Genomic DNA, 126,377 nt, shown 5'->3' with positions numbered 1-126,377 from the left:
AAATGGAAGCTAAGAATTTGTTCTGTAACATTGCACCTTTCCCTTTGCTCTGTTTTATGTGGATTGGTGGAAAAGAAAACCATCCTTGAATTCATTTTGTCCTGAGTTCACATCCCAGCTCCACTGTTTGCTAGCTGGGTAATCTTTAACAAACCACTTAGCTTCTTAATGCCTCTGTTTCTTCATCTGTAAAATGGAGGTAATAATGTGCTACCTACTTTACAAGGTTGTTTGTAAGGACAAAATGTATATGAAAGCCTCTTGGAAATGTAAATCATATTGTAAACATAGGCTGTGATTATTATGTCAACCTAATTTTGAAATTTAGGGAGCCTGGCTAGTGGATAGAAGACACATTTTGCAGTCAAGAAAGTACCACCTATAACATGCGTGGGTTGAGTGATTCTGTCTAAGTCATTTGACTTCTCAGGGGGATGGGATGCAGATCTGCATCAATGGAGAGACAGTTTACATCAGTAATTTTCTATGGTAATAAAATCATAAGACTGGGATCCTCTCTATGCCCTCCTTCAAAAAAAGTTTTGAAACTAGAAATGAAGTGTTGCTGTTTGGGGTATAAACCAGGCTCACCTCCATTCTTATTTATGGACATCTAAGTGTGCTTAGGATGCTTTTTTATCTCTGGTCTATAATATGGCTATAGATTATCAAATCCTATCAACCCTTAGCCCTCTAGACACTGTAGAATAATCCCCTTCTGTCTTTCTTTGTATTCTCAGTGCTTACGGCAAAGCCTGGCACATAATAGGTATTTAATAAATGTTTATTGACTCATTAACCGAATGGTAGCAGGCAAGAATATGCTGGGGTGAGAAGGGATAGAAATGATTGTATATATCTCATTTCAATATTCTGTTAAATGAATGGATATAATGGATAAATGATAGAATAGGTATTATAGTGCCTATCTTTTTGATCATTTCCTAAGCTTTAGAATTACTTCACCATTCATTGAATAAAAGTCAATTCCTAAGAATAAGGGACACCAGTATAACTATTCTCACCCAAAATATATATGTGTGCGTGTGTATGCATGTGAGAGAGCATATGCTAATTTTTCTTTTTGCACAATATACATTTCAAATACTTCTGCTGTTGTACCAGTTCTACAGAAATAGTTCGTCTGTGAGTAAATATAAGTGGTGAAGTTGTAAATTGCTGGTAAAATTATGACCTTTTTTATTTCTCCATTCCACTGTTGCCTCTGGCCAGCACTTATTTTACAGTATGTACTAGACTGGCAAGGGAAAAAAATCTGTGTATGTTTCAAGTAACTTTATTTTAGGAGTACATTTTTTGGCTCCCTCCTCCCTTTTTTAAAACAAGTCTTGTATTTATGAATTTGTCTTGAGCCCAAGCTATGAATTTTAGAGTCTTTCTCTTAAACTTTACAGTTTAAGACAGTCACTACCCTCAGCGAGCTCACAATCTAATGGGAGAGACAATATAAAAATAACTGTATACAGACAAGCTGGAGACAGGATAAACTGTAATAAATAATAATAAAGGTTAAAGTAATGAACAAAGGAAAGGTCCTAGAATTTAAAGGGACAGAGAGTGGCTTCTTTTGGAAGGTAGAATTTTGACTAGGTCTTGAAGGAAGCCAGTAAGCAGAGATGAAGAGAGAGATGATGTCATGTATGGGGTGACAGCCATGCCCAGAGTCAGGAGATAGAATGTCTTATTTAAGACACAGCTAAGACAGAAGTATCAGTAGGTCACAGAGTACATTGTATGTAAGATGTTGTTTGTCCTTTGTTCTCAAAGAGGACCATGACATCAGGAAGGTGATGCCATGACTTGCAAGTGAATTGGATTTAAGTGAGGGAGGACTGTGCAAGGTCACTAGCCTCACTTTCTCCACTGGAGCCATCTGGGTCCAGTGGCCAGATATATATCAGGACAACATATACATCAGGAAGACTGGAGATAGCCCCCAGGGTAAGATGTAAGACTAGGAAGAAAAAAAAATTTTAAATAAAGGAAGCAGCTAGGTGGTACAATGGATAGAGCACCAGCCCTGAAGTCAGGAGGACCTGAGTTTAAATCCGACCTCAGACCAAACACTTGACACTCACTAGCTGTGTGACCTTGGGCAAGTCACTTAGCCATAATTGCCTTAAAAAAAAAAAGACCAGTAAGGTGGAAGGAGGAAGGAGGTTTTGAAGGGCTTTGAATGCCAAACAAAGGAGTTTATGTTTGATCCTGAAGTGATAAGAAGCCACTGATGTTTTTTGAGGAGAGAGAGATGATATAGTCAGGCCTGAACTTTAGGAAAATCACTGACAGCTGAAAGCAGGATGGATTGGAGTAGGGATGGACATATGGCAGGGAAACCAACCAGCAGGCTATTTCAGTAGTCCAGACATAAGGTGATGGTCGGCTAGGTGGTGCAGTGACTAGAGTTCTGGGCTTGGTATCAGGAAGACTCCTCTTTGTGAGTTCAAATATAGCCTCAGACACTTACTAGCTGTATGACCTTGGGAAAGTCACTTAACCCTATTTGCCTCAGTTTCTTCACCTGTAAAATGAGCTAGAGAAGGAAATGACAAACCTCTCCAGTATCCTTGTCAAGAAAACCCCAAATGGGATGGTGAAGAGTCAGAAATGACTGAAACATCTGAACAACAAAAACAAATTATGGGGACCTTCACCAGAGTGGTGGCAATGTCAGAGGAGAGAAGGGGATGTATACAAGAAATGTTCCAAAGGTAAATTCAGACAGTCACTGCCAACAAATCGGGTATGAGGAGTGAAAAAGTATAAGGAGTCAAGGAAGATACATAAGTTGTGGGTAACTAGAAAGATGGCGGCACCCTGCACAGTAATAGGAAAGTTAGAAAGAGGGGAAGATTTGGAAGGAAAAAGAATGAGTTCAGTTTTAGCCACGTTAAGTTTTAAGACGTCTACAGGATATCCAGTTCAGGATGTCTACTAGGCATTTGGAGATTTGAGTCTGGAAGTTAAGGCTAAATTAGCAGATCGGAGAATCATCAGCATAGAGATGATAATGGAATCCATAGGAGCTGAGGAGATCACCAAGTAAAATACTATAGAGTGTGAAGAGAAGACGGTTCAGGAGGGAACCCTATGGTTCCCTACAGTCAATGGGCATGACCTGGATGAAATTCCAGTAGAGGAGAGTGAGGAATAGTCAGATAGGTAGGAAGAGAAACAAAAGAGATAGTGTCATGAAAAAACATAGAGAGGAGAGTGTCAAGAAGAAGAGGGATATATAGAAGGATGATTGCCTGGCAGATATTCTTAAGACTGGAAAATGTCCTACCTCTTTACAGAAAAATAAAATGAACTACAAAATTTCTGAAAAGATGGTTAGCATTTCTTTTTTTGAATTTATTGATATCTTGTTTTTACGTTGCTTCAATTTCCCCCTGTATCTCTTCCCTCCCCCTTGCATAGAGCCATCTCTTATAACAAAGATTTTTCTAAAGAAAAAGAGGAAGAAGGAAAAATCGGCAAAACTGATCAATATATTAAAACTGTATGAAAATATATTCAGTGCCTCACACCATGGACCTGTCTCTTTCCCCACCTCATCAAAGGAGTATGTCTTCTTATATCTTTCCTTTGGGGCCAAGATTGTTCAGTCAATCAGTCAACAAGCCTCTATTAAGCAGTTATAATGTGCCACTCACTGTGCTAGGCAACTAGAGACACAAAGAACAGCAAAAATAGCTCCTGCCTTCAAGGAGCTTACATTCTTATTGGTGAGGCAACATGCAAACAAATATGTACATGTAAGATATATCCAGCATGGATGGAAAGTAATCCCAGAGGGAAGGCACAGGCATTTAAGGGGACCAGAGTGGCTTCTTGCAGAAGCTGAGACTTGAAAGAAGCCAGGAAAGAAAGGGGAGGAGGGAGGAAGTTCCAACTATGGCGGGGCAGCCACTGAAAATGAAGAATTAAGAGAATGTCTTATTCAGGGAACAGCAAGGAGACCATAGAATACATTTAGGGGAGTCAGATAGAAGAAGAATAGAAAAGTAGGAAGATGCCAAGTTACAAAAGGCTTTGAATGGCAAATTTTGTATTTGATCCTGGAAGTAATAAGATGCCACTAGAATATTATAAATGATCAGGGTGATACAGTTATACCCGCACTTTAGAAAGATCAATTCGGCAACTTAGTGGAAGATGAACTGGAGTGGTGAGATAACTAAGGCAGGCAGACCCACCAGCAGGCTCTTGAAATGGTCTAGGTGTGACATGATGGGACCTGTACCAGGATGGGTAGCAGTGATAGGGAAAGGGACATATACAAGAGATGTTGCAAAGACAGAGTCAACAGGACTTGGCAAAAGATTAGATATAGTGGGTAAGAGAGATCAAGGTGTCAACAGTGACCCCCAGGTTCTTGGCTTTGGTGACTAGAAGTGGTGGTGCCCTTCATAGTGATATGGAAGTTTGAAAGAGGGGAGAATTTTGAGAATGTGTGTAGATACACAGCTAGTGTGTATCTACACACATATATCCATTATATATGTATATACATACATGTATATCTGTGTATAAATATATACATATATACATAGCAAAATTGCTATACTGCCTAGATGTTCCATTTTAACATAATGCACATTATCTAGAAATGTATCAAAGCAGTGACACACAGGGAAAATGTAAAGGATGTTTGCTATCTAGATTTGCCAAATTAGATAATTGAAATCAAGTTGTAGCTGGCAGAACAAAGTTAAGATGATTCCTTAATTTCCATGCGAGGGAAGATAAAATGATGGCTATAAAGAAGGCTGGCATGAATGTACAATGTTCATGGTGGCCTCCTGAAGGGCGGTTAGAGTGTGTCTATGTGACCTTTGATGTGTTGCTATGTGAAAGGAAGGATCACATGAGAGAAGCTCATTTCCTTTCCTTACAGAGTGAGAACCCTTCATGTGACATTATGAGAAAGTGTTCATGCAAGAGAGAGAATCAATGCAAAAAAAAAAAAGCTGGAAATATTTTTCATTTGACATGAGTGAATGGTCATTTAGACTCGGATCTGAGAATATGGCAAAAAAATAACAATAATAATAAAATAATGAATAAAGAATGCAGCAAAAAACAAAAATGGTGCTGAAGTACACCAAGGAAATCTCTTCTAATTTATGGTAGAAAATACTGAGAGAAGATCATAGAAATAATTTTTCTTAGCAAAATTTGATTGACTTTGATGTGCCTTGTGATATAATTGAGCAGGAAAGAAAGTCCTGGGTTTGACATCTCTGTAGCCCACCAATTCCCAGGGGGACCTGGCTTCACTTACCCCTTTGGTCTTTGGTTATTTAAGGATAAATCAGAGTTAATAAGCTTAATATTCTAAATCATTCCCAAACGTTTTGAAAGATGTCTTTGTATATTGCCACGATCACCTATTATATTCACTTACCCTTCCATTTGTTTTCTTCTCTCTTCTCTGCCTACCATTTTTGCTTGCAGTGGCACGCCCTCTCCCGTGAAGAACAGGCTAAATATTATGAATTAGCTCGGAAAGAAAGGCAGTTACACATGCAGCTCTATCCAGGCTGGTCTGCAAGAGACAATTATGTAAGCACATACTGTCTGTGGTTGCCTATTTTCATTTGTTTTTTTGTCTTTTGTTTTTTTTTTGTTTGTTGATATGTGAATATTTCAGGCATTAACTCATTAAAAACTAAGCAACTTGGTATGAACATATAAGTATGGCAAAGGGCAGAATGCTACACTTAGAGGAGCATTGGGTTTGAATCGTGTCTCTGTTCTGTACGACCTATTTGACCTTGGGAAAGTCATTTAACTTCTTTGGAGGGTGTTGGACAAATTGACCTTTAAGGTGCCTTCCAACTCTAAGTCTTTCTTTGATCCTAATAAGGTAAAGATTTCCCCCCCACTGGAGGTATGATGGATAACCATATGACTCCTTTTGGAGATACAGAATTTGGACTAGATGACCATTAAGCTCTCTTGCCATTCAAAACTTCCACTAAAATATCCTTATGAGACTATTACATTTGATGCCTCTGAAATGATTACTGCAGTCATCATCATGCATTTGTCTGGGTTCTTGCATTAGCAAAGTTAAAGACTCATGAGGGTATATTGTTGTTAATGATCTATTTAGAAATGTCATCCTATTTTAAGGAGGGAAAACAGCGTAACTCTAAGAACTTGAACTATGAGCCTGATTTGAAAATAATTCTCATGTCCAACATGTGACCAACATTGGTGGTATCAGTCAGGAAAATCTTAAAATATACAGGATTATCTCTGTGATAAGGGCAAAAGTTGAGTTGCTATGAGGGTGAACACTGCTTCTGTTGGCCTTGACATTCATGCAAGATTTTATGTTTATGACTCAAATCTTACATAGTATTTAGTTCTCTATGAAAACATTGCCTGCTGACCTTAAAATATTTATATATCTCATCCTGAAAGTTTATGACTTCATAGATATTGGAAGTTGGAAGGAGGCCTTTGAGTTGCCCCAATCTTCTCCATTCATTTTATTGAGATACAGAAGAGGTGCATCTTGTCCAAGCTGAGAATAGAAATCAGGTCCCTGACTTCCATTCTGTGTTTTCCCCAGCTTTTTCCTGTTAGATATACTCCATTCTTTCTTTCTTATAGAATTCTTTGGACAAAAAGTCCTTTTAGCATTCTGGGAATTGAATTTAAGCATTAGGTAAAGCTGTATGGTTAATGAAGAAAAGAATCGGGGCAGCTGGGTGGTGCAGTGGATAGAGCACCAGCCCTGAAATCTGGAGAACCTGAGTTCAAATCTGGCCTCTGACCAAACACTTGACATGTACTAGCTATGTGACCATGGGCAAGTCACTTAACCCCGATTGCCTCACTAAGGAAAAAAAAAAAAAGAAAAGAATCTTAAGTTCTAAAAACCTTCATATTTTTATGATGCAAATTTCCCTCAAAAAATTTTAAGCTTGTCACCTCCTTTTGACTTAGGAAAAAATATCTTGATTCAAGGGGTTACATGCCTCCCCATTCTTTGTGTCCTATATATACAGAATCCTAGCACAGTCCTATTAGTGGAATGATAAAATGCTTAGATTTTGATCTCCTGTTTTGAAAATTACCTCTTCTAATTCTATCTTGGATTTTGCTGTGTAATAATTTCCCTAAAATATTTCGTCAATGGCCACACTCAAAGAGGCACCCCTGTTTTTGTCAGCACTCTTAATTTATTGGTTTTTATGTGTATACTTGGTTTCAGTAGGTCTTAAGTAACCCCTCATTGTCAGGCCAGCCAGTGGGTTGGACTCTTTCCTTTTTTTGATGGTTAAATAAAAAGTTGAGATTTTTTTTAAAGTGGTTACATATTTTTAGAGGCACGGTTTTAATGGAAACCATTGTAATTGAATTCTTCTGTGAATTTTTCCCCTCTGTAAAATACTTTAAATATAATGATTTTATTCGGTTTAAGGATCTACCACAATCGATTGAAAACCCAAATATGTTGCATACTCTTTTTAATCCATCACCTAATAATTACTTTGGCCATGAACGAGGCCATTTATTATGGGACACTTACCATTCAGTCACGCAGTTCAAACAGAAACAACCTTGATTCTTTTAAAGTTGGTTTTAGTCAACTTAAACCAACCAGACTAAAACTGAAGAACGTTTGTCACTGGAGCATAATTAAAAGAAAAAATGCTGTGCTGACATCCATTGGAAGTGCATTGGTGGTAGGTAGTATCCCATGATTTCATAACAAAATTTCCCATACTATGAATGGTTGAAATTTCACTTTCATGTTTTGGTAACTTGACTAATAATGGACAATTTTGTAAAACAACCAATACCACACCTTAGTTGAGAGCAATCAAAACCTTTTTCACTAATAAAAATATCTTTTGTTTAAGCCAACACCTTTAAGTTCTGGGGTACTGTATTATATATAAACCAAGTTTTAATGGAAAGGAGATTGATCTTTTTTGTGTGTTCACACGCTTAAGTACAGCCAGTATTTCTGTTTGGGACTGATAGGCATTTGAAAAAGCAACTTACATCTAGGTTATGGTTCAATGTGTTTTCACAAAAGCTGCAGTATAGTATGTGATAGTATAATTACTCTCTTCTTTGAAAGAAAACTCAGATGTGAGAAACACATTGAAGGACCGTTTAGCAATTTTAAAATTATATATATGTATTTCCAGCCTTCTACATGTAGCTTAGCTTTCTGTGAAATTTTCACTCTAATTTAGTGAACAGGACATTGGATGATTAATTATCTTTATTCATTGGTTAGGAAAATTATAGAACATTGCCTTTTTAAGGAGATAGTTAAATCTCTATTTAACTATCGCTGGTTCCTCTGATAAATATTGCATAGAAATAGCAAGCTTCAAAGAATGTCCTCTCCCTCTTCTGTGTCTGTCTCTTATCATCTCTGCCTCTTTTGTCTCTTTCTTTTTCTCGATTATATCCATGCATATTTTATGTGCATATATACACATATGTACTTTTTTACATATTTTACACACAAATACATTTTTACCATATGAGTAGAGATCGATTTTCTATACATAATCTTTTCAGAGTGATTTTATTTTAATTTTGTTGACTTTTTACTATCTTTCTGGGTGCAGGAAAAAAAAGGGGGGGGGAGGGATTAGGAGTGCATGGTGCAAGAGACCATGGTTTTTCTCCCTATCATCTTAAACTCTTCTAATTAATTCGAAGAACAGTGTGGGATAATGAATAGTGTACTAGACTTGAACTCAGGAAGACCTCAGTTCAAAAGCCACCTCAGACACTTCATGTGTGATCCAACACGAATGTTTCCTCGTCTGTAAAATGGGGATAATAATAGCACCTGCCACATTAGGTTGTTGTAAGGATGAAATAAAATAATGTCTGAAAGAGGCTTTTCAGATTATGCGTTTCAGACTCTAGAGGCCAGATACATTTCAGCTATTCACTCTTTAGAGCCAAATAGTGCAATTACACAAATATTTGGAAATCCAAAGAATGCATAGGGGTGAATGGAACATGTTTTCAAGACACACAAAAGTCCTGGTGATTTTCATTTGCTTTCTTAACTGACTTTATTCACTATCACTAAGTTTCTTTCTCCCATTTTCCCTAGTGAGTATTTGTGTGAACAGATTCAGCTAAAGTCTTCTGGTTCCACAGCCAATCAGGTGACAATATGAGAGGAAGAAAAATGTATTTGTGACTGCATAAGCATAAAAAAAGAGGGAGTGTATGGTACACACACACACACACACACACACACACACACACATACCGTATATAGTATATAGTTCCATTAGAGCTCTTAGATTAACTGTTGATTTTTCTATCATGTCTGGGGTGAATGAAGGTACCTTATACATTATTAGATTATAATTATTTGAAAATGGCATCCTAAATCAAATTTGGTCATTTTTGATATATAAATATAGCATACTATACTATACTACACTATACTATTAAACACACACACATTACATATATATGTGTGTGTGTGTGTATCTATATCTATATCTATATATATATAGATATAGATACACACACATATAAATAGACTGTAAGTGATGCTGTATGACCCTGGGCAAGTCCCTTAACCCTGTTAGCCTCAGTTTCCTCATTTGTAAAATGAGCTGGAGAAAGAAATAGCAAACCACTCCAGTATTTTCGCCAAGAAAACCTCAAATTGGGTCACAAAGAATCGAACTCGACTGAAACAATTGAACAACAATAAATTCTATTAATAAAGTGACTTTAATGACTACTTTATTACTTGGGGGAAACTAGTAAGGATGAAAATGAAAAGTTATAGAATTATAGATAGGACATAAATGGAACCTAAAATTTTCAGCACATTATGGAAATAAGCAGGAATTTTGAAAGCATTTAAGGTAAACAAATGTCTACACCATCCCAACCTATAAAAGAGGAATCAAGGGGCAGCTAGGTGATGCAGTGGATAGAGCACTAGCCCTGAAGTCAGGAGGACCTGAGTTCAAATCTGGCCTCAGATCAAACACTTGACACTTACTAGCTGTGTGATCCTGGGCAAGTCACTTAACCCCAATTGCTTAAAAAAAAAAAAAGAAAGAAGAAGGGGGATCAAATTAAGTTCCCTTTCCCTTGGTCTTATTCTCCCACCATCATTTTCCCACTCCCATTTCTCTCAGTCTGTCCTTCTGTCCCTATATCTCTCTTTTTTTGTCTCTCTGTTTCTCTCTGTATGTATCTCTCTTTCTATGAACAATAAGAAAGAAAGGGATATTCTTATCTCTGGTCTTTCTCTTTCGGTTGATTAAATGTCACATGTGTTATATGTAAATTGCATGATGAATTCCCTGTTTTCCAGGGTAAGAAAAAGAAGAGGAAGAGAGAGAAATTACAGGAATCCACATCAGGTATGCCCAAAGTGATTTTTTTTGGTGTCCAATTCACACGCTTCTAAAACCCTATGCTCAAAATGACATGCATTCTCTCTAAACGCTGTCATATTCTAGATTCCAAGTTGTTTTTCTTCTCTTTTTCTTCCTTATATGCTCAAAAAAATTTTTTTAAGAGATTTCTTTTTAATGTGATCATGTGAAGGTGCATCAAAAACCGCTTTCACCTTGGAATCCTAGGTGCTAACTGTGTTTGAACTCTTAGTTCTTCGCTTCTATTGCTTGGCTGTATTCTCTTTGCCTTTACCCATTCTGTCTTTTCCATTTGCATAAGTCCTCAAAGATGTTTTATTACATGGTTATCATAGACTGCAATAGGCTATATCCCCTTGAAGTATTTTTCATAGTTCCCTGTGTTATTTAATGTAAAACACAAAGAGAAGTTCATCTTTCTAGCAGATAGGCACCAGGCATTAGTGAGGTCTTATTTTTCCTTCATTAAAAAACATTCCCTCTACCTATATGACACAAATAAAAATGAACCACAAAAAGCAAAGCAAACCCTTCCACATGATGTTATAGCGTGCTACGTATTTGGAATGTACAAAAAACCCATCTTCAATGAATCTTTGTTAAAGGACACAATTTTCTCCAGGTACAGGTCCAAGAATGACAGCTGCCTACATCTGAAGCATGGTAAGAACATCTCTCTAGCCTTCCTGCCGAAGTGAGTTATAAAATAGGCCTTTGCTTATGAAGCTCCCTCCATTAAGTATTATTATTTTTTTTAAACAGGGAAAAACAAAAATCCAGTTCACAGCATCAAGTCCATTTTCAGATCTGATAGTATCTATATCGGCTATGTAATTTGAAAATGGCTTTTCTTTTACTATCTTCTCAGTTTTTCCTTTCTACTGCCCTCAACCGTACCTCCCTGCCCTCAGCCCACCCAATCAAGCCTTACTAACTGACTAGCCTCAAGTCTGTTTAACAAGCATCTTGCCATCCCAAGGGGGATAGATATGACTTCTGCTTTCAGAGCCCTTTTAGCTAGTGTTGGGGAAGGGAGTCTATTCTTGATGGGAATGAAGCACCATTTGGCCAAAGCATTCCAACTCATGCTAGGTTTCAGACTTTCTCAGTTAAGTGAATGTTAACATTTAAAAATCAATATGTTTCTCAAGTAAAAGACAGCTATTTCCTTTTACCATCCCAAGTCATAAATTTTTGAATGGATGAATTTTCCTCTCCTAGTAATAGTTGCTTGTTCTCATTTGCATATTTTAGAAATATCATATATAAATTTAATTCCTTTTTTATCTTAAATGCTTCTTTTTTCTTCTGTGATCACATCACTACAGCTCATTGAGTTGGCATTTTCCAGCGAAGTTAACCCTGTTCTCATCATGAGCCAGTTTTCATCTTTGCTAATTGATGGCAATTCACACTGGGTCTTGTTCTTTCAATCTTGTGACCTCTCCTCAAGAACCCGAGCCCCTTAGAACTAAACATTTATGGCTTGTTCTCCTAGGGTTCATTTTTTTTTCACTCTTAGAAAATTCATTGACTTTAGTGAAAGCTCCATACCCAAGAAAGATAAAATGTCCTCTAGGGGGAATTAGCTTCTTACTGAGGTTCACACACATATTGTCGAAGTAAATTCTTGAACAGTGAAATGCCTGTGTTTTTTTTAATCATTAACCATATCATATTTTTTTCATATTCCCACTTTTCTTGAAAGGATGGGGTTTGAGGGGCTTGGGCCCTAATTAGGAGACTCTAAAGGTCACAAATGAAATTTTTCCAGGTATCTCTAATTCCATTGAAAGTAGTTAGGTTCTGATTATTATGAATAATGAATTCCCTATAGAACGGTCACATTATTCAAATTTACACTACACATTTCCAATGGGCTAGAATCAGTTGCCATATTTCATATAATTATAACTTCCAATAGTGCAAATTCAAATAAATGCAAACACTTCAGGGGATTTGTTATTTGCATAAATCAGGACCTAGCTATAGGAATTGTAGAGCAGTCTCTGCTTTTGTAAGAAAGAATTCAAAGCTCATAGACAGTCAGCCAGACATGATATTTTGAGCTTTATCCACAAGTAAAAATTGTCCCTTCTTCCCACCAAAAGCATGGTTGTTTTCCTTCCCTAGATTTAGCCTTAGTGTCTTTTCTTTACTTGGAATCACCATCTTTAAATACCCTACAAGTAAAAATGGCAAGCCTTGGTTAAGCATAGCCCCATTAAATCATATGTTATCTGATTACATATGCTTTAAACTGCCTGGTTTTTTAGAAGCTTGTGACTGAGCAAAATGGACACAGCCTAAAGTACACAAACACAGAAGCCTAAGGTCCAGATGTTCTTAATATCTCTGAATAAAATGCTTTGGCAGGTGTGACCTCAATGGCTCCCATTCTCTTCATATAAGGATAAGACTATTCAGATTGTCATACTGGATGGAAAACAGAAAAAAAGGCCAGTTTAGAGTATGTAGAGTATGGGAGAGGAATAATGTCTGCCAAAACCAGAAAGGTAGATTTGAGCAAGTTGTGAGTGTTTTAGAAGCTAAACAGAAGCATTTATATTTGGTCCTTGAGGCAATAGGAACCCAATGGAATTGGTTGAGTAGGGTAGTAACATGATTAGACTTTAAGTTAAGGAACATTACTCTGGCAGCAGTGTGTAGGATGGACCAAAATGGGGGACATGAGACGATTCCTTCATTGAATAGGAATTGTAAATAAGTGAGACTAGATGACTTCTTAACTTCCTTTCTAATTCTAGCATGCTAATTGTCCCTCTCTGGACCTTCCATGGTTCCATTATATCTTCTTTGAGGTATGTTGGCCAAAATGTTTTGCAGATTACTGGAAGCAGAGAAACCTCCACTTTCACTAGTTATAAAGTCTACCACGCCCTCAAATCTGTAGGAGTGCCAGGACTCATTGGATGATTTCAGGCTTTGGTCATAGCACACCTGCAATGCTGAACCCCATATAATAACTGCACAATTTTGCAGTACAGAAAGGTACTTAAATTGAGAACATGAGCATATAAACTACTGGGAAATTTTTAGCTCAATAAACACATCAGTCTATCAAATTAACTCCTATATAATGAAAATAGAAATCTTAACAATAATCTTAATTACATGGGTAATTACTAAGAGATCAATACCTCCAGCAGAACTTTCCTGAACATGAAGCCACATACGTGTACTTTCCATTTCTTGGGAGAGAGACAGTCAGACAGACAAAAGAAGAGATAGGAAGAAACAAAATTCTAATCTTTTCCTCTGTTCACCAAAAGAGCAGTCTTCTCATCCACATTTCCCTGCAACGAAGTTGATGACCCTTTCAGGCTACTCTGTTGTTCCAACTTTGGCTAAAGTAGTAAGTTAAAGCCATGCCTAGTACTTCTGGTCAAATGCTTCTAGTCATGTGCGAGGACCTCATCTCCATCTCCTCGACCAAATCAACCTCCCTGTTGTCAGCTGTGCCAGGAAGAAGTCCTTTATGAATCCCAGAAGTGTGACCTCAGTAAGAAACAAGAAGCCAGCTGGCACCCCCTCATTCTTGCCCCTTAGGAGACTATACTTCTACTGGCTAGAGTGAAGTGGGGGAAGGAGTGTGTTCTGTTACTGCTCCATCTTACAGTTAGAAGATGTGAGTTATCAAGTATGATATTACCTAGCCAGGGTGAAGATGGAGACACCCCAGAAGATATCCAAGACTGAAATCCCACCATGTAAAGGCAGGATAATGTTTTGCATTGTTTTCCATACCCTTCCTATGCAAAGCAGTGCATCAGGCCCTGGGAAAAGATGAGAAGAGTATTACTAAGTACATACTGAGGTTTATATAACTCATGAGAAAGGATTAATGTCACCAGTTGAGACAAATTATTCTTCCTGCTTTCCCACTCCTTTTTGGACCCATTACTTCTTTCAGTCTCTTGAGGAGGCTAATGAAAGACATTCCTTTTAATCCGAGCCTGAAATAGGTTACAGTTGACATGGCTGCTGTGTCTGGTGGAATCTTCCGTCTCTTTCTGTATCTCCTTCAAGTATGTCTGGTAGGTCCACTCTCCCCTGCTCCTCTCCCCATCATCTTTCATGGACCTGGGCTTTGCTACATGACCGCTCTGTCATAGTTCTAGCTCTCTTAGGCGGTGCTTTGTTCCCTATGCCCTGGCTAGAGAAGGCACTTCCTTAGTTGAGCCCTAAAGATTCTTCCCCTGAGCCTCAGGATGCTCTGCCCTGGACTTTGTACCTACCTCCACCCCTTTTTTTTAAAGGTCTCTGTCATCCTAGTCCTTTGGAAAGCCTATTTTTACCTAATTCTTGCCTGTTTTTAATATGAAATACATTTAGTAATCTCTTATTAAGGCTAAATCTCCCTTCCTATAAAGTTAAACTTTTTTCCTGATTGTTCAAAATTTAGAATCTGACCTAGTCTCTAAATGGAGGGCACCATCTTTCTCTGGAAACTGTAAACTGCATCAGCTCCCTCAGATTTCCCGTTGTTACCAATTCTTTCTACTTCCTCAAGCTCTTTTTTTTATGACCCTCGCTCTGGTGCCACAAAGGGGAGTGAATGTCCGGAGCAATAACTAATATTTCTATAGTACTTTTTGAGCTTGCAACGTAAGCATCATTATTCACCTTTTACTGACAAGACACCTCCATTTTCACAGTTTATATCAGCATTAATAGGCTCATTAGAACTTAGAGCGAGAAGGAACCTTAGACATCATTTAATCTAATCTCATTTTACATCTGAGGAAACTGAGGTTCCATAGCCAGGATTCAAATTCAAGTCTTCTGACTTTGAGGCCAATGTTTACTCCAGTATACTACGTTATTTTAAAAATGTAATTATATTTTTTTCAATGGATAAAAATCTATTTTCTTTCTGCCCCCTCTCATTGAAAGAAAATTAAAACCCTCATAACAAGTATTACACCTCATAACAAGATATAAAATGATTTTAATAGATTTTTTTGCCCACCTTATTTTTAAAAAATCATTTCACACCATTAAAAACAAAAGACTTTAAATACACAATGAGTTACAGATATGATTCCCAACAAATGAAAGAGAAGACTCATTCCTTCACACAGGTAACCAGAATTGGCATATGGGAAAGTATCATAAAGTATAAAGGGCAATAATAAGACCACTATTTTGTGTTTGAAGAAACGACTTCCATTGATATGCTACAGATCACTAAAAATGTACTTAGCAGTAGGGTTTCTATCACCTACACACACAGAAAAGCTAGTCAGGGAAACCTGCAGCCTCGAGGCCACATGCGGCCCTCTAGGTCCTCAAGTGCAGCCCTTTGACTGAATCTAAACTTCACAGAACAAATCCCCTTAACAAAAGGATTTGTTCTGTAAAACTTGAACTCAGTTAAAAAGCCACACCTGAGGACCTAGAATGTGGCCTTTCGGCCACAGGTTCCCCCACCCTGGATTAGTTGTTGCAGAATGAGGAGTTCTGTCAAGTGACTTTTCTACTTGCTTCAATTTTTTTTTTATTTTGACTTTCAAAATCTTTCCTAACTATATTAATACATTTTCCTCACATGATTCACTGAATATACAGATTTCTTTGATGATTGAGGACTACAGTGCAATGGGCCATGATTCTGCTAAGTACATACTGTATGGTACTTTAGATGTAGTAAATCTGACTGAATAAACACAGATCCTGGAATAACTTCTAAAAGTTGAAGCCCCCCCACCAAAAAAAAAAGTTAATTGAGTGTTTTAGTTAGTTGAACTCCCGTGAATCATGGTCCCTTCTTTTTATCCATTCTCATTCAGTCTCGATGCCTGTGAAGTAATTACTCTCCAAAATTTCACTTTTAGAGACTATTATATACCTCCGGTTGTATGATGTGAAATGTAAAGCAGTTAGGGACTCACGCTTCCCATTATCAGAATTATCTGGTAATTGTAAGCGTTAATATTCACACTCTGCCCTTTTGGAGGGGAGGAGATCTTGAAAGATTATTACATGTCTGGTTGGTGTGTTTTCAGCACCTCTCATTCTGTAGGTCAGAAAGTTAAAGAAAAGGGGGGTATATCAGACAGGGATTTTTTTAATGTAGTGCTAGACGAAGAACTAGTCGATCCTGCTGCTTCTTCTAATTCATTAGCTTCTACTGCCTCCCAATGATCCTCATTGTCTTGTGATTAAGACAACCAAGTTCAACCGACATGAAGGGATTTTTGTTTACCGACTCAGAAATTAACCAAATGCCTTAACATTCACCATAAAAACTGTATTACTCCCATCACAACATCTAATTGTTATTTTTTCTTTCTCTTGCTAAATGCTTTGGTTTAGCTCTCAGAGCATACGTAAAGAGGCAACTTAATAAAGTAAAAGAGAACTAGATTAAGAAGTAAAGGAATTGAGTTTCAATTGTTGATACGACCCTTACTACCTGTATGACTTTTTGCAAGTCCTTAGCCTCTGGGCCCTAAATGTTCTAATCTGTAAAATATGGGAGATTGAATGAGAGTTCCTCTAAGGTTCTGTCCAGCCCTCAATCTATGAACTTGTGGTCCCTGAAACACCTTGGAGGAAATTTGGTTCTTGGGTCATTTCTGACATAGATGATGTTTTATACTGTCAAATTCTTTCAGAATATTTGCATAATGTTTTGAGTTATTGGGGAATGAACACATCATGGGATTTTATTTGCTTCTCAAGGAACAGTAACCACATTAGAGTTGCCTAAGATACCCAAAAAAATTTGGGAACTCAGTAGTTGGAAAAGATGAACTATATTTGATTAGCACTGGTTTCAGTGGTAAAAACTCATGAAGTCGCTTTCCAGTACTCTTTCTTTATTTAAAGTAAGCTACAGAATATTAGTCAGATCTTCCATATTGTCATGAAGATAACATAAACAGAATCTTAAAAAACAATGTATGTCAGGCTTATTTTAATGATTCTAATCTTAATGATCTAATAATTCTAAGATCAAAGGACACCTCCAAAAAAGGATTAGCACATGTGACTTAGCATAGTGCTTGGCACACAGTACATGCTTAATAAGTATTTATTGATTGATATGTTCACTTCCTTCCTCCAACTCTTCTGCCATATTATACTTCTACATAGTTTATATATACATATTTATGCCTTTCTAAGACCTATGCTTTCACCAGTGTGAGACTAAAGTGTTCCCTTCACTCTCTTCACTGATCCATATTACACCTTCATTCCCTCATGTGTGAATTGCAGTGGCTGAAAAAAATTCTCACCTGATACTCAGCACATAAAGGTTGAAGACTTCTGACCTTCACTAGTATAGTGCTCAGATAACTCCTAAGTTAGATGGGGAGGTGGGGCAGGGGTGGGGACTGTTCATATTCATTCTTATACAAGTGCAACCCCAAACATAGAATATTCTCATCACTCTGAAATGTAATTATGGGATGATGGTCAGTTATAAGGTAATCTGCTTTCCCAAGTCATTGATGTCATGTCAGTGAGCTCATATGTGCTATGAAGAGTTCATAAAATCATAGATTTTAAGCTTAGAAGAGACCTTAGAGGTTTTTAGGTTCAGCCCTCTCATTTTACAGATGAGAGAACTGAGGCCCAGGACAGGGAAATGACTTTTCAAGGCCACCCAGATACTAATTGTCAGAAGCAAGAAATAAACTCAGTCTAGGGGGGTTCTGGGACTCCAAATCCAGGGCCCCACTCTTCCTCTCCAAAGTAGAAATAGATCTCAAGTTATATGGAGGCAATATAGCGTAGCAGAAAAAACATTGAGACAAAGAGTGAGGGGACTTGGGTCCCAGCTCTGGCTTCACTTTTTTTTTAATTTTTTTTTTTTTTTAGGCAATTGGGGTTAAGTGACTTGCCCAGGGTCACACAGCTAGTAAGTGTCAAGTGTTTGGTCTGAGGCCGGATTTGAACTCAGGTCCTCCTAACTTCAGGGTGCTCTATCCACTGTGCAACCTAGCTGCACCCTAATTTTTTTTTGATGAAGAAAAATCTTCCTTTTCTTCTTCCCTTCTACCCCCCACTGAAAAACAAAGAAAGACACCTTTGTAACAAATATATGTAGTCAAGCAAAACAAACCCCTCTATTTCTGCCATTAAATTATCATTTGACCAAAATCACTCACCTCTAGGACTTTCTGTAAAATGAAGGGCTGAGTTAGCTCATAGTTCTTAACCTAGGGTCTGTGAGCCTTTTTTAACTTTTATTTTGACAACTAAATTAGATAGAACTGGTTTTCTTTGTCATCCCATATGTTTTATTTTGTGCATTTAAAAATATGATTTCAAGAGGGGTTCCATAGGCTTCACCAGACAGCCAAAGAGGTCCAGGACACAAAAACAATTAAGAGCCCCTGGATTAAATAATCGCTAAGATCCCTTCCAGCTCTTAAATTCTTTTATAATCTTTTGTTTGAGGTACTTGCCTTCCTGTCTGATGCAATTTATCATGAGAATTGGAATAGACAGCATTTCCTTGTAGCACACAACTGTGTTCTAATGTGGATATATTCATCCACCCCAGTGTATTAAGTGCCGGCTCTGGTGAATCTGAAAATGGGTGTCACTATGTTATATCAGCTCAGCCTCACCACTAAACTTGTATTTATTTTAAATACATTTAATTGATGTCTTTTTTAAAAAATTGTAATAATATTTTATTTTTTCCAATCATATGTAAAAACAATATTGAGTATTCATTTCTACAAAATTTTGAGTTCCAAATTTTTGTCTCTCCATCCCTCCCTTCCCCTCTTCCTAAAACAGTAAGCAATTTGATATAGGTTATATATATACAATCACATAAAACATATTTCCATATGAGTCACAGTTGTGAAAGAAGAAACAGACCAGAGGGAAAACACACACACACACACACACACACACACACACACACACACTGAAAGCAGTGTGCTTCAATCTGCATTCAGAGTCCATCCATTCTTTCTCTGGGTGTAAATAGCATTTTCCATCATGGTGAGTCCTTTGTAGTTGTCTTGATTCATTGTATTGCTGAGAATAGCCAACTCATTCACAATTGATCTTTACACGATGTTGCTGTTACTATGTATAGTATTTTCCTGATTCTGCTCATTTCACTTTGTATCAGTTCGTGTGAGTCTTCAGGCTTTTCTGAAGTCTGCCTACTCATCCTTTCTTTATTTTTTTTAATATATTTTTTTAAATTTTAGGCAATTGGGGTTAAGTGACTTGCCCAGGGTCACACAGCTAGTAAGTATCAAGTGTTTGGTCTGAGGCCGTATTTGAACTCAGGTCCTCCTGACTTCAGGGCCGGCGCTCTATCCACTGTGCCACCTAGCTTCCCCCTATCCTTTCTTATAGTACAATAGTATTCTGTTACATTCATATACCACAATTTGGGCATCCCCTCAATTTCCAATTTTCTTTTACCACCACAAAAAAACTGCTATAAATATTTTTGTACACATAGGTCCTTTTCCCTCTTTTATGATTTCTTTGAGATACAGTATGTCTTTTGTCTTTATAGCATAGCAAATTCATTGAATCATTCTCTGTGACGAAGAATCAAACACTCCGCAGTCATTTATTAAGCACCTTGTTGGCTCCACAGAAAAATCACTGGGCCCGGAGTCAAGAAGACCTGAGTGCAAATCCAGCCTCAGACACCGACTCTTGGCAAGTCACTTAACTTCTGCCTACCTCAGTTTCATCAATTGTATATGGGGATTAAAATAATACCTAGCTCCCAGGGTTGTTGTGAGGATCAAATGAGATCATATTTGTTAAGTACATAGCTAGCAGAGTGCCCACATTGTAAATAATTAATAAATATTTCCATCCTGAAACACCTACAATGTGCCAGCCATTGTACTACATGCTGGGCATATAAGAATTTTTTTAAATGAAACAATCACTATTTTCTGTCAATAGGAAGATCTCTGATATTATAAAACAGCAGCATTCCAGTGTTTTAGTAAATGTTTGTTAAGGAATATTTAGAATCTCGGCATCTGCCAGGTATTACCAGTTATATCCTAACATAAATATTTGGTTTATTGTTGCTTTATCTCAGAAGCCTGAAGAATGAATGGAGAGATGAAATTTTTTTTTAAATTGGAAAGAGTGAGTAAACTGCACTAAGTAAAAAATGTATAACTTTACAAATTGGATTGTTATTTTGTGTTGGCAAAAAAAAAAGCTACACTATTTTTTTAAATGAAAAAGTATTTCAGTTTAATGGCTTGAGTTATCTGATATTTAAAAACAGGATTAAGAATAAAAAACAAGCTGTCACTATTACCTGATGGCTATTAAAAAGACATGCAAGGAAGAAAAAAAGAATATTTTTGGCTCCCTAGGTCTTATCATGGAGATTTGCTAAAGCAAATCAAGAATTTTCAAGGTTTTCTTCCTTTTTTCCTCCCTCTTTAGTAAATAAAAACCTTTGATTTTGTTTCCTTATGGCCCCAAGTTGTGAGGTGTGCCAGCAGGGCAGAGAATGTTCATTGTGCCATGCCCTGGATATGGCCCTTAAGTAGCTTCCGGCTTGTGGCTGGAAAAATAGAGGTGAGAATTTTTAGGACGCTTTTTTACATCTGTGATGTCCTATAGCCCTGAGGGTTTTCCTAAAATATAAATCTGATCCTCAGTGCTTACAGTACTGCTGGCCCCCAGTTCAACTAACTTAGCCCCACTTTTAGAGGCAGGGACCATTCTGAAAATATTTTCTGTTGGTAAAAGGTAGCATGATGCAAGAGACAGAAGGCTGGATTTGGAATCAGAGAACTTGGGGTAGCAACCCACCTGTGCTGCTACTCATGTGACTTTGTTTACCTCTCTGAGTGTCTATTTAAGAAGAAGAAAAATAGCTAGCATTTATATATAGCTTTAAGTTTTGCAAAATGCTTTACCTATGTTAATTCATTTGATCCTCACAACAATCCTAGGAGGTCGGTGCGATTAGTATCTCTGCTGCACAGATGAGAAAACTGAGTCTGAGAGCTTAAATGATTTAACCAGGGTTACATGGCTGCAGTGAGTATTTGGGGTAGAATTAGAACCCAGGTTTTCCTGACTCCAAAGCATTCTACCCACTGGGCCACCTCACAACCCATCTGTAATTTACATATCTATAAAATTAAGGGATTGGATTAGATGGCCCTTAAGACCACTCTTCCCTTTAGATCTTTGATCACTGGAAAAAAATGATTGCAAGCCTCTTACAAATATATCTCTTCTCCTGGCGTACTTTATACTATAACAATAGTAATAATAATAACAATAGTAATAGTAAAATAACATTTATATAGTGCTTGCTCTGTGCCAGACACTATGCTAAATGCTTTACAATTATTCTCATTTGATCTTCGCAACAACCCTGGAAAGTAGGTCCTCCTTTATCCCCATTTTACAGCCTAGGAAACTTGAGGCAGACAGAGGTTAAGGGACTTGCCCAGGATCACGGAGCCAGTGTCTGAGGCCATATTTGAACTTAGACCTTCCTGATTCCAGATTCAGCACTCTATCCATTTTGACATCGAGCTCTACTAGAAGACAACTCTTTAACTGGCTTTGCTCTGGTTCCCTGTTTTGTTCCACAGGCTCCAGGAAGTGTGGTCAGCAGAACCCAGCCTTGTACAATGAAGTATTACAGCAACTTCCCTATTGGTGATAGCCTCCATGATGCCCACAAAACAAAAGTCAAGATATATTTGAAGAAATAGGAAAGAAGCAGCCATAAATTTTATTTATTTATGCATTATTTATCTCATCCAAAGTTTCTGAAGTATGATTGACTCCAAAAACAGCAGTCAGGAGATTAAAAAATTACTACTCATTTTCTGGTCTTTAATCAATATAGCGTAATTAAGTCTGTCAAGAGTCGCTGGGGATAGATACAAAGAAAGACAAAAAAAAAAACCAGCATGTTGGATAGAAAGAGCTGAGTTCAAGCCCCACTTGTGACACATGCTATTTATGCAACACTGGACAGACCATTTAACCTCTCAGTGATCTAGACATAGCTCTAAAAACAGAGATTCTTAACTTTTTCTGTGTTCTGGACCCATTTGGCAGTATGGTGAAGCCCTTCTCAAAATAATGTTTTTAAAAGTATAAAATGCATAGGATTACAAAGGAAACCAATTGTATTTAAATATAATTATAAAAAAATTAAAACAAGTTCATGGTTCCCCAATTAAGAACCCCTGCATTGATAGAGTGAGCTTCCTCGCCTGAGAGTTCTTATATCAATGAAATCACCATTCCAGTCCTTGTTTCTACACTCAATTCTATGTCCTTGTTTCTACACTCAATTCTATCCTTCAGGGCAGTGAAAATACCCAACTCAGCCATAGCCTCACAACAAGGCCACCAGCAGGCCTACACAGTTTGAATAGGCTAAGAAATATAAATCTGGATGTGGATGTCTGAGCCCAGTGTTTAGGAAGACCTATAAAGATACCCAAGGGTTAATGGTTTACTTTGGGTCCCAAGCACATTTTGGGTTAGTGCTTTCAAAAATCTACAACCTGTGCTGATCTTATGGCTGCAGATCTAGTTCACTGGTTTGTTTGGTTTTTTTTTTTTGCCCTATTCCCACAATGATGGGTGCTCTTATGGGGTGCCCTCCTAGAATGAGCCTTATAAATAATGTTTTCCAGGACATCTGCATACATTGTCAACTAGATGATAGGAGTCTTGAAAATCTAAAGAGAAATGCAGTCTTCCTTTAAAATTTAAAAATCTAGTATAAGAAATTACCTCCCTGGCCATCCCCCTCCCCAATTTCTTCATTGGTACAGTTGGAGTAACTACACAACACCCCTATTTTCCAAACTCAAAAATTACTATTTGGAGTCAAAAAGGAACGTTCCTTTTACAGAAACCTCCTTCACCTTACATTTTATTCCTGTGATTCCTTTGATGTAGAGAACCTTTACCAATGCAGTTTGGCAACAGTTCTGCAAATTATTGTCTTGGAGCATTCTATGGAGCACTGGAAAGGTTAATTGTCTTGCCCAGTCATACAACCAGTATATGTCAAAAGCTGGACTTGAATGTAAATCTTCTTGACCCCAAAGCTGGCTCTCTCTTCACAACACCACAAAACCATGATGATGATGATAGTACGTGGGAAACCTTACCCAGCTTGGAAATAGAAGCAACAAGCAATAATAATCAATTACATTTTTATTTTCTTAAAAGCAAGGACCAACCCAGAAATTTCAGGACATTTGGTCATCATGGGTAATGAGGACATAAATGAGTAAATGTAAGGGTGAGAATGGGAGCTCTTAATCCACATCTTTCTCTAACCTTTCACAATTACAGCCCCCACTTTCCCTCTTCTTCCTCTACCCAAACTCCAGCCAAACACAGTCCAATAGTATAAGATGTGCTCTATGGCAGATCCACATATCTGCAGACCACCCCACAAAGATATGAGAAGCAGGTCATGGACCCCCTTACCTTACAGTTCCCCTTATCATCACAGTTCATCACATTGGCCTGAAGAGAAGAGGTTGTGCAATCACAACGGTATAGCTAGTCTAATGAATACCTAATATTGTCCAAGTAATTACAAAGTCTCAAAATCAGAGCTTTCTCATAGACTGCCTTTTATTCACTCACCATCTGGTGTCTGGGGGCCATCTCCAGAGGTCCTGATCTATATCCTGCCACTGGACCCAGATGACATTAGAAGTGTCAATTCACTTGCATGTCATGGCATCATCTTTCTGATGTCATGGTCCTCTTTGAAAACCAAGGACAAACAATAGCAAACAGCTGGTGTCTAGGGTAGTGATGTGTTTGACCCTGTCTTTATTACTTTGGAGGTTCCCTAATGCAAAGATTGAAAGCAGCTCATGTAAGAATACAAGAGTTGCATGGCTTGGTTGATGGAATCCTAGACTGGGAGTCTGGAGAGGTAAACTCAAATCTGGCCTTGACCATTTATTGTGACCCCCAGTGCAACTCACTTAACCTTAACCTCTCTGTCTTAGTTGCCTCATCCACGAAATGAGGGGGGTGGACTCAGTCCCCCTGGGAACCCTTTGAGCTCAAGAGCTATGATGCTGTAAGAATTTCAGAGCAGGTCGCCATGATAGTCATCAGTACCTCAACATTCCTGGTGTTAGAGCTGTGTGGAGCAAAGCAAAACGATCCTGGTTGACTTGTGCTTAGCAAAGCATTCTTCTCCCTATTAAGTAACTGTTCTTAAATTTGAACAGACATCTTGGTGCCTTCTGAGAGAGACAGAGAGAATGGGAATTCAGCTGAATGCCGTTCTCTTCGTTTTTATCTGCTGTTGAGCTTTAAATCTAGACTTAAGCTTCCATTTCTTGTGCAGATCTATTCTTTGGTAGTGCATGAAAAGCCCCATTTCCCTCTTGGGGGCTTCTCTCTCACTCTTCTCTTATTTGAGGCTTTCAGAATTTATCCTGTTTGGAGAACATTTTTAAATTATTGATCAGACTGGTATTCACTTTCCATCTATTATTAGAAGTTCTATCATACATATTTCCTACATTCCACTAATTAAAATCAAGATTTATTAACCAGGAGCAGGGTGGTATGAAGCAAAGATCAGCGATCTTAGAGATATAAGAGCTCAGTTCAGATTCCTTCTCTGTCACTTATACACCCTGGACAAGGCAGCTTCTCTGTGCCTCTGTTTCCTCTGTAAAATGAGATTGCTGGACTCAGTGACCTCAAAGGCTCATTAAAGTTCTCTATGACCCTATGAAAGGGTTGGACCCATGGCCCTTCCAGTTCTATGATCTTAAGTGCAAAATAAAGTTATGCAGAGATATAAAAAATGGGGCTCTTTCCTTTTAAAAGGGAACAAGATAAACACTTATCCTCTCATTTTTTTTTGTTTGTTTTTTGGCTAGGCAGTGGGGTTAAGTGACTTGCCCAAGGTCACATAGCTAGTAAGTATCAAGTAGTTGAGGCCGGATTTGAACTCAGGTCCTCCTGACTCCAAGGCTGGGTGCTTTATCCACTGTGCCACCTCGCTGCCCCCCCAACCCATTTTTAAAGGAGTTCAAATTTAGTGTTAGAAAAGTCATAGTGATTAGAGGGAAAGGGGAAAAGGATAAAAATTTGAGAATTCTGTATGTGATATATTTAGATTCACTTTGTTATTTGTAATCATTGAAGACTTTGATTTACTTGAAGAGAGTTTTGGAAAAATCTATTTTTCCGTAACTTGTCCTGTGGGAGGTACTTTCTATGGGAGTGGTTTCTTGACCAGTCTTGTCTTTGAGAAGGTCTTGTGAATCCCTCCAGGGACATTAATTCAATGTGCTTGTTCTATGTGGGTATTATGTGTACACTCATAAAGGGGACAACAAAGGAATGTCAACAGAAAAGAGAAACCCAAAACAAAGGACGTAGGACAAAAATACAAGCACCTGGGATTTTTTTTTTTTTATTAATAGCTACAGGGTTACCCCAGGGAGAAACAGTCCTGATTTGTTGAAAGTCTTTCTGATATTGCCAAAGACAAGTGTGCAAATGAGCTAATTTTCATTTGTTGTACTTTCTGTGATGCTGGCTATGAAAACGTTCTTGAACAATGATGGAAGCCAATTTCTTGGCTCAGCCTCAATAAAGACAAAAGTTTAGAATGAGGCAAAGAACTAGCGGTAGCTTGGAACACCCTTCCCTCCCTCTTCCTACTTCTCTCTGTCTCCCCACCCCACCCTCCCCTACTTCCCCCATGCTGGGAATCTTCACTTTACATTAGGGCTTTGTGGTTGGTGTGCCAGACCATGGATATTGGGGGTGGAGGCTAACACAGCTGTATAAACAAAACTGGGTTATGGCCATCCATAACCACACATTATCATTTTAACTTTTTTTTTCTCAAATACTTAGTAATGCCTCATTCTAAGACACAGGGACTATATTTCTGAAGTTATATCTTTTTAATCTTAGAGAAGAATTAAATTTCCAATCCAGGCTTTTGTACTTTTCGCCCTTTATGTTTCATATCCTTCCCAATGAATTAATAAGTCATTGTTTCCCATGGTCTGAAGGCTCCATTAGAGAAATGACAAAGGGATTTATGTTCAGTAGAGTGATCCCGTCTAAGAGAACAACAGTTTGAACCTTACAGGAAAAAAGTGTGACTTATCTTCAGACTAAACCCATGAAAGACAGGAATCTCTGCATGGGCATGGCATTTTGCAGTGGAGTGGTTCACACCCCAAAATGAAATCACAGGTTTGGGAGTGTTTTTGTCAGTTTTCCCCAGGGCAGTGAAATTTCAAGCATTGGCACAAGGTGTGTGGTGTGGTATAAAGCAATTTCTGCAATTAAAATCTGTGTCTCTTTTCACCTCTCATAAATCCCACTCTAATCTTTCTCTCCTCCCCTCCAATTTTCAAGTCAGAACTAAAACCAATTTTTTTTCTTTTTTTTCTTTTTGGTTGTTGTTGTTTCTGGAGTGGCATTGTGGGAAGGGGGGGGGGAACCTCCACTTCCCTCCTCTTTCCTAGCACCAAATCTCAATGCACAGAGTGTTCTTTCTCTCCTCTTTGCAGGCGATAACTTGGCCATCTTGTACCTGGGTCTTGAAAAATGGACTGCACCAGGCAAAGTGTTGCAAGGGCTGGACTTTGGGGGAGATATCTACATGCACCTTCCTTCCTAGACACATCCCCTCCTCCACTGCCCAACCATCCTATGTACTTTGTTTATTTTGTCCTTCCTGCTTGGGGTCTGCCTAGGAGAAGACTGTGTAACTCTAAGAAAATGTGTCAGCACCTTGCTTTTAATTCACTTTATGTTTCAACTAATAAGCAAGCATCCCCTCTCTGCTCCCTTCCTCTCCCGTTCTCTCTCTCTGTCTCTCCCTATCTCTCTCTGTCTGTCTCTCTGTCTCTGTCTCTGTCTCTCTTCTCTCTCCTCTCCTCTCTTCTTTCTTCTCTTCTTCTCTCTCCTTTTCTGTCTCTTTCTTTCTCTCTCTCTTCCCCCCACTCTCCCACTCTTTGTCTCTGTCTTCCCCACTCTATGTCTGGCTCTCTATCTCTGTCTCTCTTTGTCTCTCTGTCTCTGTCTTTCTCTCTGTCTATCTCTGTCTGTCTATCTCTGTCTCTCTCTTCTCTCTCCTTTCCTCTCTTCTTTTTTCCTCTTCTCTTCTCTCTCTTTCTCTCTTTCTTTTTCTTTCTTTCTCTCTCTCCTTCCCCCACTCTCCCACTTTCTGTCTGTCTTCTGACTCTGTCTCTCTCTATCTCTGTCTCTTTGTCTCTATCTCTGTCTCTGTCTCTCTCTGACTCTCTTTCTCTTTCTCTCTCTGTCTCTTTGTGTGTGTGTGTGTCTCTCTCTCTCTCTCTCTCTCTCACACACACACACACACACACACACACATACTTTCTCTTTCCCACGTCCTTTGAGTCAGGGACTAAGAGAACCTCAGGGTATAAATAGTTTACTTACCAAAAGTAAGTCTCATTTTTTAAAAAAGTGTTTATTTTAAAGCATTTATCATCTCTTCCTCCCACTGTCCCTCTGCATCGAACAATTCATAAAAGAAATAATGCCCTCATAACAAATATACACAGTCCAACAAAACAAATTTCCATGTTGGCCTTGTCCAGAATGTCTCAATCTGCATTTTAAGGCCATCAGCTTTCTGGCAGGAGGTAAACAGTGTCCTCTGAACTCATCGTTTCTCTTTACATTGATCAAAGTTCTCAAGTGTTTCAAAGTTGTTGTTTTTTTTTTTAATATAATGTTGTCATTGAATAACTTGTTATCCTAGCATTATTTACTCCCCTCGGTTATTAGTTCCTAGAATTCTAACATTGAAATCTTTTAGTTACACAAAAGACCTTCCCTTGCCTTTCCCTCCCTGCCTCTGCCTTTTCTGTTCGCTCCCACCTCTTCCCCACCTTGTGAATTACCTATTCACAATAGGCAATTTTACCAGCCTGTGTTGCAGGTCACACTTGACTTGTTGGGATAGTTTGAAAAGTTCTTAGTTTGATCCATGAGTACTTCATGTGGATCATTTACATTTTCTTTTAGTAGCAACTGTTTAAAGGGCACCCCCTCCCTACTCAGATATCCAATACAAATGGCACAGACAGTGGCTCTCACTGTGGATCAAGCCCAAGACTTAACATATGTAAAATGTGGCTCGCAGCACTTTCTTTGAAGCCTAACCACAGCCATGGAGCTGTAATTGCAGCCTTTGATTGCTCCGACTTCACTTGTGGATTGGGCTTTGCTAGGGCACGCCTGGCTTGGCAAGGCTTCAGCGGCAGCCCCCCAGTGAAGTCTTAGATGTGGGGAGTGTTCCATCTCCTTAGCGCATGCCTGTGGTTTCTTGAAAAGAATCCTGATTTGACCTGTTTAATGTCTGTAAAGCACATCACAAGGCCCCCATTCCTTACGCTTTAAGGTACGGGGTTGGTCTGTCCGAAGTGGGAGCCCATGAGTTTTGCCCCTTAGCTCCTAAGGGGAAAGAATGACGTTACTTCCTACCAGAGGCAGTTAATCAATTGTCTTCTTTAAAAGAAACCAACAGAACGAGAAAACAACAACAACAACAACAACAAAACCAGCATATCCCTTGGGAAATCTGTCCCAGTGGTGTTAAGTTGCTTACTGGTGGGCAGTTGTCCAGTGGGCTCACGAAGCAAACTTAAACCAGGATTAGTAAGAAAAGGAAACACGTTTTGCCTGAGTGTATTTAGAAAATTCCTCTCCTAAGTCCTGTTCGGATGCTTAGAAACTTATTGAGTGTGTGAGAACAGAGAAGGAGAGCAATGAAGAATGTGAGATAAGACTTTTGTTTTTTAGCTTTATCATGGTCGAGTAAGTTCAAGTGACCCACTAATCATTCTATATATATGTCAGGGTAGTAGAATTTTAATCACTCCATCAATAAACTAAAAATTAAGCCTATTGAGCACCTAAAAAAGATATATATTAGAATGTATTTGGCTAGAGGGGTGGAGGGAGAAAGGAAGCCTTGAGGCAGTGCAGTGAGGAGGGCTGTGAGAGGTTAGACATATACATTGCCTTTTTATTCTGGCTTAGCAGAAGTAAAGGCTTTGTTTAAGAATGGAAGCCTTGAGCAAGGCCATGGAAGTTATCTTAACCTTCTGGCTTCAAAGGGGCGCTTGCTGGTAAGAGAAGGGAGTGAGGAAAAGCCGCAACAGAAGAACGCTTTATTTCCTCCAGAAAATAGACGTTTCTGGCTTTTAATGGAGAGTCCACTCAGAATCACAGCATTTGTATCAGACTGCTGTTAGCTACTGGCTTGGAGCCTCAAGGCTATTCCTCAACAGGAAGCTGAATGTTTTTATGTAAGACTGAGAGGAAAACCTTCCCAGGAAGAGTGACCTGGACCAAACCTTTGAAAATCTGGGATGAAAAGGCACAAAGTAAATGGAAATCTACGGGGTGCACTCAGCACTGATTCCATGCTGTTTGCTTGGACTCTTCCTTTCTCCTTGGAAAGGTAGAGACCTTCATATCTCTTTGATCCGCGCATACTACTGGGTAGGGCACCACTGAAGGAAACTGGGTGGGATGGGATGGGGGATGGGGATATGAGACCTCCCATTAAGTCAGAAAAGGTCTAATTTTACAAGAAAATAGAAATTGAATGTGCCAATAAAAGTCCTCCTTAGTTGAAAACATGACTTTTGTAAATAAACATTTAACCTTACCTTCACAAAGCATAGAAGCCTATTTCATCCTAGTGTTGGGCTGATCATTTGGTAGCCACCATTTTATATGTGACAAGGAACTTTTCTACGTAACTTGAGAGTGCTGTAGTTTTATCTTGGTCAAGTAAATTCAAATGGCCCAGTAATCATTTTATCTTTGTGTCAGGATAGTAGAATTTTAATCACTCCACAAGTCTTTATTAAGCGCCTAAAAAAAATTGCTTAGGGACAATATTCAAGTTTGCCACCTGCTTTCCTGTTTCAGAAATATTCAAATTAGTGTTTGGTGTCTTATTTTTATTGATCTTTCTTCATTCTTAGTCTTCCCAAACATTCCCAAATAAAAAAGCAGACGGAAATCCAAGTCATCTAAGTTTGTTAAGAAATTATTTCACTGTATACTGGTCCCATCAGGTTGAGCCAGTTGGGTGCAAGATTTCTAAGATACTCAGACCTTCTTCTCTTTTTCAAGGTTGTGTTTGGAGTAGATTTATTTCAGTTGTTTCAGTCAAGTCATATTCTTTGTGACCCCATTTGGGATTTTCTTGGCAAAGATCCTGGAGTGGTTTTCCATTTGCTTCTCCAGCTCATTTGATGGATGAGGAAACTGAGTCAAACAGGGTTAAGTGACTTGTCCTCGGTCACACAGCTAGTAAGTGTCTGAGGCCAGGTTTAAACTCAGGAAGATGAGTCTTCGTGACTCCAGGCCCAGCACTCTATCCACTGTGTCACCTGGCTGCCTACTGCCAGCCTAGAGCAGCTGCCTATTTCTAAAGTCACATGGGAGAAAATTCAGAGAAAAGTGCTTTTTTTCAGCGTGACTTCTTTTGTTTTGTCTTATTACATGTAACACTATAAATGAAAATAAGTCCATTCCTTCTCCCTAATTTACCGAAACTCTGATTTTTGAGGTCTGTTGTCTTCCCAGTTTTTCTGGTGTTCAAGATTCACCGCAATTGTCATAAGCACTGTCTACTTTACATGTCCATTTAACGCTTGCTGTATCCCTTACTTGGTTCTAGGCACTTGTGTTTATTGTCCAAAAGACTAAGTAGTTTGTTTGGTTGTTGTTTTTTTTTCTAGTCCTTAAGAATACTAGGATGAAAATGGAGAAACTAGATGGTCTCTGGGATCCCTTTCAGTGCTAAGTCTTTGGATCATAATCCAATGACCGACTTACAGATAGGAACAAAGGACCCTGGACTCTTATTTGTTACCAAGGGAATAAAAATGTATGGAAAGATGTGGTGATGCTTGGTATTAGGATATTAACAATGTGCTGGATAATATGTGTCCTTTCTGGTAAATTATAACACACACAGTACCAGCATGGCCTCCCCAGCTTTTTTTTTTCTTTTTCCCATTATACACATCCTATAAGTGAGTTTTTCAAAGTTTAGTTGTTATGCAAAACATGGTCTGAAGTGGAGGGTTTTAAGACAATTTTTATTACAGGATAGTTATTACCGAGTGCACTGGGTTGTCCATAGAATGTTGTGCAACACATTCCCTAAGATCATAAGATGTAGAGACCTTAGAAGGCTGTGTCTAGTACAACCTCTTCATTTTATGGGTGAGGAAACTGAGTTATGCCACTGTATAGTGGTCCCATCAGGTTGAACCAAGTGGGGGCAAGATTTCTAAGACACTCAGACTCTTTTCTCTTGAAGGTTGTGACTTACTCAGAGTCACATGAGGTAGTTAGTGACAGGCCTGGAGTTTGATCCCAGTTCTTCTGGCTAAATCTAGTATAATTTCTACTACCTGCTCTAGGAGCTTTACTTCCCAAGGCAGAAATTTGAATTCAAAGTACAGAAAGTCATATTGTACATGGGGGACCACATCGTTGATTCAGTGCTCAAATATGGAAGGAAATATAGTCTTCATTAGAAAGGAATTACTGTTGGGCCTTTTTTATTTTCTAAGGTGTTTGCTTTAGAGTTGTTTGTTTTTAGCCAATCTAGCTAAATGGTACAACAGATGCCGCTAACTCATTAAAAAGTAAAAATATGCTTAATTAATCAAGTATGTGGTGGAAGGTGCATGAATCCAAACATTTCGAAAACCCTGATGTTGAAACATTCTAATTGTGTTGCCTGAAGCCAGAGTTCCACTTGGGACTAAGCAATGATAGGGCACAATCCATCTTTGAGATAACCAAGTTGCCCTAATGGGCAAAAGAAATACAAAGGATTTGTGAAGGTCTTGTACTAGAGACATTTTTTAAAAGGGGAGTTGTTTTTTTGTGGGACAGCAGGGAGTTTCATCTATGGATGTTTCATATTAATAGCATTTCATTTGTTCCTTCTTGAGGTGGAAAACGAAACTCATTCCCGACGTGCAAAGCCAAGGCAGCAACCCCAGGGCCTCTTCTGGAGATGGAAGCCTGTTGAAATTCCAAACATCTCCTCGGTCTGAGCAGTTGACCCCAAAGGAGTCTTGATGTCCACTTGACCCTGTGGTTACTGCTAGAGACATTGAACATAAGGACAATCACTGCCAAACCCCTCTTTGCTTCTACTGCAAGAACCCAGTCCTGAAAGAAAAGCATAAGAAGATTTTAAAACAACGAATCCCACAAAATTGAAATGCACACGAGAATGTTTGCAGGCTTTGGGTCAGTTGAGAAGCTTCTCTCCCTTTATCTCTGCCTTGTACTTCCCAGAGTATTTTGCATCCATGTCTATACCTTTTGGCAAGCAAGGTAACCTGGCCATGTCCGCCTGCCTGCTGCAATCACCTGAAGCCAACAGCCAGCCAGCACTCAATCACCTGCCCATCGCCCCGTGAGGAATTTGTGGAAGACTTCCCATCATTGTTTCTATCTCCATTGTTTTCTCTCTTCCTTCCTCCCAAACTTTTTATTTAATAACAGTGCAAAAGGATCAATTTTATGTTTGCTTCTTTTTTTTAAACTTGAATGCTTTTATATTTTTAACTTTTTAGTTTTAATTTCCTTGGTGTATATTTTACTAGCTACATGATCTTTTAAATAAAATTCAAAGATCTGGAAAAGTATGATTTTTTAAAAAAACGAAACTGAAAGAAGTCCAAGAGAAATCTTGTCTGAAAATGTGGCTTCTCTGTGAACGGTTTGTAACAAATAGTGGCCTCTCCGTCTTTGTAAGGTGTCATATAGAACTAATTAAGTGTAACCACCAAGTCAACTTGTCATAGACACGTCGATCCTGCTTCACTTTAGTCCTCTTTGTAAACCTAAGCAATACATCCAGCAAATTGGTTTGCAGTGAGTTTTCCCTTTCTTCTTTATCTCTTACCCCCTCTTCTTGTAAAAAGCCCAGCACTTGAATTGTTATTACTTTAAATGTTCTGTATTTGTATCTGTTTTTATTAGCCGATTAGTGGGATTTTATGCCAGTTGTTGAAATGAGCATTGATGTACCCATTAAAAAAAACAAACAAAAACAACAAAAAACTGCGAGGCGCAGCCTTTGCCAAAAACTGTTAACTAAAGTTTTGTCATTCCAGTTTGAGTTAATGTGCTGAGCATTTTTTTTAAGAAGCTTTGTAATAAAACAACAAAAAGCGTCACTTCATTAAGAGTGAATTGTCTTATAAAGTTGGATTAGAATAGATTTGTTAAAGACCATTGTAATTAACTTCCTCCATCCTTCAGTATCCAGGCAGGTCTGTACGTCAGCCATTCTGAACAGGATTGTCGAAACTTTTTTGAAAACCTCATAGCAAGGGGGTTTCTGCAGCTCTACTGCACTTAGAAGTACAGCTACAAGGTTGCCTCTGGGTGTAATGGAAATAGTTCTTTGTCTCTCCCCCTTCTTCCCCACTTAGGCAAATAATCAAATAAAATTTGTGTAGCTCTGCCTTGTCCTGTTTCAGGTGGAGATACACATCCCAATTCCTTGAAACTTACATCACCTGTCCTTTAATCATTTTCATTGCTCTCCTCTGTACCTTCTCCAATTTCTTCTCATTCGGTCCTAAACTATAATCAAGAGGGGAAAAAACACCTGACAATTTAGTGCTGGTCTGATGATGGGGCAGTGTCTCTTTTTTTTTTTAATTTGTCATTGAACCTACATGACTTACCTACTTAAGCCATTCCAGACTGATTGTCTTTGGAATGTTAATTCATCTTTGGCCTGTTGATTACACAGTGCCGTAAAAATAACGCTTTAAAAATGGCTTGGAAATATGATTCTCTGAAATATGAGGGAAACAAAACCCTCTGGGAAGTTATCTATCTAGGGCTGATTGGTTTCCATGCCTGGCACATAGGACTATAAACCCACAGCTGGGAGGAACCCCAGAAGCCATCTTAGTCCCAACTTCATTTAATGGATGAGGAAACTGAGGACCAAGAAGTTTAAGTAAATGACTCAACCAAGGTCACACAGTTTAGCATCAGAGGCAGAATTTAACTCCTATCCTATGACTCTAAAGTCAGTTCTCCTTCCTCCGCTCCAAGGTTTACTACGTGCTTGTTGACTGATACATTGATTGTCCTGGATGCTGGGTGGAAAACCATTCAATTAAAAACTATTCATCGTAGCAGGGTTAGAGTAGGTTATAATCTGCAATAGCAACACCCAGTTCAACCAGTTTTTTGCTCCCCCTCTCCATGCATCCTAGGGGGAAAAAAAAGAAATAAACAAAGAAGGAAAAAAGGAGAGAGAGGAAAGAAAAACACTCGGGGGGAAAAAAATGATTCCAGTCACTTCCCATACTCCTCAGCCTTAGTTCCCTCTTTTTTGTGGGCTATGCTCTCAGGAAAAATTTCCCCTAATAAGCTCATTCCTGACAAATCCCCATAAAACCTGAGTTCTTTAGGTGTTGCAGGAGAAGTAGAGTAAGGAGTCCTTCCGAAGGTATGAGCTAAAGAGGAACCAATACTCTGGAGGCATCTGTGGGGGAAATGCCTCCTATTCTTCCTGGTCTGTCTGACTCTTCTTTGTTACTCTCTCTTCAGTAAAGTATGCGCCTAAGGAAGAGGATGGCTCAGCCTCCTGGGAGGTATATACTAGCAGAGATTACGGCTGGCATCCTGCTCGTTACCAAGGGCTATTTTTCCCTGTGACCCTGGTTTATTTGGTTGCTAGGAGTGATGCCTTTGGGCCTCTTGTACCACCATAGCTGTCAAGTCCTTCTTTTCCTGTAGATTTTGGTCTGAGCATGGAAATCATCTTAAAGGCTGTGATGGTAAAGGGCCAGTGAATAATAACTAGATGTCTAAGTCATTTTCATCTTAAAGGAGGATAACCACAGATGGGTAGAGAATAACTTTAACAGAAATGGGAAGGTCGGTCACTGGAGGACATCATAGTGTTTATTGATAAATGTCACTTACTGCTCCTGGGCCAAAGGACAACAGACCTGCTAGGGTGTAAGGAGAGAGAGCTTAGCAAGATTTGTGCTGTTTAAGCTCACTTCTGAGAATTCAAAGTAAATTCTAGAGTTACCCTTGTAAAAAGTGATGTTTGTTTGAATAATAGAGTGATAGCAGGTTTACATTAAGGTTTACATATGCGATTTCACTTGATCCTCACAAACAACATAGGAGGTAGGTGCAATTACCATGCCCACTTTCCAGATAGGGAAACTGAGACTGAGAGGTTAAGTGATTTGCCCAAGGTTACACAGCTAGTAAGTGTCTGAGACAGGATTTGAATTTGGGGCTTCCTGGTTCCAATACTCTCTCAATTGTGTTACATAGCTGCCAGTTAAAAACTATTTGCTTGGGGGGGGCAGCTAGGTGGTGCAGTGGATCACCAGCCCTGAAGTCAGGAGGATCTGAGTTCAAATCCAGCCTTAGATCAAACACTTGATACTTACTAGCTGTGTGACCCTGGGCAAGTCACTTAACCCCAATTGCCTAAAACAACATCAACAACAAACTATTTGCTTAGGCAGCATAGTACAGTGAAAAGCGGTCTGGCTGTGGATCAGAAGACCTGGGTTCAAATCCCTGATCTACCTGTGTGAACCTGGGCAATTCACTTAAACTCCTCTCAACTCAGACTGGATAAGCTGTAGGGTTCCTTTCCACTCTCAGTCTGAGCCTAGATCCTAAGCATCTCCATGCAGAATGCTCTCTCTCAGACCCCAAGTCACAGATGAGATGACAATCCCCATCAGGAGATGAGAGGAAGAGGAGGGCATTCCCTCCCCATGGAATTCCTGATCTGACCAGTGCCTCCAAGGGAATGATGGTTCAGAATTCTGCTTTCCCTCAATAAGGAACAAACAAATTATCTTGCTCAACCCAGAGTGAATTTTGTAGGCATTGCCTTTTCAGCTACTCATAGTAGGTCCTTTACGGGTGTTAAGTTCAGGGTTCTATATTCTAATCCTGAACATACAATAGGGACTGTGATTTCATTGGTATAGGCCGCCAGTGTGGGTGCTAGTAAATGTTTAGCAACCTGTTGGGGGTTGACGCACTTTTAAATTTAATCTGCATTATTTTCTCCATCACTTTCTTAAGCTAAATAATCAATAAAAAATAAATCAAGCCTCAATTTGTAGCATTTGCAGATTTGAAGGGTATAAATGCTCACCCTGAAAATTTTAACAAACGAACACACCAGCCAGTTCAAGTTGGCTCCAGTATACCACTGGGTTTAGAAAACTCAGGGAAGGAAAACCCATCTACCAATGCAGGTTGGCACCTTGTCCACAACTTCATAGATTTTGGAAGTTGTCTCGAGTGCTGACTTGCCCAAGGTCACACAGATATGTGTTAGAGATGGCAAGGAACCCAGGTCCTTCTGGCTCTGACAATAGCCTCTGTCCTCAAATGTTAATTTCCTTCTTACTTTGCACTCTCTATGAAAACAGCTAGATGTAATGTAATGTAATGTAAACTTATCATCTAGAGGGTTCAACCTCTCCTGACTATACTGCCTCTCACTGCTTTTAGAGGGTATTTAAATAAGGAGAACTGCTATAATACAGCCCAGTGGTTAACTGGACACTCATCAGTAAAGCATCTGAGTTTAAAAGGAACATTTTACAGCTCATCTTAAAAGAAATTTAATGAAAATTTGCTGTTTACCCATTTGTACTTAATGTGTAAAAACTTTTTTGCCAGGTAAGTATCAAAGAATGCATATCACATTTATTTTATCCTGAGCATATCATGGTTGGGGAGCGGGAGGGAAGGAGAGGGGACAGAGGAGACTGGCTAAAATAAAATTAAATCTCTAGTAATTGTGAACTAGTAAAAACGTTTACGATTGTTTCCAAGGTGGCTCATGATCCTGTTTTGTTCTACTGTATGGGAAATTTACTCCGGAAGGCCAAATTGGACTGTAAAAAAGTGATTATTTATAATGCTATACAAATTGGTAACCACCCACTGGCAAGAGGTAACCTGGCCAAGTGGATAGAGGGCTAACCCTAGAATCAGGAAGACTTGAACATAAGTCTTATCTCTGATACAAAGTAACTGTGAACATGAGTAAGTCACTTAATGTCTGAATGGCTTTGGATGCCCCCTAAAATTCTTAAGGTACAGAGAAATGACCTTTAGTGAAGCAGGTTTCCTCTCTGTGAGTTCCCTTGATGAAATGGCAAGTCTGAACAAATGTTTCTATGTGGCTGTCTTGCTCTCACATACACAGATTGTATGTGTGTATTATTGTTCAGTCACTTTCAGTCATGTCTGACTTTCCATGACCACTATTTGGGGTTTTCTTGGCAAAGATACTGAAGGGGTTTGCCATTTCCTTCTCCAACTCATTTTACAGATGAGGAAAGGGAGGCAAACAAGGTTAAGTGACTTGCCCAGGGTCACACAGCTAGTGTCTGAGGCCAGATTTGAATTTAGGAAGAAGAGTCTTCCTGACTCCAGGCCTTGCATTCTATCTACTGTGCCACATACTGCCACTATATGTCTGTATACCCATTTATCATTATTAATTATACTTGTGATTTCATTGGTATAGAAAACTGTCGGCGAGAAAACTCCCTTTGCCATTTTAGATGGGCAGCTGGGACATAAAAGTCTTAGAGAATTGTCTGGGGCACTCAAAAGTTAAGTGACTTCCCAAGAACACAGCTAGGATAGGTCAGAGGTTAGTTCTTGAACCAAATACTCCATACTCCCAGGAAGGCTTTTTACCCCCTCTGCCACACTGCTTCATATGCATGTTGAGGGTGCATGTACTGTAATAAATTTAAGTTTGGTGGGTAAAAAAAAATTCCTAATGCATATGGACAACTGTTAGGAAGTGATGAAATGATTCAGGACATTTCCTTTTCCTGATGGTGATCACTACTAAGCAGAACTGTCATGGCTGAGTTTCAGGTGTAAGATCCAAAAAGTACATACTTACCCCAGCAGCCTGGTTCAACAGCATTGTAAGGTGTGAGCAATCATTTTTAATGATTAAGCTACCTAAATATATTAGAGACTAATTGTAATTCTCTGCTTCATTAGGGAAGTGGTGAGGTGTGCCTAGGAGGAAAATGTAGAGAAATTCTGATATTAGATTAAAAGAAAACTGGAAGCAAATGATTCTGTATAGGATGGAATAGAGCTGAGATAATGTTCAAATATCATTATTTAGAACTGTGTTGATAGGATCAGTAACAAAATTATAGATTTAGTTCTGAACAGTCAGTCAATAGCCATTCAGTAAACAATATTAAGTGCCTACTATGGGCCAGGTACTGCACTAAGTACTAGGGATACAAAAAAAAAAAAAAAAAGCAAAAGGCAGGCCCTTCCCTCAAGGAGCTTATAGTCTAAAAGAGGAGACAACCAACAGACAAATATGTCCAGACAAGTTATAGATCAGATAAAAAGAAAATAATTAAGGTGATGGATGGATGGATGGATGGATGGATAGATAGATAGATGGGTGGATGGATAGATAGATGGATAGATAGACAAATAGATAAAATAAAGAAGGCACTAGAATGAAGATGGGTTGAGAAAGGTTCCCTGTAGAAGATGGGATTTAAGATGGGACTTGATCAAAGTCAGAGAAGCCGACAGGTGGCGATAAGAAGGGAGAGCATTTCAGGCATGAGGGACAGCCTGAGAAAATGTCTGGAGCAGAGACAGAGTGTCTTATTCATGGGACAGCAAGGAAGCCAGTGTCACTGGATCAAAGAGTACTTAGCAGAGAGTAAGGTATAAGAAGACTAAAAAGATGAGGAAAGGACAGCTATGTCATGAAGGGCTTTGAATGCCAAACAGAGGATTTTGTATTTGATCCTGGAGGTGATAGGGAGCCACTGGAGTTTATTGAGGAGGGGATAATATGATTGGACCTGCACTTTAAGAAAATCATATTGGTGGCTTGGATTGGAGGGAGGGGAGACTTGAGGAAGGAAGACCCAGGTCTTGCACTAGTGTAAGAGAGAAGAGGGCATATTGGAAAGATGCTGCAAAGGTGAAATCAATAGTCTTTGGCAACAAATTTGATATTGGTGGAGGGGGGTGAGAGTTAGTGAATTGCTGAGGATGACTCCCTCCTCCAGAGGGACTGGAGGGACTCCAAGGTAATAGGGGAAGTAGAGGGTGGGGAGAGTTTAGAGGGAAAGAGTTCTTTTTTGGACATGTTGAGTTTAAGATGTCTACTGGCCATCCAGTTTGAGATATCTGAAAGGCAGTTAGAGATATGTGATTGGAGGTCAGCAGAGAAGTTAGGACAGAATACATAGATCTGAGAATCATCAGTATAGAGATGACAATTAAATCCATGGGAGTTGATGAGATCACCAAGGGAAGTAATACAGAGGGAGAAGAGAAAAGGACCAAGGACAGAACCCTGTGGGACATCTACAGTTACAAGGATGACCTGGATGAGGAGCAGCAAAGGAAACTGAGGAAAAGAAATCCAAAGGGTAGGAGGAGAACTAGGAGAGAAGTGGTGTTCTGAAAACCTAGAGATAAGTGAGTATCAAGGAGAAGAGAGTAATCAATAGTATCAAAAGCTGCAGAGAGGTCAAGGAGAATGAGGATTAAGAAAAGGCCATTGGATTGAGCAACTAAGAGATCATTGGTGACATGGGGAGAGCAATTTTGGTGTAATAATGGGGTTGGAAACCAGATTTTAATAAATTAAGAAAAGAGTAAGAGGAAAGAAAGTTGGAGGCACCTATTGTAAAGACAGCCTTTTCAAAAAGTTTGGCCATGAAGGGTAGAAGAGATAATAGGACAATATTTAGCAGGAATGGAAGTGTCAAGCAAAGGTTTTCTGAGGATGGCATCTCAGAGGCCATCTGATGCTCTCATTTTATAAATTAAAAACTGAGACCCAGACAGATTCAGGGACTTGCCTAAGGTCACAAAAGTAGGTCTTCTCAATCCAAATCCAGCTCACTTTCTGCTACGCCACACTGCCTTGTACGTTTTGCTCTGTTTCCTTTCCATACCCCCTCCCACATTTTCAATGCATTTGTCTTCTAACTAGAATTTAGAAGAAACATGGATTATATTCAGTGCTATGGTCTTTCTTTCCGGAATGTTAGGAAATATATTCAGGTAACAAAAGCCAATCTAAGGTGCTATAGAGTAACACGGTTCATTGGCCAAAACGTCTTTAAAGTTAGTAATCTTGAGAACTACATGGTTCTCATAAATATTTCAAATATTTTTAAAATGTCTTCTAGGGGCCAGTCGCTGTACTAGGAGCTGGGGATACAAAGACAAAGATAAAGCAGTTAGTATCCTGAAGGAACTTAAATTCACTGAAAATATGTGTTCTTCACTGTTTCCTGAATTGGAGTGGTAGAGTTGAAATCAGGTTTAGAAATGTAGTTACCTAAATGCAACAGGGCTCCAAGACAATCTCCCAGGGGGAACAGATGAAGATGGGATTTGAGAGAGTAACTATATCAAGGGCAGAAGCTATTGGCATTCTTTTGAACCATGAGACATGTTCTGAGGTCTCTTCTAAATATATATATGTATGTATGTATGTATGTATGTATGTATGTATGTATGTGTGAATACCAATACATGTAGAGGTAAGGCAGATGGATAAGTTTAGGAGTTAAAAAAAATGTTCCTAAATGCATATGGACAACTGTTAGGAAGTGATGAAATGATGCAGGATATTTCCTTAGAAGACATTTGCCCCTAGAAGACATTTTTAAAAATTTGGAATATTTATGAGAACCATGTAGTTCTCCAGATTACTAACTTTAAAGATGTTTTGACCAATGAACTGTGTTACTCTACAGCACCTTAGGTTGGCATTCTTTTGAACCATGAGACATGTTCTGAGGTCTCTTCTAAATACATATATGTATGTGTGAATGCCAATATATGTAGAGGTAGGGCAGAGAAGTTACTAACCTGAATTGATAGAGGGAATTTCCACACCTGGGTATTTCCTCTACAAATAAAATCACAGTCCAGTCCCTATTCCTATCACTTTATTTTTCTACATGGATGCATCATTTCACCTATGCTGGTCTGGAACATGTTGGATCTATTTATGCTGACTCGGGTCTCCACTTTAAGATTCCTATTGGGTTCTGCCCTTTTCTAAACATCTATTTAGGAGGACTAAAATCTGCCCCCTCCGTGACTAAATACATGCATTGGAAATTCTTGAAAGCTCTAAGTGATTCCTTCTAACTACAAGAAGTCTACTCTCCAACCTTTTTCTCCTTAGGAAAGTGTTTCTCCTTAGGATTAGGGTCCCAAGTAAGACTGGAGGGGACTTTTAAAAAATTAACTGTTCAGCTTTTTTAAAAAAAAAAATATTGTTCCAATTACACGTAAAAACAATTTTAACCTTTTTTTTTTTAACAATTTTTAGTTCCAAATTCTCTGCCACTCTCCTGATGCTCCCCCAGCAATGAGCAGGCATATACTTTGATGTAGGTTATACATTTGCAGTCATGCAAACATTTCCATGTCAGTCATATTGTGAAAGAAAACAAAGGCAAAAAAACCAAGAAAAATATAAGAAGCAAAATATCATATGCTTCGATCTGCATTCGACCTCATCATTTCTTTCTCTGGAGGTGAATAGCATTTTTCATCATAAGTCCAGCAGAATTGTATTAGCTCCTTGTGTCATTGAGAACAGCTAAGTCATTCACAGCTGATCATCATGTAGTATCACTGTTACTGTGCACAATGGTCTCCTGGTTCTTCTCACTTCACTTCGCATCAGTTCATGTAAGTCCAGGTTTTTCTGAAAACATCCTGCTTGTCATTTCTTATAGCAGAATGGTATTCCATCACAATCATATACTACACCTTACTCAATCATTCCCCAATTGATGAGCATCCCCTCAAATTTCCAGTACTTTGCCACCACAAAAAGAGCTGCTATAAATATTTTTGTACAGAGAAGTCCTTTTCCTTTTTCTTTGATCTCTTTGGGATTGCTGGGCCAAAAGTTATGCAGAGTTTTATAGCCCTTTGAGCATAGTTCCAAATTCCTCTCCAGAATGGTTAGATCAGTTCACAACTCCACCAATAGTCCATTAGTGTCCCACATGCCCTGACTGGAGGGAATTTTAAAGGGGATGGTGGTAATCCCAGGGATTAGAGTTGGAGAGAGGGACACAGTGGAGAGGCCACAACTCCCCCAAACTGAGTGTTCTTGCTTTGGAGGTTCATGTTGATGATAAGAAAAAAGCCATGGAACCTTGAATAGATCCATCAAGATGGGGTGTTCCATCCAGTGCCTTTGAGGAGTTTGTTCCTGCATAGGCAATAGGAGTATAAATTGACTAGCACATTATTAACAATGATTGTGCCAAGAAGTGGTATAAAGTTGGCATTAAGGAATGAAAAATTAGTAATAATACTAATATTTATACGTGTCAGACACTATGCAAAACGCTTCACAATTGTTATCTTATTTGATCCTCACATGTGCCATTATTACTCCCATTTTACAGATGAGAAAACTGAGGCAAACAGAGGTTAAATGACTTGGCCCAGGATCACACAGCTACTGAGGCTAGATGTGTATTCCAGTCCTCCTGACTTGCTCTATCCACTGCACCATCTCCTGCCTAAGAATGTGGTGGATAAGTCATATACAATGAATAGCTGGTGTGCTGTGTTGGTACCCACAAAACACATATTAAAAAACCAGCATCTCCAGTAGGGTTGGATGGAAATTTTATGGAAAGACACCACCCCATTCCCCCCCACCAAAAAAAAAAACACACAGAACGAGAAGCGTGAATGGAGTCTACATTGGTGAAAGTACCAGGTCATAGATAGGGAGACTGGAGAATTGGGAAATGGGGGGAAATTGAGGAACTACCTCAGACTGCTCCCTTTGATTACCTAGCTTCCTTGAAGGCTCAGCTCAAATTTCACTTTCTATAAGACACCTAGCCTGATTCCTTTAGTTACTAGGGTGCTTCTACCAGCACCGGAAATTACTTTGTATTTTCTTATCTTGGTCCTCATTTCCCTCTCTACCATTCTCCCAAGAGAATGTAAGCTCCTTGAGGACAGGAACTGGTTCCTTTCTGACTTTGTATCCCCAGGACTTAACTCAATTTCTGGCAACTAAATGCTTATTGAATCAATGAACATTTTTCCAAGTTGAAATGATGTTAGCTGTTGGCATAGCTCTTTTCCAATGCTAAAGATTCACCATTTGCCTATCTGTAGAAAGTCTGCTGTCAAGAAGGTTGCCATAAATCTGTCTTCTGCTTAATATGAAGACTTTGCAGTGGTAGGTTTTTTAACCACCTCTATCATTTTTTTCACTTTGCTTTTTTCTTGCAGTCAACATATACCCACTTTAAATGTATCCTTGCTTGAAGTGAATTAAAACTCAGAATCTGGTTCCAGAGCTTATGTTATTTCCACTGCCCCATATCAGCAATTGAATTTCAAAGAATCTAATTACAATATGATGGATTACAAGATTTCTATCAGATTGGTCTGGCAACAGAGACAGCCCATGCTGGAGGGCAACTGGTGGCACAGGACAGAGTTCTAGATCTCAAGTCAGAAAGAAATGAGTTCAAGTCCTGCCTCAGATACTTAATATCTGTGTAGTCCTGGGCAAGTCACTTAACAGCAGAAAAAATTAAAATGAAAAAAAGTGTGTGTGTGTGTGTGTGTGTGTGTTTATTACACAGTTTTGTTGTACTGAGGACTAGTTGAGTACTAAGGAATTTGATGGGATATTAAACAAATGTGACCAATTCAATTTAGCAAACATTTATTATGCACTTTCTAAATCCCAAGAACATGAAAAATCTTTGCCCTTAAGGAGTTTACATTCTACTGGAAAGAGGAGATACCACATGCTTACATAGACAAAAGTACGCAAAATAACTCCAAAAGATGATAGCTGTAATTCTGAGGCAAAGTGAGAAGGAAGAACATTCCAGACATAGGGAACCACCAGGACAAAGACATAGAGTGACAGATGAAACATTGTGTTCCAAGAACAACTAAGGAAGCCAGTTAGACTAGAACAGTGCATGCAACTTCACCTGAGACAGATTCCAGAGCAAGAGTGCACATATAGGCAGTAATTTTCCAGTTCATAGCACACAGTAAACATTTTTAAAATGCTTAATTGATTCCTTACCTTTCCCGGTGAAGGAAAACAAAAACTTGTGTGGACATGGCCACTTTGTTTCACTATGCATGTTTCTAGCAGGGGTTTGTGGTTGTTGTTTTCTCAAAGGGAAGGAAAGAAGGTGGATTTTAATTTATTTAAAAAATAAAAATTTTAATTAAAAAAGGAAAAATGTGAAAAATTCTTTTTTTAATTTAGTATTTTATTTTTCCCCGGTTACATGCAAAAACAATTTTCAACATTTGTTTTCAAAACTTTGCGTTCCAAATTCTCTCCCTTATGAAAAGTTCTTAGTATGAATGAGTATGGCAGAAGAAAAGGAGGACTTTTCATAACTCTCTTTGCTGAGAAGCTTTGATCCAAGTAGGAAACTGGGTTTCCAAAATGCTGTCCCTCCCAGACAGTGGCTTCCAAGCCCCTCTTCCTTGTCTTCAAATGTTGTCATTTCTGAGCCAGGTGGCTCTTTATGTGGAAGTCAAAGACATTGATGGGTCTTATTCTCAGGTAATTTTCTCCAGGGATGCTTGCTCGGATTATGGCCAAGCTGTTTCTTCCTGATGGAATCTTCTGGCAATTATCCTTCCAAAGTCAAGGGGTCTGAGGCTCTGTGGTAGAATCGCTCATGCTCAGTAGTGTGACTTTCTTTCTTCTAAGACCATGATGGCTACCTTTCTGCCAGCAAGTCCCTCCCTCTACCTGCACCTTCTGTAAGAACTCAGAGACGTAGTCTCTGATTGAATGAAAGTAAATCAGTCATTTTCAATAACTGTGGCTTATTAGCACCCTGAGTGCAAATACCTTCCCACAACTGAATCTTACAGAGAGAATCTTTTGAAGCATTCCTACTATCATTTGAAAAATACATCAGGTTAGAACCACATTTTTCTTCCATTCCATACACATAGCCCCTTCTCTAATTACCTTATGTATTTGGGGGAACCTCAGGGAAAGTCTCTCCTCCATACTCTTGGTTATTTTTTTCCTATTGTCTTAAATCATTCACACCCCATTGTTGACAGGTAAGATGTAATTGACTCATATGACAGAAGACCCTGAGCTCATTAGAACATTCCCCAACGTCAGTATTTTCTCCTGATTAATTTTGACCAGACTCATCCTTAGAAGTTTAAAGGATCGCTAATGGAGTGACTCTAGAGATAGAATGAACAATTCTTGGGCTAGTTTGCCCAGGAAGTCCAACAGCTTAGCTTTCAAGCCATGCTCTGCTGTGGGCTGCACTATACCATACAACATTTGGGCCTGTTCCCAACAGCCTCCCCCATCAGTCAATCCTCATCCAGAATGTCCAATCTGACTTAATAAGCATTTATGAAGAATCTGCCTACTATGGGCCAGTCTTATGCTAGGCATTGATGATTTTTGCAAATTCAAAAATGCAAAGGAAATAATCCCTACCCTCAAACATGTTACATTCTCTATGGGGATAAGGGTGAAGCGTGAACAACATGAACACAGATAAGTAAATACAAGATACAAAAGGGAGGTATGATAGACAGAAAACTGTCCAGGGGTCAGGAAAACTTAGGTCAAATCCCAACACTAATACAACTTCCATACTGAATATGGCACCCTGGACAAATCACTTAAGTTCTCAGGGCCTCTAGGCAATTCTCTAAGACTATAACTTGCAGAACAGTTACTGATCTTAACTGGTGGAGGAAATGTCCTTACCAGAGGTTCCCCAAACTAATGAAATCACAGGTCTAGACAAACCCTGCCCCAAAACTGAAGAAACATACAAAGTAATTTCTGGGGATGGGGGAGAATCAGGAATCAGAAAAGGCCTTGTGTGGTAGTGAGCATTTGAAGGGATTGAGCTTTGAAGGGATCTAGGGATTCTGGGAGATAAAGGGGAGATGGATATGTATTTCAGCTATGGAGAACCATCTTTTGCAAAGGCATGGAAATAGGAAATGGAATGCTGTATATGTGGACCAGCAAGCAGACCAGTTTTGCTGGAACAAAGAGTCTTTGAAAGAGAGGAGTGAGTCATAAGCCCAGAAAGGTAGTTTGAGGTCAGGTTAAGAAGGGGCACACTTGCAGTAATTTTGGTCCTGATTTCTAAACCAGTTGACAGGGGGGTATAGCCATTTCTTAAAAGAAAACAACCAAAACAGTGATGGGAAGTAAACCCATAATCTTTAGGAGAGAAGGGCAATGCCAAGAAATGAGTAGTTCCCTCAACCCCACTTTTTTTGAACAAGAAAAAATTTCCAGCTTTTCGTGTGGGTGTGCATGGGTGTGTATGTGGGGGGGGGGGGGGGTGCGTACATATATATGGAAAAAGAGAGTGAGAGAGAGAGAGAGAGAGAGAAAGAGAGAGAAAGCCTGCTTCTTTCCTTAATGTTTGATATGTGACTCACAATCTTTCTCTCCTCCTGAACTCCTGCCCTCCTAGTAGGGAACTTCAAAATACATACTGATCCTCCCTCAAACAACCTAACCTACAGTTCCTCCAGTTATTCATTTCATATGATATACTCCTTCACTCCACCTCAGCCACACACAAAAATGGTCATACGCTTGATTCTGCCGTCACTCACCAATTCACCACTCTAAAGCTCTGTCGGCTTTCCACCTCTCCCTCTGCCTTACAACTCCCAAACCCTATTCATTGTCCTCACCTTGACCACCAATCCTTTGACCTCTCAATTCTTTCCCAGGTCATCACCCCTGCACCAGCTACACCCTCTTCTCTTCCCTATCTTGACCCCTTGGTGAAACAGTTCAACTCTACACTATAACCTCTTGAGTCCTTTGCCTTCTTATTCCCAATCTTGCCCTGCCAAATCTCAGACTTGGATTACTCCCACCATATATTGCCTTTGCTCCTAGATATGTGCTGATGAACATAGCTGGAGAAAATCATGCAACCATTCTGACTGGGTCCACTACAAATTTATGTTATACACCCTTAACTTAGCCTACACCATGGCAAGGCAAATCCTTTTATACCTCCCTAATTGACTCACTATCATGCTTGCCACAGAAACTCTTCCAAATCTTTTCACTCCTCCTCAAATCTCTGAAGATTCTCCCTCCTCATTCTCTCAGTTGAGAACCTTGCCTCATATCTCACTGAGAAAAAAAGAGGCCATTCAGATAAGAGCTCTCTCTTTTCGTCTCCTCATCTCACATTACACAAGAGACTTCTGCTTCTACCCCCTCTTTCACCTGTTTCACATGAAGAGGTAACTCTTCTCCTTATTAAGAGGTGATCTCATTCCATCCTATTTTCTCCAGCAGATTGCCCCCTCTATCATCCCCACTCTCTCATTTATCTTTAATCTTTTCCTGTCTGCTAGCTGCTTCCCTACTACCTACCAAAACACCCTTGTCTTCCCCATTCTCAATAAATCATTTGATATATATATACATACATATGTATATGCATATATGTATATCCTGTACATATATATGTATATCATGTATGTGTGTGTATACATATATGTATATATATATACATGTATACACACACATACATATAAACTCACTTGATCCATTCCTTACCCACTAGCTATTATCCCACATTTCTCTTTCTTTTGGGGGCTAAAGTCCTTGAGAAGGCCATCTGTAATAGGTACCTCCACTTCCTTTCTTCCCACTCTCTTAGCTTCTGATTTCATTCAACTGAAATTGCTGTCTCCAGTTACCAACAATCTCTTAATTGCCAAATCTAATGGTCTTTTCACAGCACTCATCCTTCTTCTCTTTAGCCTTTGATGATGCCAACTACCCTCTTCCCATTGCCCATCTTGTCTCTAGGTTTTCTCAACACTGCTTTCTCTTGGTTCTTTGACTTGTTTGACCACTCTTAAGTTTTCTTTGCTGTCTCTTAATCCAGGTGTTGGCTACTAATTATGGGTTTCCCCCAGGGCTTTGTTCTGGGCCCTCTTCTCTTCTCCTTCTCTTCCATTTCACTTGGGTGTTTCATCAGCTATCATGGAATCATTTATCATCTCTATGGTGATGATTCTTGGATCTGCTTATCTAGCCCTATCATGTCTATGGACCTCTAGACTTCAATCTCAAACTGGATGTCTCATAGTTGTCTTAAATTCAATACGTCCAAAACTAAACTCATCATCTTTCCTTTTCCCCTTCTGAACTTCCTTATCTAGGTCTAGGGCACCACCATCCTCCCAGTCACCCCAAGCTCATGGCCTAATTATCATCCTAGACTGACAACTCAATCAGGTATCATTTAGCTTTCATTCATTCATTCAATAAATATTAAGCACCCACTATATGCCCACTTCATAGTTCATAGAATCTTTGACTTAGAAAGAGACCTTTGACTCAGAATTTGATCTTTAATCACCACCCCAATGTTTGGATATCCTCAAGACAGTATTTGATTCTCACTGTTGATTCTTCCTTTGAAACATCTCTAAAATCTGTCCCTTCTTGCCTGATACTCCCACCATTCTAGTGTGGGTCCTCATCACCTCACACCTGGACTAGTGATGTAGCCTGCCGGTGACTCTGCCCACATCAAGCGTTCTTGACTCAGTTGGCAAATTAATTTTCCAAAAGAGCAGATAGGACCCTATCATCTCTCTAGTCAATAAACAGTGGCTCCCTAACACCTATAGGAGCAAATATAAAATACTCTATTTGAAATTCAGTGCTCTTCATGATCTGGCCCTCTCCTACCTTTCCAGGCTTCTTATACCATGTACTCTGAGGACCAAGATGCTGGCTTCCTTACCATTCCTCACACTCCATCTCCTTACTCCAAGCATTTTAAACAACTGTTCCCCTTACCTGGAATACTCTCCCCTCTTTATCTTCACCTCCTAGCTTTCCTGGCTTCCTTCATATCCCAGCTAAAATCCCATCTTCTACAGAATGCCTTTCCCCATCGCCCTTACTGCTAGTGCCTTCCCTCTATTGATTATGTTCTATTTATCCTGTACATATATATATGATATATAGGCACATATGTGTTGTACAAAGTTGTTTTCATGTTGTTTCACCAACTAGAATCTGAACTCTTGACAACAAGCTGTCTTTTGCCTTTATTTGTAGCTCCAGTAATGCCTGGAATGTAGTAGGAACTCAATCATGGGTTATTTGACCCTGAAGGCAATAGGAAGGCATTAAGTTGGTTCATGGGAATCAGCTAGCTAAGGAGACTGAGAGGTGATTAAACAGATGAGAGGACCAGGAGAGAATGATGACACATAAACCCAGAGATGGGAGAGACTACCTAGAACTGATTTTCTTCCTCCTATTATGATGTATAGAAGGAAAAAACATGATTTGTCACAGGCAGATCTGTATCTGGCTGGTGACTTTGGACAGCCCTGCCTCACTTAAATCCAATTCACTTGCAAGTCATCGAATCACCACCCTGATGTCATGGTCCTCTTCAAGAATGAAGGGCAAACCATACAACCTCTGACACTATGTTAAATTCTTGAGCCTCAGTTTCCTCAACAAACAAGGGTGCTATAGAGATATCCTCTACTTTTCTTCCATCTCTAGAGCTGTGATTTTGTCAATAAAAAAACCCTACACAGATGGGGATTCTAAGAGTTTGAGTCTTTCTTGAACCTAGGCCTTGCATTTTTCTTAGCCAGATGAAAAGTTGGCATGACCCCACCCACACTCTCCCATTTTAGGCAGAGTCTGGGTCTCCAGAGCCTGGCTCTTAGATTCTTAAGCTGCCCTTTCCTGGCCTTCAGGATTCATGAAAAGCCCTTCAGTATCCAGGGCAGGGCACCATATCCTTTGGTGACTAAGCTGAGACAGTCAGACCCAGAGGTCTTCCATTAATCCCTTTGAAGGGGAGGAAAAAGCGCATTCCTCTGCCCAGGGATTGAGCAAAAAGGTCAGGAACCAGTCTGCAAAAAAAAACCCAAGAGCCCAGAGTTGTTAGATCACATGGTTAACCTTTATTAAATGGAAATAGGGGCAGCTACACAGGTGTTTCCTTTGTTTTCTTAGGAAACATTTTATAAAAATGTTCAGAGAAGCCTCAATTTCTTTAGACTGTTCTGAGTGTACATTCATCAAATGATATACATACATATATATCCCCGTACACGCTGAAGATTGATATGTGTGCATATATATATATATACATAGGCATGTGCTCATTTTAGTTTCATTTGAAAGAATTCCTTTTTTTTTTTTTTGCTAATGTGTGATTAGAGAAAAGAAGTTCCCTGCTCCTCTCCCATTTCCCTAGCATTGAACTTTTAACCCAATATATACTCCAGCAATGACTTTTGCGGCGGAGGGACTAGGTCTATGGGTTGTTTTTTTCCCCCCAGCTTCATTCCAGTATTTTATCTGGTTATCCACTACTGAGGTTCTAATTCCCTGCTCAGCTGTGTGACCTTGGTCAATTCATTTAACTTTAACTTCTCTGGACCCCAATTTTCCCATTTGTAAAATAAGGGAGTGGGAGTAGACAAGGCCTAAGATCTTTTCCAATCCTAACACTCCATATCTTTGAAGATACCTCTTCAAACAATGATTAAAAGAAGCCTAGATTCCTTTACTCAAAGTAATTGACACCATGATGAATTGACATCATCTTAAATAATCAGAGATCTCTTTTTATACCGAGAAGGAAAAGCAACCCATGAAAATGATAGCCACATGAAGATCTAGACCAGAACTGTTTCTATGTCCCTACCCTCATGCCATTTCTGGGGGGAAATTTTTAAGCACAGAGTGTTTGTCTTAAACTACCAAACTGTACTTTGATCATTACTTGAGTTTTACTAAATTTTGTTTTTTAAAAAAGTGCACATTTTTATTAAATCCAATCTGTACAGCGGTTTCCAAAAAGGTTGGAGAATAATGTGAATTAATTAGGAAATTCAGAAAAATGGTACCAATTCTCCATCAAGGGCAATATCATAAGATTGTTTTTCTTCTGAAAAAGGACTGAATTAAAACCAAAGTTTCTATTCTTTGGTGTCTGGTCAGATTGTTTCAAATTTGATGCTAGGAACATGGTGAAACCTCATAAGGCAGTAAGGTATCACACATGGTCTCCTAAAAGGCCAGGTACACACTGCCACCTGCTGGATGAGAGTGAGCACGGCTTAAAACACACGCACACACAAACAGAAAAAAGACAACAATGGTACATGCATTCCCCAAATAGGAGAAGACACAAAGAGGTGCCTCCTTCTTGATAAGCATATAATTTTACAAGAAAATGAATAGATTCAAAGGCATCATTTGCTCCAAGGCACAAAGGGCATAAAACTTATAGAAAATTTGAGACAGACTAAAAAAAAAAATTAGTTCTCAAATGGAGAAATTTGTTATTATGTAATGAGTGCAAAATAATCTTCAAAGAGATAACAATCAAAATGCACAAAGATCAGGGCAGGCTGCGTGAGGGAACTTCTGACCAAACAGCATTCCCACCGGGCTCTTGAGATAGCCAGCTGGTGCCTGCTGACAGAGACTCCCTCACTCGAGACACCAAGGGGATCACTTGTATTTGTAAAATCCTTCTCCTGTCTTCCTGCCGAACTTCTTTTCTTCTACCAATTTATTTAGCGCTTGGGTGGGTTGGAATAATGGATTTTTCGAATCCATTTTATGCCAGCCTAATGAGAAGAGAGGAAATAAAAGGTCTACCATCAGAAACTGACCTTGTCATCACTGCATTATATTTCTGGAGCTCTGGCTGGTATCTAAGATTAGGAAGAAATGGTGCTATTCTGATCTGAACAGTAAGTTCTTTGAGTAAGAGCAGAAATTCAAATACTAAGGTGGTTATACAAATGGGATGAAAATGTCACCAACCAAAAATCTTCCCCACAAATCATCCAATTCCCTTTATATATAAGTGAATCAAACCTGAAACCCATTTCCTCCCTCTCATAGAAAGGGTGGGTGGAGGGGAAGAACAGGTGCAGAATGTTGCTAACATTGTCAGAATCAGCCACAATGTTGGTTACTTTTTTTCTTCATTTTACTTTCTACTCACAAAGGGGTGAATAAAACAATAAAAGTAAATAAAACAAGTAAAATAAAAAGACAACAAATACAAAATAAAATAAACAAAAAAAGTCAAAAAAAGCCAAGCAGACCTTAACTTTCCCTCTAGAAGCCTTCTATTCAGAAGCTTCCCTACTCAGGACCTTATTTTATTTTCTAATCATTTGTTAGATTTGAGATTTTCTCATATATTGGTTGGGCTGTTTCCATCTATCTATCTATCTATCTATCTATCTATCTATCTATCTATCCATCTATACTACAAAGAATATATCTATACTCTTTGGGTTATAAGGAGGCCAGTAGGGAGTTTGGTTAAAGGGTCTCTCACTAATGAATCTATATTTTTTCCATCACCCATATTCAAAGAACTGAATTTGCTGCTGACAATATGTCATATGCCAGAAGACTCAATCTCCCAAGTCCAATATTTAGGCTATCTCCTTTCTTCCATTCTCTCTCTTAGCCCCATCTTGTGGAAGTCAGCAGTAATACTCTAAGCATGACTAGGATGGACCATTTTGTTGGGGTCTCTAGATTCACTCCATGAAAAGGAACGACTTTTTAAAGGAGAGATGATGGACGATCAAATGAACACTTTCTTGTCTCTTGGCATCTATTAACTTCACTCTCAAGTTGAAACATGGTAAGAAAGGGTGAGGTACTTCAGTAGTACCAGTCACTCAAATCCCTTATCATCTCAGTTTTTTAAAGTCTTTCCTGCTACGGAGTGGGCTATAATTTATACCTACCCTGGGGAGTGGGGGGGTAGAGGTGGGGGGAAGAGGAAACTAGCGACATCTTACCATCCACGATGAACTTTGTGGTATCTAGACCAACATAGTCCAGGAGTTCAAATGGGCCCATGGGGTAACCAGCTCCCAACTTCATGGCTGTATCAATATCTTCTTTTGATGCATCCCCTAGAGAAAAAGGTTCATTCTCAATTACTGTCACCTTTCAACCATTCCTACCACCCTTCTACTCTGCTTAGTTAGGGAGGGAAGGGAATAAGCATTTATACTGTGCCTCCTATGTAATACAAACATTATGTCATTTGATCTTCCTAAGAACCCTGCAAAGTAGGTGCATTACTATCGTCATTTTATATCTGAGGAAACTGAGGTTAACTTAAGTAACTTGCCCAGAGTCACACAGCTAGTATGTGTCCATCTGAACTCAGTTCTCGCCAACCCCAGGCCCAGTGCTCTGTACTACGGTACCACTTAGCTGCTGGATAAGTTTTATGCCGGAAGCTAGTTGAGCAAACATCACCTTATAAATCTTCATTACAGAAGCTCTTGATGGCTATCAGCCAAAAGGCACACTAAGATTCTCAAACTATTCCAAGACTTACTGGATTTGATGAGACCTCATCTCGATTCATTTTCGCACCCCCAATATGTGGTACTAATACTTCTGACTTGGGAAGGATAGAAAATTGTCCCTTTTCTTTGAATTGGAATCCAGAAATCATACTTAAATCATACTACTAAGAGGTTATGTGTGTGACATAGTTGATAGAAAGCCTGCCTCAGAGTCCGGGGTCAAATCTTGCCTTTGATAACCTTCTGGCTCCAGCAGTCTGGGCAAAGTAACGTCTTAGTGCCCCCCAGGCAACTCTAAGACTAAGTGGTAGAGGAGGTACCACCTGCATTGGTAGAGAAAGTTTCTTCTTCTAGGGAGTTCTCTTTTCCAATGAAAGTCCTTATCCGCATCCAAGGTGTAAGTCCAAGAGTGGCAAATAGAATATAGCCCTCTGGCAACCTCTCCCAACTCCATGTCATGAAAAATAATAAGCAAATAATAACTAAAATTCTTGAGATACGACTAAGATATCTGACAGCTCCTGTGCTCTGGCCACTAATATCAAGTGGGTACCCAAACCACAAAATCTGCTTACTTTGCGGGGTCTGCACAACTTTCACATCAGGCAGTATGGTGCAGAGAAGCTACAAAGCCCACCATGCACTTAGCCTGCTAATGTGCATTAGGCTACAGACCACAGTGAAATGGCTGGGAAATAAGGACCCACCACAAACATCAGAGCTGGCATGAACAATGACAACATCAATAGTAAAATAAGGATGAGTTTCTGGAAGCCAGCCAGTCCACCACTCCTGAGGTAAGGAAGGCTTTCTGCCACACGCTGCCTCTTTAATCTGTACACAGCATGCCGGCTCCCCACACCAGCATTGTGGGGCGGTGAAAACAGCAAGAAAAGAGGCCAAGTCAGCAGCCCAGTGAACTGGGAGGCCAAAGATGTAGAGGCTGCAAAACGAGGGCTTGGTACTATTTCAGAGATTCCTGACCTGACGTCCTCAGATTTGTAAAAATTTCCTTTGTGATCCTATGTATTTTATTTTATGCATTTAAAAACATTATTCTGAGAAGTGGTCCACTGACGTCACCAACTGCCATGGAGAGGGGGGGCATGATATTAAAAAAAAAATACATTAAGAACCTCTGGACTAAAATGCTTTCTAGCCCTAAGACAGAGAGAAAAGGAGGAGGAGGAGGAAGAGAAGAAGAAAGAGGAGAAGGAGAAAGAGATGGAGGAGGAGAAAGAGAAGGAGAAGAAGAAGAAGAGAGAAGGGAACAAATTCTTATGATTTACACTCAGACATACTATCTCTGAAAATGTTTTTAAGTGAGAGAATATTGCTGCGAGAATAAAGCTAATAAGCCTAGATCACCCACATGCTTTATTTGAAAATAGAGTATTTTATTAAAAGAAACTGTCTTTCAAGACAGCGCAAATTGCTTTCACTGCCTTTGAGGAGTAATTAGGTATATTTGTTGATGGATAAACAGAAATGTTGGTTTGATCTTGGAGGGAAAGTGAAGCAATTGCTTCCAGAAAACAGGGGCAAAAGTTTTGATTTATAAAAGATTTTCATAAAAGCAAACGCGCTTTCATCTCTTAGGAAGTGCCAGTTAAAAATGTTTTGTTTCAAAAGTGACATTCTCAGGAGCAGGCAATTGTGAATGGAGTAATTGAAAACAATTATGCTGCTTTTTATCCAGTCGAATTAAAGCATGTTTGCCTTTGAAGCAGACATGATAGTTATCTTCCCAGAACTGGGGGAGGGACAAGTGGGAGGAAGCATTTCATTTCACTCTGGGTGATTTCCCCCCAAGCTGTCTATTTCTCAGGTAGGTAAACTAAGGATCTTCCCTATTTTTTTTTTTTAATCTATAAGGAGTGATTCAAGAAGCTTCTCCAGTCCCAGTTGGTCATCGATAAGAAGATGGTAACATAGCAATGAGCAAGAGGCAGACGGAAGTCCTTAGAACCCCATGAATGTTCAAGTGGGAAGACCCTTCAACTGGACAAGCATTTATTACCTACTGTATTCTGGGCACAGTGCTAGACACAGGACACACAAAGCCAAAAGCAATCCCTCTCTGAGCTTCTGTTCTACTACAGGGGCACAGAAGAGTGCAATTTACGTTAAATTACTTCATAGTAATTTCATGAGGAAAAGAACATTAGCAACTGGGGAGGGAGGGAGATCAGGAAAAACCTCATGTAGCAGGTGGCACCTGAGCTGGGTGTGAAAGGAAGCGGAGGATAATCTGATATGGGAAACCACCTATGCAAAGGCTGACAAGTGGGATATAAGAATAATATCTGATATTTATCTAAAACAGAGGTTCTTCACCTTTTTTCTGTAATGGATATTTCTGGCAGTCTGTTGAAGCCCTTTCCAGAATGTTTTTAAATGTAAAAATAAAATACATAGGATTACAAAGGAAATCAGCTTTATTGAAATAGAAATGAATTTTTTTCCCCTAAGTTCATGGATCCTTGAAATCTATCCATGGACTTCTTGTTAAGAATCTCTGATATCAGAGCTTTTAAGGGCAGTAAAGCACTTTACATACATTATCTCATTTGATTCTCTAAACTTTGTGAGATGCCCCTCCCACCACCACCATCATCATCATCATCATCATCATCATCATCATCATCATCATCATCATCGTACCATTTTCCAGGTGAGTAAATTGAGGCTCAGGGAGGTTAACTGACTTACGTGATTAGTAAGTATGTGAAGTGAAATGCAAACTCAGGTCTTCCTGACTCCAAGTCTATCACCGTATCCTCTACACCACAAGTGATCATTGTGTACAGGGAATAGTTAGCAGGTCAGTTTGCCTGAAATGGAGTGCTTGAAATAGAGTAATAAGACACAAGACTAGAAATTCAGATGAAAGCCAGATTATAGAAGGTCTTTAGCACAAAGATAAAGGTTTTGTAGCCTAGATACTGAAAATATCTAAGTAGCTGGGCAACATAATCAGGTCGGTGTTTTAGCAATGTCAATTGGAAAGCTGTGTGATGGATAGTTTGGAAAGAGAAGAGGTTGGAAGCAGAGAGGCCAATCAGGAGTTTACTATTACAATCCAGGTGACAGGTGATAAAGACCTGAAGTAAAGGAGAGGTTATGTGACTAGAGAGAATAGGCGTTAATGAGAGATGGTGTGGAGGTAGAAGGAGCAGACTAAATGATTGGATATGAGGGGTGAGGGAGAGGGAAGTGTCAATGAGGACACCAAGATAACAAATCTAGGTGACTGGAAAGATGGTGGTGACCTCAAAAGAAACAGGGAAATTTGAAGAGGAAAGGTTGCAGGTATGCAGAATTTGAGCTGCTTACAATTGCCATATACAGATATGAGGGTAGTTGGCATCGAGATAACTGAACCCATGGGAATTTAAAAAAATTACCGAAGAGTATACAGACTGAATAGAATAGGGCCCAGGACAGAGTCATGGAGGAAGGGCACATAGGAGGAGGAGGATAATTAAAGAAAAGGGGAGGGGGAGAGGAGAAAGAAGAGTCAGGCCAAAATTAGATTTTGACCAAATTCATTGCACATACCACAACAACACCCACATGGATATTTGATGTAAATATAAAAGGTTATATAATTTTTTAAAAATTAGAAAAGAGGGAGATATAATTTCACAATTATAGCTAACAGAAGGGAGAATTCTTAATGTTTTAAACAATGGATAGAGGTAATCATAGAGATAAAATGGACAACTTCAATTACATAAAATTGAAAAGCTTTGTCACAAGCAAAATTTATCAATTAAAATGATAAGGGAAACAGTTCAGGGGCAGAGGGGGAAAGGAGAAAAATCTTCACAGGAAATTTCTTCGGCAAAGGCAAAGATATTTGAGATATCTAAGGAACTGCTACAAGTATAAAAGAATAAAAGACATTCCCTCATAGATAAGTCAGCAAAGTACAGTTCTCAAAAGAAGAAAAACAAGCTATCAACAACCGTATGGAAAAGTGTTCAAATAATGAAAAGAAATAAAAATTATAGCAGGAAATAGTAAAACTACACTAGAAGGGGACCTCAGCTTTCCCCTCTCGGAACTAGATAAATCTAACCAAAAATAAATAAGAAGTGAAAAATGAATAGACTCTTAGAAAAGTAAGATATGATAGGCCTGTGGAGAAAACTGAATGGGAATAGGAAGGAGTGTACCTATTTTTTCAGCTGGACATGACACCTTCACAAAAACTGGTCATGGAGCAAAAATCTCACAACCAAATGCAGAGAAGCAGAAATATTAAATGCATCCTTTTCAGATTATAATGCAATTAAAATTACATTTAATAAAGGGCTGTGGAAGCATCAAATAAAAGCTAAATGGAAACTAAATAATCTAATCCTAAAGCATGAATGGGTCAAAGAACAAATATTTCATTAAAGAAAGTGATGACATTCCAAAATTTGTGGGATGCACAATGTATATCTCTAAATGCATACATCAACAAAAGAAAGAACACAGCAATTAACTGGGCATGCAATTTTAAAAAAATAGGAAAAAAAATTAAAATCCCTAATTAAACACCAAAATGAAAATCCTGAAAATCAAAATAGAAATTAACAAAATTGAAAGTAAAAAACCATGGAACTAATAAATAAACCAAGGAGTTAGTTTTATGGGGGAAAAAAACAATAAAATCGATAAACCACTGGTTAATTTGATTTAAAAAAGAAAACCAAATTACTAGTATCAAAAATGAAAAGGGTAAATGAATAAAACCAATGAAAATGAAATTAAAGAAATTATTAGGAGTTATTTTGCCCAATTATACGCCAGTAAAACTGGCAATCTAAGTGAAATGGACGAATATTTATAAATATATAAACTGCCAAGATGAACAGAAGAGGAAGTAGAATACTTACTCTATCTCAGAAAAAGAAATTGAACAAGCTATCAATAAGCTCCCTAAGAAAAAATCCCCATGACCAGATGGATTCACAAATGAATACTAAACATTTATGGAATCCTAATACTATAAAAACTATCTGAAGAAATAGGTAAAGAAAGAGTCCTACCAAATTTCTTTTATGACATAAATATGGTTTTGTTATCTAAATGAGGGAGAGCAAAAGAAAATGACAGACCAATTTCTTTATTGAATACTGACACAAAAATTTTAAATAAAATACTAGCAAGGAGATTATGTCATATATCGCAAAGATCATGCACCATACCAGGTGGGATTTATACCAGGAATATCAGGAAAACTATCAGTGCAATTGACCACATCGATAATAATAATAAAAATCATATTATGTCAACAGATGCAGGAAAAAGGCTTTGGCAAAATACAACACTGATTCCTATTAAAAAATACAAGAAAGAATAGGAAGCAATGGAATCTTTCTTAAAATGGTAAGTAGTATCTATCTAAAGCCAAGAACAAGAATTATCTGTAATGGGGATAAACATGAAGCCTTTCCAATGAGATCAGGAGTGAAACAAGGGTGTCTATTATCACCACTGTTATTCAATATTGCATTAAAAATGCTAGTTAGAGCAATAAGACAAGAAAAAGAAATTGAAGGAATAAAAATAGGCAATAAGGAAACAAAACTATCACTCTTTGCAGATGACATACTTACTTTGCAGATGGTATACTTAGAGAATCCTAGAAACAATCAACAGCTTCATCAAAGTTGCAGGATATAAAATAAACCCATATAAATCTATAAATAAATCCATTTCTACATACCAGCTACAAAACCCAGAAGGAAAAGATAGAAAAAGAAATTCCATTTTAAATGCAGACAATATAAAATACTTGCGAATCTACCTGCCAAGATAAACCTAGGGAATATAAGGACACAATTACAAAATATGTTTCACACAAAGAAAGACATCTAAATGACTGAAGAAATATCAATTGCCTGTGGGTAGTCTGAGCCAATATAATAAAAATGGCAATTCTATCTAATTTAATTTACTTATTTGGTGCCATACCAATTAAACTATGAAAAAATAATTTTGTTGAGCTAGAAAAAATAGTAATAAAATATGAAATATCAATGAAAAAATGTGGCCTAGAAGTTCCAGATTTCAAACTATATTCAAAGTAGTAATCACCAAAACCAGTCTGTTACTGGCTAAGAAATAGAGTAGTGAATCATTGAAATAGATTAGGTACATAACACACAGTAGCAAATGACCATAGTAATCTTGTGTTTGATAAACCCAAAGATCTAAGCTTTGGGAGTAAGAACTCAACGTTTGACAAATATTCCTGGGAAAACTGGAAAACAGTTTGGCAGAAACTAGGCTTCAACCAAAATCTCACAAAAGGCAAAAGATTTGGATGTAAAGAGAGATATCCTCAGTAAATTAGGGTAGCATGGAAAAATGTACCTCTCAGATCTATTGATAAAGGAAAAGTTTATGACCAAACAAGAAAGTAGAAGGGATCACAGGAAGTAAAACAGATAATTTTGATTACATGAAATTAAAAAGCTTTTGCACAAACAACACTAATGCAGCCAAAATCAGAAGGAAAACAGGGAAGTAGGGAAAAAAAATTTACAATAAATTTCTCTGATAAAGGTCTCATTTCTCAAATATATAAAGAACTGAACCAAATGATATGAACTAGTAGTTTTCAGAAGAAGAAATCAAAAGTATCAATAGTCACATAAAAAATGCTCCAAATCACTACTGATTAGAGAAATGCAGATTAAAACAACTCAAACCTATCAGACTGGCTAACGTGACAAAAAAGGAAAAATGACAAATGCTGGAGGGGATGTGGAAAAACTAGGACACTGATGCACTGCTGGTGGATATGTGAGCTAGTCCAACTATTCTGGAGAATAATTTGCAATTATGCTCAAAGGGGTATAAAATCATGCATACTCTTTGACCCAGCATTACTATTACTAGTTCTGTAACTCAAAAATATCAAAGAAAAGGGAAAAGGATTAATATGTACAAAAATATTTAAAGCAGCTCTTTTTGTGGCAGCAAAGATTTAGAAATAGAGGGGATGCCCATCAATTAGGGAATGGCTGAACAAGTTGTGTTACATGATTGTAATGGAATACTCTCGAACTATAAGAAATGACGAGCATGATGGTATCAGAAAATCCTGGGAAGACTTATATGAATTGATGCAAAACCAGGAGAACACTATTCACAGTAGCAGCAATATTGTAAGGATGATCAAAGACTTAACTATTTTTTTCCATGATAGTTCTGAAGTACTTATGCTATCCACCTCCGGAGAGAAAACTGATGAACTCTGAATACAGATTGAAGCATACTTTTTAAAAAAAATTTCTTTATATATTTTGAATTCTCTCTTACATTCTGCTGTGCACATGACATGTTTTTTCTTTTCTTATTTTATATTTAAATTTTAATATTTAAGTTTGTATTTTTCTTCTCTTATTACGTATTTAAGTTTTAGTATTTAAGTCTAAAATAAAAAGATTAAAAATGATATTTAAAAATTCTTCATTTTTATTTGGAATTATGCTTTGCATGACCTCATATGTATGATCTCAATCAAAGTGCTTGCCTTCTCAAGTGGGAGGGAGAGAATTTGGAACTCAAAAGTTTAAAAAATTATTGTTAAAAATTTTTTACATGTAATTGGGAAATATTTGATAGAGCACCAGCCCTGGAGTCAGGAGGACCTGAGTTCAAATCTAGCCTCAGACACTTGACACTAGCTGTGTGACCCTGGGCAAGTCATTTAACCCCATTGCCTAGCCCCCCCCCCAAAAAAATAGTATATGTTTATTTTGATCAAGGGTCAACACTGAAGATAGGGAATTGAGACAAGAAGAGAAGAGAGGAACTAGGAAAACAGGTATAAAGACAGAGAATGTAGCTCACAATGAATATGAAAAATAGGTTTAAGAGGAATGAGGCACAGGGAGATGTTATAGTCAGTATGGTGTTCTGGATCATAGAAATGAGACACTTATCAACACACCAAAACCCTTTATGTAAAATGAATGTGGAGGTTATGGGAGTTTAGAACGTCATTTAATCCAGCCTCTTAGTGTCACAGATGGGGAAATTACAGCCCACAGAGCTTACATGACTCCACGAAGGTCACACAGCTCATCAGTGACTCCTAGTACAATGCATACTTTCCCTAGCCTTCCAAGCTAAACACTAAGAATGAGTCCAGGAATGCAGTCCCACATGTAGTTCGGCAATGTTAGCCTTTTGCAAAATAAAGGGTAGAAAATCACCTCTTTCATGCATCCTGATTGCTTCCATAAGATATGGTACAAGGAGACGGTTTACAATAAATCCAGGGCTATCCTGTTTGATGGGGGGAAGAAAGAAAAAGAGCGTCAGATAATCACAATGCTTTGTCAATAAAAAATTTTAAAGATCTGAGAAAATAAAATAATATAAAATTTTGATAAAAGATAATAAAAGATAAAAGAAAATCACATTGCCTTTTTGTTAAGGGTGGAAGGACAGATTATCTGGTTTTTCTTCTCACTTCCTACAATATATATTGTTGAAAATTTACTTCAAATTCCACATTATTTTAATGATTTTTAGACCCATTTGACCAAATGCTAGTGATTTAAATACAAAAGCCCAAGACTAATTTACAGATGGTGACACTCAATCATAGAGATCATGTGGTTTCATAAAGCTAGAGAACAGACATGGAATTTTCTGATTTCTTCAATGGAGATGGGCGATTTTCCAACCTAGCCGGGACTCTTTTCACACACCTTAATGTTTATGCCACAATCTATGCCCTCTGCAGCGTGGGCTGGGGGAACAGGCTCTGGGGCAATGAAGAGACACTGAATAAAGTTTTTGGTTATCAACTATTTCCACAGGGGGCAAGAAAGCCCTTGTAAAATTCTCTCAGGATACTCTTTCAGCCTCTAGACTAAAGAACAAAAATCTAGCCATCTTGACCACACGCAGTACAGTGTTAGAATTTTGGACCAGCAAATAGTCCCAATCCTTTCTCCAGAAGTAAGGAATGTCCTGCCTATCACTCCTGTTGAGGTGGCAGGGGAAGGGGGAGTTGGTCACTCTCTATTAAACTTATAAGGCTGGTTTTACGTGTGGGCCTGACGCTGACCCCCTGTGAGTCCAGGCTTCCTCAGCTATAAAATGAGGTTAATACTTGTATTATCTGCCTCACAGGGTTGCTATGAGTAAAACACATCACACATCTTAAAATACTATATAAAATGAAGGGTTTTTTTTTTCTTTTCTTTGGAGGGGAGCTGTGGAGTAGGGGGAAGATGGGGGTAAAAGAAGGGTGATTCTGGTGAGGACCGCCCCCACCCCCAATACTGATTGGTAACATACACATCTATCTACCAGTATTTGCAAAAAAAGATTAAAAATGCTTGAGGGGTGGGGTGGAACAACTTACTGATGCTTTTTTTTATGGAAGGGAAAATGTCAATTTCTCATTGGTTCAAGAATTTCAATTAATAAGAACTGTACACTTCCACCAGATTGAGTCTAAATTATACAACCGTGATTTGAGGTGGTTTATTTGTGGCAGAGAGAGAAGGAAAAAAAATGAGAGAGATGGGGGGGGGAGAAACAGAGAAAGAGACAGAGGACAGAAGAAAAGAAGGAAGGAAAGGAAAGGAGAAAAAGAGTATAAAGAAAGAAAATGTGAAAGAAAGGAAGGATGAAAGGAGAATGAAAGAAGAAAGAAAGGAGAAGGAAGGAGGAAAGGAGAAAGAAAGAAAGGAAAAAGGAAGGAGAAAAACTGAAGGAAGGGAAGGAGGAAGGGGAAGAGGGAAAGGGAAAGAGAAAGAGAAGGGGGAGAGAAGGAAAGGGAAAAGAAAAAAAAGAGGGAAGAGGAAGGGGAAGGAGAATGGGAGCATTTTTCTAATCATATCTAATCACTAATAGATCTCTTTTTCAACCCAGAAAACAGCAAGTACTCCAAGGGAGAAGAGTTAAAACCCCTAAAATTTCAGATTAAAGCCCACCCATTCTCCAAACTACTCTGAGCTTACCTTGCAAGATACTGGACTCTTTCCCAAAGCTTTGCTAAAGTCCACAAGAGATTCAAATGTTTTCTGGCTGGTCATCGGTGTCTTGATGACCTGGTAATACAAAGCATAAGATGGTAATGGCCTCAAAGTTGTTCAAATAGACACATTAAGAGGACAAAATGAGGAAATGATCAATACCATTGGTCCACAAAACCCTATAAAAGCAAGGGCAAAACTAGTCTGTACGTATCGTTGCTCATACCTCGAGTTCCAAGTGGATGCCTAATAGTAGGGCTCAGCTGTATAAAGTAATGAAGTGGTAGAAAGAGCCATAGATTTAGAATGAAGGAACCTGTGTTCAAATCCCAGCTCTGCTAATTGGTACCAGTAAGACCTTAAGTCACCTAATCTCTCTGGGATTCAACTTTCTCATCTGCAAAAAGAAGAATCTCTAAGGCTCCTTACTTGTGATCAAGGCCTTGATTACTCTCTACCTAATTATAAATATCCTTATTACCTCAGCATGACATTTTAGACCAGCTCTACCTATCTCTCTCTTGGCTTCCATGATATTTCACTTTCATGGGTCTCCCTACTTAGCTCTCTGACAAGTCCTTCCCCATCTCCTATTGCTTCTACTATTCTTCCTCTTCCTGCTTAAATAACGGTGCTCTCTCTTTCACCCACCAAAGGTTCTGTCCTTGACCAATGCTCTTTTCTCTCTCTATTTTCTTCCCTGGTAAGTTCTTCTACCCCCAAGGGTTCAATAATCACCTCTAGGCATGAGACTTGTGAATCTCTATCTCCACCCCGAGCTCTATCCAGAGCTCCAACCCTGTATCTACAATCGCCTGCTCTAGCTGGGGGAGGCTTCAGACTCAACACATCCCCACAGAATTCCCCTTCCCCTACAAAATACTCCCCCCCTCCTCCTATATCCTAGATACCTATTAATCACAGAAGGCATCTAATTCAACCCTTTCATTTTACATGAGGCAACTGATAATCAGAGAGAGAAGTGACTTGTCCAAAGTCACACATCTAATAAGCAGCAAAGCTGACAGTGGAACCCAGATTTGTCTCTAAATGAGTACCCTTCACCCTAGCCCTTACTGCCTCTCACCAGCCCTCCCAATCACCCTTCTCTTCCCCCAAACAACATCCTATTAAATTTCCAAATCCTATTGATTGTAAATCCTGATAGTATCTCTTGTATCTTTTTACCTTATTTTTATCCCTACTATAACCAATCTGGTCCAAGCCCTCTTTTTTTCTCACCTAAACTACTGTCTTCTGTCTTCTAGACACCAGTCTATCCTTTAAACCCAGGTAATCTTTCTAAGGTAATAACTACTGTAATCCCCATTACTCCTTTATTAAAAAAAAACCTTCAATGGCTCCCCATTGCTTAGCTAACAAAATGTAAAACCCTGAATTCTGACTTTCAAAGTTCTGTGCAATCTGGCTCTATTCCAACTTTCCAACCTTATTTCATACTCTCTACTTTTTCATGTACTCTACTGGCAAGTCAAATCAACTCTCCATGCCTCAGTTTCTCTACCTATAAAATGGGTATAATAGTGCTTGGCACATCTTTTCCTCAGAAGGGTGTTGTATAATTTAATGAGTTAATGTCTGTCAAGGGCTTTGAGATCCTTGGATGAAAGGTGCTATATAAATGTAGAGTATTATTATAAATCATGTTTTAATGTGATCATGGATTAGTTAAAAGCATGGGGTGTGGTAGTATGACTAAAAAAAAAAAAAGACATAAAGTAACACCTGGAGGGAGATGGAAAAGAGGGGAGGAGAGGAAGAAGAATTAGAATCTACTTTGGAGATACCAAATATTGGAAAGAAATCCAAAAAGACTATTCTAAAAAAAAAAATGGTTTTTTTTCTTATCTCAGTCACATCTAACTAAATAAATGGTTAGGACAATGAAGCTGGTAGGTGCTACCAGGTTTGAATTTATGGAATAACCCGCTTACCCGATGTTTGGTCAAAGACCCAAAGGAGAAGAAAGTGATCTGGGGTAGGAGGGTCAGGATTAGGCATGGTGTTTTATAAAGAATAATTCTATTTTTAGTTGTAGTGGAAAGTCTGGCAAGGAAGAAAGGCAAAGCACATGGTACCCCCATAAAGGGGAGGCAAAATGACTTTTGAAATGGTCCTCCTAATTTCTATGTTCAATAGCCAAAGGAAGCTATGTATAAATGAGAGCTAAAGTTTGAAACTGGCTAATGTAAGCATTAATGCGGGATTAATCATTGAAACAACACAGAGGAAAGAGTTTCTGAATTTCAAGATAATGTCAACTTCAGTTATACAGCTAATACAGGCATTATCTGGCTAAGAAAAAAAATGGACATTATTGTTGACATCAACATTAGCTAAGTTTGGACTGATAATTTACATAATATACATGTTGTGTGTAACACACACACACACACACACACACACAAACACCTAAATACATGTTAAACATTTTCTCCAATAAAAAATGGTTTAACATATCAGGAAGCTGCTTGAGTACAGCTTCAGAAAGAGTGATTGTTTCATAAAATCAGAGAATTTGGAACCAGAAGAGGCCTCAGAGATTTTGGAGCCCAGGGGTTCTTAACCTTCTGTGTGTCACGGTCCCTTCTCTGAAAAATGTTTTAAAATAAATGAACTAAAATATAGAAGGCTACCAAGGAAACCAAACATATTCAAAAAGTCAGAGTGAAGGGGGACTATATGGAAAAGGTGCTAGAGCTGTGAATTTAGAAGCAAAGATACAGGACGGGTTGAAAAAGAGTAATGATAATTCCAAAAAACAAACAAAAAAAACCCCAGACACCAATGTTCTTTCCCAGGAAGAACCACGTGAGGAGTCTCCAGGGCTTCCCTTGGCACCTATCACCCTGGATGTGGAATGCCTTCCCCCACACTTCGCATGGCAATAACTCCTCAACTATGGAATAAATACTCTTTTAATAGCTGCTACTCTTCAGACACTGTTATTAGCCCTTGTAAAAGGCAAGTTGCTACATTTTCAGGGGCAAATTGTCTATTGTGAATGTATCTCCCTTTAAAACAGAGTCTCTAAGCAAACGAACAGAAGCAACACAGCAAATGATTAGGCATCACTGCAGACATCCCTCCCTGGCCATTTGTTCCCAAACATCTCTGGCCTCGGGTAAGAAAGTTCAAAGCCACAACTGCTATTTTTAATAGTGCTGTTCACAATTATACGAGATCATACATCTCTGGTTGGAATGGACCTTACAGGTCATGGAGTCCAAATCCATCACTGTACAGAAGGGAAAACTTAGGTCCGGAAAGTTAAAGTGGCTTGTCACAATTAGCAGGGCCAGGACCGGAACTTGAGTCCAGTTTAGCACTCTTTATTTGGACTTCTCCTACTAGATGATTACATTAGTGTGAATTTCTCACACTAGGAAGAGTACAAATAAATTCACACCAAGAGTAGTGGGGGTGGGGATTACAACCTGGTTACTTTCTAAGCCAGCCTTATCTAATAAGAGTGTCAGATCTGTGGAGAACTGAACCCATCTGGAGTATCACAAAACAAGGGGATTGTTTCTTTTTTTTCATACGTATTTAATTTTTTTTCAATTACATGTAAACCAAAATTTTTAACATTTTTTTCAAAAGTTTGGGTTCCAAATTCTCTCCCTCACTTCCTTTCCCTCTCCTTGAGAAGGCAACCAATTTGATACAGAGTATATATGTACAGTCATGTAAAACATTTCCATATTAGTCATATTGCAAATGAAAACGGACCAAAAAAAAGTCCTCAAGAATAGTAAAGTAAAAAAGGTATATTTCTGATTGCACATGTATAGCCTGTAGGAGATTGCTTGTTGTCCTAGGGAGGACAGAGGGGAGGGAGGGAGTGAGGAAAAATTCTGGAACTCAAAAATCTTATAAAAGTGAATGCTGAAAACTATCTTTACATGTAATTGGAAAAAATAAAATACAATTAAGTGGGGGAAAAAGTACATTTCAATCTGTATTCAGAGGCTATCAGTTCTTTCTTTGGAGGTGCGTATGACTTTTTGTCATAAGTCCTTCAGAACTGTCTTACATCATTGTATTGCTGAGAATAGATACGTCATTTATAGATGAGCATCGTACAATATTGCTGTTACTGTGCACAATGGTCTCCTGATTCTGTTCACTTCACTTTGCAATAGTTCATATAAGTCTTTCCAAGTTTTTCTAAAACCATCCTGCTCATCATTTCTGGGGCACAATAGTATTCCACCACAATCATATAACACTACTTGTTTAGTCATTCCCTAGTTGATGGGCATCCCCTCAATTTCCAATTCTTTGCCACCTCAAAAAGAACTGCTATAAATATTTTTGTACATATATATCCTTTTCCTTTTTCTTTGATATCTTTGGGGTATAGACCTAGTAGTGGTATTGTTGGATCAAAGGGCACATATAATTTTACAGTCCTCCAGGCCTAGTTCCAAAATGCTCTCCAGAATGACTGAATCAGTACACAACTCCACTAACAATGCATTCGTGTCCCTATTTTCCCACATCCCTTCTAACATTTGTCATTTTTCCTTTCTGTCATATTAGCCAATCTGATAGGTACAATGTGATATCTCAGAGTTGTTTTAATTTGCATTTCTCTAATCAACAATGATTTAGAGCATTTTTTCATTACTATTGATTTCTTCTCTGAAAACCACTTGTTCATATCCTTTGACCATTTATCAACTGGGGAATGACTCACAGTCTTTCATAAATTTGACTCAGTTCTCCTTATATTTGAAAAATGAAGCCTTTATCAGAGAAACTTGATATAAAATATTTTTCCCCAGTTTCCTGTTTCTTGGCTGAATTGGTTGCATTTGTGCAAAAACTTTTAAATTTGATATAATCAAAACTATCTATTTCACATTCTGTAAATTCTCTGTCTTGTTTGGTCATGAATTCTTCAAGGGGACTGTTTTTATCAGTTGCCTTCTTCAACCTGCATACATAATCCTGCAAACAAATATAGTAGCCTATCGGTGATCAGCAGCAAAATCTTTCATACTATTGGTGTAAGCACAGGACTCAAGAACTTAAGGCCCAGCTATCTGCATAGTTTTCTCCATCATTCATTCTCTCTTCTCTTATTTGTGTCCTCCCTCATCCCTCTCTTCTCCCCACTTTTGCTCTCCCTTCTTTGAAAAGATAGGCTTTCCGAAAGATGGAAATATCTTATTTGAACACAAGAATAAACCAGCACAAGTCAACAGTAACAACCAAGCAAACACACATGTTTATATATACAAATACAAACCTCCACCAGCTTCATCATGGGCACAGGATTGAAGAAATGAAGCCCTCCAAATCGGTCTTGCCTGGTGGTAGAATTGGCTAAGTCTGTGATATGCAAAGAGGAAGTATTGCTGGCGAACATCGTGTGTCTGCAGAGACCAAAAAAAAAAACAAAAAACAAAAATAAAACCATAGGATGTCCAAGTGATTTTACATCATTGGCAATGACTAGGACTTAGGTTTTAAGTATACCAGACTGAGTAGCTACTGACTCTAGATATCAGCTAATCTGTCCCCTTTAGGAAAAAGGAAGAGAAGAAACAGTGTATTCCCCCAGAAACACATCATATGATCTCAGGTTTGGATTTAAATTAAGTCAATATATGATTTAAAGGGAAGCCTGTTCCCTTATCATTCTTTTTCATCTCCTAATTCACATGGAATAAAGGGTGAAAATTCTCTTGTTCTGTGCATGGATTAACAAAATAAAATTACAAGGATAAATGGACATGTTATCTAACTGTCCCAAACAAATTCAGTAATTAAAAAAAATCAGTAAAACCTAGTAAAAATTATATATATATATATGTATATATATATACACACACATACACACACATATATATGTATATACACATACATTTTTTTAAAAGTAGAAACAACCTAGAAACTATTTTACTGTATCATGATAAAGTTCTCAACACAGTCAAGTCAAAAGCTTACTATGAGCCAGAAACCACACTAAGAGCTGGGGGTACAAAGAATAAAAATAGTCTCTGCTTGAAAACAACATGAAAACAAACAAGATAAGCTGAAAGTAATCAACAGAAGAAAGGCTCTAGAATTTAGAGGTATCAAAAGATACTGCTTGTAGAAAGCAGAATTGTAGAAAGTTTAAAGGAAGTCAGGAGATGGAGGTGAGGAGGGGAGGATTCTAGGCAGGGAGACAAAGCAGTGAACATGGACAAAGTGGGAGCCAAGGACATTAATGTCACTGGATAGAGAATAGAAGGGAGAGTAAGGTGTAAAACAACTGGAAAGGTAGGAAGAACCTGAAAAGCCCATTTAACTAATTAAAACCACTTAGGTTCATAAGATCACAGAGCTAGAGTCGTAAGAAGCCTTGGAGATGACCTTGTCTAAAGCCCTCGTTTTATAGATGAGGAAAGCCAGAGAAGTCATGTAATCTTCCCAAGGTCACACAGATAGTCACAGAGCTGAGATTCGAACATAAGATCTCCTACCTCCAAATCCAGTATCCTTTCTCCCGTACATTCCCACCTAGAAACTTAATATTTTGAGGACTTCTCACCTACAAAATGACAGTGTGTAGCTCCCTAGGTCTTCATTGTTGTTGAGTTGTTTCAGTTGTGTCCAACTTTTTGTGCCCCCATTTGGGGTTTTCTTAGCAAAGATACAGGAGTAATTTGCCATTTCTTTCTCCAGATCGTTTTATATATGTTTGAGGCAAATGGGGTTAAGTGACTTACCCAGGGTCACATAGCTAGTAAGTGTCTGAAAGCCATATTTGAACTCTGGTCTTCCTAACTCCAGGCTGGGTCCTCTATCCATTGCACTACCTAGCTGCCCCATGTCTTCACAGAACTACTTAAAGAATCCCTGACGGGCCATCTCTAATCGTCCTGGTGTACATCTTGCCACTGGACCCACATGGCTCCAGAGGAGAAATAAGGTTGGTGACCTTGCACTGCCCTCCCTCCCTTAAATCCAATTCACTTGCAAGTCATGGCAAAACCTTCCTGGTGTCATGGTCCTCTTCAAGAATGAAGGACAAACAACATAATGAATCCCACCATCAGAGAGGAACACTTGTGTGCTTATAGAATTCTGGTAAGGACAATAACTCAGAATAAACTTATATTTAAAACAAACTTCCATCCAGGAAACTCTGATGGCAAACATTAAACATTGTGCTTTTTTTTCCCCAAATAACTTTTGAATATAAATTACCTCTCTTTTTGCAATACGGTTCAGAAAAAAATTCCAATTAAATTCAGGGGGAAACACAGGATAAGATTGTGGCTCAGGATGTGCTGCTCGCAATAATCTCTACACCCCCCAAGATTAATACAAAATGTAACATCTGAAGGCTGGATTACAAGTACCAACGGAAAAATGAAAAAACTTTCTTAAAGAAATCCAAATAGTTGCATATTCCTATTGTGCCACCTTGTGGAAAAATAGGCAATGAGCAGTCTAGAAAAGGCAGGCTTAAATATACTTGATGAACTCCGGTCACTGGAAAGAGTAAGAGAATCACAGGCTTGACCTCAAGGAGGCAACCATAGTTTGTCTGAAATCTAGAGGAAAAACAACCCTTGCTAGTGGGATGGAATCATTCAGTCACTAAAAGAACAATGGGCTAAAAAGAAAAACTATGGACCAGAAGGTATGGTTGCCCTGGGAATTATTGAAGCATATAAATGGACTTCCATAAACCACTAGCTCAAGTAAGCTTAAAGTAGGCTTCTGCCCCATCGTCTAGAATCAGGGGTGGGCAAGCTACTGCCTCAAGGCAAAGCATTAGACTCTCTCAAACAAACTTAAATAGCAGAGTTACTTCTATTGTCAACTTAAAAGCAAGGAAATTTTATTTTGATTTGGGTCTGTACCAGTGAACTGATTTGTGTAGGTTGGGTTTAGGATCTCAGATAAGTCACTTAATAAAGTGATTTTCAATGCCCCAAAAAAGTCCTTTGGACCTACTTATTAGGTCCTAGGGAGTTATGGTCTGCCTTGGTAGAGGGAGTCACCATACATGGAACACTGACATTTTTACACTTGCCTGTATTTTAAAAGTGCTTTTCACATAACAACCCTAGACAGTACGTGGTGGTTGTTATATTATCTTTTAATAATAATTAATATAAATAATAAGCATAATCAATAATAAAAATTATATATAAATAATAAAATTATTAAAAATAATATAAATACTATAAAGCACTTTATAAGGTTTGCAAAGCAATTTACAAATACTATCTCATTTTATTATTAAAACTCTGAGAATCAGGTATTAGTATCCCCATTTTACAGATGAGGAAACTGAGGCTGAGTGAGGTTACGTTACTTCCAGGGTCACAGAGCTAAGTGTCTGAGGCTGTATTTGAATTCAGGTCTTCCGACTACAGGCTGAGTGCTCTATCAACCGCACTACCTGGATGTATAATTTGTTCAATATCAATCAACAGATAAACATTGACTAAGGATGTTCCAAGTGCCAGGCACAGGGCTAGGGAGAGGGCATTCAAAGACAAAAGTGAAAGCAAAAAAAAAAGGGAGGGGGGGCAGCTAGGTTGCACAATGGATAGAGCACCAGCCTTGGAGTCAGGAGGACCTGAGTTCAAATCTGACCTCAGACATAACACTTACTAGCTGTGTGACTCGATGCAAATCACTTAACCCCAATTGCCTCACAAAAAAAAAAAAAAAACGTGAAATAGTTCCTGGCTTTAAGGAGCTTGATCGACTCCCTGGCCTTCTCTACTTTCCAGCCAACAGCTGCCTCACCCTGAAGATTCCTCCACCTTGAGGCTTACTCTCAGGACTGGTGAGTCAGGACCACCATTTCTTTAGGGTCCAAGCACGTGCAATCCTTCTTCACTGTCTCCCGTAGCCTTGCCCTTTTGAGGGTACGCTCTCCTCCTCCTCTGCCTGGGATCTGCCCCAAGTACCAGTTCTTCCTTATGTAATGTCTTCTTCCATGTAAGATCTGTAAGGCTAAGGGCTCTCTTGTATGCTTGCATTTGCAAGCCCAATGCTTAGCATAGTGACTGGTCAGCGCTAAATAAATGTTCTATCTTGTTGTCAGGACTGTAAATACAGCATACTTTTTCACCATGTTGTTCATATGTCTATGTGATCTTTGTCCATGGAGTTTTCTTTGCAAAGATACTAGAGTGGTTTGCCGTTTCCTTCTCCAATAGCTTAAAGTAAAAAGGTTAAGTGACTTGCCCAGGGTCACACAGCTTATAAGTGTCTGGGACTTGACACTCTATCCACTGTGCCACCTAGCTGCCTACTAAGCTCCGGGCACTACGTTAAGCATTTTTACAAATATTATCTCATTTGATCCTCACAACAACCCTCCAAGATAGGTGCTATTATTATCCCCATTTTATAGTTAAGAAAACTGAGGAAGACAAAAAATAAGTGACTTACCCCTCCTCACGCAGCTAGCCGGTATCTGAAGTCAGATTTAAACTCAGGACTTCCTCACTCTAGATCTAGAAAAATCTATCCCACTGCACCACTAGGGACTCCAAAGTCTCTTCCAATATTTTGCATGACTGCACATGTATAACCTACATCAAACTGCTGGCCATCCCAGGGACTGACTGGGGAGGGGAAGGAGAGAGGGAAAGAATTTGGAACTCAAAATTTTAAAAAACAAATGTTTAAAATTGTTTCTACATGCAATTGAGGGGAAAACTGTTTGAAGGGAGATAACCATATTGCTCTTTTTTCCAGCTCTAGCTCTATTCTATGATAGTCTATATTTATTTCTGTAACCCTCCTTGGGTGCTTACTTGTTAGCCAAGATGAATTTAATTTAATTGCTGTAAATATGAACAATGTGGGTAAGACATTTGGGGCAGGAAAGGTTTTTGCTGAGAAGGACTGACCTATGTTTTAGGGGGAAGGGAGGACCATCCTTTAAGATTGGATAGTTGATTTTTTTTCCCATGTTTGTCTAACTTCGTGATATGACATTTTATATCTTGAAGATGTTCCCCTTTTGGAGCTTATTTTGTATAATGTGTAATGGGATGGTCTAAATCTAATTTCTTCCATTTTGCTGTCCAATTTTCCCAGTAAATTTGGCCAAAGAGTGAATTCTCATCCCAGTAGACGGGATCTTTACGTTCACTCCATACTGATTACTAGGGTAGTGGATACATTTGTATCTGTATATTATATACCTAATTAGTCTTTTGTTTTTTTTTTTTAGGCAATTGGGGTTAGGTGACTTGCGCAGGTCACACAGCTAACAAGTGTCCAAGGCCAGATTTGAACTCAGGTCCTCCTGACTTCAGGGCTGGCGCTCTGTCCACTGCACCACCTAGCTGCCTTCTAATTAGTTTTTCTAATCCATTAAGAGTCTAGAGTTCAAGTCTCCTTTCTTCTCTGGCAGGGGGCACCTACAGCCTTAATTTTTCCAGAAGGAAGAAAACAAACATTTATTAAGTGCTTACTTTGCCCCAGGCACTGTGCTCAGTGCTTTATAAATATTATTTCATTTGGTTCTCATGATAATGCTGAGAGTTAGATACTATTATTGTCTTCATTTTACAGTTGAGGAAACTGAGGTAGGCATCAGGGTCATATGGCTAATAAAGCTGTATTTGAAGTCAGGTCGTCCTCAGTTCAAGATTAGTTAGCTGCCCTAAGAAGGGCCCCAATTGGTAAGCCCATGTGGTTCCTTCCCTACCTTCCTTCCAAATGATAACAGGTTCTTGGATTGGTGAGGGGAAGTAACATCAGTTACTTCTGTGAACTAGTCACTATTTATACCTGGTACCAGGCAGCACACTGGTGATCATGCATGCCATCAACAACTATCTTTGTACTGTAGATTTTATATGATCACAGCCTTTAACAGGGTGCTCTGCCTTAAAGCCTGTGGCATTCATAGCAAAGAAACTTAAGAAACATAACTTAAGAAAACAAAATAAAATGAGAAGGAACACTCATTTCACAATCACAGAGCTGAAAGGGAACACCTAGAAGTCTTCTAGCCCAGTCCCTCTCATTTTGCAGATAAGGGAACTGACATTCAAAGAGATGAAACAAGAGATCATCCAGAAGGATGAAGCGAGATATCTTCCATTTCTAAGGGTAATAAAACATTCCAACATCTACATTAACTCTACTGGAGGAGACGCTATTGCTGATAATGACTCTCTGGTCCAATGTGCTGAAGACCCATCGGTTTCCTTCCTACTGAGGTAGGCCTGATTTTCATCCGAAAGATGGACAGAGCTGAACAAATAGTCCATCATGTAGCCGATCCAAGACAATCAGGGGATAGGGACTCATCCTGTGATTCCACTGAACTCATTTGTGAGAAAATTCCCCTCTACCAGTGCAGGACAGCTCTTTCTCTGCAACTCAGTCTTCGATAGTTGTCCAGAGCACTAAGAAGTTAAGGGATTTGCCCAAGGGCAGAGATGGGACTTGAACCCAGGTCTGTCCAGTTTTGAGACCCGACTTCTATCCTCTATATTACCGTGCTTCTCTAACAATGAAAAGCCACATCTAATCCAAAATGGACTCCTCACTGTTTCCTGACTTTGCCCCATGTTTTCCTATCTTATTCCTCTGCTTCTTCCAAGAATTCCTTCTTACTACCATTTCCATCCATTGAATCCTATCCATCCTTCACTATCTTTTTCTTGCCCTGAAGCATTTCACAAGAAGTATCTCCTCCTTTATCACCTCTTCCACTGAAGCCTTCCTGACACCCCATGATCGATGAATTAGGGCCTTCGTTTGAACCACTTTAATGGCATATAATAGTAATAATTAGATGTGGAATCAGAAGACCTGGATTTGAATCTGGGCTCTGCCACTTGCTAGCATCCTGACCGGGCAAGTCTTGTAACCTTTCTGAGCCTCAGTTCTTTCATATGCAAACCGCACTCAGAGGACTTATAGAAGGAGAGCATTTTAGATAATTCTTTAAGATTTGCAAACATAAACTATCACTACAGATACCTCAATGGCTTGGAAGCTCTTGAAGGGAAAATTGTCTTACTCAACTTTGTATCCCCTATGACAGGAGATGGGAAGGGGCGGATAAATGCAGAATGCACACAGTAGAGACTCAATACTGAATGTATTCAACAATTCAGTTCAAGAAGCATTTATTAAGGCACCTACTATGTGCTAGGCCCTGGAGAAACAAAGACAAAAATAAAATAGTCCCTGACCTCAAGAACCTCTGTAAAACAAATTTCATGGGCAAAGAATACTAAGAATAAGAAAGTATGGGAAAGGCCTCTTGCAGGAGGTGAAACATGAGCTATGAATTGAAGCTAGGAATTTTAGCTAATTCTAGTAAAAGAGGAAGAGCCCTGTAGAGTGATGGTCTGTGAAGGCACAGAGAAGGGTGTTAGAACATGTATATAATAACTAGGCCAATTTGGCTAGAAGTGGAATACACAAGAGGGAATAATAGGTGATGTGTCCAAAAGATAGACTGGCATCAGATTTTGAAGGCTTTTAGATGCCAGAAGAGGAGATTATATTTTATCCTAAAAGCAACAGGGAGACACCAAGGCAGGAGAGTGACATGGTCAGATCTGTGATTTAGGAATACCATTTTAGCAGCTCTGTGGAGAATGGATTGAGATGGGAAGGACAGTCGGCAGGCTTCTGTAGGCTATTTGTAGGCTATTCCCATAATCAAAGTGAGAGGTGCTGAGGTCCTAAGGCTCTGGTGGTGACTGTTCATATAGAAAAAAGGACAGATAGGAGAGATGTTGTGAAAGCAGACTCTGAGGGACTGAAGATAGAGAAAACTAAGGCTGACTACAAGGTAGAGAATCTGGATGTCTAGAAAGATTGCAGAAAAGAGGACAATTGGAAGAAGGAAGTTAGGAAAAGGGATGGGTTTTGAAGGAAAAATAAGGACTGTCTCGGTGACTGCATACATACTCTGCTGCAAACTTGTCCAGCCTCTGGAAAAGCTCATTTTTCAATTTCAGGTTCTCCACGATGGCTTCTAACACCAAGTCAGTGCTATGGACCACAGAAGCCGCATCTGTGCTCAAAGAGATGTTGCCCATGGTCTTCTTAATAAATTCATCACCAGCCTATCAAGTGTGGAGGAGAGAGGAGAAAAAAAGTCACACCCTTCACTTAGAAATATTTCTTCATAGTGCCAAAACGAGTGAAAAAGACCAAGAAACAATGTGCCCCAGGAAATATCACTACATGCTGAAAATGAAATCTAAAAAAAAAAAAAAAAAGTTAGTCTATCAGCCTAGTTCTAAACAGACATGTCAATCTTTTTTTTTTTAAAGGCAATTGGGGTTAAGTGACTTGTCCAGGGTCACACAGCTAGTAAGTGTCAAGTGTTTGGTCTGAGGCCGGATTTGAACTCAGGTCCTCCCGACTTCAGGGCCAGTGCTCTATCCACTGTGCCACCTAGCTGCCCCCTAGACATGTTAGTCTTTATGTTGACACTAATAAGGAAGAAATGCCAATTGTTCAAGTACTTAGAATCTGTTTCACTACATTCTTTGGTATCATTCTTTCTAGCCCAATAATTCTTTTTATTCTTATTTTTGATGCAAGCCTGTAGCTCAGTTCTCTAAGAAGGGTTTGAATTTAGACTGGTGCTCTCCATTATACTATCTAGTTTATCCCAGCACAAAACAGATTACAAGAGAAAAATTAAGCTAGAGGCAAGGTAGGAGATAAAGCTCTGGGTTTGAAGTCAGAAAGACCTGAGTTCAAATCTGGCTTCACATACTTAGTAGCAATGTGACTCTGGGCAAGTCACTTAACCTCTGTTTGCCTAGGAGGAGCTAGGTGACTCAGCGGATAGAATGTTAGGGCTGCAGTTAGGAACACTTGAGTTCAAATTCAGCCTCAGACACTCACTAGCTGTGTGACCCTGAGCAAGTCACTTAACCTCTGCTTGCCTTAATCCACTGGCAAACCAATCCAGTGTCTTTGCCAAGGAAAACCCCGTGGATGGTACAGTTCATAGGGTCATAAAGAGCCAGACACTGAAAAACAACAATAAGGGCAGGGGGCTGAGGAAACTGGATAGTCTCACAAAAGCTTTGTCAAATTCAAATGTTTCCTTTATTTTCCATTAAATATTATCTGGTTTTATAGCTTATTTCCAGTAGTTCTTCTAGACTTCACTCTAGTGTGTGTGCCCATTTGGAAAGTTTTTTGAAGTCTATTTCTATAATCAAAGAGCCTAAATTCTAGGTAGTGACTTTGTAAATATAGAGCAAGAGACTGTTGTAAGGAATGGTAGATTAATTCAGGAATACAACTTAAGTTGTATTTTTTTTTTTGCCAAATTTGGTAAAAATCAACAAGGCCCCTCTAATGTTATCTTACAAGACTAAGAATTACATAAATTCAAAATGCCAAGGGGTCAAGTTAAAATTGTGGAAAGATAGCTGGATTGGTCAGAGGCCCTGGGCTTGTACCCCAGTCTGCTATTTAATCTCTGAGTAGTCTTTAAAAGAGTCACTTAACCTCCTGGAGTCTCAGTTCCTTCGTTTGTAAAATAATGAAGTTGCACCAGATGGCCTCTGAGATTCCTTCAGCCCTAACCCTAAGATCCTATCTTCCTACTGTGTTCAGTCCAAATTTCAACGCCCCTGGAGGTCTCAGAAATATTTGTATAGGACAGCTCAAAAAAAGAGAAATAATTGCAACAGGATGTTTGAGAAACCAAGAACAGTCCCCCTGGTAAGCAATGGCATAACAAGGGGTTCTGGTAAGGGCAGTAGATGGGTGCTGCTGAGGACAAGTCAGAGATGTTGAGGAACTCTCCAGCCTCAGAGCCCCCATCAGGGTTTCTCTGATGCCCATGTTCCCAACTCGCTCATTGGGCCTCTTGAATCATAAAAGCATGCCTGATGCCCCATTCTGCTAGCGCCATTCTGCTAGCTCAACAGAAAAGTGCTATCTTCTTAGACTTCTTTACCCCATCCATACAAACAGCAAAATCAATTTCCAAGTGGTTTGATTTGAAGATATCAAGATGAAGGTGTTACCTGAGGATTCTCTGCAAATTTCTTTTTGGCCACTCTCCGGAGGCTGTCCTCAATTCCTTTTTTGGACGTGGCCAGAATCTCATCTGACTGGTCCACTAACACAACTGTGTGTCCAGTTGATGCAGCAACCTAGGACAAAAGAAATACCATCCAAAAATGTCAGCTGAGGAAACACAGGGATTAAAAATTCATGACGAACAAGAGAATCTAAAACAGAAAACTCAAGCTTTTTGCCAGATTTCTTGTCACAATCACTGAGAAGAACATGCAGACTACGTGACTCACACTTACGCAAGGCATAAAAATGTCAGGAAAACCTGGGTTCAAATCCCACCTCTCAGATGCCATTAGCAGTGTGACCTGGGCAGGGTCAGTCAAACTCTCTGTGCCTAAATTTGATTTGATGGCTTCTAAGGGAGGAAATGAGACAGCTCAATGGCTCAGGGGATAGAGCACTAAGTCTGGAGTCAGGAAGACTTGAGTTCAAATCCAGTCTCAGACACTTACTAGCTGTGTGACCTTGGGCAAGTCATGTAACCTGTTTGCCTTAATCTACGGGAGAAAGAAATGGCAAACCACTCCAGTATCTTTGCCAAGAAAATGAACAGTACTGCATGCTAATGGTCCGTGGGGTCACAAAGAATTGGACATGACTGAACAATCAAGTGGGAAAAAACTATAGAACCTCAAGCAAGATTATACAAATAAACTCCTTTGCCTCAGTTTCCTCTCCGGCAGTTATTATTACCTCTGACCTCACAGGAATATTATTGTAAAGAGGAAATGATGTATTACTAAAGTATGAAACCCTGGACAAATGCTCAAGCAAGCTCAACTCTTTTTTTTTCAGTTGAGGGAGTGCCCGGGCAGATGTTGTCAATCAACAGGTATTTACAATGGATACAAGGTGGGGTGGCCACTAGTAGCCAAGGGGTCTCAGCAAAGACTTCATTCATGTGGAAGGTGGCAACTGAACTGAGTTTCAAAGGCAACAGGATCCTAAGAGACAGATTCGGAAGAAGCGTGTTCCAGGAAAAAGTTTAGTGATGCCAGATAGAGCGTTATGTATGACAAAGAATAAGGAGGCCATTTTAGCAGCTGGTCGGTCAACAAGCATTTGGGTGCCTGCTATGTGCCAGGCACTATGCTAAGCACCAGGGATACAAAGAAAGTCTTTGTTCTCAAGGGAACCCATAGGCTAATGGGGAGAGGGGTGAGGACACACAATGCAAACAGTTATGTACAATTATGCACAAATTACACACGTGTGTGTGTGTGTGTATGTATGCACCTCTCCCCCTCACACACACACACACACACACACACACACACACACACAAGATAAATCTGAGATAATCAAGAGTTGTGAGAGTAAAGCACCATAAGGCTGGAAAGGCAGATTGGAGGCAGGCTTTGAAAGACTTTAAATGCCAAACAGAGGCATTTGTATTTGATCATAGAGCTGATACGGAGTCAGTGAAGTGGGAGAGTGATGTGGTGAGCCTTTAGTACAGAGACACCAGACATCCAAGGTAACTTCACCGCTCCCTTTTAATTGATTATTAATTATTAACTTTTGATGGTAGCAGCAACAGCCATGACACAGTCACAAGGTTTAGAATCTCACCTTTGATGCTGTGGTTTAAAAAAAAAAAAAGATAAAGCAAATTTCTCAAAGTGGTTTTAAATGCTCAGAAGCAACTATAAAATTGAAAGGTAATTGTTCCATTTCTACTAGCTTCAACTCCTAGCCTTTAGTTTCTTCCATTCCTATTGGTGCTATAGGCCAAGTTCCTTCACAAGGCTAACCTGATGACCTTCCTCTCCCTTGGTGATTCCGTGTGCTCTCAGGGGTTCAACTGTGACCCCCATGCAGATGATTTCCAAATGCACATACCCAGCCTTAATTTCTCCCTTTAACTTCATTTTCTGCCCCAAAGGAGCTTCCATTTTATCATGTGATAGACACACTTACTGCACGTTCCTAGTTGGATGGCCTACCAGCACCTGAAACTCAACATGTTGAAAACTAAGTTCATCATTTTCTACCCCAACCCACACCAGACTTGCCCATCCTCCAGACTTCCATATTTCTCACGACGTGCCTACCATCTTCCTTGCCAAAATCAATCTGAAAAGATAGGCTGCCATCAGACTTGAAAGGTTAGAGATGATAGCAGAGATTGTATTTTATCCTAGAGGCAACAGAGAAGTTCAAATCTGAGACATCCTCCACATTGACTCCTTTCTTTTCCCTCATATAACTAATCACCCTACTTCAGTTTCTCCTCACTTCATGCCAGTCTAGACTATTTTCTTTCTTTCTTTTTTTTGCGGGGGTTAGGCAATCGGAGTTAAGTGACTTGCCCAGGGTCACACAGCTAGTAAGTGTCAAGTGTCTGAGGCCGGATTTGAACTCAGGTCCTCCTGACTCCAAGGCCAGAGCTCTATCCACTGTGCCACCTAGCTGCCCTGGTCAAGACTATTTTCATACCTTCTGGTTTGTCTTCACATCTCCAGTTTCCTCCCCCAGTTCAATCCATCCTTCTAACAGCTATCAAAATGATCTTCCTAAGTGAGGCATAGACCTGGTCATGTCCCTGCTCAAAACCTGCTCAAAAACTCTACAGTCGCTAGAATAAAATGCCAACCAATAAGCCTGTATGCAAGGCCCTTAACGCTTTGGCTCCAACCTCCTTCCCAGTCTAAGTTCACATTACTCCTCCGTTCACACAGTGTCCGTTCCAGGACTCTAGCTGTTCTAAGAATTTGACGCTCCATCTTCTATCTCAAGTTGCCCATTGTTTTCTTTTTTAAAAAATTATTCTTTACTTTTAACATTTTTTTAAATTTTGGGTTCCAGATTCTCTCCTTCCCTCTCATCTCTCCTCCACCCACTGAGACGGCAAACATTACGACATCAATAATACGTATGAAATCTTACAAAACGTATTTCCATATTAGCCATAGGTGCCCCCCCCAAAAAAATAAAAGAAAGAGAAAGAAGTCAAAACTAAATAAAGCAAGAAAATACACTTCCATTTGCACTCAGAGTGCATTAGTTCTCTTTCTAGAGGTGAATAGTGTATTTTCATCATGAGTCCATTGGAATTGTCTTGGATCATTGTATTGATAAGAGTAGCCAATTTTTCACAGTTAATGTTACTATGTACAATGTTCTCCTAGTTCTACTCACTTCACTTGGCATGAGTTCATATATATGACTCTCCCCAGGTTTTTCTTATAGCACAATAATTCTCCATCACAATCATATGCTATAATTTGTTTGGCCATTCCCCAATTGATAAGCATCCCTTCAATCTCCAATCCTTCACCACTACAAAAAGAACTGCGATAAACACTTGTGCACACAGCTCTTTTCCGTTTTCCTTTGATCTCTTTGGAGTATAGACTTAGTAGTGGTACTGCTGGATCAAAGGGTATGCGCAATTCTTTGGGCATAGTTCCAAATTGTTCTCCAGAATGGCTGGATCAATTCACAACTTCACTTATTAGTGTACCTATTTTCCCTCAACTCCTCCCAGCATCTGTCATCTCTAACAGGTATGAGGTGGCACCTCCGAGTTGTTTTAATTTACAGTTCTCTTATCAATAATGATTTAGAGCACTTTTTTCACATGACTATAAATAGCTTTGATTTCTTCTTCTGAAAATTGCCTGTTCATATCCTTTGACCATTTATCAATTGTGGAATGGCTCTTTTTTTTTTCAATGACAACTCCCTATATTTTCAAGAAATGAGGCCTTTAAGAAACTTGTAATTTTTTTTTATATATTACTTCACTGTCTATGGTACAGAGCAAAATGGAATTTCTCTGATTACCTCTTTTACTATGTCTATTTTTGCTAACACTTTGAGAATGAGAGAACTTTATCACTTTAGTTAATAAACTAAGTTAACTAATTATTATTATTATTATTAACTTATTAAAGTTAATAAAGTTTTTAAAAGTTACAAGTATCATCTTCCGAAGCAGGAATATAAACAGTTTAGCCTTACTGAATCTCTTATGTTTTCTCTTTCTATTTATTTTTTTATGCTTCTCATAAGTCTTGTATTTGAAAATAAAAATTTTTTTTGTTCAGCTATGGTCTTTTCATTAGGAATTATTGAAAGTCCTCTTTTATCAAATATCAATTTTTCCCCCTGATTATACTCAATTTTACTGGGTAGGTGATTTTTGGTTGTAATCCTGGCTCCTTTGCCTTCTGGAGTATCATATTCCAAGCCCTCCATCCTTTCATGTTGAAGATGCTAAATCCCATGTAATCTTGACTGGCTCCATGATATTTGAATTCTTTCTTTCTGGTTGCTTGCAGTACTTTCTCCTAGGCCTGGAAGCTTTGGAATTTGGCTATAATATACCTGAGTTTTCATTTTAGGATCTCTTTTGGGATGTGATTGGTAGATTCTTTCAATTTCTATTTTACTCTCTGGTTCTCTCATTCCGGCAGTTTTCCTTGATAATTTCTCGAAATATAATGTCCAGGCTTTTTTTTTTTTAATCATGGCTTTCAAGTAATTCAATAATTAATTCTTAAATTATCTCTCCTGGATCTATTTTCCAGGTCAGTTGTTTTTCCAATGAGCTATTTTACATTTTCTTCTATTTTTTCATTCTTTTTTGTTTGATTGATTTTTGATGTCTCATGGAGTAATTAGCTTCCACTTGCCCAATTCTAATTTTTCCAGCAGCTTCAGGAGCTCTCAGCCCAGAGATGGTAGTGGGGGTTGGACAACTGGTCAGAAAGAGATTACAAGGCACACTTTGTAGGCATTGGGTACAGCTGGTGCCGATTGGCAACTCTATCAACAATACTCAGTTCTGGATTGAAGTTCTAGGGTGGAAAGGAGTGGTTATGGTCAGTTACAAAGGAGCAGGAAATCTGGTAGCAGTTCCAAGACAAGGAGGAGCACTAGCATTTGTGGCTACAGGAGAGCAGGGGACCTTGTTGCAGTTTCAGGACCAAGAGGAATATAAACATTTGCAACTACTGAGGAGCCAGGGGCCCTTCCTGGGTAAAGACCAGAGCATAGACCAGGAGAACAGTAGAAATAGTGAAATAGTGAAAATAGAGGACTTAGTTAAATAAGTTAATAAACTATATCACTATTAGGGCAAGTAGAAGGAGTATATATAGACAGAGGATGAGAGTGTGAGCTGGCTATAATAGGATGGTATAAAAAAAAAACAAAATTAAGGGGTAAGAAACTTATTAAAGTTAGTCTAATTTTTAAGGAATTATTTTCTTCCATAAGCTTTTGTACCTCCTTTTCAATGTGGCCAGTTCTACTTTTTAAGGAGTTGCTTGCTTTGGTGAAATTTTGTATAACTTTTTCTATTTTTGTGCTTCCTTTACCAAGCTGCTGAGTCTTTTTTTCATGATTCTCTTGCATTACTCTCATTTATTTTCCCAATTTTTCTTCTACCTTTTATTTGATTTAGGAAAAAAAAAAGAACTCTTCCTGGAGTTCTTTTTGGGCCTTAGACCAATTCACATTTTCTTTGAGGATCTGCATGTGGTTGTTTTGACACTGTTGTCCTCTTCTAAGTTTATACCTTGATCCTCCCTTTCACCATAGTAACTTTCTATGATCAGGTTCTTTTTTTGTTTGTTTTGTGCTCATTTTCCCAAGCCTAAAGTTGGGATCTGCTCCTGGAGTGGAGATGGTACTGTCCCAAATTTCTTGTGGTAGGGCTCAGGGCTTTACTGCCAGCTTGCACTGGAGATGGGACCTCATTTCTATATCCCCTTGGGTGTGGTCTGCCTCTGGTTTGCTCAGGCACCACTCCAGTGAGACAGACCTTTCCTGTTGACCTTCCAAGCTGTTCTAGGCAGGAAAACTGCATCACTGCTTCAAAATTGGTTTTGAGGAGTTATTCTAAGGTTGTGTTGAGGAGAATTTGCAAGAACTGTGGCAAGTTCCTGCCTCATTCCACCATCTTGGCTCCAGAAGTCTATGCCCTCTTTCTATATAAACAACTGCTCTAATAATGATAAAATACTTAGGATATACGTATATCTTCTTCCCATATAGGATGTAAACAGTTTAACTTTATTGAGTCCCTTGTGATTACTTTTTCATGTTTACCTTTTTATACTTCTCTTGAGTCTTGTATTTGAAAATCAAATTTTCTATTCAGCCCTGGTCTTTTCATAAGGAATACTTATAACTCCTCTATTTTATTAAATATTCATTCCTCCTCCTTTCTCCCTGGAAGGATTATATTCAATTTGGCTGTTCAAATTTCTTTTTTGTTTGTTCACTTTCCCAGCCTATTTCTTCACTGTAAACTTTATGTTAAAGTTGGGCTCTGTTTACCTTGGGGTGGGAGGCACTGTCCCAAGCTTCAGGCTTTTTTGTGTTGCTGTTTTGAGCCCGAGTTCTGGGGATCTGCAAAGTGCTTTGGTGCTTCCAAAGTGGTGGAATGGAGGGAGAGGTGTGCTCACTGCTCTCCTGGTCTATGCTCTGGTCTTTACCCAAGAAGGGCCCCTCACTCCTCAGTAGTTGCAAATGTTTATATTCCTCTTGGTCCTGAAACTGCAACAAGGTCCCCTGCTCTCCTGTAGCCACAAATGCTAGTGCTCCTCTTCGTCTTGGAACTGCTACCAGATTTCCTGCTCCTTTGTAACTGACCATAACCACTCCTTTCCACCCTAGAACTTCAATCCAGAACTGTGTATTGTTAATAGAGTTGCCAATCGGCACCAGCTGTACCCAATGCCTACAAAGTGTGCCCTGTAATCTCTTTCTGACCAGTTGTCCAACCTCCCCTACCATCTCTGGGCTGAGAGCTCCTGAAGCTGCTGGATCTTAACTGAATGCACACACCAGAGGAAATCCTACCCCAGCAAGAAAACAAAGTAATTAAAAGACCTGCTAGGCAACTGTTTCAAGAGGACAAAGCATATGTGTCAAATGACCCTGTGTCAAAGTGACTGAGGGGATAAAATTGTGTTTATTTTCCCACTTCACCTGTGACAAGTAAAGCCTAACTCAAGTAGAAAGTGAAAAAGAAAATCAGGTTTGGAGGTGAGCTGTTGACTGATCTTATTGGGTTATCAGCTTCATTACAGGTGCAGCAGTACAAGAAATCGTCTTTATTAGTGAAATCTGTGACCTGGTTTCCCTTCCTGCCTCAGTCAGGTAATTTTGCCATTCTTCAAAATCCTGATTCAGGGGCAGCTAGGTGGTGCAGTGGATAGAGCACTGGCCCTGGAGTCAGGAGGACCTGAATTCAAATCCAGCTTCAGACACATAACACTTACTAGCTGAGTGACCCTGAGCAAGTCACTTAACCCCATTGCCTAGCCAAAAAACAACAAAATCCTGATTCAGTCGGGGGACCTGGAGGGACACATGTGGCTTTGGGGCCACAGGTTCCCCACCCCAGGTTAAGCTAATAAGAGGGCAAGGTAGCGGGTAGAAGTAGAGGAGTCAGGAAGGATAGAAAATAAGACACACACAAACATAAAAACAAACAGATCAGAATATGTTTATGTATATATGTGTGTGTGTATCTATATCTAATATAAATATATCCACGCTTAATTGTAGCCTGGAGGAGGGGGAGGGAAAAGGAAGGGGAAAAAAAGAACAAAGTAAAAACTGCACAGCAGAGAACAAAAGAAAACCTACAAGGAAGCAAAGAAAAGATGGATGGATCTCAACACAAGGTGTAGTATTTAATATATAGGCTTTCTTGAAATGGAAATTAATTGCCATATATTTTGAATCCTCTCTTATGTTTGGTTGTGCACATGACATGTTTTTTCTTTTCTTATTTTATATTTGTTTTAATATTTAAGTTTATAATATTAAAAAAAGAGAAAAAAACCGCGGAGGAGCTTACCTGTCTAAACTGGTCTTTCCGGTCCCATGAAGGGCCAAGACTTGAAATCTCAGTAGCAGTTTGTACATTTGTTTTTAGAAATTCTATTCCTACTTCTCCATTCCAATTTCTCTCTTGGCCCACTGAAAGCATATGACATAAGCCGTCCAGTCGACATATAAAAAAGGTCACCCCTATCCAAGCCCAAATTTGGACACACAGAAGTCATGAGAATGGAAAAACTACAGACCAAGAGGGGGAAATTTAATCACCTGTGAACAATAATAATTGCCATTCAGGTAGCCCAACAAATTTTCCACAGCACTTTCCACATTCTCTCATTTGGGCCTCACAACCACTTGTGAGGGAGGTAACTACAGATGGTATTTCCCATTTTACAGATGAATAAACTGAGTCTCAGAAAGATTAAGTGACTTGCCTATAGTCACATAGCTAATACTTGTCTGAGCCACGATAAGAACCCAGGTCTTCCCTGACTGCAAGTCTAACAAGCTATTCCCTACCTGTCCACTACACCATATTGAGGTCTCGTGAATTTTTTTCCATTAGGATAAAAGCTCCAAGCTCCAATTTCCAGCCTATTTCATGATAATGCTACCATTGTAATACTGTGCAGAACACTGTCCCAGGGGCTGGATAAGATACCAAGGCAAAGGAGACCATCTAGTAGGAGGGATACAATGTATACACAAATAGCTATTAATGCAAGATAAAACCGAGCTGGACAAACCTTGCTGCTTGCCCAGTCCTATGTCCAATAAGCAAAGCTTGAAGTTTGTCAATGCTCATGCCAGGCAGAAATTCTAATGGAAGACTGCCCAGTGGACTGTGCAGAAACTTCAACTCAAAGTAGAGGCAAGATTCAGTCACACAGAGGAGTATTTTTAGAGTAGAGTGCTATAAAAATAGCCAAGGTGAACAGCACCCTTGTCAAAGCCCCTTAGCACATTGGGCCCAAGGCCACACAAATATACTAAGGAATCAAATGGTGGCTTGGGGGGAGGGGATGAAGGTGGTTGGGTATGGAGACCTGCAGCATGCCTCCTGTCTTCTAACTTTAGCAGTGAATCTGCATATTAAATCAAATGGTATGGTAACAACTCTCTTTATTTTCAGGATCATTCCTCTTATATGTCCCAGTTTTGTTCAGTTGTTTTTTAATTGTGTCCAACTCTTCATGACCCCAATGGGGATTTTCTTGGCAAAGATATCTGAGTGGTTTGCCATTTCCTTCTCCACATTATTTGACAGATGAGGAAACTGAGGCACATAGGGTTATGTGACTTGCCCAGGGTCACATGGTTAGTATCCGAGGCCAGATTTGAACCCAGGAAAAGGAGTCTTCTCGATTCCAGGCCCAGCACTCTATGCACTGCACCACCTAGCTGCCCACTATTCTTAATTAACAACTTACATTTATATATCACCTTAAGCTTTAAAATGTCTTTTCCCCAACTGAAATCTGTGTTATTATAATGATCAAGCTTAACCCTCAAGATGAAAAAACCCACCTCCTCCTCTTCTTTGCAGAGGTGGGTGCTATGGGTTATGAAACACTACATACAGTGTCAGCCCTGGTTGATATGTTGCTTAGTATGGCTCAAGTACTTTCCCCCCTCCTCCTTTTTCTGTTCTATTCTTTGTTACCTAAGTAAGGGAGCGGGGAGGGACGTACTCAACAAAGAACATGATGTAAAAAACGAAAAATATTCAAAAAAACCACACTGAGTCATTTGTCCCAAATAAACCGAGTAAAGTGTAAGCCTTTCCAAATCAACAGAATTTGGCTCACTCTTCCACAAGACTGAGGAGGTCCAATCCACTTGGGGCTTCTCACTCCACCAAAAAGTGACCTTCCTGGCAGGAGTTGAGGTTCCACTCAATCTTCCCAGAGTCCTTAGGGCTAAGAGTAAGTTAGGTCTCAATTAGCCGCCACTGACTGGCTCTCATTCTTAATATGAGATTTCCATTCTCTTTTCTCATGCCACGAGTCAAATCAAGTCACCATGGCACCATAATCAATCAATAAGCATGTATTAAGCAGCTACTGCCCCATGAACCATGCCATAAAGGGATGCAAAGACAAAAACAAATAGAAAGCACTTAATAAATGCTTGTTGGCTCAATATAAACTCCTTGAGGAGAGGGACTGTCTGTTTCTTTTGGAGGATTTGTCGCAGTGCCTGGCACACTATTAGTATTTAATAAATGGATGCTGGGGAAACAAAAAGTACACATCTAAGTAAATAGGAGATAGATATAAAGTAGATATAAGGGAAGGTAATTTCCTGGATGGGGGAAAGAGAAGTGAGAAGGGAACACATTTCAGGCACCCAGGGCAAAGGCGCAGAGACAGAAGATAGAACATTTGCATGAAGATGAGCATACAGGAAGGAAAGAAGCATTTATTAAGCACCTCCAATTACAAAGCACTTTACAAATATCACCTCATTTGATCTTCTCAACAAACCTGAGAGGTAGATGACATTATTAGAGAGTTTAGGAAACCAAAGCCCGACAGAAGTAAAGTGACTTTCTCAGGGTCACACAGCTAGGAAGTGTCTAAGGTTGGATTTGAACTCAGGTCTTCCTGACTCTGGGCCCAGAACTCTAACTAGTGCGCCACCTAACTGCATCTAGGGCAGAAGGGAAGAAATGTAGAATAAGTCAGGAAATGTAAGATTGTGAAGGGCTTTCCAGGGCAGAACTGGGCTCTGACAGCTGTGTGGACAATGGATGAGAATGTAGGCAAACGGATATCAGCATAAATTCAACCAAATCAAGAAGGTTCTTCACTAAATACTCACATCTTTAGTTAAAAACCTGAAGGCTTTTTAAGACTCCCTGTCTCTCTATTGTGTTAAAGATAGCCTACCTTTCCAGCATACTCTTATACTATTCTCTTCTATCCTATGGTCTAACCAAGATATCATCTGCCATTTTCATTCTTTCCTGCCTTGATGACTTTGCCCACACTGTTGCCCAGGCTAGGAACCTGTCTCACCCACCTTCCCACCTGCTGAAATATTTCTCAAGGGGGCAGCTAGGTGGCACAGTGGATAGAGCACCGGCCCTGGAGTCAGGAGGACCTGAGTTCAAATCTGGCCTTAGATCAAACACCTGACACTTACTAGCTGTATGACCCTGGGCAAGTCACTTAACTCCAATTACCTAAAAATTTAATATATAAAAAAGAAATCTTTCTCAAGTCTAGCTCAAAAGTCACCACTCCCATGAAGCCTTCCCTGACTTCCACCCCCATTAAAGTGGTGAAGTTGGTAGAGCATTGGACTTGGTGTCAGAAGACCCGACTTCAAATCTTGACTCAGACACTTCCTAGCTGTGTGATCCTGGGCAAGTCACTTCACCTGTCTGCCTCAGTTTCCTCAACCATAAAATGGGGATAAAAATAGCACCCACCCTCAAATGGGATAATAATTGTAAAGTGCTTAGCATGGTGCCTGGCCCATGATCGCTGCTTAATAAATACTCATTCCTTCTCTCACCTCCAAAGTGGTAAAGTAACTTTCTACCACCAGACCTCACAAAGCACTTTTCTTACACCCTTCCTGTGCATTTGTGTCCCATTCAAATTCCTTCCTGGGGTGTGAATTCCATCCTAAGCTCTCAAAGACTATTTAGGGCAACATTTTACCCAATCTACCAAGTGTGAAGGAAAAAGTATTTATTAACCACTTACTATGTGCCTAGGACTGTGCTAAGAACTGGGGATACAAATACAAAATCAAAGAGCGTTCCCCTCTAACTGGGAGAGACAGTAGACATTGAGGCGGTGGCCCAGGACCCCTCCTGGGGTCCAGAAAGTTATGGGATGTTAGTGGGAGTAAAGTGACTCATACCTCCCAGGAACAAGGCCAGAGTTGAGGTGATCAAGGTTCCAGAAGCAGAGGGGAGGAAGGGGCACAGAAGGGTATTGGTACTGCATTGCTGTGAAGACAGATGCAGAGTAGAGAATGAAATAAACATGCCAGGGGCCTGCCTGAAATAGTGGGCCAGGTGGCTCAGTCACCCATCTGAACAGGTGGCTGAACAGGCAGAAGTGTTAGATGATATGAAAGGGTTAAATCCTCAAGGGAATGGTTTCTGGTGCTGCAGCCCTGACACCCAGGCCAGGGAGGAGGGAGTGAGGCATGTATGTATGTTGAACCAGGATCAGCCTAAGTTCAGAGAAGGTCACTGCGAAAGGGGGAGCAAACAAGTGATGATCTTGAGGCAGGTCTGGAAGACCCGAGTTCAAATTGGGGCCTTAGATGCTTCCTAGCCGTGTGACCCTGAACACATCATTTCATTTCTCTCTGCCTCAGTTTCTTCCACTATAAAATGAGATAATAATAGTACCTACTTCTGGCAGTGGTGATCAATAAGATAAGAGTTTGTAAACCACTTAGCAAAGGACCTGGAGCATAGGAAGGGCTTAATGAAATGTGTGTGTCCTTCCCTTCAGCAATTCAAGGAGTGAAGGTGTAAGGAGGTTGTAATGCTACCGCCTCTAGGAAGTACCAGTGCAGATAAGATCACAGATTTGGTTAGAGCTGAAAAAGGCCTTAAAACCCTCACTTTACAAGAGGAAGGAAAGTGATTCATCTCATATGATCCACACCACAACCCTAGGAGGTGGGTGTCTTTATTAATATTATCCCCAATTTACAGATGAGGAAACTGAGGCTGCGAGGTTAAGTGACTTGCCCAGGGTCACATGGCTAGTAAATGACTAAGGTGGGATCTGAACCCAAGTCTTCCTGACTCCAGGTCCCATCACTGTAGTGAAATAAGAGAGGAAGGGAACAAGCATTTATAATATAAATATAATATATAAATAATATATAATATATATAATAAGTGTCTACTATGTACCAGGTACACTTCTAAGCTTTACAATACTATCTCATTTAGGATAGGAGTGTCTTTCCTCTCCCTGGTCCCCCTTCCCTGCCCCTGCCTGGTCACCATTCCTCTCAGGTGACCATGTGGGAGATGGAAAAGGAAGGGGTGGGGGGGGGGGAGGCTGCTACTTCCACCCAGGTATAACTTACACCTGATGATTCACTCAATGCACAAAAGTAACCTCTGGTCCTCCCATCCCTCTTCCTCTTAGAACTCTTCAGGTGAGACAAGGGGAAAGATGTGTAATTTCACTTCTGAAATATCCCCCTACCATACAGGAGGCTCCATAAAAGCAGGAACAGTATCTACCCTAAACTTTATATTCCTCCCACCTCCAGTATCTTCTAGAATGCTCTGTATATAGGACTTTCTTACTCAACACTGGTTAATTAAACACTTTATTAACTGTAAGAGGGGCAGCTAGGTGTCAAAGTGCATAGAGTGCTGGGCCTGGAGTCAGAAGACTCATCTTCATGAGTTCAAACCTGGCCCCAGACACTCACCAGTTGTGACCCTGCACTAGTCACTTAACTCTGTTTGCCTCAGTTTCCTTATCTGTAAAATGAGCCAGAGAAGGAAATGGCAAACCACTCCAGTATTTCTGTCAAGCAAATTCCAGGGGCAGCTAGGTAGTGGAGTGGATAGAGCACTGGCCCTGAAGTCAGGAGGCCTCACACCAAATACTTGACACTTACTAGCTATGTGTGACTCTGGGCAAGTCACTTAACCCCAATTGCCTAAAAAAAAAAAAAAATTTCAAATGGGGTCATGAAGATCAGACATGGCTGAAATGACTGAACAACAATCAAAATTAAATATAAAAAAAATATTAAATATAAAAATAAGTGGTTTCCTGGATTTCTCCCCTCTCCCACAACAGACGACTGTGGAATCTGCTTTCTCTAACTTCTCCGCTACCCCTCAGGCAGGACATGGCAAAGCTTGTTAGGCTGACCGATGCCCAGGACCAGAGCCTTGGGCATCAGGGCACTCACTTCCAAGACCCAGCCCAGGATCCAGCTCAAAGACTAGACCTCATTTACAAGCAGGGGGTACAGACATCAGGCCCAATCTTTCTTTTCCTCTGGTGCCAGAAAGAGAGCTGAAGCTGCCCTCTGCCATCATCGGACTTTTGAAAGCAGGAGCCCGGACTACATGCTTAGTCTAGAGGCAGCATTCAGAGTTTGGGGTCAGATGCCTGGGTTCAAATCCTGGATTTGCCCCTTAATACCTCTATGAATGACTGTGAGCAAATCACTTAAACTTTTCTGTACCTCGGTTTCCTCAATTGTAAAATGGAAGGGATCTAAGGTCAGATCCCTTTTAACTCTATCTATGACCCTACAATCTGATGATTCACAAATTCTTACTTCTTCCCAACAATACAGAATCACAGCTGCCTAAGTAAAAACCACCCTCCCTCCTGCTCTCCTCCTCGGGTACTCAGCTCTAGCCCTCTCAAGTTCCTATTCAGCTCTACTTTCCCCTTCATGGGGCCCTCTAGGCCTTTTCTATTGTTAAAAATCTTTATTTTAGGGGCAGCTAGGTGGCACAGTGAATACAGCACTGGCCCTGAAGTCAGGAGTACCTGAGTTCAAATCCGGCCTCACACCAAACACTTGACACTTAAGCTGTGTGACCCTGGGCAAGTCACTTAACCCCCAATTGCCTTAAAAAAAAAAAAAAAAACTTTATTTTTGACATTTTCTTCTTTAGGTTCTTCCAACTTCAGCCGGAATGAACCAAACTCTCCCACAAGACATTGCGTCCCTAAACACGTTCTAGGGAACAGGGTGTACTTTCCACACACACCCCTTGCTCACACCCTACAGCAATCTCATTTCATTTTTTATTTCATTTCAATCTATCACCCTTGTTGTCAAAGAGGACCAATGACATCATGGGATTAAAGCGAGGCAGAGTTGCACAACATGTTCAGACTCACTCTCTTCCAGAGTCATCGATGTCCAATGGCAGGACAAAAGTCAGGATGACAGGCGATGGCCTGGGATGCAATGGATGAACCTTGGAGTCTTCACATCTGACCAAGCTCCAAGCCTCCACAGTGCCTGCTTCAGCCACATGGTCTTTGGAACAAAGTGCTCTCATCTGCCCATTCTACCGGGATGTCTTCATACGCTTGGGGTAGACACCCCCTAACTCACTGATGGGACTTGAAAACTGTCGGTCACCCTCATCCTGGTTTAGCCATCTACTGAGACGGTTTAGCAAGGTGTGACCGCTGCACATGCTACAGCTTCTTGAAGCTACAGTGGGGAGTTGGGTAGCACTGGACACCAAAGGTGCATAAGCAGCCCTGAAATGGCCCTCACATCAGGTGCTAGACCTCCCTAAACACCTCATACGCCTATACATCTATCACCCTATCCAGACTCCAACAGCAGATACCCACCGCCAGCCAGGTCATTCTCCCTCTTTTCTCAAGGAATTCAGTACTTCTCTGTCTTCCTATCCACTTCAACTCCTGCCTTTGTCCATTGGGAACTTTACTACACATATTGCTATCCCCTCAAATACCCTGGCCTCCCAATTCAGCCACCTCCTCAACTCCCATGACTACATACTCCACCTCAGCCATACGGACATACATACTCGTGTCCTGTGATCCTAACATTGGGTGTTCCACCTCTATGACCCAGACCTGTGAATTTCCTCTGACCATACAACTCTCCACATACTTCACTTTCCTTCTATTTTTCACCCTCGCTCTGGCCTGGCTTTCGCCCACTTCAATCCCGACCCTAGAGTAACTGGTTACACTTCAAGCTGCCTTCAGCCCCAAATCCCTAGTCTCCTAATCTTATCTTTATTCATACTATTGCAGATATTATCTCTGGATTACTCTCACTACTTATCTCTTCCCCTCCTACTCACTTCCAGAAGCAGGTCACAAAACCATTTCAAATCCAGTCTCACCTGGGCCCTCAGAGCTGCTCACCAATCCTGGATCTATCATCTAGCTGCTGTCTCAAACCTCTTCTCTCCCCAAGGCTCCCAAATTGCCCTTCTCACTCTCCTCCCTCTCTCTCAGGAAAAGACCTCACCCCAGACTTTCCTGAGCAAATAGGGGTTATTTGCTGAAAGCCCCCTCCTCTCCTTCATTCTCTATCTCCAAACCTCTTTACATCATTTCTCAGTTCTCTCTTCCCCTGCTCCAATCTCTGACAAAGAGATGGCCCTTTTCCACATCAAGGCCAATCTTTTATTCTTGTGCCCTTTATCTCATACCCTCCCATACATAGCTCCTCTAGGAGCATGCCCTTCAATGACTCCCTCCCTAATTTGCCATGTCCCTCTACTGGCTTCTTCCCTATACCCTGTGAACATGCCCACATTGCCCAACCTCAAACAGAGTTCACTTAATGTAACTATTCTCCCTAAGCTATCATTGCGTAAGATCTCTCTTCCTTTTCACTATCAAACTCACAGAAAAAGCTGTCTACCCACATCAGCTCAGCCCCTTTCTCTCCTCTCACACTTCTCAGTCCCTTGCAATCTGGCTTTCTAATTTACCACTCGGCAGAAGCTGCCCTCTCCAATGTCCTTAATGATTTTTCAGTTACCAAATCTGATGATCTTTTCTCTTTTTTTTTGCGAGGCAACTGGGATTAAGTGACTTGCCCAGGGTCACACCACCAGTAAGTGTCAAGTGTCTGGTCTGAGACCAGATTTGGACTCAGGTCTTCCTGACTCCAGGGCCGGTGCTCTCTCCACTATGCCACCTAGCTGCCCCTGTGATGGTCTTTTCTCAGTTCACATCTTCTTGACTTCTCTGCAGCACTGACATTATTTGACCCACGGTCCTCCTCAATCTTCTCAGTTTCTGGATTTTTGTGACATTTTCTTGGATTTCATCCTACCTATCTGAGTCTACTCCTATTAGCATCCTTTGCTGGCTCATCATCCTTGTCCCATAGGTGTCCTCCAAGGCTCTGTCCCAAGCCAACTTCTCTCCTCCCTCTGTCCACCCAACCTTATCAGCAGTGGTATTATGGTATAGTACAGTGGTGTCAAACTCCCTTGCAAGCTTCACACTGACTTAGAAAACCACAAACTAACATTATCTATGTTCTACTGTTCTTTATTTTGTATTTTATTTATTATAAATTTAAAAAATAAATTTTTTCTTATTTATATATAAATATATTTACTATGATATATTATATATTATGTAAAAATATATTTATTATAAATACATATTGTATATTATATAAATATATTTATTATAGATATATTATATATAAATGTGTAAATATATTTATTATAAATTTATAAATTATATTTTTGTTTTATTTACAAATTTATAAAATAAAAATCTTAATTATAAATTCATAATAAATTTTATTTTTTATAAAATTCATAAAAGTTATTTCATTTTATATAAATTAATAAAAATAAAAATTTTATTTTAGATAAAATAAAACTATTTTATTTTATATAAAATTCCTAAAAATCAAATTTTCTTTATATAAAATTCATAAAAACATTTTTTATTTTTATAAAATTAATAAAAATAAAATTTGTTTTTATAAAATTCATAAAGATAAAATTTTATTTTTATAAAATTAATAAAAATAAAATTTTGTTTTATGTTTATAAAATTCATAAAGATAAAGTTTTATTTTTTATAAAATCAATAAAAATAAAATTGTTTTGTTTTTATAAAATTCATAAAGATAAAATTTTATTTTGTTTTTATAAAATTCACAAAAATAAAATTTTGCTTTATAAAATTCACAAAAATATCAATTTATTTTATTTTAATACAATTCATAGATAAAATTTTATTTTTATAAAATTAATAAAAATAAAATTTTGTTTTGTGTTTATAAAATTAATAAAAATAAAATTTTGTCTTGTGTTTATAAAATTCATAAAGATAAAGTTTTGTTTTTATAAAATCAATAAAAGTAAAATTGTTTTGTTTTTATAAAATTCATAAAGATAAGATTTTATTTTCTTATAAAATTCACAAAAATAAAATTTTATTTTTTTATAAAATTCACAAAAATAACAATTTATTTTATTTTAATACAATTCATAAAAATAAAATTGTATTTTATTTTTAATAAAATTATAAAAAATAGAATGTGTTTTATTGTAAAAACCTTCCCCAATTCTATTTTAACCTGGTTGAGCTTCGCAGACCACAAATGACACCTTTGGTATGGTAGATAGAGTATCAGACTTGGAGTAATGAAGATCAGGGAGACAGGTCCCCTGAGGCATCCCTCCTAAGACACCTAAAGTCTTCCTGGGCTTCAGTTTCCTAATATATAAAATGCAGACAACCGGATGATCCCTTCTAAGTACAAATCTATGATCTATGAGTCCCAGATTAGTGTGTGTGGCCTTATATGCTGAGTTCTGGTCTTCTCCAAATGGACAGGCATCTCAAGCTCAGCATGTTCAAAATGGAACTCATCATCTTCCCTCCAAAACCCACTCTGCTTTCTAACTTTCCTACCTCAGTCAAGGGCACCACCAAACTTCTAGTCACTCAGGTCTGAAATCTTGACTCTTCACTTTCATTCACGCCCCAAAACCAATCAACTGCTAAATCTTATCCAGTCTAGCATAGTGCAAGGAGCAGGGTATGAATTTGGAGTCTAAGGGCCTGGGTTCGAATACCACCTCTTTACTCTACACTTATGCCTGTGTAACCTTGAGCAACTCTACCTGCACTCTGCCTCTCTGTGACTGTTTGCTCATTGGTAAAATGAGGAGGTTGTACCCGCATTAAAAGTCCTTCTTAACTCTGGATCTCTCATTCTTCCAGGTCTAAATCTATCTATAAATCTATAATCCTTCGTATTCACATGGGCCTCCACTCAAATTCAGGCCCTCTTACCTCTTACCTGGATTACTGCTATGGCCAATGTCTTCTTGCCACAATATATCACTCCCTTCTCCAACATATCTTCCACCAAGCTGCCAAACTGATAATCCGGAAGCAAGGTATGACCAGGTCACTCCCCTGCTCAAACAACTTCACTGGCTCCCTATTTCTTTTAAAATAAAACACAAACTCTTTTGGCTTTTAAAGCCCAGGCTTACCGCACATTACTCCCTTTCACACACTCTACATTCCAAACAAACTGGCCTAGTTCCTAGCTCAACCAAGAGAACATTTCATCTCTCATCATCTCTCGTTACAGGTTACCTGACAAACACTTCTCCCTCACCTCCATTCCTCCAGCTTCCTTCAAGGCTCAGATTAAGTACCAGCTCCTACAGGTGGCCTTTCCTAATCTTCCCCAGTTATGAATTCCCTCCCCTGAAATTATGTTGTATTTACTTTGTGGACATGTATTTCCTTATCTGTACATGTTGTTCTCCCCTAACAAAATGTAAGGTGGGGGGGGGGGGGGGTGGGCAGTTTCATTTCTCTATCTCCCAGCACAGAGCACAATGTCTGGCATGCAGTAGACTTTAATGTGTGACCTTAGGCATACATTAAGCCCTGGATTTGGAGGCAAGAATACCTGAGCTCTACTGTAGCTGTATGGCCCCAGCCAGTCACTTAACCTCAAGCAGCCTCAGTTTCCTCATCTGTAAAATGAGAAAAATAGCACCTACTTCTCAAGGTGGTTGTAAGGATCAAATGGGGCAGCTAGATGGTTCAGTAGATAGAGCGCTGCACCTGGAGTCAGGAAGACCCAAGTTCAAACCCTATCTCAGACACTTTTCCTAGCTGTGTGACCTTGGACAAGTCACTTAACCCTGTTTGCCTCAGTTTCCTCATTTGTAAGATAAGCTGGAGAAAGAAATGGCAAACCAATCCAGTATTTTTGCCAAGAAAGCTCCAAATGGGGTCACAAGGAGTGTTGTTCACTGGAACAACTGGACAACTTACAAACTGTAAGCAAGATCCTGAATGGAAAACAAGACCATGGAACTCTAGTTCCACACCCCACTGATTCACTAGTAACCCACAGGGAGGTCCAGTGGGCTTTCATGTCCCCATATGTAAAATGCAATGACCATTCTTCACAGAAGTCCTGGAAGCTTGATACTTATATCCTTTATAGTATATAATTATATACTTACTATAAGTATAAGCTTTATATTACTTATTATATTATAAATACTTATTTAAATTACTTTTAAATTATATTACATATACTTATTTAAATTACTTATTTATGTTACGCTTATATACTTCATATTTGTCCTATGAAATGAAAAAACACAATAGATACAGCTCCGCTTTAAAATAATACAATCACCTCTACCATCCAAGGCTTACTTAGTGCTATAAACTTTCATCTCAGTCCTAGCATCAGACGGAAGATGAACTGGTAATCATTTTAAGTCAGAAGATAAAGCATTAGATAAACAAACACATTAAATAAGTTAACTCCACTTAAATATTAACTCAATGGCAAATCCTTCCAAGGGGAGGATACTTAAAGTAGGAAAAAGGTAAGTAAAACATTACCTTCTTGGTAGTAAATAAAGAGGCCCATCTGCTACTTCAATATCAGTAATGAGTCATTTAATTTGCTTGATAAATTCACATAAATCGCCTACAAATGCATTCATGATCAAATGAGCCATCGTATATATAAAACAACTTTAGAGTTGCTATTTACTTATTTATTTATTTATTTATTTGGTTGGTTGGATTGTTTTTTAAAGCAATTGGGGTTAAGCGACTTGCCCAGGGTCACACAGCTAGTAAGTGTCAAGTGTTTGGTCTGAGGCCAGATTTGAACTCAGGTCCTCCTGACTTCAGGGCCGGTGCTCTATCTACTACGCTACCTAGCTGCCCCTAGCGTTGCTATTTAAAAGAGAAAAAAGAAACCCACCAATTTTATGCCTTTCCTGTTAAAATTCAATAGGTTGAACACTTATTAAGCACCTACTGAATACAGAGCAGAGTGCTAAGGGCTAGGGGAAATACAAAGTTATAATGAAACAAAATCTCTATCTTCAAGGAGTTTAGAAGTTAGTAAGCTTTTAACAGAAATGTTAAGCATGAAAGAGAAAAAAAGGTTACTGAGCTAGAATAATTCTTGATTAAAATTAAAGTATTTTTTAAAAGCCAAAATTAGTCATCTGACATAACCAGGTAGTTATTTGCTTTACTTACTTACAGTTTTTTTTTAAAGCATTCCCAAAGGTTCACAGCAATCCAAAACTTGCCAGAGGCCTACAAAATTATGTAAAACTTGACTGCAAATGCTTTGTTCTCAAGCATACCCAGTATAGAAGCAATGCTCACAGGCACAGTAATTATTTTGTTCAGTTGCATCTGACTCTGCATGACTTCCTACAGGGTTTTCCTGGCAAAGATACCTGAGTGGTTTGCCATTTCCTTCTCCAGTGGATTAAACAAACAGCAGTTAAGTTACTTGCCCAGGGTCATACAGCTAGTAAATTGTCTGTGACCTGATTTGAACTCAGGTCTTCCTGACTCCAAGTCCAGAGCTCTATCAACTGAGCCAACTAGCTGCCTCCACAATAATTATTACTTTTAAATAATTATCTCTGAATCACAGTAACAGACATAAAATTAATGAAGGCAATAATCAAACTTCTCTCAGTAAATATAAGGGCCAAAAAGTCATAATTAAGAGAGGCAAGCCTGACCTAGTAAATAGAGATTTGGCCTCTGCCTCAGGAAGACCTAAGTTCAAGTCCTACCTCTAACACAGGGACTGAGTGATCCCGGGGAAGTCACTCTCTCATGTCCCAGGCAATTTCTAAGACCAAGTTTCTGAATAGGTCCAGAACTGCATAGGCATAGGCAATTTTCTCACCAGGGAATTCCCTAAAGCAATGAAATTGCAGGTCTGGGTCTAAAACAAGACCAAACAATCCGTTATAAGATTACAGATGTAGAGCCTGGAGGAAACTAAGAGGTCATCTAATCCAAATCTTAATCTAATCCTTTCATTTTACAGAAGAGGAAACTGAAACTGAGAGATGCTAAGTGGCTTGGCCCAGGTCACACAGCTTCTGAATGGCAGAGCCAAGACTGAAATCCAAGCTTTCTGGCACCAAGACTCCTTCCACTGCTCCCATAATACACTAGTGTAACACATGAAAAGTTCAAGACTTAAATTCTGGGTAATTAATAATTTTATTATTTTTATTATTACTATTAATATTACTGTTAATATTATTATGATTAATAAAAAGATGGTCATTTGACTTTCATAAAACAAAGACTCCTCCTGGAGGCATCTTGATGCTTATATACCTTAGAGTCCCAAAGTGGGCAATACTGCCCATTGGGGGGGTGCTGAAACAATCCAGGGGGCAGCAGTAGTCTCAGGTACAATTGGGGGGTGTTGAAAGGATAAGGAAAGAAGATAAGAAAATTTTGAAAACCATATATGTGTTTCATCTATTGTGTAACAGGGTTAAAGTCGTAGAGATTACATTATTTTCCAAATAAACACACAAAATGCAAATTATAACCAAGCAGTGGTTAACAAGCAAGTATTGGCAGGCAAGCATACTGTCCAGCACGTGGCAGCAGGAATGTGTGCGTGTAATGACTTGTTTACAATACGTTACATGATGCAAAATTGCATCATCAAAATTTCGATGAAGGAAAAAAACCCCACAAAATTTACAATAAATTATTAAATTTAAGATGCATATTTTTTTTTGAAATGACACAAATTTCAAAAAGAAAACATTAAAGGGTTAAAGAAAGTAGATTGGGGGGGTGATAAGTAATTTTTTTTTGAAAAGGGGTCAGTTGGCCAAATAAATTTGGGAACCTCTGTTAACATCCCCTTCAGTTAGTGAGATAATGAATATTATAATGAGAGGTGGACCTAATCTACAGAGAGGCTGAGGAACTAGCTTTGCTTAAATCACTCTTATCTCTACCCAGGCTATCCCCAGCCTCAGGTAGTCTACACAAAGGGATCTACCTACCACCCAAACCAGTCTGAATAGAATGCAATAGGGTGAAATCCACCCAGATTAGATTTTCTTTGTAAGATTTCTCTTTCTAGGGGCAGGTAGGGGGCAGCTAGGTGTCGCAGTGGATAGAGCACTGGCCCTGGATTCTGGAGGACCTGACTTAACTAGCTGTGTGACCCTGGCCAAGTCACTTAACCCCACTGCCTAGCCAAAAAAAAAAAAATTCTCTTTCTAGTTGGGTGGGGTAAGAATCCCACCTAGATAAAATGGTCTGGGTGGGCAAGGTCAGAAATCACCTGGAGAGGCCGGACTTTGAGGGAGGAAACAGAAAAGAAAAATATTAATGTCAATTAATAATTGGTTATTACTATAAGAGAGAAAAATAATCATTTCTCTCACTAGTCAGGGGTTACCAAGCAGCAAAACACAAACCTAAAACTCCAGGAAAATGTTAGAAGGAAGAAGAAGAGTAAGGCAATGCAGTGGTTCCTAGTACCCTGTCCTGACCATCATTACCAATCTGGTAATGAAAACATACCTGAAGGTTTGGTACTGGGCCAACTGTTACCTGAGGACTTAAGAACTGCCACACTAGGTCAGAGCAGTCCATCAACGAACCCAACAGTCTCTCTTGGCCAATGGTATCAAGGGATGCTCTTGTTGGCAGAGCCTGCTTGCCTGATCTGATCTCAAATGATTATGGACATAGTCAAAATATCCCCAAGTTCCCGCTAAGCACTTCATATCATGTTTTCTTGAAACCCCACCAGTGAGAAAGGCAAAACAGGAATTCCCCACATTTTACATATGAGAAAACTGAATGATTTGGCCAGTTACAACCCTAGTAAGTGACAAGGCTGCGTTTCAAACCCAAGTCTCTCTCTTGACTCCCAAGTCTGGCATGATTTACACTTATACTCAATCACCAAGCACTAATTAAGCACCTAGGATGTGCCAGGCACTTGGTTGGCTCTAGGTGCAAAGACAAAGATGAAAATCTTTGCCCATTCTATCAGGGGAGACAACACAGACATAATTAAACAAATACAAAGTAGATGCAAAGTGAAAATAAGTTAAACGTCAGGAAGGGACCATGATATAAAAGTTTAATTACCCCAACGGAGTTTGCAATCTCAAAATAATTCTAAACTAGGTTATCGATTGTGCAATTAACCACAGAACCATAACCCTCTACTGAAAGAGGGCAGAGTACTACAGAGAAGTGATGAGATTACAAATTCCTGGTGAGCAGAGGCTGTATCTTCTTTTTTCTCAAGTCCTTTGCCCCCTCCCTCTGGGGACCTAATATAATTCAGTGCTTCGTGCTAAAGGAAAGAGGTATTAAAGAGGTCTTATGCCCAGTGAACATTCTGTGTACCCTTTCAAATTTGGGGACAAAAAAAATCTTCCTTTCCCCCTCCACAGCTGAGAAATATCTGGAGGTAAATTCATTAAGAAAGGGAGTTTCCCATGTGAGTAAACTTCCTCTACCCATACAAGGATGCCACCTTCTCTGCAAATTATAGTCTCAGAGAGTTCTCAGAGAGGTTAAGTAATTTGCCCAGGATCACAGAGCCAGTATGTGTCTGAATCCAGAATTGAGCCCAGGCCTTCTTAGATAATCCGATAAACCTGTTGTTTTTTCAGTTGGGTCTGACTCTTTGTGACCCCAATTGGGGTTTTCTTGGCAGAGATACTAGAGTACAAATGAAGAAACTAAGGCAAACAGAGTTAAGTGACTTGCCCAGGGTCACAAAGTGCCTGAGGCCTGATTTGAACTCAGAAAGAGGAGTCTTGCTAACTCCAAGCCCAGCAGGCTATCCACTGCACCACCTAGCTGCCTATATCCCCTAAAATACATGTATGAAACGATGGGAAGAGAATCACTAAGAAAGCAAATAGTTCTTTGGAGATACACTATCTTTCCAAATCAATCAAAAATTTACCGAATGCCTACAATCTACCAAGCAAGTGCTAATGTTGTAGGAGTTTTCTCACAATATCTAACATAAATCTATTGTATAGCACTAGACCCTTTTTACTGTATCTTTTTTTGACTCAGAGAGAGACCCATAAAGTAGATGTGCTGATATTATGAATCTAATTTTGCAGGTTAAGTGACTTCTTCAAGGTCACACAGTCAATAATGCAGTGAGAACTGTGCTGGAGTTGAAAGCAGAGCAATTCAGGTTTGAATCCCAGCTGTTCTCCCTCCTCATCTGCCTCCTGCCTTCGTCAAGTCTCAGTTCAAATCCAACTTTCTCCAAGAGGCCTTTCCCAGGCCCCCTTAATGCTAGAACATTCCCGATGAGATTACTTCCAATTTACCCCCATATTTATCTTGTACATACTCTGCTATCTAAAGTATTCTTTGTGGGCAGGTGCTGGTTTTGCTTTTTCTTTTCATCCTCAGCGCTTTGCAAAGTGCCTACAGATAGTATGTGTTTCATAAATGCTTGTGGAATTGACTACCTATTATATTATGTCAAATGAAAATATCTGTAAAGCTCTTTTCAAATCTTCAAATTCTAGATAAATATTAGTTACTACTGTCATTACGTCACTCCACCTCTCTGGGCCTCAGATCTTCATCTGTAAAATTAAGGAGTTGGGCTAGAATCGCTCTAAGGCCTCTTTCAATTCTAAACTTATGGTTTTACGATCCTATTACTTGAAAGTACCCTGATCTGACTGCTATTCCAGGGCAGTTTTTTATTATACTGCAAAATGGCAGTTCCCACACTCAAAGTGCCTCTAACTTAGATGAAGTTAAGGCATAAAAGGTTTAATACCAGGTAGAACTATTATGACTGGCACAGGCAATAACAAGATTTTCTTCGCCAAATAAACTCTCCCGCAGCGGTAAGCCTTCTGATTTTTCGGGAGAGGGGAGGGGAGAGCGCAGCGCGTGCACATCCACACCCCTTCTTTTCTCACCCAGATCCAGAGCTCATTCGCCTACCTTGGGACTGCAAGCTAACAGATAATAACAGATAAGGAGTTGCCCCGGAGGACTCTTTTAACCCTTTCCCGCCTTCCTTCCCGGGCAGTGGCTAAATTGGCAGCCTAGACGTCAGGGGGGGCGGAAGAAAGCAAGGGCGAGGGTCTGGAGGGGTGTTGGAGGGGGACGGGGAAGGGGCCCTTGACCCAGCTCACCTGCGCGATTCCCGCACCCATGAGCCCACCTCCAATGACTGTCACGTGCTTGATGAGGATCTTCTTGGCCGAGGCCGCGGGTCCAGTGACGGAGGAGGAGGAGGCCATGGAGCGCACGAACTGCCGGGTGACGAAGGCCATGTTCCAGCTGCAGGTGAGCACCGCTTGGGTAGCTAGCCAGGTAAATCGGCGGAGCAAGAGGCACAGATTTTGGAGGCCGGAGAGAGAGTGACCGGAGACGTCACAAAGGGAAAGGGGCGGGGTGGAGGCAGGTCGTGGAACGTTCGGCCCCCAACGTTCTGCACCCCATTGGTCAAGTTCCGCAGGCTCTGGTTTGAAACGTCTCAAGGGCGGCAGCCTGGCAGGCACGTGGGGGGAGGGCTCCCGCCTGTCCCCGCCCCCCTCGAAGCCCCAACCCCAGTTGGGCTGAGCTGTGACCTTTCACCCGCTATTCGGGCTCGCTCCTCCCCACCCTCTCTTGGGGAGCAGGAGCCAGTAGCCTTGGGCTTTCCTTTTGGGGTGCAGGGAAGCTCCCTTTGCGGAGTAGTGTGCTGTACCTTGGAGAGCCCTCTTTTAAAGGAATCCTGCGTTAACGCCCAAGCTAAACAAACGAGATGTACTTTGTACAGCACAAATTCTCCGTGGCTTGCCCCCGACAGAGGCTGTCACTCAAGTTCTGGGAGGTTGGCCAAAATAGGTACGCAGATATTTTCTAAGGCGCCCCATATGTATACTGTATACCACCAGGGACTGATTACTTCGGTTGGGATAATAAACTGTTAAAACCTGCTCCTGGATGGAAACCCAAACAAGTTCCAACACATTTAACCTCTAATATTCAATTGTAAAAATTATTAATCCTCTGTCCAGGATAATTGACCCCAAACTAATTGCAACGGGTGGGGGGGGGGGAGAAGAGATTTCGGTATCCTGATCCAGTTTCAGTACTAAGCATCTAAAATGTGCCCAGCTGGGGTGAGGTGTGCAAAGACAAAAGACAGTTCCTGCCATCAACGAGTGAAATTCTATTGAGAAAGCAATGCTATTTAGTCAGGAGGGCACAGACTGTGTTAATGTCCGGAGGCTGGAGATGAAACAGCTAATAATACAAGTTGGCTAGAAGGTAGAATTTGTGAAAGATAGTGGTAGGAAATAAATCTGAGAAGGAAGACAGAAGTTAGGCAGTGGAGGGCCTTAAATGCTACGGTGAGGAATTTGTATTTTATTCTGTAAGTGATAAGGAGTTACTGAAAGTTTTGGGGCACAGAAATGATCTAATCATTAAGAATGTTGTCTCCAAGAGTGCGGTTGGCAACCCATGTATGTTACCCATACTGTTCAGCTCTAGTCTGTGGCTTCACAGAATTTTGCTGTAGCCCCCCCCCCCATTTACTTGGTCACTTTTGTCTTTTTATCCTCAGGACTTAATATAGAGACTGGAACATAGTGGCAAGTTAATGAATGCTTCTTGATTGATATTAGGGGGATAAAAAAGAATACTTATTTTCCAGGTTATAATATGCAATTCCAGGATATAATGTATCTGGACAAGGAGATTGTCCATTAAGGGGTGTGTGTGTGTGTGTGTGTGTGTGTGTGTGTGTGTGTGTGTGTGTGTGTATTTGTGTGTGAGAGAGAGACAGATGGACGAGAGACAGAGAGAGAGAAGGGCGGAGGGAGGGAGGAGACTGGATCTGTGATTTCATTGGTTATGGTTAACTCCCAGTCAAGGAAATTGCCTCTTCTCATGTCATCATCTTATCTGAAATTTATAGCCTTAGACTTGCCTCCCTCATTAAAAGATTAAGTAATTCGTAATAGACTTGTGTTTGTTATTATGTTGAAACAAGCTTTTGGAACCTGAACATCATATTAAGTTTTGGTTGTGGATGAATCAAAACTATGAGAAAATGTGTGCAATAGTTACACCACCATGAGTAAAAACAATGCTTAAACATGAGAAAATGTGTGCAATAGTTACCCCACCATGAGTAAAAATAATGCTTAATCACAGATAAACTCAGATTAAATTTAATGAATAATACCATTTCAGGAGGAGAGATAATAAAACACATTTTTTTCCTCCTGCTAGAGGGTAGGTGACTATAGTCAACAAACATTAAATATTCTGATAGAAATATTCACAGTATCAATTGGTTTTGTTTAATTGTTTTTCTTTGTTATGAGGGAGAGTTTAGAGGTGAGGGAGTAGTATATAGGGTAATGACTGGTGTAAAGAAAAAAACAAAAAACACTGAACATTTAAAAATCAAATAGACTTTTTTTAAAAAAACTAGAAATGAAATAAAAGGAAAAAAAAAAGATTAAGTAATTTGCCTGGAGTCATATAGCCAGTATGTGTCAAGAGTTAGGACTTGAATCCTGGTCTTGCGAGCTTCAGGGCCAATTCCCTATCCACTATTCACAGTGCTACTGCCTACACCTCTCACTATATAACTAGCTAGCTAGTTTCCTTATAGAAAAGGTAGTTAGCTATTTTTCATGATCTTGATATCAATGAACAAGCATTTATTAAGTGGCTATGTTTCACATAGCTAGCTAGCAGACAGATGGATGGATAATGAGCAGACAGATAAATGGATAGATGGATAATGGATGGACGGACAGACAGATGGATAAAAAGATAAGTGATAAATGAATCTATACATACTCTCTCTTTCATTAAGTTCTATTAATGTATTCTCTTCCAACCCTGCTAGGTGCCCTATCACTGTCGAAATGGTTGGCACTCTCTGTTGTCATATCCGTGACTGTGACTGAACCAGTCTTTTTCTTTTTTACCAAGATAACTATCCAACCTCAGATAAGTCACAGATCCCTTTGTGACAAAGTGGTATAAAATATTAGACTCTGATGCTATGAAGGATCTTTGTGTCATTTGTATGTCCTTACAGCTTGCTTGAGTGTTCCTATATGTAGATTTTGTCTCTGTCTTATGGAAACATTGGAGTATTCTATCCTGCCATAACAAGCCTACCAGCTGACAGTTTTACCTTCTTTTTTTGGCAAGGGGATTAAAATTTTGTTTCGTTTTCTGTAGTTTTCTCACAGTGGTCTTCAAACTGTTAACAATGACTTGAACCCTTACAATTCTAACTTCATGATCCTTTGATCATCTAAGCTGGCTGCCTCATTTTACAGATGAGGATATTTTTGAGATGCAGAGAGGGGGAGCAGCTTGCCTAAGGTTTCATGATTAAGTGGTCCCTAAGATCTGGTGCTTTTTCTCCCCCGGACCGTGTTAATTTTTTTTCCGAGGCAGTCAGGATTAAGTGACTCACAGAGGGTCACGTAGCTAGTAAGGGGCAAGTTTCTGAGGCCGGATTTGAATTCAGATCCTCCTGACTCCAGAGTTGGTGCTTTATCTACCGCGCCACCTAGCTTCCCCAAACACGTTAAATTTACAAAAATAGACCAACATCTCCACAGACAGAGTGGAACTGTGCACCAAAATGGTCCCCTGTCAAATGAAAGGATAGATGGGATGGACTGGAAGATTTCTACCACTTCTGCAGTGCCACGTAGGATTTGATGGTTTATTTTAGTTGGGAATATCACGCTTTCTTCTTACCAAGAAGACAAAGGCTGGACTGAGGTATGGTTAAGTTGGTTGCCATTCTACATGTCTTAATTTAGTTACTTAATGCTACCATTTATGGATTTAACTTCTGCCTTTACATGAGCTCTTAGTCCCCAGTGCCTGGAACGTTCTTCCATCTCTTTTCTGCCTTTTGGAATTTCTCTCTAGGTCACTTCAAAACTCAGCTCAAATGCCACCTCCTACATGAAGCCCTCCCTGATATCACCAATTGCTAGGATTCTCCCCTGTCCCCCTGAAATTATTTGGTATTTATGTATCCGTAGACATGTTTCTTTCAAATATAATGTAAACTCCTTGAAAGCGGGAGCTATTTCATTTCTGTATTTGCAGTGGACGCTCATTGACACATAGCAGGCCCTTGAAAATGCTTGTGGATTTAAATGGAATCAATAACAAGAATAATATTAGAATTTGTATGGCACTTTAAGGTTTGATCAAGTAAAAGTTACATCATATCTATTAATAGTTTGCCTTTTGCTTTCTCCAAACTGTGGTCTTTCAGCTCTCAGTGAACCATTAAGGGTTTTGCAGAGTACTTGACAATTATTATCTCATTTTATCCTCAGAGTAATGCTGAGAGGGAGGTGCTATTATCATCCCCACTTTAATGATGATGTTTTTAGCTTTCATCTTTATCCTGATGCTATGCTATCCTTCTTTTTACAAGAAGTGTGTGCTCTGGGAAGCCTGATTTTTGCATCTTATATCTCCCCTTTCCTTTATTGCTTGTAAGGGTCATGGGTGAAGACTCTAGGAAATAATGTATGATGGTCGCCATACACCATTTGAGACATTTGATACCCAGAACCCAGATGCCATTGAAAATAAGGTCGCTGAACCGTTATAAAAGCAGGATACAGATTCTGAGAGGTATGTCATAGAAAAAAAAAATGTGATTAGAAGAGAAATGTCATGTCTTCCTGAGCTCCATGAGGGAAAAGTTAGAGGTAATGCATTTTCCATTCTTTTTTTTTTACATTAAAAAATTCTGTCATTTGCCCCAGACAAGCCCCAACATTTGACCTCAAACTGCAAACTCTCTCTCATAACCAATGCCAACTGCTTCAGAACTGGATGAAGATGTTGACAACCGTGTGAAAACTCACAGTTTGAGCCACTCTTCTCCTTCATGTGGGCAGCAAATCCACTCATTTTGCCTTCCTTTTTGCTACATCAACTTCCATAGGCTATATTTTTTCTCTTTTTAGTAAATGCTATTGACTGCAACTATTTGGGAATTGGTTTTGGGGGGAGCCGTGGCAAGGAAACTCACTTTTTAGAATATATTAATAAAAAGCTATATCCTGTGAATTCAGTTAGAAACCTAGAGAGGGAGATATATCAGTTGGCACGTAGAGAAGTATATCTCTTTGGGGCAAATGGGCTTCTGAATATGAGTTATTTTTTATAGGTGCTTATAATATATAGAAACACACGGTCATGGGTTGTCAACCAGACTTTGACCTTAAGGGAGGTTTGTTGCTTTTTAAGAGAGAGGAATGTTTCACAGGTAAACACACAGGTAAGACCATTTGTTGGGTAGGAGAACACAGGAGGGCTCTTAACACTAATGGGTGTTCTAGCACACGTTCACTTTTGATCTGGTCAGACAGGAAGGCAACTTTGGAGGCGTTAAATAAGCTTACTCTATTCTAGTCTAGTTTTCTCAAACGGAATTTGCTGTTAATGGGAGCACCAACTCCTGCAGCGTTCCCTAATCACGCTTCTCACGGGGGCTAGTGCAGATGGTCATACCACTCCCCTAAACCTCAATAGGGGCCAGTTGAGGTAAATACAGTTTCCCCCCAAGCCTTGGGCCGATCAAGGCAGGTACATGTATTTCCTTATGTATTACCCAAATCCCAAAATGGGTTCCCCACTCACTGCCCAGTGCCCACTTGCTTTATAGGGCAACAGACAAAGAAGGCATATTGCCAACAATAGCTCACAGGTTAACTTAGCAATATTGTCATTCAGTGCAAGCGTAGTTCATATCACTTATGTCATCCCTCTGCCTCACTGTGGTGGGGATGTTTTCAACCATAATTCGTGGGAAATTTTATCTAGGATCCTGGAACTATCATCTAAAGAGGAATAACAAAATCCTTCTTACTTAGAGGGAGGCAGAGACTTTTTAATTCTGCTAGTCTCTCACTGGCCTCAGGGGTTTAAGATTTGGGTGGATTCAGTGTACAAGAATTGAGGGTAAAACAAGGAAAAACCTAGGTGTTAGACATGACTGACTACCCATTAATACTTGAAGTCCCCTAGGTCCCACTGATGTGTAATTTAGACCAAATGAATTCAAGGAATGTCATGCCGTGGGCAGGTAAATCATGCAAATTACTTAGAAGTTTCAATAAACCTCAAGGAGACATTTAGCAGTCCTAGAGAGAGTGGGACACATTTGGTGACTTTTGCCTTTCATTTTTGCCTTCATGGCAAAGGTCTCCAACTCTTTCTATAAGATCAGTGTCTTCCTTGATTTGCATCTATATAGCAACGTCCGAGAAATAGGGATGCCAAAAAAGTGGGCATTCATGGCAATTATCAGCTTTGGGTCATCTGTAGTCTTATTATTAGATACGCAATTCCCCAGATTCAGCGCAGCCTAATCTATTCTTTTTCCAACAGAACCAGCTCATTATCTATCTGCTGTAGGCATTACCATATTTATTGATGAACTAACTTAATGGGCCCCCTGTCCAACTGAATATCATAATCTGGGCAAAATGTTTTTCATCCACTTTGTTTTTTTTATTGTGGATGGCGAAGTTGATCACTTTCAAATGAATTTGTATTTTACTCGAGAGGCTTTATAGTGTTTGTGAGTACAATAAAATTAATACAATGTACTCTGCAAATAGGAGAATTTGAAGAATAAAAAAGAGAATCTTTTTATTTATATTCTGCATAGGACATTCTCGGTGACACTGATGAATACCTTAGGTGAACTTATATTCCTGTCTTATGTCTTATTATGTCTTGATGTTGCTGCTTAGTGGATTGTTAGCTATACCTCCATGATCACATGTGCTGTGCGATCTCAGAGTATTTGGGTTCATCTACCTACTATACACATGTCATGGAATCTTACATGATTTCAACATGTGTGTAGAAGAAACCTTGTTTGAGCAGAGCTGTTAGGACTGCATTTTCTTACTATTAAGTTGGATGTTTAAAAAAAAATAGTGTGATCTTATAGTCTCTGTACCTGAGTCAGTTATGTAACTATGAAAATGTGGTGATATACTCTGGGCCCCACCCCAAAGAAAGTAAGAGAGGTAGCCACAAATACCTAGATTCACTAATGAACCCACAAATGCATCCCTAACACCAAGGGAATGAATTCTAACATGCTTTGTATTTATCCTAACTTTCTTGGGATTGGTGTCATCACTAGTGCTTGGGTCCTTCTTTCTTCTGATTGATATTTTTGTAAAAGAACTTGGCTTTCTTTTTTTTACTTCCATATAAAATTACAGATCCCCTTAACCAGAGTTTCCCAAACTTATTTGGTCTCCTGCCCCCTTTAAAAAAAAATACTCAGCACCCCCCTGGAAATTTACTTTCTTTAACCCTTTAACAGTTTTTTTTTTGAAATTTGCATCATTTCAAAAAATATATAAAATATATATTTTTAAATGATGCATCTTAAATTTAATAATTTATTGTAAATTTGTGGGTTTTTTCCTGCATTGAAATTTTGATGACACAATATTGTGTCATGTAACCATATAGTATCATATTGTAAACAAGTCATTCCACTCACATATTCCTGCCCATGCATGCTGGACTTGCCAACAATGGCAGACATGCTCACCTGCCAACACTTGCTTGTTAAGACCTATCGGCGGACTTGATCACTGATGGGTTGTAACTTGCATTTTGTGTGTTTATTTGGAAAATAATGTCATCACTGCGATTTTTAACTCTGTTATACAATAGATGAAACATTTTTTTTCAAAATTCTCTTCTCTTCTTTCTGTATGCTTTCACTGCACCCTTATTTTTATTCAATTCCCCCCAATTGCAAGTGAGGCTACTACTGGCCCCCTAGGTCATTCCAGTGCCCTCAGGGGGTGGTATTGCCCACTTTGGGAACCTATGCAACCATTTGGGGCCATTCAGAAGCATTTTAGTCCTTGACAAAACCAATTTCCTGAGTTTCAGTCATGTGGGTGGTTTCATTTCCCAGAAAGGATGTGTCAGGTCCCTTTCTATCTGAAATCTATTTAAAAAAAGATGAGAACCAGAAGAAAATAACAATAGTATCCATTATCATCGTCATTATAATACTATCAGGATAATTTGTCTTACCTGTGGTACATACCAAGCTCTACAGATGTGTTATCCTTCATGTACTTTGTACTACGTTGTGAGTATATATCTCTTCAGTGTTTTGCAAATGATCTTGTTATTCTTTAGCCACTCAGGGACTCTTTGTGACCCAATAAACCATATTGTCCATGAGGTTTTCTTGATAAAGACACTGAAGTGGTTTGCCACTTCCTTCTCTGGTAGAGTAAAGCAAACAGATGTTAAATGACTGGTCCAGGGTCACACAGCTAGTGAGTGTCTAAGGCTGGATTTGACTCAGTTTTCCTGACTCCAATCCCAGCACTCTCTCCACTGAGCCACCTAGCTGCCATATTTAAGAACCAAATAATTAATTAACTTCATTGATGCCTCATTCAAAGAAACATCATTTCTCCTATTAATTGCAGAGACAAACTCTTTGCTAGAGAAGGGGGCAGAAAAAAGTTGTTCAGACTAGAAAATTTTAAGAACTTTGTAGGTTTTAAAGGTTAGATTCTGGCAATCTTCTCTATTTCAGCCTGTAGGCAGCCCAGGCACCAGAGATAGCATTCCCATCTTTCACATGGTCATTCAGCCGTTAACAGTGATGCAAGAAAAAAGTGAGTCAGCATCAATACCCTTCTTTATCTGAACTTTCATATTTCACTAGAAGTGAAAATGGGGAAGAAGAGCAGGATTCATTGAAGAAAGGTCAGAATTTGCCTTTGACTTGCAGGAAATTAAAGAGTTCAAGCATATTGAGAACCACTTTAAAAAAAACACACAAACAGCAACTTTACTGATTATTCTAAAATCTTGCTAGGTAGAAAGCCAGAAAAGAGTTGCTACTTATTACACAACAGCAAAGACAGATTTCACTTAATAACTGGCAATACTAGTAAGATGTTCCTAATTAATTACAAAGAAATTACAGTTACAATTACTGTAAGTAACTTGTGTAGAATGCTGCTGAGAGGACTGAAATTTATTCTGGACACTCTTGTTTATACATACTTTCAAAATGTGTTTTAAACATTATATGGTGATTTAAAAAGTTCAAAAGACATAGTTTCTGGGTAATTTAATAATTTTATTAATAAGGCAAGCACATTTATTAATAAAAGAATGGTCATTTAGCTGACTCTCTTAGATCAAAGACAATCATGGTGGCGGGTTCAGGGCTGATATGTTCCTTTGGAAAAGGAGTGGCAATCAACTCTTATTGGTTGACAATTAATGAGAGAAAGAATATTACAATGAAGGGCTGAGAGTGACATCTTGTTACCCTTGGACAGAGAGACTAGCTCTATATCCAGATCACCCCCAGTCTTGGGCAATCTATTCAAGAATTTATGTCCCACTCAAGCCTGGACTTGGGTGGGGTCTGAACAAGAAAATTAGGCCAATCCCATTATCATCAATGTCCTTCAAGAGACTTGAATTTTTTTAAAAATCAGGACTTTAAAAAATGGGGGGGGACACACCTCTGGATCTCCTCAAATTATTGGTTATCAATAAATATTTCTCTCAATTAGTAAATCCAAATATGTAACTAAAATCTCTATCCACAAGACCAAGATGTCAAATTATTTCATTTCCTTAGGCATTTAAAAAAACAAACAAACCAAGTAAGGGGGAAATGGGAGAGAAAAGATAAATACTTGTTAAGTAAAATAAAATTAAGAGAATAGAAAAAAACACAATATTTCACCTTTTTTCTTGATTTTTCTTAATTTTTTCAGCTGTCCTCCTAAGGAATTCTTTTCTTCCAAATGCTATTTTGCTCATCTACCTCCCATATTTGGAAAGTATTTCTTAAATGACCAAACAATGTGATATTCCTAGTCTTTAGGTTGGGGGTGTTAAGATTGGGATCAAGGAGTGTGTGTGATGAATACCTTGTTTGGAGCAAACTTTTAAGAATGCATTTTGTTTTTGTTGAGTCTGATGCTTTTTTTTTTTTTTTTGGTGAGGCAATTGGGGTTAAGTGACTTGCCCAGAGTCACACAGCTAGTGAGTGTTATGTGTCTGAGGCCAGATTTGAACTCAGGTTCACCTGACTCCAGGTCCCCCTGACTCTATCCACTGTGCCACCTAGCTGCCCCTCTGATGCTTTTTTGAAAAACAAACAACACATAACCATAGCTACACTCTCTGATAAACCTTTCCCTCAGGTGAAGATTTTTGATTCCCTGAAAATCACATAAAGTACACTTGAGTTGGTGCTCAGGATAGAATGCCAGCCCTGGAGTCAGGAAGACTCATTTTCATGAGTTCAAATCTGGCCTCATACACTTACTAGCTATGTGACCCTGGGCAAGTCACTTAACCCTATTTGCCTCAGTTTCCTCACATGTAAATGAGCTGGAGAAGGAAAACTCCAGTATCTTTGCCAAGAAAACTCCAAAGAGGGTCACAAAGAATTGGACACAGCTGAATTGACTGAACAACAACACACTTGAATATCTGTTCATATATATCATTAACTTCATAAATTGACACATAACTTAGCCACAGGTGATCATTCCAACTACACAATAAATTGTATGTAAAAGTACCTAAGACCTGCCAGCACTCATATTAGAATGGCATGAACCTAGCTTTTGTGAATATAACCAATGTAATGTAAAGCACACAACTAGAGTATAGATAGGTTTAGAAATAGCAATTAGTACTCTTATGCAAAATGTCCCCTCTTAAGGGGATTTGTAATATAATTTGTAATATAACTGAGAGGCAATATGGGGCAGTGAAAAGAATGGTGGCTCTGGGCTTGGAGGACATGGGTTCAAATCCCATCTCTGCTACTCACTGTGTGACCTTGGGCAAGTCACAACCTCTCTCTTGGCCTCCATTTCCTCTGCTATAAAGTGAGGAGGTGGATGAAATAGCCTTCAAATTTCTTTCCAGTTTTATGATCCTTTGATTACAAATCTAGATTTAAACTTTTACTTGAATGAACAAACTTCCTTTCATCCAAAACCTTTTCCTTCTTCACTCTTTCCTAATTTCTGGCATTTACTGATACTCACTAAGAACCTTCAGGAATGATACTGTGTCCCTGGCTGCTTTTTCTGATACAGGTTGCCTTTTCATTCATACCTTCCACTCATTGGGGGGGGGGGGGGGTGGGGGGGGGTGGTTAGAATACTTTGCTTTCATTTCCATTTCCAGATTCTCTATCATCATCACTCAGCAACTTCTTTGAGGCTCAAGCTAACCTAATTTATTACCCAATCAAGATCATGGCAGCTATTTTCTATCAACCCTCAAGACATTCTCCTTCCTTTCTCAATGAGTTCAGGGCCTGGCTCACAGCCTTTCTCTCTGCCCCCAGCTCCCTCATCTTAGATGACTTCAGTCGACATATTAACGTTCCCTCAAATATTCTAAATTCCCAGTTCCTCAATCTACTCAGTTCCCAAGGTCGACTCCTCCACCTCACCTCAGGACACACAAAGATTATCATATCTTTCATTTTGCCATCACTCTTAAGTATTCTTTATCCATATTCAAGATCTTTGAATTTTTTATGCAATGGTAATGTCTTATCATTTCACCTATTCCATTCCCATAGCCTATTGCTCTATTCTACCTCAGTTACTCTCAGAAGTGGTCATACCTGTGGTCTTGCCATCATCCACAAAAGTTTTACTTCCGTGTTCATTAACTCTGAAGTCCCTTTATCTAATGATAACCTTTTATCATGCCATCTTTTGCTAGACTTTCTGATCCCTAATCCTTGTCTTCATCTTTACCATGACCCTTCACCAATCCTTCACCCCTGCCCCGGCTACACTTTTCATCCTTCCCTTTATTAATCCCAAGATGAATCGATTCAGTTCAACGCTACCCTCCACATTCGAATCTTTTGCCATCTTGTCCTATCACCAATCACACCTTGTCAAATCTCAAGTCTCCCACTGTTTACTTCATTCTCTTCTCTTCATGTGCTGCTGAACAGAGCTGGAGAAAATCATGTAACCATATTAAATTGAGTCCACTACAAATTTATGCTACAAAAGTTCAACTGAGTCCTCACTGCAGCATGGCAGTCCTTTAATATCTCCTTAATTGACTTGGTAATTGAACCTTTTCATCACTCCTCAATATCCCCCCAACTACCAACTACCCTCTCTTACCCTCTCAGCTGGGAACCTTGCCTCGTACTGTACTGAAACAATTAAGGCCATTTGCCAAAAAGCTCTCTCTTTGCCCTTCCTCCTCATTTCACAATACTCAGATAACTTCTCCCACTACCTTTTTCTTCACCCATCTCACATGAAAAGGTAGCCTTTCTCCTTGCCAAGGCAAATGCCTCAACAGGACTGCTTAATCCTAACTCTCCATTCTAAGAGATTGGCCCTTCCCAAGATTGACAGAATGGCCCTTCCATCATCCCCATCTTCTCACTAATCTTCAGTCTCTCCTTATCTGCTGGCCTTTTCTATGCCGTCTACAAACATTCCCATTTCTCCTCTTTTTAAAGATTCCTTGTCACTTGATCCAACCATCCCCATTAACTATTATCCTGTCTCTCTCCTCCTCCTCTTGGCTAAACTCCTTGAGATAGCCATCTACATTAGATGTCTACACATCCTCTCATCTCTCTCACTTCTAAACCCTCTGCAGTCCTGCTTTTGACCTCATCATTCAAGTGAAATTTCTCTCTCCAAAGTTTCCAATGCTATCTTAATTGCCAAATGATGGTTTGGCCTTTTTCAGTCCTCATCCTTTGTGACTTTTCTATAGCCTTGGACCCTGTGAATCATCATCTCCTTCTGGATATCCTTTCTAGGTTTTTGTGACACTGTGCTTTCCTGGTTCTCCTCCTTCTATAACTGCCTCCTCATTTTATTTTGCTAGAACTTTATCCAGGCCAAATACACTAACCAAGTCTTTGTCCTTTTCTCTTCTTCTAATCTATACTATCTCTTGGTTATCTAATCAGTTCCCATGGATTCCACACCGATATTTCCCAGATCTAGATTTAATCTCACTCCTGATCTCACCTGTGGCTCCAAGAAGCTGTAGCACAAGCAGCAGCCACGCCCTGATAAAAACCATCTCAGCAGATGGGCTAAACCCAGTTGAGGCTAACTGGCAGGCCTCAGACCCATCTGTGAGTTAGGGGGGTGTCTACCCCAAGCACGTGAAGACTTCCTCTGGTGGAATAGGCAGATGAGAACAGTTTCTTCCAACAACCACGAAGGCGGTTGAAGCGGGTGCTATGGAGTGCTTTGAGCTTGGTTAGACATCGAAGACACCGAAGTCATCCACTGCATCCCAGGCCAGTGAGTCAGCTTGACTTTTCTCTTGCCACTGGACTTTGATGACTCTGGAAGAGAAAGTGAAGTTGACAACTTTGTGTAACTTTGCCTCATTTAAATCCAATTCATGAGTGACTCAAGACGTTATCTGTGATGTCATTGGCCCTCTTCAAAATGAAGGATGAACAACAGTCTTTCATCGTCAACTGCCTTTTGGACATCTCAAATTGGATATCTGGTAGGCATCTCAAATTCAATATGCCCAAAACAATGCATTATCGTTCTCTCAAAACCATCCCCTCTTCTCAACTTTACTATTCAGGTTGTGAGAACCACCATCTTTCTAGTTACCCAGGCTTGGTACTTTGCCATCCTTGATTCCCAATTCACACTTACCCTCCATATCCAACCTGTGGTCAAGTCATCATTTCTGTCTTATACATCTCCTTCTCTGCTCCGACCCTGCCACCACCTTGGCACAGGCCCTCATCACCTCACACCTGGACTATTGCAGTAGCATGATGATAGTTTCTGTCCTTCAAGTCTCTCCCCATTCCGCTGCTAAAGTGATTTTACTGAATAGTTCAGGTCTGACCATGTCAATCGCCTACTCAAACTCCAGTGGTTTTTCATTACCTCCAGGAGCAAATATAAAATATTCTGGTATTTAAAGCCCTTTACAACCTCGTCCCTTCCTACCTTTCCAATCCATTTCTTTTACTCTCTGTACTCTGTGATCCAGTTAAACTCATCCACTTGCTGATTCTCAGAGACGACACTCCTAACTGTGCCTCTGTCTGTTTTCAGTGCCTGGAATGCTCTTCCTCCTCACCACTGCTTCCTAACCTCCCTGGCTTCCTTCAATACTCAGCTCAAACCCTACCTTCTACAGTAAGCCTTTCCCAGTCCCCAACTACTGAGATTACGATTATCTTACTATCTACCAATCTATCCACATACATATACATATGTATACTAGTAACTATGTACATAAAAGAGTATACTCTTTTATGTATGCCCGGGGTCTCTACACCCGGGCCATCGCTTGGATCTCGCTTGGTGGTCCCTAGCTGACGTAGTGCACTTAGTCAGCTATCCCACCCAAGCCTTCGCTTGGATACTTACCCTTCCCAGTCTTCGGATGTCTCCGGCCCCTCCGAGGGTGGAGGGGAATGACTAGACAGAACACCCGAGTTGGCAGCTGCACACGATTTATTGGTTACATGCTCTCCTGCCTCCCATGGTCCCGGCCTCTGGTCTCTCCCCGGCGCCGACTCCCGGCTCCTCCCAGACACCCCGGGTCCTGCTCTTATAGCCCTAGCTCCGCCTCGTGGGTGGAACTTGCCCGAGCTCCTCCCATGTTCCTCCTTTGTAGGTGGAGCCAGCGTCTGTTACTGAGGCACTCCCAGTACCCTTTCGGGCAGGTACTAACCTCCAGGCGTCTCTTACTACCCTACAGGAGGCCATGGTCCAGAGCTGGGCCCTAACATATGTACATAGTTACTTGCCTACTTTCTCCTCCCATTTTGTATTACCTACTATAATAATAGCTAATGTTTATATAGCACCTACTATGTGCACTAAGTGCTTTACAAATTTCATTTGATCCTCACGACAACTTTGGGAGGTAGGTGCTGTTATTATCTCCATTTTACAGATGAGGAAACTGAGGTAAACAGGAGGTAAGTGACTTGCCCAGGGTAACCCAGGTAGTGAGTATCTGAGGTCATATTTGAACTCAGGCCCTTCTGACTACATGTTGAGCTCTCTATGTACTGTACCACTTAGTGACCTATGAGCTACTTGGACAAAGGCAAAAGTTTCTAGAGTAAACTAAGAAACTGTTGACTTTGGCAGTCATCAAGAAATCTCATACCTGCAGTTAACCATCTGCCGAGAAAGCTGCAACATGAATGTTTGGGTCACACTGTTGGACATGCTGACTTAGCTCCTTGATAACAGGGACTTTATTTTTGCCTTTCTTGGACCCCCAGCACTTAGCTTAGCACTAGTGCTGAGTACATAATAGATCCTCTATAAATACTGGTTGGCTAACTGACTTCCCTTCCCACACACCTTAGGGCTAGGACAGATTCAGTTCACTTCTCACCTGATAAAGTGAGAACCCTCAGACCAACACTCAATTGGTCCCTCATCTAAATAATTTACTTTTCAGGCTCATATTTCACTCCTAAGAATATGAGTGGTTGACTCTTTACCTTCTTTCCCTTAGCTGACCAGGATCTCTAATTAGCTCCTCAAGAGGTAATAGATGGTTGTGATGTCTTTTCTTGATAAGGTCCTAATAACTCTCTGGGCCAGTTTTGTAGACTGACAAATTGACCACCCTTTCTGCTACTTAGTATGGGTTGGTTTTCCATGAGTGCCCCATTTTTTGTGTTCTGTGAACCCTAAATTTCTTTTTCTTCTTGTTGTTTAGTTGTTTTCAGTCATGTCTGATTCTTCGTGACCCCTTTTGGTGTTTTCTTGGCAAAGATACTGGAGTGGTTTGCCATTCCCTTCTCCAGCTTCATTTTACAGATGAGGAAACTGAGGCAAACAAGGGTTAAGTGACTTGCCCAGGGTCACACAGCTAGTAAATGTCCGGGGCCCAGCTCAAGGCTTAATGCTGTAGCCACTGCCATCATCAGAGCTTTATCACCTTGCTAAAGACTGTGACAATTCATAGGGTCATAGATTTACAGCTGAAAGGGACCATTGAGTTCTACCCCCCTTCATTTTACAGATGAGGAAACTGAGGCCCAGAGAGGCTAAGTGATTTGCCCAGGGTCATTCAGTAAATGTCTGTGGAAGAATTCGCACTGAAGCCTTTCTGATTCATAGTCCAGTCATCTATCCACTGTACTCTCTAGCTGCCTCAATGAACATAAGCGTCTTTCTCTCAGAGAGTTTCTGAGCTAAAGCCATTGACTAACAGTAGGTCTCCTTTAGCCAGTCTCTCAACCAAGAGATGTACTTGGTTCTGAGTTGCTAAATGTCATCTTCATCTTCTGAAACTCCAAAGCTCACCAATAAAGTAAAGGTGAATGTCATGCAAACATAAACAGTTGTGGGGTAAAACCTACAGCATCATTTTAATGCACAATGAAACTTTACTACATTATGAGCCTGTTGGAGGTTGGGGATATAGAGTGTGTTCAGGGAAGGCTAGTACCTCTGGGGTGAGGGCTACTGAGTCCTTTCCAGGGCTGCTTTCCACCTCTAGTGTCCACTTGTTCCACCTAATTCTAACCTGTGGCTCCAAGAAGCTGTAGCATACACAGTGGTCATACCCCGATAAACCATTTTGACAGACAGGCTAAACCAGGTTGAGGGTAACCAAGGGGTCTCAAACCTGTTGGTGAGTTGGGGAGGGTCTACGCCAAGCGTAGACTTTAATGCAAGAACAGGCACAGACTACCAGACATGGCAGGGAGTCCTTGGGGGAAATGGAGTTGAAAATAGCAACATCAGTGGTCACCTGCTACTGAAGACTTGTGAATCTCATGAGATTTGTGCATCTCGTGACCTCATCACTAACACTGTCTTCCATTTACCTAAATGCAATAAAACTTCAAGAATGTGCTCTCATAGCAAACATTGGTATTTAGTAGACTATGTCATTGTAAGGAGAAGAGACAGACAGGATGTGACAGTGATTTGTGGCACAGAGTGCTGGACTGATCATAGATAGACGTATCCTCTCCAAGCTAAATACTCACATTCAACAAAAGCATCAGCCCCAAGGCAAGATGACTACCAAAAGACTTAATGTCAACAGATTAGAGCCTTCTCTGAACAGGAAAGTTCAAAACAGTGGAGTAGAAAAGTAGTGGGCAGATTTCAGAGATTTGGTGTACAACAGGTATACAGCACTGCATTTGCTTATCTGGGTCAGAACACTCTTAAACATCAAGACTGGTGTGATGAAAATGATAGGGAAATTCAGAAACTGCTAAATGAAAAACAAGAACTTCACAGGGTTTACCAGCAAGATAGTTCATCCATCTGTAAGAAGGCAGCATTTAACACCATCAAAAGTAAAGTACAAGCAAAACTTAGAGAGATATAGAATTCTTAGCTCAATAAGAAGACAGATGAAATTCAGTTTTATGCTGATAGTGACAATCCAAAGTGTAATACCTAGACAGTCTGCCAGCCCCATTCCAGGAAAAAGAATCATTTACATTTGAAATGTCTTCGGAAGATTCTGAAGACCACCCATCAAGATAAGGTAGTAGACACTAAAGTCCTTTCTTGAACTAAACTGTAAAGCTTTCAAAATCTACTGCAAAGAGCACAACTCTGATGGGCTGGCCACGTTGTTCAAAGGCCAAACGTACACTTGCCAAAAAGACAATTTTATGGAGAACTCACACAAGGCAAGAGCCCACATGATGGTAAGAAGAAGCCATACAAGGACACTGTCAAGGTCTCTCTGAAGAATTTTGGAATTGATTGTACAACATGGGAAACACTGGCACAGGACCACTCAGCATGCATGACGTGTCCTCATAAAAGAAGGTGTTGTGCCCTATGAGCAAAGCAGAATTGAAGTAGCTCAAAAGAAATGCAAGATGTGCAGATTTAGAGAATCCACCCCAAATGTTCTCATGGACTATTTGTGCCTGACCTGGGGTACAGTATTCTCAGCTCATATTAGTCTGATCAGCTACAGTTGGACACACTGTAACTTGACTCTAACTTCTTGGCAAAGATACTAAGGTGGTTTGCCATTTCCTCCTCCAGCTCATTGGACAGATGAGACAACTAAGGCAAACAGGTTCAGTGACTTGCCCAGGGTCACACAGCTAGTTCTGAGGCCAGATTTGAACTCATGAAGAAGAGTTTTGCTGACTCCAGGCTCTGTACTTTATTCACTGCGCCACTTAGCTGCTCCTCATGCTATAGAATCAATCAGCAAATAATGTGGTAGAATCATATTTTCTCTTCACATGTCAGTCAATTGTATTAATTATGAGAATGTAATATGATGTAAAAAATCATCTGTAAAAACTTGCCTATTTCTTTCTGTTTTCATGAAAGGATACCCACAAAATGTGTGATCATTCTCATGAAGATGTTATAGGAATGTGAAAGTATGTATTGTCCTTTTAAACAATTTTTTTTAAAAAAGTGATTACTGTGATCCTTCATATTCTTTTAGAATCTTCCCCTCATGAGGTGTCATGAAACTTGACCCTGATTTCCTTTAAAATTTTATTCCATCCAGCATGGATTTCTTTGGCATATATTTGGTCATGTACAAATGCTCTGTCCAATCTCAGCTTCTTAAATAAATACAACTCAACACTTATTAAATATCTATTATGTGTAAGGCTAGGTGCTGAGGATACTTAAATGAAAAAAAATCATGATACTTTCCTCTCCTCCAGAATTCTGTAATCCCTTGGCCCTGGAGAGTATGGCCTGACCACAAGTATAATACAATATAGAGTGTGATAATGGCAGAGAAGCAATCTAGATACAGTGCTTTAAGAATCTTCGGTATTATTTATGCTTTAGGGAGTAGAAAGAAGATGGTGACCCAGTGATAGAGACTGAAAATAAGTGAGAAGAACCAGGAGGAAGCTAAGATAGGAAAGATTATAGAGAAAGAGAATCAACAATGTTTGAGTATAGTAGAAAGGTTAAGCAAGATGGAGCTTAAGAAAGGGCTTTGAATTTAACAACCTAGAGGTCACTGTTATACAAACAAAAGTCCTCTCTCAGTAGGTAAGTGGTTAAAGGCTATAAGCAGAGTTCTCTAACAACTGCAAACTATTAAGAATGGAATGAAAAATGCTCCAAACCACTAATAAGAGAAATGTAAGCCAAAACAATTCCGAATCCCCACAGAAACTGGCAAAGATGACAAAAGGCTGGAGGGGTTTTAGGGAAAAAAAAATAACAACAACCCAACATATTTATGCATTATTGGTCCAAACATTCTAGAAGGAAATTTGGAAATGATTAAAATATTCATCTTTGACCGAGAGATTCCACTATTAGACATATACCCCAAGGAAATCAGTGACAGAAGTACAGGCCACAAATATACAAAAATATTCACAGCAGTGCTTTCTGCAGTAACAAAGAGCTAGAAATAACATGTGGTGCTGATACCTGAACAAAAAAGAGTCAAAATAGAGAAAGAAAATTATAGACTAATTTCCCTAATGAATATAGATGCAAAAATTTTAAATAAAATATTAGCAAAGAGATTACAACAACTTATCTTGAGGATAATACACTATGACCAGGTAGGATTTATACCAGGAATACAAGGCTGGTTCAATATTAGGAAAATTATCAGCATAATTGACCACATCAACAACTGATGTGGTCAATTATGCTGATAATTTTTTTTCTGCATCTATCGAGATAAACGATTATCTCAATAGATGCAGAAAAAAAAATTTGACAAATTACAACACTCATTCCCATTAAAATCACTAGAGAGCATAGGAATAAATGGAGTCTTCCTTAAAATGATAGATAGCATCTATCAAAAACCATCAGCAAGCATTACATGCAGTGGGGATAAGCTAGAAGCATTTTCAGTAAGATCAGGGGTGAAATAAGGATGTCCATTATCACCACTACTATTGAATATTGTGCTAGACATGTTAGCTAGAGCAATTAGAGAAGAAAAAGCAATTGAAGGAATTAGAATAGGCAAAGAAGAAACAAAGCTATCACTCTTTGCAGATGATATTATGGTATATTTAGAGAATCCTAGAGAATCAAGTAAAAAATTACTTGAAAGAATAAACAAATTTAGCAAAGTTGCGGGATATAAAATAAACCCACACAAATCATTGGCATTTCTCTATATTACTAACAAAGCCCAGCAGCAAGAGATAGAAAGAGAAATTCCATTTAAAATTACTATAGACATTATAAGATATTTGGGAGTCTACCTGCCAAAACAAAACCAGGAACTATATGAACGCATTACAAAACACTTTACACACAAATAAAATCAGATTTAAAATTAGAAAAATATAAGTTACTCATGGTAGGCCGAGCTAATATAATAAAAATGACAATTCTACCTAAATTAATTTACTTATTCAGCACCATACCAACCAAACTACCAAAAAACTATTTTATAGAGCTAGAAAAAAGAATGAGAAAATTCATGTGGAAGAACAAAAAGTTCTTGATGTTCCACAGAATACCAAGAAAACTAATGAAAAGAAATGCAAGGGAAGGTGGCCTAACTGTACCAGATCTTAAATTGCATTACAAAGCAGCAATCATCAAAACTGCTTGGTACTGCCTAAGAAATAGAGTGGTGGATCAGTGGAATAGGTTAGGTATGCAAGACACAACAGTCAATGACTATACTAATCTACTATTTGATAAATCCAAAGACTCTAGTTTCTGGGATAAAAAAATCACTATTTAGCAAAAACTGCTGGGAAAACTGGAAAAATGTATGGCAGAAACTGGGCATAGGCCAACATCTTACACTCTATACCACGATAAGGTCAAAATAGGTACATGATTTAGATATAAAAACTGATAACTATTAGCAAACCAGGAGAGCAAGGAATATTATACCTTTCAGATCTATGGAGAAGGGAAGAATTTATGACCAAACAAGAGATAGAGAACATTATGAAATGCAAAATGGATAATTTGATTACTTTAAATTGAAAAGGTTTTGCACAGATAAAGCCAATGCATCCAAGATTAGGAGGGAAGCAGAAAACTGGAAAAGAATTTTTATAACCAGTGTCTCTGATAAAGGCCTCATTGCAAACTGAGTCAAATTTATAAGAGCACAAGTCGTTCCCCAATTTATAAATGGTCAAAGGATATGAACAGGTAGTTTTCAGAGGAAGAAACTAAAGTTATCTATAGTCATATGAAAAAATGTTCTAAATCACTGTTGATTAGAGAAATGCAATTCGAAATGACTCTGAGGTACCACATCACATCTATCAGATTGGCTAACATGACAAAACAGGACAATGATAAATGTTGGAGAAGATGTGGGAAAATTGGAACACTAATAAATTGTTGGAGGAGTTGTGAATGATCCAACCATTTTGGAGAGCAGTTTGGAACTATGCCCAAAGGGCTATAAAATTGTGCATACTCTTTGACCCAGCAATACCACTTTGATGTCTGTATCCCAAAGAGGTCATAAAATGGGAAAAGGACCCACATATACAAATATATTTATAGCAGCTCTTTTTGTGGTGGCAAAGGATTGGAAATTGAGGGGATGCCCATCATTTGGGGAGTGGCTGAACAAGTTGTGGTATATGAATGTAATGGAATATTATTGTGCTGTAAGAAATGATGAGCAAGAAGACTTCAAAAAAAACCTAGACTTACATGAACTGACGCAGA

The 126,377-nt window shown here is 39.4% G+C and overlaps 2 protein-coding genes across 4 annotated transcripts in view; one reads left to right on the top strand and one right to left on the bottom strand.

The window, feature by feature from the left end:
* Positions 1-33,082, top strand: part of LEF1 (lymphoid enhancer binding factor 1) — a 177,560-nt gene extending 144,478 nt beyond the window's left edge. For 2 of the 3 annotated variants that reach the window (XM_027837620.1, XM_027837619.1), the window contains exons 9-12: positions 5,482-5,589; positions 10,364-10,412; positions 11,050-11,090; positions 32,429-33,082. In XM_027837620.1, coding sequence (XP_027693421.1) covers positions 5,482-5,589; positions 10,364-10,412; positions 11,050-11,084 — 192 coding nt within the window. In that variant the 3' untranslated portion in view covers positions 11,085-11,090; positions 32,429-33,082. The remainder of the gene's footprint in view (positions 1-5,481; positions 5,590-10,363; positions 10,413-11,049; positions 11,091-32,428) is intronic. The other variant, XM_027837621.1, reaches the window with a different exon arrangement.
* Positions 33,083-50,523: 17,441 nt separating this feature from the next.
* On the bottom strand, positions 50,524-105,127 carry HADH (hydroxyacyl-CoA dehydrogenase). The gene is made up of 8 exons (XM_027837575.1): positions 104,820-105,127; positions 78,976-79,104; positions 76,886-77,043; positions 69,228-69,354; positions 63,935-64,024; positions 62,171-62,243; positions 53,427-53,543; positions 50,524-52,226 (listed from the first exon to the last, which is right to left on the bottom strand). Exons 1-8 carry the CDS (start codon positions 104,958-104,960, stop codon positions 52,108-52,110), a joined length of 954 nt encoding a protein of 317 aa, XP_027693376.1. The 5' UTR covers positions 104,961-105,127; the 3' UTR covers positions 50,524-52,107.
* Positions 105,128-126,377: the final 21,250 nt, after the last annotated feature.

The sequence above is a fragment of the Vombatus ursinus genome, unplaced genomic scaffold (genome assembly GCF_900497805.2).
Source record: "Vombatus ursinus unplaced genomic scaffold, bare-nosed wombat genome assembly UNPS02014821.1, whole genome shotgun sequence".
In the NCBI taxonomy this organism is placed as follows: domain Eukaryota; kingdom Metazoa; phylum Chordata; class Mammalia; order Diprotodontia; family Vombatidae; genus Vombatus; species Vombatus ursinus.
Note: the sequence above shows the minus strand (reverse complement) of the source record. Positions and strands in the feature narration are given on the sequence as shown.

Coding starts and splice junctions, on each gene's coding strand:
- HADH (XM_027837575.1), bottom strand. CDS start 104,960: ATGGCCTTCGTCACCCGGCAGTTCGTGCGCTCCATGGCCTCCTCCTCC. Junction 53,544..62,170: donor AATCAGGATGCATGAAAGAG/GTGATTTTCTAC, acceptor CTTTTTCTCTAG/GGGATGCATCAAAAGAAGAT. Junction 52,227..53,426: donor CACAAAGTTCATCGTGGATG/GTAAGATGTCGC, acceptor TCTTCTCATTAG/GCTGGCATAAAATGGATTCG.